Source organism: Martes martes (genome assembly GCF_963455335.1).
Source record: "Martes martes genome assembly, chromosome: 7".
Lineage (NCBI taxonomy): Eukaryota > Metazoa > Chordata > Mammalia > Carnivora > Mustelidae > Martes > Martes martes.
Genome location: NC_137894.1, coordinates 5,360,724 through 5,502,710, shown reverse-complemented (window position 1 = coordinate 5,502,710; position 141,987 = coordinate 5,360,724). Strand labels below are relative to the sequence as shown.

The following is a 141,987-nucleotide window of genomic DNA, read 5'->3' as shown; positions in this document are numbered from 1 at the left end:
GGGCAGCCGAGGAGACTCGTTGCACAAGACAGAACGGGCTTCTGCGGGTACAGGAGGGGGCCCTGAGGCTGGCAGGGCGTCCTCAGCAGGCCCCTTCCTCGCCTAGGCTGTGGCCCCGCTGCCTGAGCGAACCCCATGAGCTTCTGTACAGCCCACAGCCTCTAGCCAGCCCCACGGGGGCCCAGAGTTGCTGGCTGGGGATGCGTGTGCGGTCCTCAGCTCATGATGCCCCTACGTCACAAATAAGCTCCTAAACTGAGAGCTGCGGTCAGCCCAGGACAGGCCACTGCTGGCGGGACCGGTGGAGCCTGCCAGGCCGCAAGGACAGCACGTCTCAAGCAGTCCCATGTACTCGAATCACCTGGGAGCTTGTGAAAAGGCGAATTCTGATTCCTAGGGCTGGGGTGGGAGGCGTTGGCAGGGCCTGAGATCCGCATTTCTAACAAGCTCCCAGCCCACGCTGCTGGACCAGGAACCACACTGCGAGTGACAGGCCGCTGGACAGTGCGTTCACGGCCGTGAAATCGTTAAACACGAAGGACTCCAGAGACCGTGCTTGCCTGTTCCCCATTAAGGCCAGAAACCCTTCCTGCCTGCCGCAGGTCTGATGGCGGGACGGTGCCCGGCATGTACCAGGTGCTAAATGAAGGTTAGTTGGCCCGAAATAAAATTATGTCCAGGAACAGGCAGCTCTTCTGGTGCAGCAGCTCTCTCGTGAGTAGAAACCTCCTTCCGTGGATGCAGCGGGGCTCCCCGAAACTGCCACCCGCTGGCCTCAGCGCACCCCAGGTCCCTTCACGCGTCGCTGAGGCTGAGCAAAACGTTTGCAAGCTACAAAGCGACCAACAGGCAAGCAAAAGAGGTTGACTCCCAAGACTAAAAATAGCACGATCACAATAAATGTTTGCCTGCAAAATGTAACCTTTGTCAAACAGGCAAGTGGAATGCGACTCTCATGTAGTTAGATTTAAATGATACTGAATTGTGGGGGCGGGTGCATTTTATTATGTTTCATGTGACCTGGGGTGACATGTTTCTGACCCTCAAAGAGCTTAGGTGGCCCTGTACCACCTTCCTCAAGCTCTCTTCCACCTTAGAAGTCAGCAATGGAGGCGTCACTGAGTCACTGCCCCTCCAAGCTGTCAGTCCCACAGGCTGCATGAGGGGCGACATACCTCAAAGGCAGCTCAGAATGGTTCTACTCTTCTGTCAAAAGTAACAGTGGGATTGGGCACCCCGGTGGCTCAGTCCCTGAACGTCTGCCTTCCTGGGATCAAGCCCCACATCGGGCTCCCTGCTTGGCGGGAAGCCTGCTTGGTCCACTCCCACTCTCCATGCTGTGTTCCCTCTCTCGCTGCGTCTCTCTCTGTCAAATAAATAAATGAAAAAAAATCTTTTTTTTTTAAAGTAACAGTGGAATCAACATTTTTTTTTTGCATAAAGCCTTTCTAATAGTTAAGATTATTTCACTGGCATAAAGGCTCAGAGAAGATAGGCATCACTAAAATCTCTTTCGCTGTCTTGACCAATCAGTTACCAACCCCACTGATCGTTTCCTCCCGCTGTCTCTTGAATGCATCTACTCTTTCAAGTTCGCTGGTTATTTCTGTATTTATGAAGACATCTCCATTTACTTTAGAGAAAGAGAACCCGAGTCGGGGAAGGGGCAGAGGGAGGGAGAGCTCCGTGCTGGGCATGGAGCCTGACATGGGACTCAGTCCCAGGACCCCGAGATCGTGACCTGAACTGAAATCAAAGTCGGACACTCAACCAACTCAGCCTCCCAGGCACCCATCAAGTTCACTGTTTAAATTCACGTTGTGGGGATTTCTTGCTCAGATTTCAGTCATAGCCTCCTGCCTGCTCTCCGTTATGCTTGTATTGCCTTCCTCTAGTTTGCCTTCCGTATTTCTGCTTGGGTAGTCTTCCTAAAATTAAAGTAGAGGGAATCACTCTCCAGTATAAAATCTTCAGGCCTCCTTACTGCCTTTAGAACAGAACCCTCACTCATTAGACTGGCTCACAAGGATCTTAATGCCTGGACCCTCCTAACTTCCCATCAGGTGCCCGGGGCACACTCCCTAATCCCCCCATCCTACTTATGCTGAGCCAGGTACAGCCCCTCCCCCACAAGGAGTGGCTGTGCTATTTCTTGCCTCCATGTATCCATGCACACATTAACTGCTCTGCCTAGGATCCCCTTTCCAGACGCTCTTCACAGAAAATACAACTCTCACTTCAAGCTCACTACATGTTTGGGGAGGGAGGGAGGGAATGATGAATATGGAGGCAAACATTCAGAAACACTGACAAGCCCATGGATGGGTTATGGGAAAGCAGAGGCTTGGAATCCCCTAATGTTAGAGCTGCAGGGAAGGGGGCTCTGGAGACTGTCTTATCCAATCTCTTCACTTCATGGGTAGGAAACCTAGGACAGAGAAGGGCACTGACTAGTGTCCAACATCCCCCAAAATTGGTAGCAAATCTGGGATGAGAACCCAGGACTCCTAATTCCAGACCAGCCTTTCCTCCACACCACTGCCCAGCTACAAAATGCTCTTTTTGACAGCCTCTTGTTCTTTGAAAATTTCCGTTCAATTATCTATCCTGAGTAGCCCATCCCACTCTGTGCCTTAGTCTTTTTCAATAAAATGCCTGACCCACATATTCATTTATGTGAAAGATGATTAGAGCAGTAATCCTCAAATCTGGAGCAACAGAATCACCTCCTGTACAGTTTTCCAGAACCCTACCCAGACCTTCTATATCAAAAACTCTGGGAAGAGCCCCAGAAATATGTATTTTGTTTAAAGCCCCCCCAGAGAGCCAAGAAACTGATAACACTGAGTGTCTCTGGAGAGGAGAACTGGAGAGTGAGAGACAAAAATGAAGGACTTCATGTACTTTTAAAATTCTGAACCATGTGAATATATTTCTTTCAAGAGATGGTATAATCTTTTTAAAGAAAAGAAATAGAATAACCAGACAGAAGATCAATAAGTAAATGCATGACCTGAATGATACTATAGACTATTTGGACCTAACAGACGTATGCAGAACACCCAATGACACCAGAATGTATATTCTTCTCAAGTGCATACAAAACATTCTCTAAGGTAAACCACATGTTAGGCCACAAAACAAGTCTTAACATATTTAAATGATTCAAATGATAGAAGGTATCTTTTCCCAATAACAATGGGAGGCACTAGAAATCAAGAGCAGAAGGAAAATGAAAATCCACAAATTTGTGGAAATTAAATAACATGTAGTTAAATCACCAATGGACCAAAGAATAAATTACAAGGGAAATTAGAGAATACCTTAAGACAAACAAAAACAAAAACACAGCATACCAAATCTTAAGAGATGCAGTGAAAGCAGGGGGAAACTTTTGGGTGTACATGTTTACATTAAAAAGAAAAAAGAAAGGTCCCAAATCAACAACCTAACTTCATACCTCAAGGAACTAGAAAAAGAACAAAGTAAAACCACGCTAGCAGAGGAAGGAAATAATAAAAGATTAGAGCAGAGATAAATGAAATAGAGAATAGAAAAAAAAATAGAAAGAAATCAACAAAATTAAAAGTTGGTTTTTTGAAAAGATAAACAAAGTTGACAAAACCTTAGCTGGATTAATGAAGAAAAAAAGAGAGAAGATTCAAATAACTAAAATCAGAAATGGAAGAGGAGACCTTAAGCTGATTTAACAGACATAAAAACTATTATAAGAGAATATTGTGAATAATTGTACATCAACAAATTGGTTAACCTAGAGGAGATGGATAAATTCCTAAAAATATACGTCTGTCAACACTGGATCATGAACATCTGGTCTGACTGCAGTCCCTACCCACCAATGAAAGCTTCTCGGGGGGACAACACAGGGAGGGTGCCTTCAGTTTGGTGCTACCTGGCTCAGGCAAATGCTTGTTCTGACCCAACATAAGCCCAAGACAAACCCAGACTGGCCTGTTAACAACATGGGAACTAAATCAGGCAAAGAGAACCACAGCTGGTGACTGGACTGAAGGCAAATGTGGCTCATTCACAAAGGTAGGGTGCACATAACAAAACTAGGAGACACCCCTAAAGTACCAGGTTCTGGTGAACAGGGGACACAGCACTGCAGTGCACTACATGACCTCTTCTTCATAAGGCCACTACTTTCAAGAGCAGCAGATGTAGCCGACTTTCATATTGCACAGAAACAAACACAGAGAGTTAGACAAAATGAGGGGACAGAGGAATATGTCCCAAATAAAAGATCAAGACAAAAATCAGAGCAAGAGAGATAAATAAAACAGAGATCAGTAATAGCCTGATAGAGAATTTTAAGTAATGATCATACAGATACTCACTGGACTTGAGAAAAGAGTGAAGGATTTTGGTGAGATCCTGAGCAAAGATAGAAAACATTTTTTTTTTAAATATAGATGAAGAATTCAAAAACTAAAATTAAGTTAGGCTAGAGGAAGCCTAAGCATGGATCAGTGACCTGGAAGACAGAGTAATGGAAAGCAATCAAGCTGAACAGGAGAAAACAAATAAATAAATAAATAATAAGAATGGATTTAGGGAACTCAATGACATAATCAAGTGTAATAACATTTGCATTACGGGCATCCCAGAAGGAAAAGAGAGAGAAAAGGGGGCAGAAAATTCATCAGAAGAAATAATAGCAGAAAACTTTCTGAACTGGGGAAGGAAACAGAAATCCATATCCAGGAGGCACAGAGACCCTCTCCCACCCCCAACAAAATCAACCCAAGAAAATCCATCTCAAGACACATAGTAATAATAAAAATGGCAAAAAAAAAAAAAAACAGTATAAAGAGACAATTTTTTTTAAAAGATTTTTATTTATTTATCTGACAGAGATCACAAGTAGGCAGAGAGGCAGGCAGAGAGAGAGAGGAGGAAGCAGGTTCCCCGCTGAGCAGAGAGCCCAACGCGGGGCTCGATCCCAGGACCCTGGGATCATGACCTGAGCCGAAGGCAGAGGCTCAACCCACTGAGCCACCCAGGCGCCCCTAAAGAGACAATTTTAAAAGGAACAACAGAAAACAGTTGCACACAAGGGAAATCCCATGAGGCTACCACCGGATTTTTCACCAAAAATTTTGCAGGCCAGAGGACAATGGCATAATATATTCACAGTACTGAAAGAAAAAGAAAGAGAAAAACCTGCAATCAAAAATACTCTCTTCGGTAGGCTATCATTCAGACAAAGAGAAGAAAAAAAGAGTTTCCCACATGAACAAAAGTTAAAGGAATTCTTCACCACTACACCAGCCTTACAAGAAGTGTTAAAGGGAACTCTCAGAGTGGAAAGGAAGGACCATAAACATGAGTAAAAAAAAAGTAGGGAGCACAAAAGCTGTAAAATTAAGTACATCTATAAAATAGACTGACAGAATAAAAGGATGTCAACTATCACACCACGTATGTAAAACATGAAGGGGAGAGGACTAAAAATTTAGTGCTTTTAGAATGGGTTTAAGCTGAGGGACCACCAACTCAATATGGACAGCTATATGCAGAAGATGTTATATACAAACCTAACGGTAACTACAAATCAAAAACTGGTGATAGATATACAAAACATAAAGAAAAAGGAATCCAAGTGTATCACTAAGGAAAGCCAACAAACCGTGAGAGAAGAGAGCAAGAGAAGAAAGAAACAGAGAAGTACCACAAAAACAATGATAAAACAAGTAACAAAATGGCAATACATACATACCTATTAATAATTACTTGGAATGTACATGGACTAAACACTCCAATCAAAACACGTAGAGTTATGGAACGGAAACAAAAAAGTCACTTCCGGGAAGATGGCACAGTAGTAGGACCCTAAACTCACCTCCTCCCATGGGTACAACTAGATAACATTCACATCAGTGCAGATAACCCAGGAAATGACCCGAAGACTAGCAAAACAGCTAAATATAGAAAAGAGGCCACACTGAAGAAGGTAGGCAGAGCAGACATGCTGTGGAGATGGCTAAGCCCTGTGGATCTGACCAGAGGAGAGAAGGAGCCACGGGTTCAGAGAAGGGGGAGACACAGACTATCCCACCAGGGAGCTTGCACAGGGAAGACAAATCCACATAGCATTTGGTGCTGAAAATCAGAGGGGCCAAATTTCGTTGAGTTCTTTCAGCCAGCAAGACATAAAGCCTGGAACTCTAAAAATCAGCAGGTTTGGCTCTGGGAGAGCCCAGGGGGAGCTAGGAAGCTGAGTTCCCCCCCCCCCAAAGAGACAGCACAACAAACAGCCTGAAGAGATACAGCCTAGAAGCAGCAGTTTGAAAGATGCCCAGAGTGTACAGGAAGGAGAGTTCGTTACTAATCTCAGAGTTCCCTGAGGGACTTCTCCAGGAACAAAGGAGTTGGCAGGCACCGTCTCCCCTGTCTCTCAGCATAAACACACAACCACCTCCAGGAACGAGTGCAGCAAGACATTCCCCACCTAACGTCCTTACGCTGTGCCCTGACCCCTTTAGCCAGACCTGCCTCACAGTCCCGGGTCTGCGGGTCTCCCCTCCCCTTCTGCACCCCCGAAGACAGGTGCAAACCCTGCTGACACTGCATCTCCCAACCTCCTGAGGAGGACAACCTCACCACCCCCACCCCGTGAGCATCTCAAGGAGCAACCATGGCCACACTGGTCTCCTCAGGGGCTGTGCATCCCCAGTGGAAAAGAACCAGGGCCACCTTATTAAAAATGTCTGCTCTGCCCATTACTTATAAGAGCAAGAGATGTAGCTGACTTTTCTAACACGCAGAAACAGACACAGAGAGTTGGGCAAAATGAGGAGACATGGGAATATGTCCCAAATGAAAGAACAGGACAAAAACCACAGGAAGAGACCTAAGGAAAATGGAGTTAAGTAAAATGCTTGAAAGAGAATTTAAAGTAATGATCACAGGAGTGGCTGGATGGTTCAGTCAGTTAAGGGATTGCCTTTGGATCAGGTCATGATCCTGGGTTCCTGGGATCAAGCCCTGCATTAGGCATCAGGCTCCCTGCACAGCAGGAAGTCTGCTTCTCCTTCTCTCTCTGCCCTCTTCCCTCTGGTGTCCTCTCTCTCTTTCTCTTTCTCTCTCAAATAAATCAATAAGGTGGCACTTGTCCACATTTAGTTGTGGAGTTTTCTCTGCCAGTCTGAAGTAGAACTCCCAACAAAATCAATCCAAGGAGGCCCACACCAAGACACATGGTAATTAAAATGGCAGAAAGTAGGGGCACCTGACTGGTTCAGTCCATACAGCATGCAACTCTTGACCTTGGGGTTGTGAGTTTGAATCCCACATTGGGTGTAGAGATTACTTAGAAAGAAAATCTTTGGGGGGAGGGAGGAGCAAGGTGTCAGAGGAGTAGGAGACCAAAATACCGTGGGGTCCCCGGAGTTCAACTAGATAGTTATCAAACCATTCTGAACACCTACAAACTCAACAGGAGATCAAAGAGAAGAAGAGCAGCAATTCTAGGAATAGAAAAGCGACCACTTGCTGGAAGGTAGGACATGCGGAGAAGTGAATCTGAGATGAAATATGGGAAGAGAGACCATGGCGGGGAGGGGCCGGCTCCCAGCAAGTGGTAGAGCAGCGGAGCACAAAATCAGAACTTTTAAAAGTCTGCTCCACTGAGGGACGTTGCTCTAGAGACTAAGTGGTGGGGGGGTAGGTAAGACCCCTCCTGGGAACAATGTGGTCTCAGGACCCATGGGGTCACAGAAAGACTGGGGCTGTCTGAGTGTGGCAGAGCTCCCAGGAATCAGAGTGCAGAGGCTGGCTGCAGAGACAGAGCCGAGGAGGGGGCTCTCAGCTCGGGGTTACCTTAAACCATGATCCGAGGCACAGTGGGGGTCACTGCTCTTTGAGCAGGGACTCCACAAGTGGCAGATCCGGAGACACTCCCTCCTTTCTCTTCTAGGAGGAGGGGCATGGGGCTGGGCTGCAGGAATCTGCTGGGTTTGGAGACTCCAAACAGGGCCATGCGCCAGAGATAGAAACACTCAGTCACAGGCTGGGTGAGGTCGGAGTGCGGCCCGAGACCAGGGAGAAGGTAGGGATTGATGGCTTTTCTCTGAGGGCACACTGGGAGCAGGGCCCCGAGCTACCAGTTCCTATGGGCTGGAGACCGGGATGCCACCATCTTCATTCCTGTCCTCCAAAGCTCTATGGAAAGCGCTCAGGGGAAAAAAACTCCCCAGAGCAAACCTGAGCAGATGACTTAGCCCAGCCTCTGGCAAGGGCAGTGCAATTTCGCCTTGGGCAAAGACATTTGAGAATCACCGCAACAGGCCCCTCCTCCAGAAGATCAGCAAGAACATCCAGCCAAGGGACACCTGGGTGGCTCAGTAGGTTAAGCATCTGCCTTTGGCTCCGGTCATGATCCCAGGGTCCTGGGATCAACTCCCACATCAGGCTCCTTGCTCAACAGGGAGCCTGCCTCTCCCTCTGCTTGCTGCTCCCTCTGCTTGAACTCTCTCTGACAAATAAATAAATAAAATCTTAAAAAAAAAAAAAAAAAAAGAACATCCAGCCAAGACCAAGTTCATGAATAAATGAGAACTGAGGAACTCCAGAGCTAGGGGAATGTGACACATAGACTTCAAAGCTTTTTTCCCCCATGGTTCTTTAGTTTTTCAAAGTTAAATTTATTAATCTTATTTTTTCTTATCCTATTGTTTTATAATTTTTCCTCTTTCCTATTTTAGCCTTTTTAAACTATTTTATCATATCAATACTTTTTTAAAAATCTTTTAAAATATTCATTATTACAGTCATATTCTAACCCTTCATTGTATTTAACCTTATTTTTTGTATAAATATAGGTTTTCTTTCTTTAAAAATTTGGGATACAGTTTCTTCTAACAGATCAAAATATAATGTTAATCTAACACATGGCTTTGTTCTAGTCTAGAGCCTGATCACATTCTTTCCTCTTTTTTCTTTCTTTTTCTTTTTCAACCCACTTCTGATCTTATCAATTCTATTTTTAGAATCTTTTTTATTTTCATCTTTACAGTCATATTCCATCCCTTCGTTGTGTTTACCATTACTTTTGTACATATATATGTTTTTCTTTAAAATTTTGGGAGGCAGTTTCTTCTAACAGACCAAAATACACCCAAAATCAAGTATGTGGCTCTATTCTCTTCACCAGTCTAATATATATATATATTCCTTTTTTTCCACTCCTTTCTTCTCTCCCTGCTTTGGGTCTCTTCTGATATTTCTCTGGAGTCGTTGCTACCCTTTTAGTATTTTGTTCTCTCATTTATCCTATTCTTATCTGGATAAAATGACAAGGCAGGAAAAACTCGCCTCAAAAAAAAGAACAAGAGGCAGTACTGACTGCTAGGGATCAAATCAATACAGACATTAGTAAGATGTCAGAACTAGAGTTCAGAATGACGATTATCAAGGTGCGAGCTGGGCTCGAAAAAAGCATGGAAGATACTAGAGAATCCCTTTCTGGAGAAATAAGATCTCTTTCTGGAGAAATAAACTAAAATCTAACTAAGTTGAAATCAAAAAAGCTATTAACGGGGGGAGGCAGTAAAAATGGGGGCTCTTACTGCCAGGATAAATGAGGCAGAAAAGAGAATTAGTGATATAAAATACCAAATGATGGAGAATAAAGAAGCTGAGAAAAAGAGAGACAAACAACAACTGGACCATGAGGCGAGAACTCAAGAGATAAGTGATACTATAAGATGAAACAATATTAGAATAATTGGGATCCTAGAAGAAGAAGAATGAGAGGGACAGAAGATATATTGGAGCAAATTATAACAGAGAGTTTCCCTAATTTTGCAAAGGGAAAAAGCATCAAAATCCAGGAGGCACAGAGAATGTGCCCTCAAAATCAATAAAAATGGGTCTACATCCCCTCATATAATAGTAAAACATACAAGTCTCAGTGTCAAAGAGAAAATCCTGAAAGCAGCTCAGGACAAGAAGTCTGTAACATACAATGGTAGAAATATTAGATTGGCAACAGACCTATCCAGAGACCTGGAAGGCCAGAAAGGACTGGCATGATATATTCAGAGCACTAAAGGAGAAAAACATGCAGCCAAGAATACTATGTACAGCTAGACTGTCATTAAAAATAGAAGGAGAGATAAAAAGTTTCCAGGACAGACAAAGACTAGAAGAATTCGCAAACACCAAACCAGCCCTACAGGAAATATTGAAAGGGGTCCTCTAAACAAAGAGAGAGCCTAAGAGAAACAGACCAGAAAGGAACAAAGACAATATACAGTAACAGTCACCTTACAGGCAATACAATGGCACTAAATTCATATCTTTTGATAGTTACCCTGAATGTAAATGGGCTAAAGGCCCCAATCAAAAGACACAGGATATCAGAATGGATTAAAAAACCAGACCCGGGGCGCCTGGGTGGCTCAGTGGGTTAAAGCCGCTGCCTTCGGCTCAGGTCATGATCCCAGCGTCCTGGGATCGAGCCCCGCATCGGGCTCTCTGCTCAGCAGGGAGCCTGCTTCCTCCCTTCTCTCTCTGCCTGCCTCTCTGCCTACTTGTGATCTGTCTGTCAAATAAATAAATAAAATCTTTAAAAAAAAAAAAAAAAACCAGACCCATCAATATACGGTGTGCAACAAACTTATTTTAGACCCAAAGACACCTCCACATTTAAAGTGAGGGGGTAGAAAACAATTCACCATGCTAATGGACATCAGAAGAAAGCTGGGGTGGTGATTCTTATATCAGATATATTAGATTTTAAGCCAAAGACTATAATAAGAAATGAAGAAGGACACTAGATCATACTCAAAGGGTCTGTCCAACAAGAAGATCTAACAATTTTAAATATCTCTGCCCCTAACATGGGAGCAGCCAACTACATAAACCAATTTGTAACAAAATCAAAGAAACACATCGACAATAATACAATAATAGTAGGGGACTTTAACACTCCCCTCATTGAAATGGACAGATTATCCAAGCAAAATATCAACAAGGAAATAAAGGCCTTAAATGACACACTGGGCCAGATGGACATCACAGATATATTCAGAACATTCCATCCTAAATCCCACATTCTTCTCTAGTGCACATGGAACATTCTCCACAATAGATCACATCCTGGGTCATAAATCAGGTCTCAACCGGTGCCAAAAGATGGGGATCATTCCCTGCACATTTTCAGACCGCAATGCTCTGAAGCTAGAACTCAATCACAAGAGGAAAGCTGGAAAGAACTCAAATACTTGGAGGCTAAAGAGCATCCTACGAAAGAATGAATGGGTTAACCAGGAAATTTTAAAAAATTTGAAAAAATTCATGGAAACAAATGATAATGAAATGAAATGATAATGAAATGAAATGATAATGTAAGCACAGCAAAGGCAACCCTGAGAGGAAAGTATATAGCGATACAAGCCTTTCTCAGGAAACAAGAAAGGTCTCAAGTACACAACCTAACCCTACACCTACACCAAGGAGCTGGAGAAGAATAGCCAAGAAAGCCTAAACCCAGCAGGAGAAGAGAAATAATAAAGATCAGAGAAGAAATCAATGAAATGGAAACCAAAAGAATAGTAGAACAAATCAATGAAACTAGGAGCTGGTTCTTTGAAAGAATTAATAAGATTGGTAACCCCTGGCCAGACTTATCAAAAAGAAAAGAGAAAGGACCCAAATTAATAAAATCATGAATGAAAGAGGAGAGATCACAACCAACACTAAAGAAATACAAACAAGTATAAGAACATATTATGAGTTGGGACGCCTGGGTGGCTCAGTGGGTTAAGCCACTGCCTTTGACTCAGGTCATGATCTCAGGGTCCTGGGATCGAGTCCCGCATCGGGCTCTCTGCTCAGCAGGGAGCTTGCTTCTCTCTCTCTCTCTCTCTCTGCCTGCCTCTCTGCCTACTTGTGATCTCTCTCTGTCAAATAAATAAATAAAATCTTTAAAAAAAAAAAGAACATATTATGAGCAACTATATGCCAGCAAATTTGACAATCTGGATGAAATGGTTGCATTCCTACAGACATATAAGCTACCAGAACAGAACCAGGAAGAAGTAGAAAACCTGAACAGACCCATAACCAGTAAGGAGATTGAAGCAGTCATCAAAAATCTCCCAACAAACAAGTGCCCAGGGCCAGATGGTTTCCCAAGGAAATTCTACCAAACATTTAAAGAAGAATTAATACCTATTCTCCTGAAACTGTTCCAAAAAATAGAAATGGAAGGAAAACTTCCAAACTCATTTTAAGAGGCCAGCATCACCTTGATCCCAAAACCAGACAAAGACCCCATCAAAAAGGAGAATTACAGACCAATATTCTTGATGAACACAGATGCGAAAATTCTCACCAAAATAATAGCCAATAGGATCCAACAGTACATTAAAAGGATTATTCACCACGACCAACCGGGATTTATTCCAGAGCTACAAGGTTGTTTCAACATCTGCAAGTCAATCAATGTGATACAATACATTAATAAAAGAAAGAACAAGAACCATATGATACTCTCAATAGATGCTGAAAACGCATTTGACAAAGTGTAGCATCCTTTCTTGATCAAAACTCTTCAAAGTGTAGGGATAGAGGGTACATACCTCAATATCATCAGAGCATCTATGAAAAACCCACAGTGAATATCATTCTCAATGGAGAAAAACTGAGAGCTTTCCACCTAAGGTCAGGGACACGGCAGGGCTGTCCACTATCTCCACTGCTATTCAACATAGTACTAGAAGTCCTAGGCTCAGCAATCACACAACAAATAGAAATAAAAGGCATCTGAACCAGCAAAGAAGAAGTCAAACTCTCACTCTTTGCAAATGATATGATGCTTTATGTGGAAAACCCAAAAGACTCCACTCCAAAACTGCCAGAACTCATACAGGAATTCAGTAAAGTGTCAGGATATAAAATCAGTGCACAGAAATCAGTTGCATTTCTATGCACCAACAGCAAGACATAAGAAAGAGAAATTAAGGAGTTGATACCATTACAACTACACCCAAAATCATAAGATACCTAGGAATAAACCTAACCAAAGAGGCAAAGAATCTGTACTCAGAAAACTATAAAGTACTCATGAAAAAGACTGAGGAAGACACAAAGAAATGGAAGAACGTTCCATGCTCATGGATTGGAAGAACAAATATTGTGAAAATGTCTATGCCACCTAAAGCAATCTACATGTTTAATGCAATCCCTGTCAAAATACCATCCATTTTTTTCAAAGAAATGGAACAAATAATCCTAAAATTTATATGGAACCAGAAAAGACCCCGAAGAGCCAGAGGAATGTTGAAAAAGGAAACCAAAGTTGGCAGCATCACAATTCCAGACTTCAAGCTCTATTACAAAGCTGTCATCATCAAGACAGTATGGTAGTGGCACAAAAACAGACACATAGATCAATGGAACAGAATAGAGAGCCCAGAAATGGACTCTCAACTCTATGGTCAATTAATCTTTGACAAAGCAGGAAAGAATGTCCAGTGGAAAAAAGACAGCTTCTTCAACAAATGGTGTTGGGAAAATTGGACAGCCACATGCAGAAAAATGAAACTGAACCATTTTCTTACACAACACACAAAAATAGACTTGAAATGGATGAAAGACCTCAATGTGAGAAAGGAATCCACCAAAATCCTTGAAGAGAATACAGGGAGCAACCTCTTCAACCTCTGCTGCAGCAACTTCTTCCTAGAAACATTGCCAAAGGCAAGGGAAGCAAGGGCAAAAATGAACTATTACAAATTCATCAAGATAAAAACCTTTTGCACAGCAAAGGAAACAATCAACAAAACCCAAAGACAACTGACAGAATGGGAGAAGATATTTGCAAATGACATGTCAGATAAAGGGCTAATATCCAAAATCTATAAAGGGCTTATCAAACTCAACACCCAAAGAACAAATAATCCAATAAGAAATGGGCAGAAGACATGAACAGACATTTCTCCAAAGAAGACATCCAAATGGCCAACAGACACATGAAAAAGTGCTCCACATCACCCAGCATCAGGGAAATACAAATCAAAACCACAGTGAGATACCACCTCACACCAGTCAGAATGGCTAAAATTAACAAGTCAGGAAACAACAGATGTTGGCAAGGATGTGGAGAAAGGGGACACTCCTACACTGTTGGTGGGAATGCAGGCTAGTACAGCTACTCTGGAAAACAGTATGGAGGTTCCTCAAAAAGCTGAAAACAGAGCTACCCTATGACCCAGCAATTGCACTACTGGGTATTTACCCTAAACATACAAATGTAGTGATCCGAAGGGGCACGTGCACCCGAATGTTTATAGCAGCAATGTCCACACTAGCCAAACAATGGAAAAAACCTAGACGTCCATCAACAGATGAATGGATAAAGAAGAAGAGGTATATATATGTAATGGAATACTATGCAGCATCAAAAAACCAAAATCTTGCCATTTGCAATGATGTGGATGGAACTAGAGGGTATTATGCTGAGTGAAATAAGTCAATCAGATAAAGACAATTATCATATGATCTCTCTGATATAAGGAATTTGAGAGGCAGGGCGGGGGTTATGGGGGGGAAGGGAGGGAGAAAATGACACAAGATGGGACTGGGGAGGGAGACAAACCATAAGGGATTCTTAATCTCAGGAAACAATCTGAGGGTTGCAGGGGGGTGGGGGAAGGGATCGATTGGCTGGGTGATGGACATTGGGGAGGGTATGTGTTATGGTAAGCACTGTGAATTATGTAAGACTGATGATTCACAGACCTGCACCCCTGAAGCAAATAATACATTATATGTTAATTGAAAAAATATATAAATAAAAATAAAAACAAATAAATAAAATCTTTTTTAAAAAGAAAGGGGGAAAGTATTGCTAAAAATAGGAAAACAATTACATACAAGGGAAACCCCATAAGGCCATCAGCAGATATTTCAGGAGAAATTTTACAGGTCAGAAGAAAGTGGCATGATACATTCACAGTTCTTTTTTTTTTTTTTTAAAGATTATATTTACTTATTTGTCAGAGAGAGTGAGCACAGGCAGACAGAGAGGCAGGCAGAGGCAGAGGGAGAAGCAGGCTCCCCGCTGAGCAAGGAGCCCGATGTGGGACTCGATCCCAGGACGCTGGGATCATGACCTGAGCCGAAGGCAGCCACTTAACCAACTGAGCCACCCAGGCATCCCTCATTCACAGTTCTGAAAAGGAAAAATCTGCAGCCAAGAAAACTATGCAGCAAAGCTACCAAATAGAAGAAGAGATAAGGAGTTTCTCAGACAAACAAAAACTAAAGGAGTTCATGACCACTAAACTAGCCCTCCAAAAAATATTAAAGACGGCTCTTCGAGTGGAAAGAAAAACCATAAGTGAGAGTTTAAAAAGTTGGAAGCACAAAAACAGTAGGAAAAAAAAAAGGGGGTGTGAAGTATGTCACCACATACCTAAAATGTAGAAGGAGCGGTGGGAAGTCAAGGATGGGTTCAAACGTAAGTGACCATTAACTTAATAGAGACTCCTACATACAGAAGAGCTTATTTACAAATCTAATGATAACCACAAATCAAAAACTAGAAACAGATATGCAAAGAATAAAGAGAAAGGAATCCAAATATATCACTAAAGAAAGCCAATAAACCATGAAAGAGCAAGAGAAGAAAGGATCAGAGAAAATCTACAAAAACAACCAAAAAGATAAGTAGGAAAATAGCAATAAAAACATATCTATCAATAATTACTTTGAATGTAAATGGACTAAACATCCCAATCAAAAGACATAGGGTAATAAATAAATAAATAAATAAGACACAGGTGACAGAGTGCATTAAAAAAAATTAGACCCAGCTATATACTGCCTACAAGAGACTCATTTCAGACTGAAAGCCACCTCCAGATTCAAAGTGAGGAGATAGAGAAACATTTGTCATGCAAATAGATGTCAAAAGAAAGCTGGGTTAGCAATACCAATATAGAACAAAATAGACTTTAAAAGAAAGACTATAACAAGAGACAAGGAGGACACTGATAACAAAGAGGACAATTCAACAAGAGAATATAGCAATTGTAAATACTTATGCACCCAACATGGGAGTACCCGAATACATAAACCCGTTAATCACAAACATAAAGGAACTAATTGATAGTATTATAATGATAGCAGGGGACTTTAACACCCCACTTACATCAAAGGACTGAATTCATCTAAACAGCGAATCAACAAGGAAACAGTGGCTTTGAAGGATACAGTGAACCAGATGGATTTAACAGATATATTCAGAGCATTCCATCTAAAATGGCAGAATACCCATTCTTTTCAAGTCCACATGGTGCATTCTCCAGAACAGATCACATATTGGGCCACAAAACCAGTCTTAACAATTTCAAAAAGATTGAAGTCATACCTTGCATCTTTTCTGACCACAATGCTATGGAATTAGAAATCAACCACAACAAAACAAACAAACAAAATAACCCCTGGAGAGACCACAAATACAAGGAAGCTAAATAACATGCTATTAAACAATGAATGGATCAATGGAGAAATCAAAAGGTACATAGAAACAAATAAAAATGAAAACAAAACTGTCCAGAAATCTTTGGGATATTGCAAAAGTGGTTCTAAAAGGGAATTTTTAAGAAGCAAGAAAAATATCAAATAATCAACCTAACCTTACATCCAAAGAAGCTTAAAAAAGAAGAACAAACAAAATAAAACACCAGCAGAAGGAAGGAAATGAAGATTAGAACAGAAGCAAATGATATAGAAACAAACAAACAAAAAAGGCACTAGAAAAGATCAATGAAACAAGAAGGTGGTTCTTTGAAAAGATCAACAAAATTGATAAATCTCTAGCCAGATTCATTGAGAGAGAGAAAGAGAGAGGACTCAAATGAATAAATTCAAAAATGAAAGAGGAGAAATAACCAACAGCACAGAAATAAAAACAATTGTAAAGGGATATTATGAAAATTATATGCCAACATATTGGACAACCAAGAAGATATGGATAAATCCCTAACTTCATAAACTGGGTCAAGAAGAAATAGAAAATTTCAATAGACTAACTATACCATGCGTGATATTGAATCAGTAATCAAAACAAAAACAAAAACAAAAGTCCAGGTCCAGATGGATACACAAGCAAATTCTAACAAACATTTAAAGAGTTAATACCTGTTCTTCTCAAACTACTCCAGAAAATAAAAGAGGAAGGAAAGATTTCAAATCTATTCTATGAAGCCAGCATTACCCTGACAACAGAGCCAGATAAAGACATTACCAAAAAAAAAAAAAAAAAAAAAAGAACTACAGGCCAATATCTCTGATGAACATAGATGAAAAATTCTCAACAATGTATTAGCAAAATAAATCCAACAATACACATTAAAAAAAATCATTCACCACAATAAGTAGGATTTATTCCAAAGATGCAGGAGTGGTTCAACATTTGCAAATCAATCAACATAATACATCACATCAGCAAGAGAAAGGATATTAAAAAACATATGATCATTTCAGTAGATGCAGAAAAAGCATTTGACAAGATCCATTCATGATAAAAACCCTCAACAAAATAGGTTTACAGGAAACATACCTCGACATAATAAAGGCCATATATGAAAAACCCACAGCTAACATCACACTCATCAGTGAAAAACTGAAAGCTTTTCCCCTAAGTCAGGAAAAGACAAGGATGTCCACTCTCATCGTGTTATTCAACCCAGTCCTGGAAGTTCTAGCGGTAGCACTCAGACAAGAAAAGGGAATAAAAGGTATCCAGACTGATAAGAAAGAAGTAAAACTTGTTATTTGTAGATGGTGTGATACTCTGTACAGAAAACCCTAAAGACTCCACCAAAAAAACCCACTAGAACTGATAAATGAACTCAGTAAGGTCACAAGGTACAAAATTAATATACAGAAATCTGTTGCATTTCTATGCATTAATAATGAAGTAGCAACAAGAGAAACTAAGAAAATAATCTCATTTACAACTGAACCAAAAATAATAAAATACCCAGGAATCAACTCTACTATGAAGGTGAAAGACCTGTACTCCCAAAAGTATAAAACTTTGATGAACAAAATAAAAGAGGACAAAAATGGGAAGATATTCTGTGTTCATGGATTGAGAGACCCAATAATGTTAAAAATATCTATATCATCCAAAGCCCTTTACACATTTAATGTAATCCCCATCAAAATACCACCAGCCTTTTTCACAGAACTAGAACAAATAATCCTAAAACTTGTAAGGAACCACAAAAGACCACAAATAGCCAAAATAATCTTGGAAAAGAAGAACAAAACTGAAAGTATCACAATCCCAGATTTCAAGACACATTACAAAGCTGTAGTAATAAAAACAGTGTGGTACCTAAGGAAGATAGACACATAGATCAACAGAACAGAATAGAGAGCCCACAAATAAAACTATCCATGATTATATGGTTGATCAATCTTCAATAAAGAAGCGAAGAATATCCAATGGGAAAAAGACAGTCTCCTCAACAAATGGTGTTGGGAGGATGGACAGCTACATGCAAAAGAATGAAAATGGACCACTTTCTTACCTCATTCACAAAAATAAACTCAAAAATGAATTAAAGCCCTAAATATGAGACTTGGAACCGTAAAAATCCTAGGAGATTGCATAGGCAGTAATTTCTCTGACAATAGCCATAACCACACTTTTCTAGATGTGTTTCCTAAGGCAACAGAACCAAAAGCAAAAATAAACTATTGGGAAGTCATCAAAATAAAAAGTTTCTGCACAGTGAAAGAAACAATCAACAGAACTAAAAGACAACCTACTGAATGGGAGGAGATATTTGCAAATGACATATCTAATAAGGGGTTAGTATACAAAATACATGAGGAATTTATATAACTCAACAGCAATAATAATAATGATGATAATCTGATTAAAATAGGCAGAAGACATGAGCAGACATTTCTCCAAAGAAGACATCCAGATGACCAACAGACACATGAAAAGATGCTCAACGTCACTCTTCATCAGGGAAATTCAAATCAAAACTGCAATGAGATATCATCTCCCACCTCTCAGAATGGCTAAAATCAGCAACATGGGAAACAACAAATGTTGGCGGGGATGTGGAGAAAAAGGAGCCCTGTTGGTGGGAATGCAAACTGGTGGAGCCATTGTGGAAAACACTACGGAGATTCTTCAAAAAATTAAAAATAAAATTACCATATGATCCAGTAATTCCACCACTGGGTATTTACCCAAAGAATATGAAAACACTAATCTGAAAAGACATATGCATCCTATGTTTGTTGTAGCATTTTTTACAATAGCCAAATAATGGAAGCAATCCAAGTGTCCATCAATAGATGAATGGATAAAGAAGATGTGGTGTGTATACACAATGGAATATTATTCAGCCATAAAAATGAATGAGATCTTGCCATTTGCAATGACATGGATGGATCTGGAGGGTATAATGCTCAGTGAAGTAAGTCAGAGAAAGACAAATAACATGATTTCACTCGTATGTGGAATTAAAGAAACAAAGAACAAAGGAAAAAGAGACAAACAAACAAACAAACAGGCTGTTAAATACAAAGAATAAACTGGCCATTACCAGAGGGGAGGTGGGTGGGAGGGATGGGTGAAACAGGTGAAGGGGATTAAGAAGAGAGTTATGGAGAATGCAGAGTCAAGATGGCGAGGAGTAGCAGATTGAGACGACATCAGGTTGCAGTTCAGCTAGATAGTTATCAAACCATTCCAAACCTCTACAAACCCAACAGGAGATCAAAGAGAAGAAGAGCAGCAATTCCAGAAACAGAAAATCGACCACTTTCTGAAAGGTAGGATGTGTAGAGAAGTGAATTCGAAGCCCTGGGAAGATAGACTCCGGGAGGAGGGGCCGGCTCCCAGCAAGCGGCGGAGCAACAGAGCACAAAATCGGAACTTTTAGAAATCTGCTCCACTGATAGATGTTACTCCAGAGGCTAAGTGGGGATGGAGCACTCACGGGGACAGTGTGGTTTCAGGTCCCGTGGGGTCACAGAAGGATCAGGGGTGTCTGAGTGTGGCAGAGCTCACAGATATCAGAACGGGGAAGCCAACTACAGAGACGGAGCTGAGGAGTGAGCTCTCAGCTCGGGGTCACCTTAAACTGTGATCCGTGGTACAGTCCGGCCACTGCTCTTTGAGCAGGGACCCCACAAGATCCGGGAGACTCACCTTCCTTCTCCGGGAGCCTGCGGCAGGAATCTGCTGGGTTTGGAGACTCCAAATGGGGCCGTGCACCAGAGACAGAAACGCTCAGTCACAGGCCGGGTGAGCTCCGAGTGCAGCCGGAGAGCAGGGAGATGGGAGGGATTGAGCGCTTTTCTCGGAGGGCGCACTGAGGAGTGGGGCCCCGAGCTCTCGACTCCTCTGGGCAGAGACTGGGCGGCCGCCATCTTCATTCCCGACCTCCGGACTCTACGGAAAGCGCTCAGGGAACAAAAGCTCCGAGAGCGAACCCGAGCAGATGACTTATCCGGGCCCCTGGCAAGGGCGGCACAATTCTGCCTCGGGCAAAGACATTTGAGAATCCCAGCAACAGGCCTCTCCTGCAGAAGATCAGCAAGAATTCCAGCCAAGACCAAGCTCACTGATCAAGGAGAACAGCAGAATTCCAGAGGAGGGGAAAGCAAAGCACGGAACTCATGGCTTTCTCCCCATGATTCTTTAGTCTTGCAAATTAATTAAATTTTTTTAATTTTATTTTTTTCTTATTCTAATTTTTTAACTTTTCCTCTTTCGTCCTTTAACTTTTTTAACTAGTTTATCTTAACAATACCTTTCAAAAATCTCCCAACAAACGAGTGCCCAGGGCCAGATGGTTTCCCAAGGAAATTCTACCAAACATTTAAAGAAGAATTAATACCTATTCTCCTGAAACTGTTCCAAAAAATAGAAATGGAAGGAAAACTTCCAAACTCATTTTAAGAGGCCAGCATCACCTTGATCCCAAAACCAGACAAAGACCCCATCAAAAAGGAGAATTACAGACCAATATTCTTGACGAACACAGATGAGAAAATTCTCACCAAAATAATAGCCAATAGGATCCAACAGTACATTAAAAGGATTATTCACCACGACCAACTGGGATTTATTCCAGAGCTACAAGGTTGTTTCAACATCTGCAAGTCAATCAATGTGATACGATACATTAATAAAAGAAAGAACAAGAACCATATGATACTCTCAATAGATGCTGAAAACGCATTTGACAAAGTGTAGCATCCTTTCTTGATCAAAACTCTTCAAAGTGTAGGGATAGAGGGTACATACCTCAATATCATCAGAGCACCTATGAAAAACCTACAGTGAATATCATTCTCAATGGAGAAAAACTGAGAGCTTTCCGCCTAAGGTCAGGGACACGGCAGGGCTGTCCACTATCTCCACTGCTATTCAACATAGTACTAGAAGTCCTAGGCTCAGCAATCACACAACAAATAGAAATAAAAGGCATCTGAACCAGCAAAGAAGAAGTCAAACTCTCACTCTTTGCAAATGATATGATGCTTTATGTGGAAAACCCAAAAGACTCCACTCCAAAACTGCCAGAACTCATACAGGAATTCAGTAAAGTGTCAGGATATAAAATCAGTGCACAGAAATCAGTTGCATTTCTATGCACCAACAGCAAGACATAAGAAAGAGAAATTAAGGAGTTGATACCATTACAACTACACCCAAAATCATAAGATACCTAGGAATAAACCTAACCAAAGAGGCAAAGAATCTGTACTCAGAAAACTATAAAGTACTCATGTAAAAGACTGAGGAAGACACAAAGATATGGAAGAACGTTCCATGCTCATGGATTGGAAGAATAAATATTGTGAAAATGTCTATGCTACCTAGAGCATCTACACACTTACTGCAATCCCTGTCAAAATACCATCCATTTTTTTCAAAGAAATGGAACAAATAATCCTAAAATTTATATGGAACCAGAAAAGACCCCGAAGAGCCAGAGGAATGTTGAAAAAGGAAACCAAAGTTGGCAGCATCACAATTCCAGACTTCAAGCTCTATTACAAAGCTGTCATCATCAAGACAGTATGGTAGTGGCACAAAAACAGACACATAGATCAATGGAACAGAATAGAGAGCCCAGAAATGGACTCTCAACTCTATGGTCAACTAATCTTTGACAAAGCAGGAAATAATGTCCAGTGGAAAAAAAGACAGCTTCTTCAACAAATGGTTTTGGGAAAATTGGACAGCCACATGCAGAAAAGTGAAACTGGACCATTTCCTTACACCACACACAAAAATAGACTCAAAATGGATGAAAGACCTCAATGTGAAAAAGGAATCCACCAAAATCCTTGAGGAGAACACAGGCAGCAACCTCTTCGACCTCAGCCACAGCAACTTCTTGCTAGACACGTCTCCAAAGGCAAGGGAAGCAAGAGCAAAAATGAACTATTGGGACTTCACCAAGATGAAAAGCTTTTGCACAGCAAAGGAAACAAGCAACAAAACCCAAAGACAACTGACAGAATGAGAGAAGATATTTGCAAACGACATGTCAGATAAAGGGCTAATATCCAAAATCTATAAAGTACTTATCAAACTCAGCACCCAAAGAACAAATAATCCAATCAAGAAATGGGCAGAAGACATGAACAGACATTTCTCCAAAGAAGACATCCAGACGGCCAACAGACATGAAAAAGTGCTCCACATCACTCAGCATCAGGGAAATACAAATCAAAACCACTATGAGATACCACCTCACACCAGTCAGAATGGCTAAAATTAACAAGTCAAGAAACGACGGCTGCTGGGAAGGAAACAGAGAAAGGGGAACCCTCCTACACGTTGGAGGGAATGCAAGTTGGTGCAACCACTCTGGAAAACAACATGGAGGTTCCTCAAAACAGAGCTACCCTATGACCCAGCAATCGCACTACTGGGTAATTACCCTAAAGATACAAATGTAGTGATCTGAAGGGGCATGTGCACCCGACTGTTTGTAGCAGCAATGTACACAATAGCCCAACTATAGAAAAAACCTAGATGTCCATCAACAGATGAATGGGTAAAGAAGATGTGATATATATACACAATGGAATACTATGCAGCCATCAGAAGAAATGAAATCTTGCCATTTGCAATGATGTGGATGGAACTAGAGGGTATTATGCTGAGCGAAATAAGTAAATCAGAGAAAGACAATTATCATATGCTCTCCCTGATATGAGGAATCTGAGAGACAAAGTCGGGGGGGGGGTTGGGGGTAGGAAAGGAAAAGATGAAACAAGATGGGATCAGGAGGGAGACAAACCATAAGAGACTCTTAATCTCACAAAACAAACTGAGGGTTGCCGGGAGGAGGAGGGTAGGGAGAGGGTGGTGGGGTCATGGACATTGGGGAGGGTATGTGCTATGGTGAGTGCTGTGAAGTGTGTGGGCCTGATGATTCACAGACCTGTACCCCTGGGGCAAATAATACATTATATGTTAATTTAAAAAAAATACAGTTATGGTGGGGCACCTGGGTGGCTCAGTCAGTTAGGCAGCAGACTCTCTGTTTCAGCTCAGGTCATGATCTCAGGGTCCTGGGATGGAGTCCCACATCAGGCTCCCTGCTCAGTGGGGAGCCTGGTTCTCCCTCTGCCCCTCCCCCCTATTCATGCTCTCTGTCTCTCTTGCTCTTTCTCAAATAAAGAGAGAAATTATTTTTTAAAATGTGGTTCACAAATATGTATATGTATGTATGTATATGCACTATATGGTAGAACGTTATTCAGCCTTAAAAAAGGAAGGAAATCCTGTCACATACTGAACACAGAAAAATCTTGAGGACATCATGCTAAGTGACAGAAGCCAGTCACAAAAAGACCAAAAGTGCCTTATTCCACTTATACTGAGTATCTAAAGTAGTCAAATACATAGAAACAAAAGTCAACGGGAGGTTGTCAAGGGCTGAGGCAAACGGGAAATGGAGAGTTTTTGTTTAACGTGTACAGTGCTGGTTTTGCAAGATAAAAAGGTTCAAAAGACGTGTTGCACAACAGTGTGAATATATTCAACACGACAGCACCGTACCCTTAAAGATGGTTAAGGTGGTAAAGTTTATGTTATGTGCTTCTACCCCCCAAAGAAAACATTTTAAGCCATGCAAAAGAAAAACAGATTTTCTCGGGTGAGTCCCAGCTTTGCAAACTACTGGCCCCAAGGGACCCTGCACGGCTGCTGGAAAGAAGAGCAGCATTCAGCCGGGCTGTGAGAGACAGAGACGTCTTGGCTGGGCAAAGCGGTGGGGGGTGTTGAAATGGCAGGGATTCCCTGAGAAGCAGCATCACTATCACCAGAAACGTTCGTCATGATGCCTACTGTGTGCCTCGGTGTTCTCTCACCTAATCCACACACCAGTGAGTCTACGCGGGATGGGGGGGGGCACTACCAGGGCCATTTTACAGCGGAGAAATCAAGTGGCAGTTTAGGGGGAGCTGGCGAGGGCACCGGTCTGCCCCGTGGCATGGTTCACGGAGAGATGACGCCGATCGGAAGGGAGGAGGCAGAACGTCAGAGGTCTTGACAGCAGGCGGAGACATCACACGAAGCCGTGGACATGCGGCGTCATTGTAGGTCCTGGAGCAGAAGCGCGCGATTCGAGCGGTGCCTTTAGCAGGTGAGTCTGGAGGCGGTGTGCAGGGAAGACCAGGCGGTGCCTTGCACGAGGTGGAAACCCAATCAGTGCCAAACGAGGGACAAATGCGTAACAAGCAGATGAGCAAAGTGGGGGTGCAAGGCTGGGGTCAAGTGCCCCAGTCTCTATCTCCCCCGCCCCCAACACTCCTGGGGCCTCTCCTCAGGAATGACTCGTATCCCTGGCGCTGTGCGTCTCCAGGTACCTGCTCTGCTCTGGCTGAGCCGGACCAGGTGGGACCAGGCGTGGGGGCGCCTCCCATCCCTGCGTGCGCCCTCTGCTGGAGGCGCCTGGCCTGGCACGTGTATGCTGGCCAGTCTGGGCACGGAGCCTCTCCGGCTTTCATTTTTTATTAGAACGATGGGATGTCTTTTGAAGCCTCGATGATATTAATGACAGCCTAAGGTTTCAAAGAGGACAGTGTTCTTTGTCTCGTTGGCCTCTGGCCTCCAGACACTCCACCTTCACCTCCCCTGCGGAAAGGATTGAGTTCTCAAGCATTCTGGACTCCCTCCCCCATCTGTGCTCAGCACTGAGCCTCAGCACCCCACCCAGCTCATGCTCAGGGGGGCCTAGCAGGCAGAACCCTGGAGTTCCTGGTGGGTGATGCTGGAGAATTCTAGAAATCGATCTAAAATTGAACACAGGGTGTACGGACTTGCCGATTTGATCTGTTCTCCTTCTGGACGCAAGGCCCCTACCGCCGCCATTGTTTCACCAGATACTCGGTCCAGCCAAGAAGCATCCAAGCTTCATCTCTCTCTGTATTTATTGGAGGGGAAGGTACTGGAGCAGCGCGCAGTGTCTTGCTCCTGGCCTTGTTCAATCCAGATGTCAGGATGAGAAAAATAACCCAGGACCCTGGAACACACTGGGTCCCCATGATCAATGCGCTTTTCTTTTTAAGATTTTATTTATTTATTTGACAGAGAGAGAGAGAGATCACAAGTAGGCAGAGCAGCAGGTGGGGGGCGGGAGGAAGCAGGCTCCCTGCTCAGGGATCTCAGGACACTGAGATCATTACCTGAGCCGAAGGCAGAGGCTTAACCCACTGCGCCACCCAGGTGCCCCTGATCAGTACAAGTTTTCCTCAGTGAATGTAAATTACAGCAAACTGCAGAAAGAAGGGCCAGACCTCTAAATGAAAGGTTTCACTCTATGGCTGCCTAGGAGGGAGGTTGTGCCGAAGTCATCTGCATAATTTCCCTCTTTATCCAGGAAAGATTTCCACTCTCGATGCATGAAATCATGTTGGTGTATTGTGCTGGGGTTTACACTGCCAAAAAAATCTCTGAAACTTGAAAAAACAAAAATAAAATTGGACACGGATGACCGTGACAATAGACTCCTGCCACAGTAGAAAGAGGTAATAATGTCTACGGCGACAGAACTCTTCCGAGGAGGACCTCAACCACACGGAGCACTGTGATGGGCTCAAGCGTGGGGCTGTGGGGTTTGCAAACCACCTTCAACAGCCGACACCTGGAACCCTGCCTACTGGGCCTTCCTGGCATCCACGCAGCTCTCTGCAGACTCCTGAGGCCATGGCTCCAAGCCCTGGCTAATATCCCCTCTGACTGCGAGAGTCCCCACTCTGCCATTCTAAGCCAATCAAGCAGTATTAAGTGAAGGAAGACAAGCACCTTTGAAAATCAGATTCACCCTTGGAGGGTCGAGTGTTCATTTCCGAATCAACCCAGGCTGGATTCAGGGGTTCCAGAGTTTCTGATTTGTTTCTCCTCTTTGGGGAATAAAACAAAACTCACGGAGATGGAAAAGGTGCCAGGAACCACGCTAAGCGCTTGACACATGTTTCTCTTTCTGTCTTCACAGTAACACTCTCATGCCCGTGAATAAAGGGAGACTGAGAAGTTCATAAAAGATCGGCCCAGTGTTTCCCAGCTGGAGGCTAGGATTCAGGTTCAGGTCTGTCTGATGCCTAAGTACCTAGTCTTGCCTCCTGCGTACGCCCTTCGCCCACGCTGCGTTTAACAGCCACACCCACCCCAATCACCTCCTCCAGCAAGAACCCAGCCCCAGCCGGATTCTGTGTTGCTGCCTTTCCCACCTGCTCGGGGCTTTAGGCCGGCTGCCAGAGGACAACTAGCGTCTGCTGGAGCCCTGGGAACATATGTGACTTGCGTATTTGCAGGTACAGGTACAGGCACAAGCCCATCCTCCAGGGCATGAAACAGACATAGAAAACGTATGTTCGGGGCACCTGGGTGGCTCAGTCTGTGAAGTGTCGGACTCTTGGATTTCGGCTCAGGACATGATCTCAGAGTTGTAAGTGTCAGGCTCCACACTGGGCATGGAGCCTGCTTAAGATTCTCTCTCTCCCTCTCTCCGTTTTTCCCCTGCTTAAAAAAAAAAAAAAAAAAAAAGGAAGGAAGGAAGAAAGAAAAAAAAAAAGGAAAAGCCTGTTCAAAGTGTTTAATGTGCATTGGAAAATGGCAAGACCCAAACCATAGACCGTTTAGTCCATCTGGGCCCGTAAGAGGATTCTAGGGAATTTTAAAAGTGCGTCCGCCTTCCGCCATTTCAATCCCCACATCCATCCTGTGAAAGAGACAAGCGTCAATACCCTCATCTCACGGAGAGAGCACGAGGCTCAGAGAAGCTGTGACCCGTGCAAGGTCGTGCAGTTGAGGAAGGCATCTCCGCCCGAGCCAAGGCGATGCGAGTTTCTGGAGGAGGACGCGCAGGCTGGGCCCCGGCTCTCCGACACCTGGGCCAGCGCTGCTGGCATCCCGCTCCTGCGGGAAGATCTCCAGACAGCGCCATCGCGCAGAGCTCTTCCTCCCTCACACGTGCTGTTTTTCTCATTATCCTTCCTCCTTTCGCTTCTCTTCCTTGTCTCTCACCGTAAATTACATCCCTTGTCTAAGGAATAATTAATTCCGCTTAAATAAAGATACCAGCAGCCTCGTTGCTGTGCCTACATAATGACGGACCATCACTGGGAGAGCCGGCCTCTGGACACACTCGAGCTGTACCCCGCTACTTACTGAGCTTTAAACAACGTGCCAGGCAGGTGCACGCCCTAGCTCATCGCCTCCTCACACGCTTCTGAGACAGGCTTCCGCCTGCCCATTTTACAGATGGGGTAATGGAGGCTCAGAAAAGTCACTCGTCGCTTCTTCAAGGTCATACAGCTCATAAGTGACGGAGCCAAACTTGAACTTAAGCCATCCTTAAAGCTAAAGTTCATGTTCTTTAGCCCGTGACTCCTGCTGAAGAGTAGCCAAGCCATAGCCACTGTCCACCTTTTCCATCTTTAGAACCTTCCCCGTTAACAGTAGGCTTCATTCAGCGTCCTCAGGGGAGCCCAGGCTCGGAGATACCTAATGATAATAAGAACCATGATTTCCCCTCATATATCGGCTGCTTACTTTAGGCATGATGCTTTTGCCCCACGAATGAGGTGGATACTGTTATCCCCATTTTACAGATGGGATAACTGAGGCTCAGTCACTTGCCGCGCCACATAGCTTGCAAGCCGTGAGATGAGGTTTTGGACCCAGATCCGGCTGATGCCTTTAACCGCATTTCTTCCCTCTGAACAGCCAGGCTTACTGCTCTTCCAAAGACGGCACGAATTCTCTCTGCCTCCCGAGAAGCGGCAGGAGAGGCCAGTCTGGTCAGTTTGGATCAAGAGACTCAAAACACCCTGAGTTCATGTCTCCTTGGTTCTGCCTGCGGGCTGGCTGCCTTTGCCTGCAGGAGAACTGCTCTGGGCTTCAGGCCGGCTGCCAGAGGACAGCCAGTGTCTGCTGGAGCCCCGGGAACATATGTGACTTGCCTATTTGCAGGTACAGAGCAGACTGAAGCTCGGAATATTTAAAAACGGTTCCTTTTCTTTCAGCAAGACACGTATGCACTGTTCATCCTGCAAAGAGAGGGAGAAGAGCCGTGGGCTGTGATCCACAGCGGGGGATCGGTGAACCTGCCATGAGGGTCGCCAGTGCAGAAGAGCTGACTGGACGTGAGAGAGGGAGGGAACCAATAAGGACCCTTTTGGTTACCAAGTGACCGAAAACCCAACCCCAACTGGTTTAAGCCAAGTGGATTTAGTGGTTTATAGGGCAAAAGCCCCCCGTATCAGTGGAGTTTCCCCTGCAGCCTATCAGGGGATCAAAGACTTCTCAGCTCTGCTCTCCTCCATGTTGGCCTCACTTTCTGGTCATGGAAAGATGGTGGTCACAGCTCTTACCCTCTCAGGAAAAGGGGAAGGCTAGTCCCACAAAACTAAGAGAGTTTCGCTGGCTCTAGCTGGCCTGACTCGGCTCAGCACGGACACAGGGAAACATGCTGTGTTGGTTGGCTGGGCCTGGGCCTAGGCCACCTTTAGGTGAGGTCAACACCCGCCCAGACTTGAACTTAGAGCGGAGGAGGGGTGGTGCCCTCCAAGCAGCATTGGGGAAAATCACAAGAAGCAGGAGGGAGGGGTTTGGGGGGCGGTTGCTGTTGGATGTCACAGAGAATGGGAGAGACAAAGAGGGTTGCAGGGAGGAAGAAAAGAAAGGAAAGCAAGTCTCCTTGGGGTGAACAAATTCACAAACAGATCCACAATTTTGTGGTTACAGAGATATGCCAAATAGCTTCCAGACAGATTATGCTCCAAAAAAATCATTTGTAAATCAGTTTCGAACTCAGCACATTTTTACCCATGCGGGGAGAGGGGAGGGGGCATATTTTATTGTCAACTCCCCCAACTTGCCTAACACTGTAAAATACAATCCATAATATAGTGGAAATGCTTGGCTATTTGCAATGAAAAACAGAAAGCAAAGCTTACAACAGTGGGTGATAAACAAAAAAGATTTTGGATCTGAAACCTTGTCATTATTTGCTGCGAGTGCTGATGCCTGAGAGAAAGGACACTAATTAATGAGCACGAGCTAGCAGATGGAGACTCCTGTAAGGATCTGAAGGGGGCTTCTCCACCTTCCAAGGACTCAGGAGGTTGGCAGCAGGGCTCCCTGTTAGGCTGAATTTCCCCTCCCATGTTATGGTTTTCCTTTTTCTTGACGTAGGTACATCAAGGAGAACATTCGTCTGACATCTTTTTTTACAGGGGTGTCTGGAAGATGCGGGTCTTCGCGATTTTGCACCATGATTTGGGCCATTTGGGGCCCACGAGTGGAATCCAAAGGAGATGGTCCCATTAGCTGTCCGGGTGGTGGTTCTGCAGCCTCAGGGCAAGAGGTGGTAAGGGGCGGGGTGAGGGGGGGGAGAGGTGCTGGGAGGGAGGAGAGCTGGCTACAGGGGGAGGCTGGACCTGCAGGAGAATGACCCGGGCTTGTGGGAGGAAATACACAAGAGAGGTGCTAGTCTCAGCCCCAGGGGCGTTCAAGTCCATGTGTGGCTAGCCCTCAGGCTTTCCCCTCTCTGACCACCTAGAAGTATGGGGACAGCGCCCCAGCTGAGCCTACGCAGAGCACCATCCCACCCCTGCCCAATGGCCCGGGAAGGTGATTCTCTCCTGCGTCTGTTTCTCCGAGAACAAGATTCTCTCTCCTTTCCCATGTGCTCTCTCCACAGTGGCAACCATGTCACAGAATTTCTTTGCCTAAAACACGAATCTGATCCCATCCTTTGCAACCCTCCAAAAACCTTTCAAGTTTGCCCGGGACCGACAGCAGCATTTCTTATAGCCTTCCGTGTATGCCTTTGAGCCCTTATTCTTGGGTCAAATAAGTTTAAGAAACCCTCTATGGCATATACAGTCTTAGAGAATCCCGACACATAATGACAAAGTAAAGGCTCCGAGGAATCTTTCAGTAGAGGACCTGTTTAGATTTTTTCTCCATCAATCCTTTGCCCATTCTGGCACAGACGACCTTCTTATGCATTGTCATTTAACAAACACACTTTGGAAATCATTGTCTTTTTTTTTTTTAAGATTTCATTTATTTATTTGACGGAGAGAGAGATCACAAATAGGCAGCGAGGCAGGTGGGGGAGGGGGAGCAGGCTCCCCGCTGAGCAGAGAGCCTGATGAGGGGCTCGATCCCAGGACCCTGAGATCATGACCTGAGCCGAAGGCAGAGGCTTAACCCACTGAGCCACCCAGGCACCCCTGGAAATCATTGTCTTAAAAGATAAAGCCCAGAAACTCTAATAAAGCATGGTGAGCAACGGGCAGGACGCCTGGACGCTCCCTAGAGATCAGCATAGTGATGGCCATTCAGCCACTGGGAGCCCTTGGGTGAGTTTTCTAACCTCTCTGTTTCTCTTTCCCCATCTGCCAGACAGTGCATCTTCTCCAACACTTAGCTCAGTTTAATGAGCACCTACTACATGCCAGGCATATTCTGAGCAGTGTCCGTGGTAGAACTAATTTGGTCCTCACAGTAACCTAAGAGGTAAGGCTTTTATTGCCAGTTAGCAGATGATGAAATTGAGGCACTAAATGAACTTGTTGAAGGTGACCCAGCCAGCTGGAAGTGATGGTATCTACCTAACAGGGTTTCACAGAGCATGGGATAGTGTAGCTGCTTAGTAAATATGGTTTTTTATTTTGATTTATCCTAAGAGCGATAGAAGTCCATTAAAAGGGTTTGGATTGGGCACCTGCATGGCTCCGTCAGTTAAGCATCTGCCCTCGGCTCTGGTCATGATCCCAGGGTCCTGGGATCGAGTCCCACGTTGGGCTCCCTGCTTACCCGGGAGTCTGCTGCTTCTCCCTTCTGCCTCTCTCCCCCCACTTGCGCTCCTGCTCTCTCTCTCTCTCTCTCTCTCTCACACACACAAAAATAAATAAATAAAAGGGTTTAAGTCATTAAGAGAATATTTTTTGAAGAATAGGTCAGAGGGGTCCAGAGTGGACCCAGAGCGGCCAGAGGCTGTCACAGGGGAAGGACATATTGGCAGCTGAACCAGGCCCATGGGAGAGGAAAGGCTGATGAGTGCCTGAGAAGTCTTTCCATGGTGAAATCAACCACCTCAGCGAGTAATGGGCATCAGGAGCGAAAGAGAAGCAACGGCAGTTTTCTGGATGACCCTGGATGGACGGTGGTGCCATTGACAGGAGCCCAATGTGGGGACAGGTTTAGTATGAAGACCAGAAGGGGATGAGGAGCTCTGTTTTGGACAAGTGACGTGTAGAGACCGTGTGAGTGGAGATGGCCCGCAGCCACGAGACCCACAAGTTCATATCCATGAACCACTTCACACCGATGAGAGGTCAGGCCTCTGGAGAATGATAAACCAGCCCCCCTTGGCCAGCTAGCGAGCCTTTTACTATGCCTGACCTCCTGCTGAGCACCTCGCTGGCTCTCCCACTGAACCCTTCCCCCACCACCACCCCTGGAGCTCTGTTCTTTTTTTTTTTTTAAGATTTTATTTATTCATTGAGAGAGAAAGAGAGAGAGCGTGCTCGTTTTCGAGCCAGTGAGCAAGCAAGAGAGCACAAGCAGCAGAGGGAGAGGGGGAAGCAGGCTGCCTGCTGAGCAGAGAGCCTGATGGGGCTCGATCCCAGGACCCTGGGATCATGACCTGAGTGGAAGCCAGATGCTTCACCAGCTGAGCCACCCAGGTGCCCCTGGAGCTCTGTTCTTATCCCCAATGCACGAAAGTAAAAAAGGAGTTTAGGAAGGTAAGTAAGTAAGTAGTTGGTAGACCTGGGATTTCAACCCAAGTTGTCCGGATCCAGAGGGATGAGCTGTCTGCAGTCGCACAGTGGACACACGGGGTCCACACACTGTCAGCGACACTAAGGATCCAGACACTGGAGCAGAAGGTCCCTGTGCGCAAGGGTTTCCACTCTGCTCCAAGAGTTTTAAGTAGGGAGCCCAACACACCGCTCCTTCAAGACACCACAGTCAAGACCTGAGCTGAGAACAAGAGTTGGACGCTTAACCGACTGAGCCACCCCAGGGCCCCTGCTCCGTGAGCTTTAAAATCCCTGTTTTCTTCCATCCTGCCCACCTCATCTCCTGGTTTCCTCCCAGCTCTGGAAAGCCCTAATGCCAACCTTTCCCCATGCTCTAGTGCTCAGGTGCTAGCAAAGGTCTCAGCTTTGTCTGATCCTGGCCAACCCACGGGATCTCCTTCCGCCCATACTGTGTCCTGTTGCAGAAAGGGCTGGAGGGCCGTGTGGGGGCAGGACAGGGCCACGCACTCCACAGGAGGGCAGCGCTGGCAAAATCTCCAGCGAGGAGCATTTGGGCAGGGACCCCCTTGGGCTGTGGGCTCCCCCAAGAGGGAGCCAGTCCTGGAGCCCAGAAGGGAAGCTAGAATCTGAACCCTCCGTGCAGACTTCCACTTGGGATTTATTTAAATGACTGTGAGCATGAACATTTTCTTGTCGTTTTGTTTTCTGGTTATTTTCTCCTGAGTGACCTGACTTATGGTATCTTTTGATCATTTATCTGTTGGGATTTTACAGTTAAAAAGAAATCATTTATACCTGCTGTTTATATAATTTTTAAAGACGGCTTTTAAAATATTTAGAAATGTCTAACACACTCTGCCTTTTTGTTTTCGTCACCACTTTACCTTTTAAAATGGTATAAGTGAACATGGGCATATTCTTGATGTAAAAAATTTTAAATTATACACTTCAAATAAAGGGCCCCTCAGCCCACCACCCTCCAAATGCTAGTATGTCAGTATCTCACCACTTCCTAGATATTTACACACACGGTATATTCACACAAAAATAGCTTTGTTTTGTGTACACGTTTCTTCCTTACGTGAACATTCTCCTAACTGCGACTTGATTTCTTCACCTTATAGATCTTGGAGATAATTTTTGTTTTCTTAACATAGTAAGGTTTGACTTATTTACATCACCCAAAATGTTCTTTTTACTGTTGATTTCCTCCACTGAGTCTAAGCTTAAAAAGTCATTTCTAGGGCCACCTGGCTGACTCAGTCGGTGCACCAGGTGACTCTTGATCTCCAGGTTGTGAGTTTGAGCCTCATGTTGGGTGTGGGAATTACTTAAAAATAAAATCTTGGAGGGCCTGGGTAGCTCAGTTGGTTAGGTGTCGACTCTTGACTTGGGTGGGCTCAGGTCCTGATCTCAGGGCTGTGAGATCGAACCCCATGACTGGATCTGCCCCCAGCGGGCAGTCGGCTTCTCTCCCTTCCTCTCTTTCTGCCCCTTCCCCACCCTCGTGCTCCTGCTCTCCTTCTCTCTAAAATAAATAAATAAGTCTTTTCTAAAAATAAAATTAAAAATAAACAAAATCTTTTTTAAAAAAGATTTTATTTATTTATTCGACAGTGAGAGAGAGAGTACAAGCAGGGGGAGCAGGCAGAGGGAGAAACAGGCTCCCCTCTGAGCAGGGAGCCCAATGCTGGACTCGATCCTAGGACCCTGGGATCATGACCTGAGCTGAAGGCAGATGCTCAACTGACTGAGCCACTCAGGCGCCCCTTGAGCTATCTATTTTAATCTATTAAAATAACTGCACATTGGGGCACCTGGGTGGCTCAGTGGGTTAAAGCCTCTGCCTTCGGCTCAGGTCATGATCCCAGGGTCCTGGGATCGAGCCCCATATCGGACTCTCTGCTCGGCAGGGAGCCTGCTTCCCCCTCTCCCTCTGCCTGCCTCTCTACCTACTTGTAATCTGTCTGTTAAATAAATAAATAAAATCTTTAAAAAATAAAATAAAATAAAATAACTGCACATCATTTAAATAAAAACAACACAAAAAGATAAGAAAAATAGGGGCATCTGGGTGGCTCAGTCCGTTAAGCAACCAACCTTTGATTTCGGCTCAGGTCGTGATCTCAGGGTCTTGAGATGGAGGCCCGAGCTGGGCTCTGTGCTGGGTATAGAAGCTGCTTACAATCCTCCCTCTCCCTCAGTCCCTCCCATCCCCCCAGCACCAGCACACTCTGTGTCTCCCTTCTTTCCTAAAATAAATGACTAATTAATTAAAATAAGATGAATAAAAAATAAAATAACTGTATATCTTTGCCCTAATACCACACAATTTTAAATATTATAATTTTCTAGTATGTTTAAATATTATAATTTTGTAGTATGTTTTATATATAGATCAGTTTCCTCCATCCTTCCTCTCATTTTACAAAATTTTCTTTGAAATTGTTCATATTGCTAAATGAATTTTATATTTTTTTTTGCAAAAGTCTGAAAAAGAGTCACATTTGGGTTTGCACTAAGCCATTAAATTCATTTCACCTTTCTACCTATACATTATTTAACCTTTACCCCAGGCATAGGATGTGTCTCTCCTTATTCAAGTCTTCTCTTAGGGGGGAAAAAAAAAGGCAGTTTTCTTCATTGAGAAAATGCTATATTTTGGTTTAATTTCTAGAACATGGGGTTACTCATGCCCCATAACTTTCAAAGACGTCCACCCTCCCCCCTAGTAAAACCCTCTGGACTGACAACTTTGCTCTCGATCTCTCCCTTAAATTCTTCCTCAATTCACTTATTCATTAAACCAGTATTTACTTCTAGAGTCCGCTGTGTGCCAGTTCTGTGCAGTAGGTATACAGCAGCAAGCCAAGCGGTTTTCTTAGAATGATCTCAAAATAAAACATTCAATTAAAAAAACACAATTATGTCAAAACAAAAAGTTTAATTAAAAAAAAAAAACAAAACCAAATTCTCTCTTCTCAGGAAGCTCCTATTCCAGGGGGGAGAGAAGAAAGGAAACAAGGAAGCAATTAGACATATGTCATATCAGATGGTGTGAAGCGCTCCGGGGAAAATGGAAACACAGAGGGGTGGGAGTGCGGGGCTTTGGAAAGTTGGTTGGGGAAGTCTCTCTGTCCAGGGTGCTTTTGAGCAGAAACCGAAGGAGGCACTTTAGATTTTCTCCTTTTGATTCTGTCACACAGGGAAATTTTTCTATCTTCTTTTTCCCAGAAAATTGCCTTTTTAATGGGAGTTTTCAAAATTTGTCAGCAACGTCCCATACTATCCTTTTAGATTTTTATTTTTATTTTTATTATTTTTAAAGATTTATTTATTTATTTATTTGACAGATCACAAGTAGGCAGAGAGAGAGAGAGGGAAGCAGGCTCCCCGCCAAGCAGAGAGCCCAATGCGGGGCTCGATCCCAGGACCCTGGGATCATGACCTGAGCTGAAGGCAGAGGCTTTAACCCACTGAGCCACCCAGGCGCCCCTAGATTTTTATTTTTAAAGTCTTTGTGCTTCTGTTATTCCCACCATTTCGGCTTGTGTTTGTTTCTGCTTTCTTTTCTTCATTACGTTTGCCCCATTGTATTATCTAGACCTCGTTTTTGCAAAAGGAACCGACTCAAAGGCACACGCATTAATTGGACTGTTTTCCATTTTCCTAATTTATTCTTTTCTGCTTTTTGCCTGATCTCTTCCTTCCTTATTATTTTTTTTAAGATTTTATTTATCTTTTGAGAGGGGGAGGGTGTGCACGCACAAGCAGGCGGGGAGGGGCAGGGGGAGAGGGAGAAGCAGGCTTCCCACTGAGCAGGGAGCCCCATGCAGGACTCCATCCTGGGATCCCAGGACCATGACTTGAGCAAAAGCAGATGCTTAACCCACGGAGCCACCCAGGCATCCTTCCTTCCTTATCTTTAGTTGGGGTTTTGTGTTCTGATATTTCTAAATTTATGTAGTGAATATTTTATTTGTTTAACTTCTTCTGATTTTAATAGTAAAATCATCTGAAAAGCTAAACAAATTTGGGGGGCAACTGGGTGGCTCAGTCGGTTGAGGGTCTGATTCTTGATTTCAGCTCAGGTCATGATCTCAGGGTTGAGAGATGAAGTCCCTCATTGGGCTCTGTGCTCGTGAGGCAGAGTCTGCTTGTCTCTCTCCCTCTGCTTCTCCCTCCACAACCTCCATCAAATAAATAAATAAATAAATAAAGCTAAATAAATTTTTGAGTAGAGGGGCACCTGGGTGGCCCAGTGGGTTAAGCCTCTGCCTTCGGCTCGGGTCATGATCTCAGGGTCCTGGAATCAAGCCCCGCATGGGGCTCTCTGCTCGGCGGGGAGCCTGCTTCCCCCTCTCTCTCTGCCTTCTGCTCTGCCTACTTGTGATCTCTCTCTCTCTCTCTGTCAAATAAATAAATAAAATCTTTAAAAAATTTTTTTTTTCTTTTAGTAGAACTTCTCACATACACCGTTGGTTTTCATAGATCTGGTTCGTCTTTGGGTTATTTTCCAAATTAACTCTTTATCCTTTTCTCTTTTATCTAAAAGCTATTCCGGAGAATTTTAAAGAACCAATTGCCATTCGTTTCTCGTTTCACCGTATTGTGAATGAAGGATGTGATCCATACGAGGTCTGTATTTCAAATTTACTGGGATTTTTCTTTATGGTCGAAAATTCCACTTTTAAAATTACTCTGTGGACTTACGGCCCCAGCCAACAGGCAAAATATCTTCAGGAGCTGGGGGGAAAGTGCAAAATGTGAGCAGGAAGTAAGCTTCAAAGGGGAAGTGATTTTGATACCAAGAGGACAAAGAACTGGCTTTTTTCTACGGTAACAACCGAAGGCCAGACTCTGTGCGAGGCCCTTTGCGTGTATTGTCTCATTCAGCAGTGGGATAGGACAAGGCTTCAGACCGGGAAACTGCAGCATAAGGAACTTCCTAAAGTCTGTTCCCCTGTTCAAAGCGTGTCCCCTGCTTGTTTCCCTGAGCTGATTCCCGCTTTTCTTTCAAGACTCATCTTAAACGTCACCACTTCTAAGAAAGTCTCCCCAAAGATAAGATCTGGGTCCTCCTCTTTTGTTCTTCGTATAAGTCATCACTAGTCTTAGCCGTGTCACCCTTTGTTGCCTGGGAGACCCCTGAGGGTGGTGGGCACTTTGTGGGTTCTCAGTAAATGTTTGTTGATGAAGCAAAGATTAAAGGCAAAAGCAGGAGACCAAAAAGAGAATTCATGTCTGAAGATTTGACACAGCAAAGCCGTCACCCTATGGTCCCTACCCCTCCCCAGTCCCTGCCGAGCAGGTGATGCCTAGGGGTTTATAGGTAATCATACTGACATTAAAAGCTCGTCCCATTTGCAGAGTGCTTTGCTGTCTACACAGCATTCTCTTGCAGGCGTAGTTATCTCGTCTGATCTCCAGGAACGTAGGTGGTCCTAAGCCCATTTTCTAGGCAGTGAAGCACTCCGAGACTGGGTCTGGCCAAGGTCACACAGCTGGCAAGCTGCCACAGCCAAGAGCTCCTCCACTCCATTTGTGGCCACATTCAAACTTGAACTCAGGTCCCTCCTGACATTAAAGCCGACACACGCATACGCACAAACACCCAGACACACATGCACACCTTGCCGCCTTGGTGAAGAGTATCAGTTCCTCTCCTGTCCTGCTCATCGTCATGGCTTCACAATGGCGTCTTTCTTTTCCAGACAACATGTTCAATTGATGCCTTAAAGGAAATGTGTGAGCGTGATCCCTGATGTTACATGCTGATTCTTTCATCCATTCTTATGGACAGTACACATTTGCTGAGCCCCTGTTACGAACAGAGCGGCAAGCACCCGGCGGGCCCTGGACACTGTGACCCAGGTGTAGGACGAGGAGGACAATTTGCAAGGTCCTTCAGGGCAGCCCTGCCCACAGTCCACCTGCCACGTCCAGGCCTGCCTCCTCCTCCCCCAGCCTAGCAGTTTCCACCCCGGCCCTCTTTATCTCCCTTCATAAAAAGCCCCATTCTCCTTTTGCACAATACACTTTCACAACAGATAGTCTATTCAACCCAGAGCCCAAATCATCAGCAACCAAAACGCTGGTTCCTCTTTCCTCCTAGGTCCTCGAACATTTCCAAGGGGGGAGGTAGAATTACATTCTGCAGAATTCACTTGCTGTTTGCTTGACTGTTTTCTCCTACGGAGTAGAAGCTTCTTGAAGGCCTGGACTGGGTCTTTTCGCCATTGACTATGGAGGGGGTAAGAAGCCTAGATTTTGCTCTCCAAATATCGGTCCTTGTTTAAAAATAGTATCACTGGGGCGCCTGGGTGGCTCAGTGGGTTACAGCCTCTGCCTTCGGCTCGGGTCATGATCCCAGGGTCCTGGGATCGAGCCCCGCGTCGGGCTCTCTGGTCGGCAGGGAGCCTGCTTCCTCCTCGCTCTCTACCTGCTTCTCTGCCTACGTGTGGTCTCTGTCTGTCAAATAAATAAATAAAATCTTTAAAAAATAAATAAATAAATAAATAAATAAATAAATAAAAATAGTATCATCAACATAGAAAGTTGTCAAATGCGCTAAGAGTCAAAGACGGAAATAAAAGTCACCTACAATTCCCACAAACAGAAATAACTTTTTTTTTTTTAAGATTTTATTTATTTATTTGCCAGAGAGAGAGAGAGAGAAAGAGAGAACACAAGCCGGGGAGCAGCAGGCAGAGGTAGAGGAAGGTATTGGTACTGGGCTCTGCTGAGCAAGGAGCCCAATGTGGGACTCGATCCCAGGACATTGGGATCACGACCTGAGTCAAAGGCAGACACTTAACCACTGAGCCACTCAGGTGTCCCCAAGAATAACTCTTTTAAACTTGTATTTCCTTCCTATTATTTTATATGTGTTTTGGGGGATAAATAAATGTTATTTATTTACACATATTTATATTTATATTAAATTTATATGTGTAAAACATATAAATATGTGTTTCAGGGGATAAATATGTATGTGTACATAAAATTGTACTAAAATATAATTCTGACACAGATCCAATTTTGTATCTTGCTCCCGATGTTACAAACATTTCCCAGGTCATTAAATATTCTTCAAAAACATGGTTTTTAGAGGTGGCTCACCACTAGTCTTGGTTTCTGCTCAGGTCATGATCTCAGAGTCATGGGATGGAACCCGACATTGGGCTCCGTGCTTAGTGGGGAGTCTGCTTGAGATTTTCTCCATCTCCCCCAACCCATGCTTTCTAAATTAATTAATTAGTTAATCAATTAAGTCTTTTTTTTAAAAAACATGGTTTTTAGGAGCTATATAGTACTACAGCAAATGTGCATACCCTAACTTCTTTAAAAATGTCCTCATTGTTGAATACTTGGGTTATTTCCTTCTCCTCCTTTTTGTCTGTAACTTTTGCCAACATGAATAACACTTTGATAAACATCCTTCACATGCATTTTTGTTCACCTTGCTGTCTTTCTCTCAGACTTCTAGAACCGAAGTTACTGAATCAGAGTAACTTTTAAACTCTTGATCTCTAATATCAACCAATTTTCCAGACTTCGTACTAATTAGCCCTCCCATAGCAATACCTGTCATCACTGTGGCTTTTACGTATTTATTTGTTTTTAACTGTTTGGTGACACTGGCAGTTTCCTGTTTATGGTCAGTGGCCGTGTTTCTTTGGGCATATTTTTATTCTTATATTTATGCAAATAAGGCCTGCTAAGTTACACGATGGGAATGAACTCATGGCAGACACGCACCCTGGGTCACAAGAAGGGGGTCGGGGGGCTGATGTACCTGTCTGATGTACCTGTCATTACTCCTGGAAAAAGAATCTGCAGGTGTCAGACGTTCACCCCATCTAGCCACACAGACTTTTGCTTTTCTTTGGGTTTGCTCTGGAAACCCTGGTTATTCCCAAATTGTGCTGCTATACTTCTGAGGATTTTGAGTCATTGCCCACCTTCTGTGGGACCCCGGTCACCACCCTAGTTCTCAGTGATTCTCTGCCATTTCTGGGTCTCCTGCCACTGAGCCAGTCCTTCGGGGGCCCCAGACGTACCTCTGCTTCCCATGGCTCTTTTTAGTTCAACCCCGGGGTCTGACACCCTCCACTGACCAGATTCCAGTAGGAGGTTTGATACTAAAAATCCAATATTAAATACTGCAAAGTGACCGTCATACTTTTTAAAAGGTCAGTTTTAAAAGGTTTAGTTCTGTCAATGAAAGAAAGATTTTAGGGGCGCCTGGGGGGCTCAGCTGGTTAAGCATCTGCCTTCGGTCCAGGTCATGATCTCAGGGTTCTGGGATTGAGCCCCGCATCAGGCTCCCTGCTCAGCGGGGAGCCTGCTTCCTCCTCTCCTCCCTGCTCATGCTCTTTCTTAAATAAGTAAATAACATCTTTAAAAAAAAAACACACACAAAGAAACAGATTTTAATATTCACCTGCTAATCTCCAAGCCATTACTCTGGTGAGCACATCAATTGAAACACCGGAAGAGCTGTGTTTCATCCCTTTTCTCAGTTTACAACATTCCTCAGATTTTCAGAGATGTTGGTTACCAACGAACATTCTGGAAGCCTGTGGCATGCACACGTCCTCCCTCAGGGAGACCACGAGGGTGAGTACACCTCATAATAACAAACCTTCCTTCCCATTTCGGCTCTTAGGCGGGGAACCATGGCAGGCCCTGGAGATGCCGCCATTGGCTGCTTCTGCCTCACCACAGCGGATTTCTCCCTCCCTGGTGTGAATCTGGAGGCTTCCTTCCTGGGCTGGGGCAGGTCAGGGCAAATTTGGCTCAATAGCACTGGTGTCTGACTGTGCGTCTAGGCCCTTGCTGGGAGCTCCTGACATTCACGGAGGCGTTACAATGTACGAAATGCAGCGTCGTGCGGCCCCCGTCATACATGACCGCTTTTACTCCTCCCAATTCCCCCCCCCCCCAGAAGGGGACATTCCTGAAGTGTAAAAGGTGTCAGAGAAGGATGTGGGTCACCTGCCCCGACCATCGTCACGGGACCGGGGAGGTACATGGAGGGAACAGTTGCTCTAAAGAATAGGAGAAAACAGGGGCACCTGGGGGGCTCAGTGGGTTGAGCCTCTGCCTCCGGCTCAGGTCATGACCTCAGGGTCCTGGGATCAAGTCCTGCGTCAGGCTCTCTGCTCAGCAGAGAGCCTGCTTCCCCCACTCTATCTACCTGCCTCTCTGCCTACCTGTGATCTCTGTCAAATAAATAAATAAATAAATCTTTAAAAAAAAAAAAAAAAAAAGGAATAGGAGAAAACAGACTTCCCGGAAAGGAATTCCCAAATGGGAACTCTGGCTTCCAAGTTTGGTTCAGCCACACCACAGCTGTGGCCTTGGGAAGTCTGCTTTAACACTTCGGCGTGTCAGTGTCCTCCTATGTGAAATGATGACCAGAAGCCGACATCCACCTGGCACTCGGGAGCCTGCACAAGTATGTTCATCAGAGCGGGTCCATGAAAGTGGAAAACTGGAAACATCCCACAGTGCAACAATTCGTTTAAACAAATGAAGACACACACACACCATGGAACGGCATCATCCGTGGGTGATGATGTGGATGTTCATACACAGGAAGGATATTTGTGGCCTATTACCAAGTAGAGAAGTTGTTGTAATTCAGTATGCATAGTGCTATGTCATTTTTGTTATTTTTGTAAAAATAACATATTTACACGTATCATCATTCATCTGTTTAACAAGATTTACTCTGCACAGTTTCACCGGGATGTGCATTTACATGCGGGTATGTGGGTATAAATTGTCCAAGGATCTCCACCAAAATACAATGTCTCTACAGGGGGTTCTTTTTCTGTTGGGCTTAGCTGGTTTTCAAATTCTTTCACAATGAACTTGTGTCATAAAGAAATAATAGAGATATAAAATGTTTACAATGCAGGAGCTGGAACACCAGGGTCTGCCTCCATCCAGGGGCATTTTGGTGGGGCCAAGTTCATCTGCCGGTTGCTTGGGGAATGAGGAACCCAAGCAAAGGCCTGAGAGGTTTTAAGGGATTTCATTCGGGCTCTGGAGGAGTCAATAATCTTTTTCTCCCTCTCCCCCTTGTTGTGAATGTCTGTGTCTACTTCTCTCCGCTGAGCAAACACAGCCAGGTGTCTGCTCCTAGGGGCCCTCCTGGATTTTAGGGTTCCTATTTGTTCTTCGGGCAGGCCATACAACTCCACTGATCAGGCCGGGCCTCTGGAACTCTGGTCTCTGCATTCCAGTCACGTTCAGGAGAGGATACCCTGGGCATCCTGATCAGACATCGGTGTTGCCCCAATCCCAGTCACCCACCAGGACAGGGGCCATCTTCGAAGGAATGCTTCTCCCCCAGGGAGCACATCACATTTCTGACACCGTGAGTCATTCTGGTTTCAACCCAGAATGTAATGTCACTTCCAGGTTGTATGGGCACCTCCCCATCAGTCACTCCCTGATCTATAACAACGAATAAAAGTTACCATATATCAGCGTTTCTGTCCCAGATCCTGGGCTGGGGATGGGCTCAGGCAAGGCTCACAATAACTCTGTGAGGGGCTTTCATCCTCGTTTTACAGATGAGAAAACTTGGGCCAACTTGCCCAGGGACATGCGGCAAGTAAGCCTGGGCTCTTCAACAGAAGGCCCAGTACAGGAGTGACCAAACTGAGTCTAAGTCATTCACTGAGGCTGCTGTCACCCAAGTTCATGAAGCTAGCAAGTGGAAGAAGTTAAAATGTACTGTATCTCGCGCAGATACGGCCCCCCTCCCCGACTTACGCCCTGACACACTCCCCACCGGCCCCTCCCTGACTTGTGTGCCTGACCACGGCCCTCACTCCCCACTCCCCCGTTCTACTCCACACTACAGCAAATACTTCTGGCAATTCCAAGAATCTGTAAGAATGTTCTCTTTTGCCCTGGGGCCTTTGGACAGGCTGTACCTTCCCACACATTTGCCTGGCACAGGCCTACTCATTGAGATGCCACCTCCTCCAGAAAGCCATCCCTGAGCACCCCAGCCCGAGTACCCTTACGGGCTTCCTTGGTTCATCCTGGCATGTATCACACGGCATCGTGGTTGCCTGTCCTCTTGCCACTTTCCCTCCCCTGCAGGGCTGCGAAGCCTAAGCCAGGGCCACTCGGGCCGATGGCGAGGTCCTCAGCAACCAGCACGGTGGTGGGCACAGAGGAGGGAGCCAGTAAGCATTTGTTAATTGAATGCTTGATTATCAGAGCTGTGTTCTGCTTTGTTTGGAGAATACAGCTTAGGTGCACTAAGTGGGAGGATATAAAATGACAGCAATGTGGCTTCCTGTCTATCCTATTAAGAGGGCATAGTAGGCGAATGCTCTGGGGTCGTCCTGGCTCAGCGCTCTGATGTGAAAACCACGGTGTCCTCCTTTGCTAAAGCAAAGAAGTCTCGGGATACTGTTTTCTCACTCCCAGGCAGAAACAAACCATGTTCTGAGTGACTGGAGTCATTGCTCAGAACACCAGGAGCTGGTTTAGGGTGGGGCGAGGGGCAGTGGCCTTGGGGCTCCAAGTCTCTAAAGGCCGGGGCCTCTGGGCTGGGGGGAGGGGTGAAGAGTGGCAGGTTCTGTCCCCGGGAGACTGCAGTCACTGGGGGAGAGACAATGGGGCTCAGCATCTGCTCCTCGCTGGGAGAAGGGACCCTCCAGTGAAAAGCCAGGGAGAGCAGGGAAGTGTGGGAGGAATTGATGAGGAGAAGGGGTGGAGCCAAGGAGAAGCAGCCGGAGGAAGGAAGGGAAGGGGAAGGAAGAGAGGAGGGAGGGGTGAGGATTCAGGCTTTCCTTCCTCTCGATGACCTGGTCCTGGGCTGCAGCCGCTCTGGCATTGTTTCCTGCGGAAACCCTCGGGGCCCACGAAGACCTCACGTTTCTCCCCAGCCGCTGGCAGCTGCCTCAGTCCGAGGGTCAGGCATCCAGCAGGTGCTCAATACTTACTTGGGAAAATGAGAAACGTGGCCAAGTTTGCTCTGGGAACTTTTGCCTTGTCTTCTCCCCACTTCTTCGGAGAAGCTGAGGGCAGAGCAGGTCTTGGGAGCACGCCCAGGCGCCCCATGAATAATTGACCCTTCCTGGCGGCTGTGCCCGGCTCAGTCCGAGGACTCGAGACCGGCCCAGCGTCTGAGTCAAGAAGCGGCTCCGAGTGGCGGGCGTTCCGGACGTTGGAGGCCGAGGGTCCGGCCTGCCCGGGAGCGGGGTCTGGGGGAGGCCAGGCTGTGCCAGAGCCCGCGGCACCGCGGGGAGGCGCTGGGGCCTGACCCCCCGCGCTGCGAACGGCCACGCCTCGGCGCCCCCCAGCCGTGCGCCCGGTCGGGGGTGGGGGGGGGCCGAGGCCCAGGCCCGGGGATGGGAGAGCCCACGGGGGGCCGATCCCAGCGCCTCCTCCGAGTCCCTTCCCAACCCGGTCCCGGCACTCGCAGCCCGCGCCGCTCCCTCGAGCCTGGCCGTCCAGGGCTCTGCAAACAGCTGTTTAAAGGCTCTTTTACAGTTCAGTGCTCTGCGGGGATGTTTGTTCCAAGCCCATCTGCCTACTTTAAAAATATATAAGTAAAGAACACACCCAGCTTTCCACCCCTGGCTGGGGAGGGGCGGACTCGGCGGCCCCCGCCCGCACTTCGGAAGGAACCTGCACCCAGCCGCCGCCGCTGCCCCCGCCCCCACCCCCACCGACCCTCCTCTCGGGAGGACGCCCCGGGCTTCCCAGGGGGGAGGGGGCACGCAGCCCCCCGGCCCCCTTTGTGCGGGGCCGGGCCGGGCCCCCCATTTCCATGCGAGGTTCTGACGCTCCCCCTCACCCCCGCTTCAGTTAATCTTTGTTCCCCTTTTCTGCTGAGAGGAGAAAAAAAAAAAAAAGAGAAAGAAAGAAAAGGAGGAAAAAAGGCGTGACTTGATTTTCAAACGAAACTCCCACAGCAAACAAAACCCTTTTAGAGAAATAAGAAAGGAGGAAGAAGGAAGAAAAGAGGGAAGAAAAAAAAAAGGAGAAAGAAAACCCTCCAGGCTTTCAATTTGAGTGGGAGAGTTGAACCGAAAGAAAGAGAAAGAAAGGAAGAAAAATCCTCTCTGCGGTAGAAAGAGAAAAGAAAACTTGGGCTGACAAGAGGGGGGTGCTGGGGGGGTGGAAGGAAGTGAGAAAACAAAAGAGAGATAAAAGGGCTGCTTTTCTGTCTCTCTTCCTCTGCGAGCTGGGTTAGGAGGAGCTGTTTTGCATCCCTTCACGTCAGCCCTGCCTCATTCCCTTCTTCCAGGGAGGGAGAGAGCGAGCAGGAGGGAGAGAGAGCGAGAGAGGAGAGGGAGAGAGAGGAGGGAGAGAGAGAGAGAGAGAGAGAGAAAGAGAGGAGCCGGAGGGAGGGCGGCAGGAGCAGGCGGCGGGCGCGCGTGGAGGCGGGCGGCGGGCGCGCAGCAGCAGCCCGGGCGGTGGGCAGCCAGGAGCCCCCGGCCCGGCCCCGGCCCCGGCCCCGGCCCGCCGAGGGCCCCAGCGCAGGAGCCGCGCCCGGAGCAGGGTGAGTGTCCCGCGCGGCCCCCCGGCCCCCGGCCCCGCAGCCCCGGGCGGCGCGCCGGCGGGGGCGCGGGGGGCGCGGGGGTGGGTCGAGGCGGCCGCGGCCGACCCGCCCCCCGCCTCTCCCCGGGGACGGCCGCGCGCAGGCCCGCGCCGCGCTGCAAACATGTCGTCTTTTCCTTTCACTTCCACATTCCCTCATGCCGGGGAGCTGGAGGGAGAGAGGGAGAGCCGGGGAAAGAGGGAGAGATGGCGTCTGGGGGGTGGGGGGGCGAGGAGGGGGAGGGGAAGGAGGGAGGGAGGGAGCGAGCGAAAGAGGGCGAGAGCGAGGAGAGCGCGCGAATGAGAGAGCGAGCGAGGAGAGAGAGAGGGAGAGAGAGAAGCAGAAATGAAAGGAAAGCGCCGCGGTGGCGGCGGCGGCGGCGGAGCGGGAGGCCGGGGAGGCGGCGGCGGCGGCGGCTCCCGGGCCCGCACGTGGGTGTCCCGGCGCCCCGCGCGCTCCCCCCACACCCGGCCCGGGACTCAAAGTTTCACCCCCTCGCCGCGCCGCCCCGCCCCTGCGGCTGCCCACAAACTTTATTCTCCGGGTGGCGGGGGGGGGGGCGGGGGGGGGCGGTTGCTGCGCGTCCCCGCCGTCCCGGGTGGGGGGCGGGGGAGGGCCGAGCGCGCCGCCGCGGAGGAGGTGGGGGATCCGGGGCGCCCCGGAGGGCAGCCGGCGGCCACACGCGGTGCGCTGCTGGAACCCGGCCGGGCCGGCGTCGGGGCGCCCCGGGCGGGGGACCTGTTGAAGGCGCTCGCCGGCTGGCGGGGTCCCCACGGCCTGTCCCCAGGCTCCCTAGTTTCACTTCCCCCTTCCTCGTCGCCCCTCTCTGTCTCCTCGCGGTCATTTTCCTAATTGGACGGAGCTGTGGGGTGTGATCGGCGGCGTCAGATTAGGGGGCCGGGAGGCTGCCGGGTGGGCGCGGGGACCCAGGGACCGACGGGGCAGCCCCTGCAGGCGCGCGGATCCCACAGATCCGGCCCTAGTGCCACCGCCCCCCGAACTGCGGACTTGCTAACTAGTGCGTATCGGGTTTTTTTCCAACTTGCCTTTTAAGATGACTTTTATGGTCGCTGCAACTGCTTCCCTCCAGTCTGAGCTGTAGTTTGGGAAGATTTAAGAGGCCTGGGAGGTGCTGGCGTGGGTTTTAACTAACCCGAAACGGTCCTTAGTGTATCTCTAAGCTCAGCGTTGGTTGGGGCAAAAGCAGAGCCGTAGCCTGGGTGCGTTTTCACAGGGACACTGCTAGGTGCTCGTCCTTCCCCGTCTGAGCGGTCCGCGAATGACCATCCTGGTGGCCCACCTTTGAGCTGCAGGCTGAGCGCCCTAACTGTTAAGAACGCCCTGAGCGCCTTTATTTCTATGCAAAGTGGAAACTCCTAGCCGGTGTGGACCTGGAGGGGACGGAAAAGGTTCCCGTGGGCGCCTGGGAAATTCACAAAAAATTCCCCCACAGGTGTGCAGAGCAGGACTTTGCACCCTTAGGGGTCACCCAGCCAACTTTGAAGCTACTCTTTGAGTTCTGCCTTTGTACACGTGTAAGCAAAAACAGTCAAAGTTCATTTCTCCCAAGTAAAGGGCCCCAGGCCCTGCATCCCTGTTGTGCTTTTCTGGGGGGAAGGGGGCCTTCAGAGTACCGGGTCTTATGGGAGAATGGAAGAAAACCACCCCTAATTGTCATTAGACATAGAACATGTATTTTTAGTGTTGGTGATTAAGCCAGGGGCCTGTCCAGTTTTGGGGGGGTGACCCAGTATGATCGTACCTTTCTTGCTTATTTTATTTGTTTATTTACTTGACAGAGATCACACGTAGGCAGAGAGGCAGGTAGAGAGAGAGACAGGGAAGCAGGCTCCCCGCTGAGCAGAGAGCCCGATGGGGCTGGATAAGGACCCTGGGATCATGACCTGAGCCACCCAGGCACCCCAGCTTTCTTGTTTATTTTAAAGGGAATATTGTTTTCTAGAGTTTTCTTGATGCCTTTATCAACTGGCCCATGAGCCACATGTCACCCTAGGCCAGGCACCTGCCTGACCCTAATTGGTCACCTACAGCTCCAGCTGCATTCCCGTGCTCCAGACACCTGCAAGACCTGGCTTCTCACTCGAGGGCAATGGGAGTAGAGCTGCTTTCTTTTGAGTTGGGGCGGGGGGTTGAGCATTTGGGTCACATTTTCTTTCCTGTGGTCTCTCCTGGTTGCCCACTTGTCTATGGAGGAAGATGCATTGAGTCAAAATGGGGACAGGTGCTCACTGTTCTCCGGGCAGATTCCTAGGTGAGTCCTCATCCTGTGGTGTGTGGCCGGCAGGCCATTTGTCCCGTACTGGGGTCACTTCCATTCCAACCGGGCATTTCCTACCAGGGAGACTTATTTTAGGCTCGCCGTCTGGAGACAAGGAGACAGACAAGGTCTGGAGCCGTCTCAGATTGAAGGAAGGGAGACTAATGGGACCACCGGAGATTTTGCACGACTTCTATTTTAGGTTTGCCTTGGGGCCCAGAGATATTTCTACCAGAGTCTGCTTAAAAAGTTCAAGTTTGAAGTTAGAAGGGAGTAAATAAAGGAGAAGGCCGGTGTGTCTCAGAGGGTGTTTGCTCACCACCGGGTCCCAGGCTCATGTTGCTGAATGAAGGCATCTCTGCATCTGCTGAGACTCCTGTTAATGATGATGGTTGATCTCAACCCTAAGACTTCAGAGCTGGAAGACACGTCAGAGATTGTCTAAGAGAAACCGAGGCACAAGAAAAGCTCCATGCCCAGGGCCACACTCTGCGGGCAGAGTCAGCATTTGAACGTGAGCTTCCAGAGTCCATGTCCGGTGCTCTTCAACACAAGGCCATGGCCTCTCTTCCTGCTGGGGGTGCCGAATCAGGCTCTGTCCAAAGAGCGTGGCTCTGAGAATAAGGAAACCATGGGTGTATGCTGCCTGCAGGGGACAGGTAGATGGAACACCTTACTGTCCCGGTGTGTTGCCCATGTACTGTTCCGAAAGGTTTGACAGGCCAGTGATGACTGCTGGGGGGAACTAGGAGCAAAGCCTCCAGTTCTGTGGGGCAGCATTTCATCATCAGGATGTCCCCAAGTCACAGTCAGCAGTTTGGGATCTGCCCTGCTTTCTTCATGCTTTGTACTCGTGTGCGATTTATTTAGGATTGGTCTGCCGTGAAGAATGGGTGTAAGGAAGAGTCAGAGGCTGAACTGGTATCTGTTCATGGGTCAGATCTCCTTCTAGAACGTCAGCTTGTGAGGGTAGAAAGTCTGTGTTCATTGCTGAGCCCCTGTGCCCAGAGCAAAGCCTGGCACATGGTGGGCCCTCTGTAATACTTGGCGAGTACGTGTACTGGGCACTGGGGAGAAGACCTCCCTCCCAGAAGGAACCCACGAGTGACACACAGAGGCGGGGATGAGAAGGTGATTGATGGGACCTGCAGAGTTTTGCAGTGAGTCATGGCTTCAAACAAGCTCCAGACAGGTAAGGCAGGAGATGCTGGGAAGAGTCGGTCCGGAATAGGTGGGGGCACTGGGTAGAGATTGTGCAAAACAACAGAGATCTCAAATTGCACTGCATAGACAGAGAACAGTAATAATCACGTATCTGGGGCCGGGCTTGTGCTCTGAGTGTATGTCATGTCCCTTCGTATTCCCATTTGGCGGATGGGGAAACTAGAGCACAGAGGAGTTGAGTCACTTGTCCCAGGGCACAGAGCTGATAAACTTGAACCCTGGCTGTCTGGCTTCGGACTTTGCCTCCCTGGCAAAGAGGTCAGGCATCTGTCCCCACGCCAAGGAGCTGAGGCCTCAGAGCTTTGGGGTTCCTCAAAAGGATGGCAGCAGGAGAACTCAAAAAGGAACAGTTGGTCTGCAGTGGAGTGAAGCTGGCCAGGGCGTGTGCCCTCTACTCCCACAGCCAGAGCCCACACAGTGCTCCAAGACATTCACCCAAGGAAGACGCTAAGGAATGGTTCTTTGAGAGGCCTAACTATCCCCCAAGCAGAATGGCTAGTACCAGATCTGGGACTATTTTGCTCCTGATAAACATTTAGGAGATGTTTTTCTTTTGAAGTATCCTTTTCAGCTTAAATTTTAGTTGGTATGTGTTTAAAACTGCTGGGAGTCCTAAAGCTAGAAGTATCATCTGTTGCCCTTGAGGCCTCCAGAAGGTGTTTTCCATGGGTGTAAACTTCCCCTTTCTTTCTTTCTTTTTCTTTTTTTTTTAAGATTTTATTTATTTATTTGACAGAGAGAGTACAAGCAGGGTGAGAGACAGAGGGGAGAGGGAGAAGCAGGCTCCCCACTTAGCACGGAGCCCAATACGGGACTCAGTCCCAGGACCCTGGGATCATGACCTGAGCCAAGGGCAGTCGCTTAACCAACTGAGCCACCCAGGCGCCCCCAAACTTTCCCTTTCTACTCCAGGATTCTGGGCCAGGCTCTCCTAGAGCACAAGGGCTCCCCTTTCATTGACAGTATGATTTACGTCTCTGTGCTGGGCCCGACCTCATGCAGCTTGTAGTCTCCCTGGGAGACAGACACTGAACTAATAATTATACAAATACTCTTTAATTACAGTTGTTATAAACGCTTCAAAGGGAAAATGGTACAGAGGCCGTGGGAGCCGATAATCAGGGAGGATGGAGGAGAAGGGAGGCTTTCCTGAAGAAAGGCCATTGAAACAGCCACGGGAAGGGTGGGTGAAGAGGCTTTAGCCAGGGTGGGATAGTCCATTAACCTTGACATAAACCCTTGCTCCTCTAAGCGGTCCCAGCACCCCCAGCATCAGCATCGCGGCCCAGGAGCCTGCTAGAAGTACAGAAACTGCATTTTTATGCAACTCACCTGCATGGTACAGTCTGAAACATGCCAAAGGAATCCAAGTACTGAGCCGGGAGCTTGTCAGCTTGGCTGTGAATGAGTGAGGTGGCCACTGGGAAAGTTACTTCTCTGGTTAATGAGGGAATTAGATCATCTCATGAGTTCCTCCTGGCTTCTGTCATCTTTGGCTTTTGCTGGTTTGTGCTCTTTCCAAGCTTATTAAGAGCAAGGGCCCGGGCGTCTGCAGCTTCCACCTCTGCGGGGGCCTGGTTGGGGGGGGGGGGCGGGGGCGGGCAGCAGGCACGGGTCCGAGCCATGGCCTGCTGTCAGGAGACGCTGCACAAGCGGCCCCACCATCGAGGGCTGTAGGGAAGGATCAGAATGATCCGCAAAGAGCATGTGCAGCTTTGTTGCACACAGAGAGATGGTCTTAAGGTGACCCAGGGAGGATCTGGCCTGAATCGAGAGCAAAACGGGCAGGGGTCAGAAGGGCTTTGGGGAAGAAAGGTGTAACATTTCTGCCGAAAGCGGAACCTGAAACGGGGGAGTTGCTCAATAACCCATTGCTTGTGAACATGAGACTTAAAGCGTTGCCACAGAGTTTTGCGCCTGAGATCCCCACATCAGTGTAGAGAGGACGGGGCCGGGGGGGGGGGGGGGCGAGGGGGTACTTGAGTTGCACGTGCAGCTGTGCCGAGGGTAACGGGGGTGAGCGTGCACTTTGCACCCAGAGCTCTCGCCAGCTTCCAAGGGGTCTGTGGCCTCCCCGAACTAGAAGCAAATGCCTTTCTTAACTAATCTCCCCAATTATCTTAGGACGCAGCACTTGCCAAGGACCGGGCACCGTGGTAAGCACTTTCTGTATATCTGGTCATTTGGGTTGAAGAGCTTTCCGGAGGTCAAGTGTCAGAACCAGGCCTGGCACTGGACAGTCGGGCCCCAGAGCGTCCCTGCTCACAAAGCTTCAGGTCGCTAACAGGGCGGGTGGGACTAGGGGAGAACTCTTCTGGCAGAGCAGAGATGGAGATTATGGAAGTCCCTGCGATTTCCGGTCACGTGTCTTCTGGTTGCTCATGCATAAAACAGAAAGGTTTTTCCCGAGGAAACAGGTTGCACATCGTACCAGGTTGCTGGGCTAGCCCGTGAGAGCCTGTGTCACTGTTGGGCCCAACTCATTTTTGTTTGCTCAGGAAAAAAAAAAAAAAGAAAGAAAGAAAAAGAAAAACAAATTAGAAAACAAGACGGCCAGGCTAAATTAAAAATTCTAGCTTTGGGCGGGAGATGCTCGAAGACGTGCCCTGTCGAATAAGGGGTGAGTTGGTGGCAAGAGACTGGGGTAGAGTCCAAAACGGGGGTTAAAAGATGTGAGAAGCCAAAGCAGGGCCGAAAACGTATGTCGAATCAGCAGCTTCAAAAGGTAAAATGACTGGTTCTTACTACTTACTAATTAATGTGTGTAGCTCGCAGACCTGACCCTTCCCCCATCCCCAGCGCCTTACCCCCAAGTACAGAAGCCTTTTGTTTTCTCTTTAATTCATTTCTGTGTTATGTGAATTTTTATCAGTGTGTATTATCTTTCTAATCTATGTATTTATAAATGGAGTAAAAGGACTGTTAGAAGCGGGTTCACCTGTACGGGGTTTTAATTCTGTCTTCTCCAACCGACATCGTAAAGGCATTTCTGATATTAAATCTGTAGGCTGTATTGTGTGTTTATTTTGGAAGTACTGAGAGACGTGTTGGAAACATGAGGATTTTCAGTGCCGTCGGAAGCTGAGAGTAGGGGATCATGTTGTGGCCGGACCGCTTTCCCTTTCTTCCTTCCGTAGCCCCGGTGTGTAATACGTAAGGGGATCAAAATCGGGGAAGAATGATCACACAGAAAGCAAGAGTGGGTCCTCCCTCCAGATTTACACGGGAAGCTGTAACTTCTGTGATGACTCTTGCTGATGCGTGGTTTGTCTTCTGGGTCATGTCTGAACGCCATCCGTGACCCCATCCCGTTCCCAGTGGGGCAGCCGTGGATGGGCTTCCAGATGGGGAGGGCTCTCCCGTGTGCGTTCGGTGAAAAACAAGAGCCAAGCTTTGGTGGTGGTTTTCTGCACCATATCACAACCTCCTCACAGGGACCACATCCCCTCCGGCCTTCTGAAAAGCATCAGGTACCCTTTGGGGGCTGACGGGGCTGGTAGGCTAACCCCCACTCTGTGATGTTTGATCCTGGGGCCGCACCTCCCATCACCAGCCACAGACCACAAGTTCACTGTGGTCTTGCCATCACCTGAAAGCAGGTCAGCTCTGAAATTCAGAATTTTTCCCATCCCTTAACACCCCTGCCCACCCCTGCCCCAGGCTGGGACGTCAGTGCCTACCATCAGTCCCATCCCTACATCCCCTGTGTCCTGCCCCAGCTGCCTCCCTAGGCCTGTGCACCCCGCATTCTCCTTTGGCCCTGCCTCTCCCCAACTCCCGTATCACTCTCTCCCGCCAGGACTTCAGAGAAGAGTTCACCCTGTCTGTCCCTGCTTCCTCTCTCCCACTCTTCTCTCCAGCTCTGAAACAGTAGAACATTTAACCCCCTACTCCTCCCTGCCCTTGCAGAGGCCCCTGGCCCACGCCCTGATCACACCTGGCAGCCCGTCTGGGGGCCTCTACGTACCTGACTTCTCCGTAGCAGATACTGTCATGGAGAGTGTTGGCTTGTCACTCTGGGCTCTCTTCCTGCCTCTCTGATCCTACTGTTTTCTGCCATTCCCTCCTTTCCTAGCAACAGTTTGGTGCCTCTGCCATGGCTCTCTGCTGCTCGTTTCCCTTCCACGGCTGTGGTTTTAGACTCTTGCCCTGTCCCTGTAAACAGTCCAGAGCTGGGTTGACATTGGTTTTAGTTTTAGATATGTATGGATTTCTTTCTGCCATCTTTATTTTGTGCTTTCTCTTTCTTCTGTTTCTGAGTCTTCATTTGTTCTTTAACTTTTTAAAGACTTTATTTTTAAGTAATCGCTACTTCCATCATGGGGCTCAAACCCACCACCCCAAGATCAAGCGTTGCACACTCCACTGACTGACTGAGCCAGCCAGGCACCCCTGTTCATTTTTTCTAATTGATAAAAAGTTTTTTTCTTTCTTTCTTCCCTTCACTCTGTTTTTTCCTCTCCTGTGTTGCAGGTAATACACTGTTTCTATTCTTTTAATGCATGCAGACTGTAGAAGGTATAAAATTAGTTGGTGTCTCTGTCTTTTCTCTAATAATGCAACGACCTTGGAATGCTTTATGTAAAGTCACTGTTGTGACACATTCAGTTGTCACACAAGGGTTTAGATACATCTTGTTTCTCTCTTTTCAGGGCCACAAATCAGGCATTTATTTATTTATTTATTTAAAGAGCGGGAGAGGGGAGGGCAGACGGAGATGGAGAAGGAGAGGGAACTGACTCCACACCCACCCAGTGCAGAGCATGACATGGGGCTCGATCTCACGACCCTGAGATCGTGACCTGAACTGAAATCAAGAGGAAGGCTTAACCGACTAAGCCACCCCGGGCATTTATTTTTAATGTTCTGTGCAGTTAACCTTTGGTTTGATTTTCCACCTGTTTTCCATTTTGTTTACTTAGCTTTCTTCTTGTATCTCAGACCTACTTTCTGGGATCAGAATATCATGTGGTGAAGACCTTTAGTCATAAACTTTTCGGTTCCTGTTTGGCTAAAATCGTGTGTCATCCTTGTTGTTAACGCATTGTTTTAGTGGGTATAAAACATTAGCTTGACAGCTATTTTCTCTGAGTATGTAAAGATAGTATTCCAGACGTGCCTGGGTGGTCTGCTCATGGGACTCTTGATTTTGGCTCCAATCATCATTTCAGAGTCCTGAAATCTGGCTTGACACTCAGTGCAGAGCCTGCTTGTCCTGCTTGTCCCTCTCCCTCTCCCTCTGCTCTCCCCCTGCTTGTGTATGAGCACGCTCTCTCTCTCTAAAATAAATAAATAAAATATTTTTTAAAATAAAGTAAATAAAGATAGAATTCCATTTTCTTCTGGCCGGTTGTTGTTGAGAAATTGGTAGCACAATTCTCAAGTAATATCTTCTGCCTGGTTGTTGATGGTGGTGGTGTGTGTGTGTGTGTGTGTGTGTGCACGTATGCACACTCATTTGTACGTTTTGTAGCTCATTATTATTTCCTTAGGAGTGGATTTGAATCTCTTTGGCTAAGGATTCATTGGGCTTCCTGAAACCAAAGGTTGGTGACTTTTATCAGTTCCTGAGGGTTTTCAGCAGTTATCTCTTGGAATGTTATCTCTCCATCATTATCTCTCTCTGGTCTCTCTTTTGGGAACTCCAGTTAGATGTAGGATAGATCTTACTCTGTCCTTTATGTTTCTTAACTTTCATTTCATTTTCAGTCTTTCGGGTTTTTTGTAATGTTTTCTGGATAATATCTTACTTGTCTTCCAACTCACTAATTCTCTCGTTAGTTATCTCTAATCTTCTGTTTAGCCCTTCCACAGAAGTATTGTTAGTATCAATATTAACTCACAAGTTTTAATATATTCGCATGTTTCCATTGCAGTTACAGTTTTTGATGCTCATCCTTTGAGTTTTTAATCTGGATGATTATATTTTTTTTATTTCTTTGTTTCTATTTTATCCTTTTCTGAGGACACATGGTGGTTTGTGTTTTTTTAATAATCTCTTTCTCCTTACTTGTGTTTTTAATTCCCCGTTTTATTAATCACATTAACTATACTTACTTTTGGATTCTGTATCCGATAATTCCAGTCCCTAAAATGTTTACAGGGAAAGTTCTGTCCTACGATGCTTCTGCTCATTCCCACTCTTGAGGGCTCGCTTCTTATGTGTTTCATGATTTTTGCTTTTGCTTTTAAGATTTATTTATTTATTTGAGTGAGAGAGAGGTGGGGGGAGCACGCATGAGGGAGGGAGAAGCTGAGGGAGAGGAAAGAGAATCCTCAAGCAGACTCCCTGCTGAGCACAGAGCCCAAGGCAGGCTCTGACCTGAGCCAAAATCAAGAGTCACACGCTTAACCAAGTGAGCCACAAGGTGTCCCTGTATGTTTCATGATTTTTTTTTTTTTTTAAGATTTTATTCATTTACTTGAGAGAGAGAGAGACAGCCCAAGCGGGGGAAACGTCAGGCAGAGGGAGAGGGAGAAGCAGGTTCCCCAGAGAGCAGAGAGCCTGACGTGGGTCTCCATCCCAGGACCCTGGGATCGTGACCTGAGCCGAAGGCAGACGCTTAACCAACTGAGCCACCCAGGGGCCCCTGTTTCATGATTTTTGATTGTGAGTTTATGTTTGTTGGAATTCTATCTGTGAGGATTCTTTGAAATATGGAGAGAGTTCTTTCTTCCACAGAGGATATGTGCTTTTTACCAGACACCTGAGGCCCTTCAGATGGGTCCATTTATTTATAATTCTTAGTGTGCTGTCTTGAGGGCTTGGCAATGACCACAGATCCTCAGAGGAGCCTTTTTTTTGAAAGTCCACCCATAGCGAACACGAAACCAGATTACTTCCTTCCTGATTATATATGACCAGACACCCTACTTTGTCTCATCGTTTCCCTGTTGCCAAATAGTTTCTCTCCATATTTGGACAAAATCCTGGTCATGCCAGGCCCAGTTAAAAACCATGTATCTTCGGAGCCATCCCTTACAGAATTGACCTGCTCTCCCACATCCGTTGGCCCCTGTTGCCTTACCCCTTAGTCTGTAGACGTGCGTGTGTTTAGATCCCACATTGGATTCTGAGTTTCTGGAAAGCTCAGAGCGGTGTCATTTATTTCTGGTGTCATTTATTTCTGGAACCCCAGCACCTGGTTCACTGGTGGCCATCGTAGTTGCTTAATAGAGACCTATTCATGGAGCAGAATTTATGACAAAATCAAGTCTTCTCTTCTTCTTGGATAGTAATTAAAAAAAAAAAAAAATCCAGGCACAAGCCTGCCCTGTAATCTTAGATGAGTCCAGTTCACTTTTTTGGATCTCAGTATCCTCAGCTCTAAAATGAAGGGATGCTTCTGAGATCTCCACTTGTTCTAAGATGCCGGGATTCAGCACAATTTGCATGATTGTCAGTCATGATAACATGGATCAAGACTTGGCTCACAAATGGAATTGAGGGATGTGAGGGCCATGGAGAGAAGGAGCATGATTTGAAGCAGCTGGGCAGGATTTGAAGAGAAAAAAAGAGAAAAGACTCAGAGGCAAATTAAAGGTAATTTGATATGAGTAAAGATGGCATTTTAAAATTTGTGACTTGAGCTGACAACTTGATGGCTTTCTTTAAAAAATAAACAAACTAGGGGCGCCTGGGTGGCTCAGTGGGTTAAGCCTCTGCCTTCGGCTCAGGTCGTGATCTCAGGGTCCTGGGATCTTCCCTCTCTCTCTGCCTGCCTCTCTGCCTGCTTGTGATCTCTCTCTCTCTCTTTCTCTCCCTCTCTGTTAAATAAATAAATAAAATCTCTTTTAAAAAAATGAACAAACTATAACCCAATACATTTCAGATGGCGTAAAGATGGTAAATATAAAAAAATGAACCCATTAAATACTATGGCTTAAAACCCAGAAACCATAAAAGAAAAGATTGACGTATTTATACACAAGTAAGAAATTTCTGTGTGGCGAAAATCATCATAAATGGAATCAGAAGAGTCTCCTAATCCTCAAAACTAGAGAACATTTTTGCAACATAGGTCATAGATAGAGCTGGTTTCCTTAATATCTAAAGAGCTCCTACAAATCGTTAAGAAAAAGATGGTCAGCTCAACTTTTTCTTATGTTTTATTTTATTTCATCTTTTTTTTCAGGTAGCTCTAGGGCCGGCATGGGGAGCGAACTCATGACCCCGAGATCCTGAATCACGTGCTCCACCAACGGAGCAGGTGTCCCTCAACTCAATTTTTTTTTTTTAAGATTTTATTTATTTATTTATTTGACAGACAGAGATCACAAGTAGGCAGAGAGAGGGGGGGGAAGTAGGCTCCCCGCTGAGCAGAGAGCCCAGTGCTGGGCTTGATCCCAGGACCTTGGGGTCATGACCTGAGCCGAAGGCAGAGGCTTTAACCCACTGAGCCACCCAGGCGCCCCTCAACGCAATTTTTAAAAGAGGCTACAAACATGGACAGTTCACAGAAAAGGAAATACAAATGGTTCTTAACCTTGTAAGACCATGCTCAGCCCTCTGCTAATTAGAGAGAAGCAAGTTAACTCTATTCTGGAGAAGTCCTAGTGGGAACACATACTCCCGTCATTGTCTGTAGAGTGCATGTTGTATAGTGAGGATTTTGACAATATTTATTAAAATCCAGAGTCCACAAGCAATTCCAATTCTGGGAATTTTTCTCACAGGTATGTGGCATAACATGCAAAACGAGCATTTTTCAAGATAGTTCATTGGATCATTGGTTGTAAAAGCAAGAAGCCAAAGAAAAAAAAAGGAGAGAGAGAAAGAGAGAAAAGAAAAGAAAAAGAAAACCTTAATGTCCACCAGGAGGGAACTGGTGAATAAATTGTCCTATGATCATACAATGCAGTTCTGTGCAGCTGTAAAAAAAGAATGTGAACGTTCCCTGTGTATCCATGTGGTCCTGGTCGCTGAGATATTTTCTTAAATGAGAGAGGACAGGACAGAATTGCCTGTCTGCAATAGCTCTGCAAGGTTACTTTTAATACATCTCGAATTTTATGCCTTATGCGAGTATCCTACCTATCCCCCCCCCAAAATTATTTTTAAAGAAGGAAGCTAAGGTTTAAAAAAAAAAAAAAAAAAAGGAAGTTAAGGTGGAAAGAAGGAAGGATGGGAAGAAGAACCTCACCTTTGCTCTGCATTTTCACACAGGGCATCTTAGTTACTCCCTCACCTGTGAGGTTACCATTTTTATAGACAGAGAAACTGAAGCTTCAAGTCCGAAATGACATGCTCAAGTTCACGGAGAGAGCCCTGGAACCTGGCATTGAATCTAGTCATCACTCCAGAACCATTGGGCTCCCGTCTGTAGACAAGTGTTTTTTTTTCCTTGCTTTCCTCCCTTATTTTTAACGGACATCCCATTGGTTAAAGAGCACTGGCTGTACACCATGGCCGAAGGCCCACCCCTCCCAAGGGAGAGAGTGGAAAGTTCTGTCCCACCTCCCCCAGCTGGCTTGCTGGCTCTCAAATGCCTATGGGGCAGAGCTCAGGCAGTAGGTGGTGGAGACAGCCCCCAAGCCCAGCCAGCCACATCAGACACAATGAGGAGGATTAGGGATGGGCTTTGCAGCCCTACCTTTGAAGTTCCCAGCTTTTATCAGAGTGTCTGAACCTTAACATTATTTCAAGGGAGCTTTTATTACTGTCTGTGAACTGGCCTCAGGTAGGTACCAGCTGCTGCCAGGTGCCGAGGGAACACTTCCTGGTGCCTGAAGCCTGAAGCCGGGGCTTTCACTTTGTTAAATGGCGGAGAAGTTTTTAGGGCTAAAGGCACTTGGTACTTAGAAGATTCTGGAAGGATAATTTTCTGTTTCTATTTTTCTATCCAGAGGTGCAAGTGGATGGCATCCCTTTAATTAAAGGGAAGGAAAAGTGCTTGCTTGCCTTCTTTTTTTTTCTTTTTCTTTTTCTTTTCCTTTTTTTTTTTTTGGTCTTCTATACTGTTTTCAGAGTATTGACAGCTTCTTTTTTGTCAAGGAGAAATGCTGTAGGAGAACAAAGCTAAAGGTGTTGGCCGTGTATAATACGAGGCTGTAATTTATAGGTACAGCTTCACCCCGGGGAAGAATTTGATGTCTTTAAGAGCTACAAAATCATCCAGCACCACCTGTCCTCGTGTGTGGCATCCCATTTATTTTCTGAGCTGGAGTCATCATTTCTTAAGAAAGAGGCAGGGTCCTTTGGGGCCGAGGACTTATTAAGGGGGTAAGAAGTCTTTAGGATCCTTGGGCCTGAGCCGGCATGTCCAACCCCTGTCGAGATGCTGCTTGGTGTCTTTACAAGGGATCTGTCCCAGTGACCCACCCTCCCACCCTGTCCGTTCGTGTTTGGCTGGCTGGTGGAAGTGCCCCGAACATCACAGAGCTGTCCCCGTGTACGGTTTGTACCCAGCCATTCGCTGAGTGCATGAGCGGGTGGGAGGCACCCAGCATACGTTCATCAAATGAATAAATTCTTTTTATTATTAGAGGTAGACTTTCAAGCTTCGGATCCTAAAGAGCACTGGAGAAATTTAGATGTCTGCCATGATTCCTCCTTGGGTTTTCCTGACGCTTGAAATAATTAAGACCATCCTCTGTGGAACTGTTCCTTCCTTGGGCTCTGGGTCATCTCTGTTACGCAAAGGCCAACTTCTGTAAATCCTGTGCTGAGTACTCTTAATGCCCTCCCGAGTGTGCCGGTCCATATTCGTCCTGGGTTCTGGCTCATTCTCCAGGAGAACTTCTGTATAACATCAGCTAAGTTCTTTTGTTTCGGTTACAGAGCTTGTCGGAATCTGTCTTCCAAACCCCAATTTTATTTTATCTTATTTTATTGTTATTATTATTATATTTTAGAGACAGACAGAGCATGTGTGTGAGCAGAGGGGAGGGGCAGAGGGAGAGGGAGAGAGAGAATCCCAAGCAGACTCCACTCCCAGAACAACCACACCTCCCCCTACCTTTGCTTGGTCTCAAGACCCTGAGATGGTGACCTGAGCTGAAATCAAGAGTTGGACCCTTAACCGACTGAGCCATCCAGCCCCCCGCAAGCCCTCCTTTTAGAGCTTTTATGCCTTTGTTGTAAAAATTGATTCCCTAGGGTCCCCTGTGTGGCTCAGTCGGTTAAGTGTCTACCTTCAGCTCAGCTCACGATCTCAGGGTCCTGGGATCGAGCCCCGCATCGGGCTCCCTGCTCGGTGGAGAGCCTGCTTCTCCCTCTCTCTCTGCCTGCCACTCTGCCTACTTGTGCTCTCTCTCTGTCAACTAAATAAATAAAATTAAAAAAAAAAAATTTATTCCCTATCCAGGTAGGTTAACCCGTCTAAGCTCAGGAACTGGCCTCCCCCCACCACCCTTTTTGAATTTACTGTCTAAAGAGACGGCTATTGTCCTGTCCTCCACAAAGGACAAAAGAAATGTTTGTTTTGCCTTTTTGCACCTTGGCCCCACTGCTTGCTCTGTTTCCCTCTCCCGGTGGCAATTATTTGAAAGACCTGGACAGAGAAGTTGGGTTCTGAGTATTCTGGAGGGGGGGGGGGGTTGACTGTCTGCTTATGACTCACACCCTGCCTGCACTCACTCCGACCTCCCAGAGATTTTAATTCCTCTTTGCTGGAAACTACCCCTTAGCTCTTGAAAATATTCTTAGGTGGTTTTAAGATGTCTCTGTTCAGTTTGGGGGGTTTTTTTTGTTTGTTTGTTTGTTTGTTTTCCAAATCCAGTCAGGTTTGAATGTCCAAGGAATGAACAGTCTCTTGGCTCTTGGATCTCTTCCTTTTGTTTTTTAGAAAATAGATTTTATTGATTTTTTTTCTTGTTACAAAGGGATTTATGATTTTTGCAGAAAATTTAGGAAACATAAACAGGCAGAAAGGAAAAAGCAAAACCCTTCTATAATTATTAATATTTCAGTATATTATATGCCCTTCCAGCCTATATTTTTTTAATTAAAATGAGATCATACCATGTGTACCTTCATGTTACTTTTTTCTTTCCTTTTTTTTTTCTCTTCTGTAACAATTTGTGATTAAAAGTTTCATGGAGTTGGGGCACCTGGGTGGCTCAGTGGGTTAAAGCCTCTGCCTTCGGCTCAGGTCATGATCCCAGGGTCCTGGGATCGAGCCCCGCATCGGGCTCTCTGCTCAGAAGGGAGCCTGCTTCCCCCCCTCTCTCTGTCTGCTTCTCTGCCTACTTGAGATCTCTGTCTGTCAAACAAATAAATTAAAAAAAAAAAAAAAAAAGTTTCATGGAGTTAAATCTCTTCCTCCAAGTCACTTTATTACTTTTTTTTTTTTAGTTTTTTTTAAAAAGATTTTATTTATTTATGAGAGAGAGAGCACACACATGAGCCGGGGGAGGGGCAGAGGGAGAGGGAGAAGCAGACTCCCTGCCCAGCAGGGAGGCCTCCGTGGGGCTCAGTCCCAGGACCCCTGGACCATCCAGACGCTTAACCAACCGAGCCACCCAGGCACCCCTAATTTTTTCCCCATTTTAACTCCAGTAGAGTAAACACAGTGTTACATTAGTCTCAGGTGTGAGGTGTAGGGACTCAGCTTCCATACGCCTCCTGGGCTCATCGACTCCAGCTCACTTTATTTTTTATTTTTTTTTAATTTATTTGACAGAGATCACAAGTAGGCAGAGAGGCAGGCAGAGAGAGAGAGGAGGAAGCAGGCTCCCTGCTGAGCAGAAAGCCCGATGCGGGGTTCGATCCCAGGACCCTGGGATCATGACCTGAGCCGAAGGCAGAGGCTCAACCCACTGAGCCACCCAGGCGCCCCTCCAGCTCACTTTAAAGGGCTGCATAATATTCTTTCAAACGGAAGGACCATAATACAGTTAAGCAGCCTTCCTACATTTCCAGTATGTTCTCTTTTCCTGTCTCCTAAGGGACGTTGTTGGGTATTTTTGCCCACAGCCTTGATTATTCCTTGGGATCCGTTTCTAGAAGGGAATCCCTGGGCTGAGGACACGTTCTAAAGGCTCTTTTCTGTTGGCTAAACAGCCCTCCAGGAAGGTTATACTGTTATTTTTACTCCTTTTGGGTAAGTCCAAAGGCCTTTTCTTTTAAACCCTGGCTGGATGTTTCTCAAACATCACTTTTCCAAACGTGGAGCACGTGTCGGGGGAGAGTCGGTGTCTGGGCAGCGGCCTGAGCTGAGCGATGAGGCAGGACGTCCCATCCTTGCCCCGGGCTTGCGGTGGGACCCGAGGGCTGGGTCTGCTCGGACCGCCCGCAGCTGGGCAGACCTTTGGCTCCCCAGGAAGACCTTAGAAGGGTGCCCACCCTTAGAAGGCCCAGGACGGTCCTGGCCTCGAGGGTTCCAGAGTGGTGGGAAACTCTGACAGTCTCTCCTCCAAGAGGATGCCTGAAAAGCAGACATCCCACCCTAAGGCCAGAGACCAAGGCTGCTCCTCCCGACCTGACTTCGGGTTTGGGGTTACAGGTCCCGGGGATTCTCTATGCAACCCCCCCTCCTCCCCGGGGGGAGGGGAGTGCGTCTGCGCAGACCGTCAGCCCCGCCAGCCTGACTCCTGCACCACTGGGCTGGTGGAAGGCTTGATGGAATTACGGAGGAAGTAACATTTGCTCGGGCTAAATCGGGCCTTCCCGTTCCAGCTCCAGACTCGCTCGCTCTTCCTCCTTTTCGACTGTCTTCCTCCTGCATGTCAGCGCGTTCTTTGTGGCAGTTGGGCTGGCATGGCCTCTGAGGACCTTCCCTGCTTCTTAGCTTCCCTCCTTCCTCTCCTCTGCCGGGGGCACCCAGGCTGGTGCCCACCTTCCGGATCTGGCACATTCAAGCGAGTCACCACCGCTCCTTCCCGGCTCCCCCCACCTGCTTTCCCAGGCCTGGTGGGAAGGCCACAGGGGCTCCTGGAGGCCCAGGCTGCTCCTCTCCTACCCAGAGACACAGCATGCCAGCTGCTGCCCGTTGGGTTCCAAAAAACAACAACAACAACAAAAAAAACACACAAAACCCAGCCCCCTGAGATGAGGGTCAGACGTTTCAGTTTCTGTGAACCTGTGCTGGAAATGAGAGGCGCGGGCCGGGAGAGGGAGGCTGGAGGTTTCCCCTGGGTGGGCTTTGTTTAAAATTTAATATGCTCTTCCTTTCTCTCGATGCACCAGCGACGGCTTCGAGCTCCTTTGTCATCGGAGCCCCGTTATCTGTCTGGTGGATGAGATCTCTTATCTGCCGGGTCCTGCCTCTTGTCTCTGAATAGCCCATCACCATCCCACCCTCGCTCCCCCGCCCCATCCCACCCCCCCCCCATTTGTGACGCGCCCTTAGATCCCATTCTGCTGCCTGACAGAGAATGAAACCTGTCACTTCGCTTCTTAGCCAATTAAGACCTGGGGAAGATGAGGGTCCACTTTTAATGGTGTTGGACCCACCAAAGGCACAAGCGGTGGCCAACTTTAGTGTCCAGTTAGAGGGGGTGTGGAACCCTGCCCTTAGCAGTGGGGAGCATGCTGGGTCCCAGGGTGAGGGTCCCGGCTCAGGGTGGCCTGAGACAGGGTCATGGGTTTGCCCCCCTGTGTGTTCCAGCTTCTGCCTGGGCACCATCTTGGCCCTGGGGAGCTCTGCAGGACAGAAAGTGTTTTCATTGTGGAAACAGGGAGCTGTTCTTTTCCTCACAAGCCCCCCACGGAAGTGGGCTCTGAGACAGAGGGGAGGACGTTACCTTAAGCCATAGGACTCGGGTCCACAGGAGCCATGGCTCTACATCTTGGCTCCCCATCTCCCAGCCCTGATGAGGCACAGCCTTCCCAACCCACCCTTGGTTTCATGGCCTGTGAAATGGGTTTATGAGCCTACTTTTTACAGCTGTGCTCTGTGCGGGGTAACACACGGAAATTGTTATTACCCGAGTACTGCAGGGCCGTCAAGTCAGTGAAGAGCCATCCTGAGTTTTTTCTCTCTTATGAGTCTCCTTACTCATCAGAGCAGCAAACATTTACCAGGCACCTACCGTGTGCTCAACTCTGTGGCATAAAGGGAAACAGCAGGGCCTTTGTGCCCAGTGAGCCCTCAGCCAGAAGGAATATTGGCTTTGCAAACAAGAGCACGGGAAGTTAGGAACATGGCGGGGTTAGGAGTGTATGCAGAGAAGACTGCCTGGTGGAGGTGGTATTTAGGGGAGTCTCAGCAGACAAGGGGAGCGGGAGCATCCCATTGGGTACTGGAACATGCCCAGGCAGAAAGAACCGGCACATTTGAAGACCCAATAGTGGTTTGGTATAGATGGCAGGTAGGATGTGTAGGGGAGATGGTAGAAGATGGGGCTGGAAGTGTAGGCAGGGAATGTGTCCATTCAGAGGCTAGCCAGAGCCCCCATGGGCTCTGAGCAAAGAAGCAACATGACAGATCACTGGCATCAATCAAGGGACTTGGGACTGGTGTTCTAGTTAAATCCATGTGGGTAAATCCCCGTGGAAACGTTGACCTGAGAGTTGAGAAAGCCCTCAGAGGAGTAAGTGTAGCACTTCGGCTTGAATTCCTCCTCCTTTCACCTAGAATTTCAGCTTTGCACCAATTGTTTACAGATAATTTACAAAAGTGCATTTTCTATGCTTGATTGTATTGCTTAAAACTCACCAAGAAATAACCCCAAGTAAAATTTTTCCACCAGGGTGTGTTCCTAATACATATTTATGGTTACCAAATTGACTTGAGAATGTAGGAAGCGCTTTTGAAATGTTGCATGAGTGCGTGAGATCTTTGGGCTGGATTTCCCCGAAGCCGGGCAAGAGAAAGAGAAGGCAAAAGAAATCCTGTGTTTGTTGAGCACCTGCTCCGGGCCCGGCACAGGGCAAGGCTCTCTGAATTCAATAACCCTGCAAGAAACAGCCTTCCGAACTCATTAGGGGCAGGGAAACAAGTTCACACAGGCGGCCACTTCCCCAAGGCCTTGTACCTGTAAGGGATGGTAGGGGGATTGGAACCCAGGTTTGAGAGTTAACACTCCATCCACTGAACCACTCTGCCACCCAACCCCTAGGGCACACCAGAACAGTGAAGGAGGACATCCCAAGGTGGCCGGGTGAGCCACTGGAGAGCCTTCTAGATAAAAATTAGACTGAAAATACGAGCTCACTCCCATTTTCCCTCTGAGAGCACTTCTGTTGGCTGACGGGCTGAGAACACGGCTCTCCTGGAGAGCCTTCTTCCAAAGGGTGATGGTTGGAAGTCCTTGGCTGCATTCTGATTTGGGTGTTTCAGCCGGCTGTGTAGACGCTACACAGAGCAGACGGAGAGAACATGGTGCCTGCAGGGAGAACAGGAGTTTTGGGGGGAGCCGCAGGAGCTGCTGGCACGCCAGGGGGACTGTGAACTTCCTTTTGCATTTGCAAGGGCCCGGTGGGGGGTTTGGCCAGAGTTGCTTCAAGTTCATGTTCAACAGGCAGTTGGCCTGGGGTTGGAAATGTGGATTTTTGGGGTGGGCCTTAGAGATCATGTAGGAAGGGAAAAAATAAAAGCCCACGTGGGTCCATTGTAGTAGTTGGATTTTGCTGTTTTTTTTCCTTCGAGGGACGAGTCTGCTATCCCAGTAACAAGGGCATGCTCGTGTGCGAGTGGGGACCACGGAGGATGAGGGTGACTCCCCTGGGTGCCCCTGGGAATGAACGTCCTCCTCCAGAGGGGACCTCCAGAGTGACTGTGGGTCCCTCCCCAGGGCCGCCATCTTCAGATGTCATTGCCATTTACGGTTCAAATCCACTCACGCCTCACGTTGGTCTTGGTGACTTCCTTAACCGTGGCCAGCGGACAGTTTGCAAAAACACTCCGTCGCAGAAGCATTTCTCTTCCCAAAGCACAGGCAAATGAGCATTCAGAGAAATCTTATTATTAAGACAGTAAATCTTAAAAATTTTAAATTTAAAAATACGGGAAAGTGTCACGGTGTCAGAGTGGCTCTGTCGCTTGAGCGTCCGAATCTTGATCGCAGGCTCGTGAGTTTAAGCCCTGTGTTGGGCTCCGTGCTGCTTAAAAAAAAAAAAAGAAGAAGAAGAAGGAGAAGGAGAAGAAGGGGGAGGAGGAGGAGAAGAAAATACGGGCAAGTAAAAATTGCCCATAATCTCCTCAAAGTAAAAATTACCAACACTGTTCAGTGCCTTTATGTCTGTGGTCCCAGCCTTCTGCAGTGCACATATGTAAACATACCGTATTTTAAACGTGGTTACGAGCACATTGAACTCTGTATCCTCTTTCTCTTTCATTTGACGTAACATTATGGCAAGCAAGAACTTTTGAAAAGCCTTGTGCTTTGCAAGCGAGCATATGCTTTGCAGACATTTCTGTCAGCCCAGTAACCAACTGTAAGAACTCACGTTCCACCCACAACAGAAATTGTGCCAGTCGGGGACTTCTTTGATCCACCGTGCAGTAAACGTAGCCAAAATAATTGTAAATTTAAACAGACTAAAACCAAAATGCAACCACTTGAAAAAATTTAAAACCCTCTCCTAAATTGCTCTTTGGTCAAGGAAGAAATAAAGAATTTAGTGACAAATACTTAGAAAGCCTTGAAAACCAGAATGCCACATAACCAAACCTCCGGGAGACAGCCGCGCTATTCTCGTGGACTTAAATGCTTTTATTATGAAGAACGGAGACAGAGAAAAAGAATAAACTGAGCATTAGCCTGAGATCTTAGGGGAAAAAAAAAAAAAAAAGAATAAAAAACAGCCCCTAAGGAAAATGTGGAGAAAAAAAAGAGTAAAGCCAGAAATAAATGAATTAGAAAACAGAAACACAGTAAAATTAGCAAATATATCCAAGAGCTGATTCTGTTTTTAAACAAACAATAAAGTAGACTAACCTCTGGCAAATCTACTTGAGAAGTAAAAGAAAGAAGAGAAAAAAATAATAGGAACAAGAAAGGGAATATCGCGATAGAGACATTTTAAGAAATAAAAATGTAGGCACAATCGGCTTCAGTTGAAAATCTCAAGTAAATGAGGGCTCTTCTGAAAATATATATGTTGTTAATTGAGGGGGAAAAAACCCAAACTTGTGATTGTTATCAAAGCACTGCCCCCTTTACCCAAAGAAGACACCAGTCCCAAGTGTTTTTGCTAGGTAATTATTTCAAATTTGATAATACTGATAACATTAAGCTAGTCCATGGCTTAGCACAAGATTGATGGAATGATCCAGTTCATTCTACAAAGCAAAATAAGCCTGATATTAACCATGGCACAGAGACCATATTAAAGAATGGAAATGTTATGTTGGAAATAGAATTCAATAATGTATTAAACAAGTCATCTACCATAACCCAGTGGGGGCAATTGTCAATATCAGGAAAGCTTTATATAGTAACTACGTCATGCTAATGGGTTAAAGAAGTAAAACCAAATTGATTCCAATATATGCAGGGGAAAATTGATTAAAATCGAACAACCATTTCGACCTAATCAATACACCAAAAAAGGAATAGAAGGGCGCATCTGTAGCATGATGAAGAGTATCTATTTCAAACCAATAGCCAATGTTGTAATTAACCATGAAACACTAGAAGCGTTCCTGTTGAAACCCATAACAAAGTAAGGAGGCCTGCCATCATATTCACTGTCTAACGTTGCTTTTATAATCCCCAGTAATTCTGAAACAGAAATACATACTAAAGAAAAAGTAAACGTTCCATATATACAGTTTACTCTATACCAAATCTTGGGCTAGAGGTTGATTTCCAAAGTTTAGAAATTAAAAAGTCATAGGGGCGCCTGGGTGGCTCATTGGATTGAAGCCTCTGCCTTCAGCTCAGATCATGATCCCAGGTTCCTGGGATCGAGTCCCGCATCGCATCAGGCTCTCTGCTTGGGAGCAGGCCTGCTTCCCCACCGCTCTTCCTGCCTCTAAGCCTACTTGTGGTCTCTGTCTGTCAAATAAAATCTTTAAAAAGGGGCGCCTGGGTGGCTCAGTGGGTTAAAGCCTCTGCCTTCGACTCAGATCATGATCCCAGGGTTCTGGGATCGAGCCCCACATCGGACTCTCTGCTCAGCGGGAAGCCTGCTTCCCCCCCACCCCCGCCTGCCTCTCTGCCTACTTGTGATCTCTGTCTGTCAAATAAATAAATAAAATCTTTTAAAAAAAAGTCATCAAAAAACCAACAGATTTGACTACACTAAAAAAAAAAAAAAATTGTAACTGCTCTGTAAATTCTACAAAACATTTGAGAGCCTGGAGGAAACGATTTTATCATTAGATACCCTAAAGGGTTAGAATTTTGATTCTACGAGAATCATAGATATATTTGTTTTTAAAATTGAGGTCTAGGGATGCCTGAGTGGCGCAGTTGGTTTAGCATCCGACTCTTGGTTTTGGCTCACATCCTGGTCCCAGGGTCGTGACATCGAGGCCCTTTTTGGGCTCTGTGCAGAACCAAGTCTGCTTAAGACTCTCTGCCTCTCCTTCCGCCCCCGCCCCCCACCAAATAAATAAATAAATAAGTCTTTTTTTTTTTTTTTAAATCAGGATTGAAACTTGAAGAGAAAGTGAACTGCCAATAAAATTAGCAAGTAAATACCTACCCACAGAAATGCTGGGTGTTAAGCTCTGTGAGGTCAGAGAACAGGTCAGTTCACCGCATCGGGGATATTGTACTGAATATTACTTATTGAACAAATAAATGAATGCAATGCAAGTTTTTAAAGTATTACATGGTTTTTTACCTTTTAATTTTTTTTAAGATTTTATTTATTTATTTGACAGAGATCACAAGTAGGCAGAGAGGCAGGCAGAGAGAGAGGAGGAAGCAGGTTCCCTGCTGAGCAGAAAGGCCGATGCTGGACTCGATCCCAGGATCCTGAGACCATGACCTGAGCTGAAGGCAGCAGCTTAACCCACTGAGCCACCCAGGCGCCCCTACCTTTTAATTTTAAAGCAGGAGTTTTCACCAAGGTTTTATAATGAAAAATTGCCAATAGAAATGAAAGGACAGCACGGTAAATACTCATGCCCTCGTGGTTAGATGTTGCCGTGGTATCTGCTGCCATATTTGTTTCATCTGTACATGTATGTGTTTTTTTTTTTTCCTGAACCATTTTGAAGTTGCAGAATATATACACTCCTGAATTACTTCAGTTTTGAATCCCAAATTTCCTGGAATTTAGCTATCTGTGCAGAGGATTACATCTTCCAGAGTATATCTCTGCAGATTGTCCCACCCCTTAAGGCATTCAGGAGGGACACCTGGGTGGTTCAGTGGGTTAATAAGCCGTTGCCTTCGGCTCGGGTCATGATCTCAGGGTCCTGGGATCAAGCTCCGCATTGGGCTCTCTGTTCTGCAGGGAGCCTACTTCCCCCCGCCCTCTCTGCCTGCTGTTCTGCCTACATGTAATCTCTCTCTCTCTCTGTCAAAAAAAAATAAATAAAATCTAAAAAAAAAAAAAAAGTGGCATTCCGGAGTCACAGTGACAACCTCCTGGTATTTAAGAGAAAAGAAAGTTCATAAAGAAAGTCGGGCCCTATACTAATGGTCTCCAGCTTAATCCTCTTTCACAACCGTATGAAGGAGGTGTTGTGCCAGTTTGGGGGACAGCTGAAGTTCAAAGAGGTTAAGTGACTTATCCAAGTTCACACAGTGGCGTTGTTCAACCCAGACCCATCTGACACCATCGAATCATACATCTGCCTCTTCCCTTTATCTTCTCTCTTCAGGAACACGTGAGGGCGTGCTGTGGGCCGTACGGACAGACAGAAAGCAATCCGAGTGTCCTCACGTGCGCGTGGGCAGGCAGATGGTGGTCTGTGTGTTCGTGTGGACGTGCTGTGTTTATGAACATAGACCACTGATTATGAGCATATGACGAGGACAGTTGCTTGGTCACCTAGGTGAGGGGAAATGAGCCCGACACGAGGTTGTGGGTGCCACCATCAACACCTCGTGAAAACCAAGAAGAAATACGTGAGCAGCTGGGTTAGGGCGAGGAGTGTTAACTTTTTTTTTTTTTTCTCTTCCGTCCTTTTCAAACTCTTCGCAATGGGTAGTTTTATTAATCTTATAATAGAAATTTTTAATCAGAAAGAGAAACTTGGGGGCACCTGGGTGGCTCCGTGGGTTAAGCCTCTGCCTTCGGCCCAGGTCATGATCTCAGGGTCCTGGGATTGAGCCCCGCATCCAGCTCTCTGCTCAGCAGGGAGCCTGCTTCCCCCTCCCCCTCTGCCTGCCTCTCTGCCTGCTTGTGATCTCTCTCTCTGTCAAATAAATAAATAAAATCTTAAAAAAAAAAAAAAGAGGAAAACTTGTACCCACTTTACAGTTTTGTAAGCTCGCAGCAGGGGAGGGCTCTGCTCTGTTTCTTTACTGCTGTTCTTGTATTTTCCGGTGCCCACCACCGTGCTTGGCATGCTGTGGACATAATAAGCGTGCTGGACGGGTGCCCACTGGGCAAGCTCTCAGGGCCGGGAACGTGTTTGCAGAGAGTTTCCGCCAGCTGGTCTCCCCAGGAGCAGGCCCAGGCCAGGTGTGTGTCATGGGGTGGCCTGTTTGCAGGGTGGTGAGCTCTCCTTGTCCAACCAGAAGGGGCCCCCACTAAGGCGGAGGGCCCGTTTTGGCCATTCAGCTTCACCAGAGCATTTAATGCTAACATCCGTGTGGAATAAACAAATCTCCAGTCAGACAGAAGCAGATTCTCTGGCCTTCTCAGACTTTCAAAAATTGAGAGTGCTGGTCCTATGGACAGTTACCGTTTGTCGAGCGCTCCCCGGAGGGCAGGCTAAACACGGTCTCAAAGCCGCCCTCTCCTTTAGTTTTCACAACTACGTAAGGATCAGCAACTACATCAGCTCCATTTTACAGATCAGGAAACTGAGGCACAGAGGAACGAGGCCTGAATTCCAGGGCAGGTCTTGGTTTTGCCAAGAGCTTAACTTTCAGCGAATCGCAAGCACTTCTGGGCGTTAATTTCCTCGTTCATGAACAACAGCCGCTGACATTAGTTGAGTGTTTATTACGTGCCAGGTTCAGCTGAGTGGAGAAGGGGAGGCCGCTCTTCTCAGCAAACAAATGGGATTTATGCCACTAGCGTCTCTACGCCAGGGGTTGACACAGCAGTTGCCCCGTGCAGTAAACCCAGCTTCTCTTGTTGGTTTGGGCTTGTTTTGCTTTCCCCAGGCCAAAGCTTCTGAGGATCCCTGTGGTGCCCCATAACTCCGGGTTCTCACATACCCAGGCCATCTTCAGTAGCCGTGTCATTCATTATTCCCTGCTCAGGAGGGAATTGTTAAAATGCAGTTTCCTTGGGAAGCCTGGGTGGCTCAGTCGGTTGAGCATCTGCCTTCCGCTCAGGTCAGGATCCCAGGGTCCTGGGATCGAGTCCCGCATCAGCAGGGAGTCTGCTTCTTTCTCTTCTCTGCTGCTCCCCTGCTCATGCAAATAAAGTCTTAAAAAAATATATAGAAATGCAGTTCCCTGAGTCCAGCCCCAAGTGCACTGGATCCAGGCAGGACTGAAGAGATCGCATCTTAAAGTAACGTCAGGTGGTTCCTAGCTGCCGGTCTTGTTGCAGCCAACACGGGCCAACCCTCGACTGTTACAGTGGCCTTGTCCTTCTGAGATGAAACCTCCAGATGCTTGGGCTAGTATAAACCAGAGTCCATTTCCATCTGGAGGAACCCAGCAGAGCGATGAACGTGGCTAAGGATTGCAAATTTTGTACTCCGACTGAACACTTACGAATTTCCCATTGACAGAACATTCTCTTCAAACCTTAGCTCCATGGAGCTCAGCAGGCCGTGTGCAGTTGAATGTAAATTCCAAGAACACTTAAGAAACTTAAATGTATGTTTTTTTTTTCCTGTTTTAAGAAAGAGGAGAGGCAAGCAAGATGACCTTTGAAAGGGCAAATTTGAGGCTCTCTTACCTAGCAGTGGAGTGTCCGCCTAAGAGGAAAGCAACACATCTACATTTAATTTTTTTTTTAAGATTTTATTTATTTATTTGAGAGAGAGAGAGAGCACGAGCAAGAGAAGCAGATTTCTGGCGAGCAGGGAGCCCCACGTGGGGCTCAGTCTCAGGACCCTGAGATCATGACATGAGCTGAAGGCAAACGCTTAACCGTCTGAGCCACCCAGGTGCCCCTATGTTTAATTTCTTAAATGTATAAGCACTGTCATACCTTCTTGGGCCAGAGCCACACAAAAGGATGGGCCATGGGCCGATGGTGCTGTTCTGCACTGCATCACCCAGCCCAGAGAAATTGAGAATAAGCCTTAGCAATGTACTGGGCACCACCTGCCAGGACGGCATCCGAGGGCGTGACCTGCAGCTGCATCGCGAACCCGGCGTGGACCGTGTGGGCATCACGCGCCTCATGCCACGGTCGGGGTGGGGGGGCCAGGAGCCACCCGTTAGTTCTCGTTCTTCACGGGAGCCCCACAGGCTGGTTCGTGCAGACGGGGGTCGGCTGCTACACCAGCTGGCCACTCCGTTGTGAGCCCTTCTGCGTGTCCCCAAAGATTCGGGGAAAGCCTGGTCGGGCATCCTGGGGGAGAGATTTGTTGGCCCGGGGTCAGCGAGGGCCAGCTCCCTCAGAGGCCTTGAAGGCCTGGCTTGGGAAATGGGCACTAAGAGTCGGGGCTTCGGCCCCGCTGGCCTTCCTTCTCCCCGTCTCGTCTCAGAGTTTAGGAAACGGGCAGTGACAGTCTCTCCTGGAAGGGCTTCCGTGCGAGATAAAAATGAGATGACGCTGGGGGACTCTGCACTTGGGAAAGGGAGGGTTCTTGGTGCTGCTTTGTCTGTGTTGTTTGAAAGAAGTGGATTGCATTGTGGGTCTCCAGGAAGTTGCCGGCTGCCCTCCCTGTTTCTGAATTCCTGTGTGTGTGTCTGTGTGTGTGTGTATTTTCTGTGCCCCTGGTGGGGGGAAGCAGTCATCGGTTTCCTGCTGATTAATCCAGTTCCTGGAGGCCCTTCCCTGGCAGAGAAGGAGGCCTGGCCTCCTGCCTCACTGCCTCACTCTCCTGGCCCCTTCCATGAGGCCCGCCTGCCCTCCGGTCCCCTACGGCCCAAGACGCCCTTTGCAGGCCTGGTGAGCCCGGCTTTGTTCTGGTGGGGCTTCCGGGCTTGCAGCTGCCTTGGGTTTTGCCTGCAGGTGTGTTTCCTTTGCCCACCCGGCACCTGTCGGGACTTGGGTTTCTTCCAGTCGCCCCCAGGTTGGGGACAAGAGGTTTTGATCATCTGAACTATAGGCCCTTGGAAATGAGGCTGTTGGGGTCCTCTGTCCCTTCGGAGCAGGAGGCTGATGGCGGGGGCTCCATAAAGGCACCAGACCCCAGGGTCTCCCTGCTGGTAGGAAGGGAATCTGGAGAATATGCCTTTGGTTTTCAGAAGGAAAGTTCTGGCAGTGGGGAGAGGCCAGTGTGTTGGGATGTGGGGTTCCTGACCTGCACCTTGGCCCTTGAGTGAAGGACCGCGGAGAAAAAGAGTGCAGCACGGGACGGGGCTGGGCTCGGTCAGGCCTGCGCTCGCCGTGTGGGACTGGATCCGCCTGGTCAGTTCATTTCGAGACTTGGTGACCGCGCGGTGGTCCCGTGAATGGTGTGGGAGCCGCACATGAATCCATGGTCTTGTCCCCAAACCCCGTAGCTCTCTGGCTGCTGCGTGCCAGCCGTGAGCTGAGCCTCCCTTCTTGGAGCCCTCAGCACCCATGGACGTGGTGTCTCCGCTCTGCGCAGAGGAGCCCAGACGTCCCTGGACGGGGACCCTCCGTGCCCGTGAACTGTGGAAGGCAGACCTCCAGGACCGGGTGGTGTACAGCCTGAGTTTGGGGCCTTGAGGACCGCCCGTGCCTCCACCATGGAGGGATGGGGTCACGACTGTCTTGTGCCCCGTGTGGGGCTTCTGGAACGATGCCGCCCCATCGGGCACGCACAGCTTCTCGCACTTCATCTGAGGCCGGCCGGCTCTCAGCCAACATGGGAAGCCCCGTCCTTGCTAACACGGGCTGGCTGAGTCAACACGGCCAGGATGCGTATTTGGTTAGCAAACACGGAGCAGCAGCCGGAGCCGGCCCACTGCCTTCCTGCTCCTGCCTTTCTAGCAAAAATGTCCTCTGGAAAGGTCAGCCGGGACCGGCTACATAATTTGCTGTTGCAAAATGAAAATGAGGGCCCCTGGTTTGAAAATGAGGAAGAATTTCAAGATGGCTAGAGCAGAGCACGGTGGAACCAAGCACAGACCCTCCCGAGCCTGGCGCCGTCGGGGCGGGGCGGGGCGGGGTGGGGGGGGGGCGGCTGCACCCTGAGGTCAGCGTTGCCCTGCCTGACGGATTTCTGAGGCTTCCGGGGTGGCCACATGGGGCTTCTTTTCCGAAGAACAGAGACTTGGGCTCCACCAGCTATGAGTTCTGCGACGTGCTCTCCCCGCCCTGTCCCTGGGCCGCTCTTCTCAAGGGCCGCAGTGACTCCCACTTCTCCTTTTTCTCCTCCACCCTGTTTCCCCTTTCCTTGGTTAAACTCAGAAACGCCGGACCCTCCCTCCCATTCCTCCTCCTCCTTCCTTTCCTCCCCTCCTTCTGGGCCGCCCTCCCCCTCGCTCCAGCTCTGTTTCCCTCTTCCTACCCCCCTGCTTTCATCTGGGGGGGATCCCTTCCCGTGTTTGCTGGGTGACATTTCCCAACCATTCATTCGGTGCTGTTTGATTTTAATGCCCCTTTGAATGAGCAAGAATGCTCCTTGGATTTCCAGAGCCTCTCTCTGAAGTGGCTGAAGCCAGCACCTTCCCCCACCAAGGGACGTCCCTTCAGTGGCCTCTGGCTCCGTCCAGATGGTCTCTGCCCATTGGGAGCCTGGAATGAATTCTCATTGTTAGCATTTGTCACTCACCATGTCCTGCCCACATTCAGCTGTCAGCCCTACTGGCCACAGTGCAAAGAAAGCCTGCTCTATTCTTCTTGTGATACTGCTCGTGCCCCAGTGACAAACCTGGCCATGGTTCCCAAAGACGGAAGTTTCCAGGCTTTCACGGAGGCCCAGGAGTGGAGGGTGGGGACAGTGGAGGAGTTTAACAGATAAGCCCAGTGGACGCTGTCCCAGCCTGCCTGCACCGTGGCCACACTGTAACCAGAAGGACGTTCCGAGCAGCCACTGGGTCACCATGGTCCCTTGCCTAAAACCGTCCTCTGGCTTCCTGATGTCTGAGAATGGCATCCAGATGCTCATGTGCCTTCAGGGCCCTGTCCTCCCGGAGAGGCGGGCAGCACAGAGTTGCTGAAGGGACCCTTGAGCCCCACCTTTGGGGAGGTGGAGAGGGGAGAGGACCTGAGAGGGGCAGCAGGAAGGAGAGGTCTGTCTCGGCTCTGACCTGGTTCCTTAAGGGATCGTACTGCACCCCAGTGCACATTCCAATCACCCAGGGGCTTTGGAAATTACCAGAATCTCTGGGAATGGGCCCATTCTGGGTGTTTTCATTTGTTCCCCCAGGGCAGTAAGTCCGGGCATCCCCTGTGAGCACTTGCGGAAGATGGCCTCGGTGAGAACACACTAGCACTTTCCTCTCGTGACGATGGGAGGGCTGCTTTGCTCAGTCAGCCCTGAGCCTCTGGCCAGAATGAGCTAAGGGAGCACTAAGCAGGGATGGTTAGAGATCCTGAAGAGTCACCTGGCAGGGCCCATGTTCAGAAAGGGAAACTGAGGCCTCCTCTCCAGGGAACATCACCACTGGGCAGCAGAGCCTGGGGTCCCCAGCCTTCGCCAGCACCCGGCTAGCAGGGGATGAGGGCTGAGCCTGTATGTTCCAGCCCAAATGATCTCCGGCGGGCACTTCGTGGTCCTGTTAGAGCATGTCAGCACCATGATCCCTGCAATCTGGATCCTTTTCTCTGACCTTCATTCGTCGGGTACCACTATCTGGGCTTCTGTCCTCCAAGAACTCCAGATCCAGGGGGCCAATAGGCCCAGGTATAAAGTATTGAAATCTGGGGACGCCTGGGTGGCTCTGTTCATTGGGCAGCTGCCTTTGGCTCGGGTCGTGGTCCCGGGGTCCTGGGATCGGGTCCCACGTCGGGCTCCTGGCTCGGCGGAGGGCTTGCTTCTCCCTCCCACTCCTCCTGCTCTCCCTGCTTGTGCTCTCCCTCTCTGTTAAATGAATAAATAAAACCTTAAAAAATTATTAAAATATTGAAATCTGGACACACAGGAAATGGCTTGAAGGGGAAGAGATGAGCTCTCCCCTGCCCCGCACCTGGCAGCAGGGCAGGGCCAGCTGTGGCCCAGGCTGGCGGGAGCAGCGTTGCCTGCGGAGTCCTGCGTGCCGTCCAGGGACTCCCCATGTGTGCCATGCAGACGGATCGGGGAGCGTGACTCCCGTCCTCATCGAGTCGAGTCTGCGTTGGGCAGGTTGGGTAACAAACCAAAGATGGGCTCAAAAAAGCACAAAGAACAAGTCACAATTCACCTACAGGATCTATTTCTTCATTACTTCGTATTTTGAAAATGTCAAGCCTGACCAAAAAACTAAGAACCTTCATCTAGGTTCCCCAGTTAACATTTTTGCTACGTTTGCTTTATCTCGCTCTCTTTCAGATGGTTTTGCTGAATCATTTGAAAGTGAGTTCGGGGCAGCATGATACTTCACCCCTCCGTACCTCGGCAGGTGTCTTTAGGAGCAAGAACTTTCCCCTTGTAGCTACAGTGCCGTCATCGTGCCTAAAGAAATGACCACTATCCAGTAATATAATACCTATAATCACATGATCTTCCCCAGTTGTCCTCTGAACGCGTTTTTTAGGTTCTTCTCCTGATCCAAAAAGGCTCATGCGTTGCGTATGGTTGTTAAGTTTTTTTTTGGTTTCTTTTAGTCTAGAACAGTCCCCCTGCTTTGTGTGCGTGTGCCGGTGCCTTTGAAGAGCCCAGGCAGGCCGGCTGTCTTGTAGAATGGATTCTGGCTTTGTCTTTGATTGCGTCCGTGCAAGTTAAGTTTGCGTGGTTTTGAAACTGTGCCCGATAATTGCTTCATTGTGTCCAAAAGAGTCCGAAGGCAGAGGGTACAGTTGAGGGTGACTCCTTTGTCCCCTGCCCTTGTGCGCGTCATGGGATGTCCTGTCCAGCCTCCTGTAGAAGAGGCAGCCTTAGTGATACCACGTTATATTTATGAAATGTTTCAGCCGACTGGGGAGATTATTTCGCTTGATCCTCCCCAAGCCTGGCCCGATCGGGCAGGGGTTCTCTAGCCGCTGAGTGGGTGGGGTTCTGAGAGATCGAGTTCATGCCCGGGTTCCACGGCGGGCAGAGCTGACCTGGAGCCCAGCCCTTCTGGCCCACGCTGGGGCTTCCCATGCGCCCTGCACTGAGCTGGCAGCTGGGAGACCGGGTAAGGTACAAGGTCATGTCACCGAACCTCAGCCCTGGGCCCAGCCCCTGCGTCCCCGAGTGCTAAACAGAGCCCTGGATGTACTCTCATAAGACCGAACCTGTTTGGACGGTCAGGAGCTCAGTGACGGAACTGATGTATGAAGGTGCTAGAGCTGCCCATCCCCGCCCTGACCGGTCCCACGCTGTCACCTTCCTGCTGGTCCTTCTCATCTGGGGCCTGCATCTGCCGGTCTGGAAAGCCAGACGCACAAGCTTGTTAGAGCTGAGGTCGGGGGTGCCTGGGTGGCTCAGTCCACGAAGCGTCTGCCTTCAGTTCAGGTCATGATCCCAGGGTCCTGGGATCGAGCCCCGCATCAGGCTCCCGGCTCAGCGGGGAGTCTGCTTCTCCCTTTGCCTCTGCCTGCTGCTCCCCCTGCTTGTGTGCTCTTTCTCACTCTCTCTCCATGTCAAATAAATAAAATCTTTAAACAAACAAACAAACAAACAAAAAAGAACTGAGTCCAGAGGCTGCAAGGGAGGGGCATTGTCCGTGGAGGGAAGAGTGAGTGTAACTGCTAAGACCCCTCTCGGAGGCACCCTCAGTCCGATCCACTTCCGGGCTTTCTGAGCTGGGTGGTACCCTCCACCGGTCCCTGGTCTGGGGGGAAGTGAGGTTGCCAGAGAAGGGACTTCTGGACAAGTGAGGTGTTGCTATCACACGATTCAAGTTTAAAAGGCCTAGAAAAGACTGTAACGTACAGCAGAGTGGCTGGTGGGAACAGTCCGTGTGTGCGTGTGCTTGCCAGAGCCTGAGGGAGCTCTGGACATGGTGGCCTCCAGGATGAGCATTGGGGTGGGGGTGGTGAGCTTGGGCTGGGGCGTGACCAGGGGTCCCAGGGCTGAGGCCAGCGTGCCCTGCCACCACCCTTCCTGCAGGGGCATCATGCTGCCTTTGCCCGAGTGAGCTGTAGTCACACACACCCCAGTTTTCCTGAGGATCTAGGCCCCTGCCCGAGACGGCACCCCAGTTTCTGGATCTCCTCGTCCCCCAGGACAGTGTCCCTAGTGCTCTGGATCTTGTTGTCAAAGCCACATACCAATATCCTTAAGTTTTTTTTTTTTCCCCAAGGTGCTTTCTCCCCTTTCTCTTCTAATTGCGTTACCTTGGACAGGAGCCCGCTGAATCGTGCTCCTCTTTCTCGAAGAAATTTCTGTTCTCATCGATGTATACGCATGGTGCCCTTTCTGTTTCTCGGCTGAGTCCTCCAGAAACATCCCTGCTCGGCTTACAGTGCCAAGTCTTTTTTGCTTGTTTGCTCGCTTTTCGTTTTTTTTTTTTATCAAACGAATCCGTATGCATCTTTTTTAATGTCAGACAATACTAAAGGCCTGATCAGGAGGAAGCGGCAGGCCCCGCCCGCCTCGCTGCCCACTCCAGCCCTCCAGACCCAGAAATGAATTCTCAGTTCCCTTCATTTCCCCTCTGCTATTCACCTCCATATTTTGAAACAATATGTTTATCCTACCACTTCTCCATTTAGCAAGTTTGGATATTATCTGTCGCCTCCATACGCTTGTCCTTCCTGCTTAATATTATTCTATCACAATTTGGGACTAAATTCACAATGTTAATAACACAATGTTCATCGTGGAGCCTAGTACTGAGCTACATTTCTTCTTTAAAAAGAGTTCATTATTTTTCTCAGCAGCTTAGTTTTCTGGGTCTATTTCTGATTCTTCCCAATACACCAAAGGATCGAGAAAACATCTATCAGATGTTTTATCTGTAGTTCATTGATCAATTTTTTTTTTCCTAGACACTGGGGTATCTTGCCGGTGAAATTCTTTAAAGCTTTCTCAAAACAAATGGAAATCTAGTTCATTTTAACGGATTACAATAACTCCATGCCCCCTCCTCTGAAAAGGTTTCCCTGACCCCCTCCCCTCAGCCTCCCTCTCCCCGAGGCTGCCCTTCCTCAGGGCCCCCATGCCCCCCTCCCACGAGATTGTAATCACCTGTTTCCTTGCCTGTGCTCCCCCTACACCGTGAGTTGAGTTCTCGAGGGCAAGCCTTGTTCACCGCATTCTCAAGGAATGCACAAGAGCCGGCTGGCACATAGCAGGCACTCAATAAATATTTGTGGGAATTTGCGTTTGTTGGATTGAAAGGCAGGAGGAGTTATATGCTTCTGGTGGTGCAAGGAAATTTCCGACCCTGCGCTCCTTTGCAGTTTCCATGTGCCTGATCTCTCGGCTTCCTTGTTGAGTTTGGAGGCCTTTCTGGGCCTGTTCCAACTTAACAGCCCTTCCCAGATGAAGCTAGCAAAGGCAGGGTTTCCTTTCCCAGAGCGATGGTGCACCCCACCCCCACCCCCCACTAGATTGGCCTCAAGCGTGTCGGGGGGCCTCCGATTGGTCGTTGTCACTTTCGAATCCCAGCCCACACCACTGAGCTCGGCACAGACTGATTGCTCAATAGAGGAGCGAGGGTGAGACTCGCTCAATCAATCAATCAATAAACCAATCCATCTTCCTGCGCCCGGCCTCTCTGTTCCCAGGCATTTCTCATTATCCGGTGTCTGGATGATCAGAAGGAAAAAGGAACCTCTGCATAAAGGTGACCCCATTTTGGGTTTCGTCATGACTCGCTGAGTATTGAAAGACAAGCAGAGCGAGACCAGGAAAGACAAAGACAGGGAGACCAGGGACATTTACCCGTGATCTCAGAGGGACGTCTTGGGAGCCACTCCGGTCACTGGACGGAGGGCTGTGTGCGGGTAGGCAGGGGCCTGTGTGCTGTGTTACCCAGAGCCTAGCACTGGGCTGAGCACACGGGAGATACTGGGTCCTGACCGACGTCTGACTGTAGGGAGGAATGAGGGACGTGGGGTCCTTGGGGCACCCACATATCCCGCAGTCTTTGGATCCTGGCTAACTCAGGAAAGTGCTGATCTGTGCGGAGGCCACAGAGGCCCCTCCCTTGTAAGCACAGTGATCCCACACCACATCTCACCCTCCCAGCCCGAGTCCCTGCAGAGGACACCCCCCCCCCCATTCCCAGAGCCACTAGAGTTTCATTCACTCCACAAGTACCATGTGCCTCCTTCCAGGCTTGGCCGCACAGCCCAGCCTCCCCGCTCAGACCCTCCTCCTGGGCCCTCCCTCCTGGGCCCTCAGCTCTCAGCCGGAGCAGGACAACCGCGAGGGCCAAGCCGCCCATGGGGACCAGGCCTCCCCGACAGTGACAGCATCGCAGCCTCAGGCCCTCCCCGCCTTGGCTCACCCAGGACCCTGAAATAAAGCAGCAGGCCGAGGACCTGTGCCCCCGCTCCCCAAGAGGGAGCCCCGCTCTCTCGGGTGTAGTGAGTTTCAGGGGGGGAAGCCTTTCAAGCCGCCCTTTGATGCTTCTCCGATGGACCTGAATTTATTTTTTGTATTTTTAGGAATTAACTTGCAGTTCTCAGCCTCTCCCTCCCTCCCTTTCTCCCCCAGAAAGGGGAGAAGGAGAAATGAAGGAAAGGATCTGCATTGTCGCCGTGATTGGCACGAGCGTGAATGAGGGGGTCACCGCCTCGGCTGCTCCTTTTCAAGTGCCCCCTCTCCCCTGCACCGTATTCACGCAGCACACTCTTCCTTTCAAAGCTCCCGTCTTTCTCTCCCGCTTTGTCTCTCTGCTCTCCTTCCCTTCACGCTCTGCCTTTCATTCCGAGCCCTGCCCGGCTCCCTCGGGGACCGCTCTCCTCCCGCTCTCCGTCCCCCCTTCTTCCTCTTCTATTCAGTTCTTTTTGCCTCTTTCTTTCTTCTTTTTTCTTTTTCTTTTTGAATAGTGCTTCTGTTTTCAAGGGATGGAACGAACAGAGAAGTCGGTTTATTTGAGCGGGGAGAATGTGAATGTGTTCATTTTCCTCCGTTGCTCTAAATGTGTAAAAGGGAAAAAAGAAAGAAAGAAAGAAAAAAAAAAAAAGCCCGCCGTGTGGGACATGGTTTCCTCTAGGCTCCCACTTTGAGAGGGGAAGGGTGTTTGGACAGGGGCTTCGCCTGACCAGAGGGAGCTGCGCACAGGCGGACCGTTCTCGCCGGGAAGGGCCAGTCCTGCCGCCTGCAGGATTCAGAGGTGGCCCTGGGGACCGGCTCCATGTCTTTCCGGCCCTAGGGGGGACTTCGACGTGAGGGTCAAGGTCCCAGGTGATGCAGAGCCCCCCCACCCCAACCACCCTCCTCTGAGAACGTGGCTCTCCTTTAGGGGACCCGGTGCGTGGAGCGCGAGAAAGAAGGCGGGTCCGCGCGCTGCCTCGGTTGTGCGGCATGTGACCCCCGTCCCCTGGGGGCGGCAGGTCCCGCATCACCTGGCCCTGGAGTCCCGCAGAGGGGACTGAAAACCTAGAACAGCAGAGAGGAGGATGCTGAGAGGGGCCGACGGCTACCAGGAGGCGAGCCCTCTGTGGAGGTCGGATGGGTGGTTGACAGAAGGTTCGATGCCGAGAAGACGCGGGGTGGGGACCAGAGGCTTCGGTCTAATGACACCAGCACAGAGGGGAGAGTCTGAGGAAGCCCCGGTAAGGCAGGACAGCAGAGCCCACCGGAAGGAAGGAGCAGAGACGGAGGGAAGCCGTGAGTGGCCTGGGGCCCGGAGAGCATGGCAGGGCTGCCTGCAGATCGGGGGGGGAGGCCCAGATCAAAGCCTCCGCGTTAAGAAGCCTCCGCCTCAGATGTCCGACGGAGCGGACGGGGAACGGGGGTGCAAGCGGAGGTGGAGGACGTGCGGCCTGACCCCCTGCTCGGGGGGGTAGCAAGAAGGCAAGAAATCGGGCCCGTCCAGAGGCTGCAGCCGGGGTGTGGTGAAGGCCTCGAGCCTGAGGCCCGAGAGGGCCGGCCTGTGAGCGGGTTACCTGAGGAGCGTGGGGGAGGCGGGCCTGCGGGAGAGAGCGGCCAGGTCTGGGGCTCCATTTCTTCCCCGCGGAGGGCTGGCTTCCGGCTGCCGGACTGGGAGACCCTCTGCCCCGCCTCGGAGCCCAGGAGGAACGGCTAGGTGACCCGCGGGGGATACCGGTAGCCCCGGGGTGCGAGGGACCCAGGCGAGGTGGAACGAGCCTGCTGGCATAAGCCGCGAGGCCCAGGGCAGGGGCTTCGTAAATGTTTGCTGAGGTGTGAACGGACGTGGGACGGTTCTAGCACAGCACAAATCTGAGTGCAAGGTAGGAGGGAAAGCCCCATACCCCTAGCCCCTGAGGGCACCAGGTGTGGAGGGAAAGGGGCGGTCTCCTCCCCAGAGGAGACTGGGACAAGCTTCCAGCTGTGTCTGGAGGAAGGTAGAAGGACAAGTGAGCACCAGACGTGGAGGGTGGCCCAAGCAGGAACAGCTGGTAACCAAGCCAGAGAGCAGGACCGGTGGGGACAGAGAGCCGGCTCACCTGTGGCCACCGGGGTCCGGGTGGAGGAAGAGCCATCGGGGAGGTAGATCTGAGCCACCACCCCTCCCCCAACACCCCAAAAGTTGATTTGTTCAGGAAACACGCCTGGAGCATGGACTGGGTCCCTACTCTGGGTCTGGGGAACTGGACGAAGTGGACTGTGGGTAAAGGTAGCAGGGAATGGGGTGATCCGGGGACGTCTGGGATCTGGACTCCAGGGAAGGATGGAACAGCCTGGGAAGCCGGTGTCGTCCCTGCTGGAGAGATCTGAGACTGGCACCGGGCCCGGAAGGCCACCACTGCTCTTCCCGGCCCCACCTGCCTCTCAGGACGCCTGCTGGCAAAACTGGAGGTTGCAAGAGTTAGGGGTGTGGGCGGCCCGGCAGGTTTTTCCGGTTTGGGCCAGAACATCTCCTCACACCCTGGGAAGGCGCTCACAGCCACCGTGGCCTGGAGATGAACAGGGAGCAGCTCCCGGCAGAGGGCTGAGGGTCTGCATCTGTGGAAAGGCTTTCGAGAAGCAGGCGTGTTTCCTGGGCCCCGGCCACCAGGGTTGCAGAGGAGCCGGGGGTCAGCCCCCCTTCGAGGACTGGCATCAAGGGGTGCTGTGGCCCCAGCAGGGTGCCGAGTGCTAATAATAGCAGCCAGCAGGCGTGCCGGGTTCTTCTGTGGGCTCTCTCCGTTTTTCAGCGTGTGAGGCTGGGGCTGTCCATGCCACACTTCAGGAGAGAGAAATGGTCACACCTCTGGGCGTGAACAGGGGCAGGACTGAACTTAGGCCTTCGGAAACCAGTTTGGGCTCTAAACCAGCGCTTCTACTTTTAAAACCACTCTTCTCTGTAATCCTTACAGACCAACAGCTTACCAACCCTGCCCGGCTGTCCTAGCAATTTCACGTTGCTCTAGAAGTTTCTAAACACCACCTGCCTGGGCCACCTGGGTGGCCCAGGAGGTTAAGTGTCCCAGTCTTCATTTCGGCTCAGGTCATGATCTCGGGGTGGTGAGATCAAGCCCCGCTGTTCTGAATCTTTCCATGCCTCAGTTTCCTTATGTGTAGGACGGGGGGTGATGGTACCAGTACCAACCACACAGACAGTGGTCAGTACTAGATCAGGTAGTGCCCTTCGAGCTGGCACGGGCCGGCACTGTAGCTCCCAGGACAGCCAGAACCCTCGTCCCTGGTGTGTGGTGCAGGAATAGGACCTGCCCACACCCGGGGCTGCCCGGAGGGAGGCCAGATTGGCCTGCAGCAGAGAGGATCCCACGGCGGGTGCCCTGGAGGGCTGTGCATGCCCCAGCGGGTGTGTTCCCTCCCTGGTGCGGCCTGGCTCTCCAAGTCCTGGAAGAGCCTGTGTTCATCCTGCACTTGGCACCCAGCTTGGGGGGTGTTTGGAGGAGGGGCTCTGCCCAGCCTCCCGGAGGCAGGCCTGTGCTGCAGTGCAGAGAGGAGGGTGACCCTTGTCCCCTGACCTGTGTGTGTGTCCCTGAGTGTGGTTTTCTCATAAGAAGCTTCGTGGGTGTTTTTCTTTCAGGGAATCCGGGCCAGAAGGAGGGGCGGGGGTCTCATTCTCAGCATCTCCCCTTCACCTTGTGACCCATCAGGGCTGTTTGCTGACGGTGGGCCATCCCAGCTCTGAGAGACTGAGCAGGTGCCCAGGGATCCCAGAAATCAACTACTTGCGGGAGGAGAGTTGGGCTTTGTGATTTGTTTAGGAATTTGGTCTTTGGGGCTGCCTTGATGGGTTGTAATGTTTCTTTTTTTTTTTTTTTTTTTTAAGATTTTTATTTATTTATTTGACAGAGATCACAAGTAGGCAGAGAGGCAGGCAGAGAGAGAGGGAAGCAGGCTCCCTGCTGAGCAGAGAGCCTGATGCGGGGCTCGATCCCAGGACCCTGAGATCATGACCTGAGCCGAAGGCAGAGCTTTAACTCACTGAGCCACCCAGGCACCCCGGGTTGTAACGTTTCTGAAAAGAGACGATGTCCGGCACCTGTGAGGAGGGCTTCCGCATCTGGTGGGGAGAGGCCTTCCTGACTCTCCGAGGGCTCCACTCTGGGTCCTGGGCCCGAGGGACCCTCACGGCCCACAAGCCCTGGGGTCGGGAATGCCGGTCCCCAGACAAGCCAGGGGCTCCTTTGTGAGCTGAGAACTAAACTGGAACCTTGCATAAGGTCAGGTTCATTTCCAGCCTCTCTCCATGTCCCTGATTTGGCTACTTTCTCTCCTTCACGATAGGAGATGCTTTTTCCACGTGGTCGTGCTCATTCATGGGAGTGGTGAGAGCGTATTTTTAGTAGTATTAAAGACATGCCAGATATTCTAGGGTCTTAGGTGATACACATCATGTGTGCACAAATATGGTAGTGGTGAAACAAAAAAAAATCGCCATTTACCAAGCGCCAGCCCACATGCCGGGTACTTTCACCCCGTGATCCTGTTTAGTCTTCTCTACCCTTCTGTAGGGCGGGCAGCTTATCCCCATTTTACAGTTGAGCAAACTGAGGCTCTGAGAGGTGAAGCGAATCACCTAAGGCCATTCAGCCAGGCAGTGGCCCGGCTGACTCCACATCCCGTGGGATGGTGGGGAGGAAGCCTTCAAGCTGGACCACAGTCACCCCTGCTGAAGGCCAGATAGCTGTTTGTTTTATGATTGTCACCTCCACTAAAGTCATTTTGGCCCTTGGGTCCCAGGACCACATGCATTTGAAGTTTCACGCCGGGGGGATCCATGACCCAGAGCTCACAGCTCTGCAGCTGAGGCCTCTGGAGCCCCTGAGTGTCATCCTTTGTGATCTAGACTGAAGAGGGAACCCATAGCGCTCAGCGGGCCACTCGCGCAGCACTTCTCCTCTGGGTCTGCGGATCCGCCTCCCTGCTGGGGACCTGCCCTCCAGGGCCCCTCCTGGCTCTCCCTCCCAGGACCCCCTACCTTCCCGGACTCCACTCACCTCCCCTCCAGCCTGCAGATGAGGCCTGCCTTGGCCCACCTTGGCCTGCTCCCAGGACTGGGCAGACTCAGCAGCCCCCACCTCCTCTGGGATGCGCAGCCCACCCACCCTGCCGGCCTCCCACCTCTTCTGGCACAGTCGCCCTGTGGCTTCCCTCCGCCCCCACGTGCATTCCTCTCCGGCCAGCCTTCGGGGTCCTCGAGTGTGCGTGTGCACGCCGGCTCCCGCCCCTTGCGTGGGTCCCGTCCCTCACTGCATGAAGGTGACTGAGAATGGATGGATTTGCACGTGGCTCCCGCTCGCTGCTGATTCCGGCCCGTGTGGCCGGCGTGCGTGTCTGACGTCTGCCTGTGTACGCTGTCAGCCGAAATGTTGGGCCAGCTGTCCCTCCCCCCCACCCCGCCTCCCTGGGAGCTACATGGAGGCTTTCCGTGAATGAGAGGCATTTTCTACTCCTCTCCTGGCATAAATCCGTTCTCGAGTTGGGTGTGTGGGTGTGCAAAATAAATGTTGATTACGGCCTGGGCATCGGGAGACAGCCTTGCCGGGGGCTGACTCACACCGGCAGTGGTGGTGGAGAAGAAGGGGAGGGCTCCGGGCCCAGGCCTCCCTCCTCCGTCCTCATCCTCCAGCACCTTCTCTGCCCGCTGCTCTTCTGTTCTCCTTACTGTGCCTCGTCCATCCTCTGCCTCCAGCCGGGCAGACCCTCTTCCGTCCTTCTGCATCTCTGCAGGTGGGGGCTTCCTAGCCAGCCTCCCCCATCTCGAGGCTTCCCAGCCCCTCCGCCCGACGTCGGTATACAGAGCAGCAGGGATCATACTCACTGGGCTTAGTGGGCTCAGGGAAACCTCCTGACAGCTCTGGAAAAGGGGAACCTCGGTCCCCTGCCGCAGAAGAGACGAGCTCACACCAACGGCCGACTCTGCAGCCCGAGCCTCCGTGGCCTCCCGAAGTGCCACATGACAAGGAAGAATGTTCCTGACCCCCCCAGGCTGAAATGGGGGGGCAAGGTTACTTTGTCCTTTTGTGGCACCCCACACATTGCGAGCTCATTTCCAGTCTGCTCTTCTGTTCCGTGGTTTAGTCTTGTCCTTCTAACCAAACTGTGAGGTCCCTGAGAGTGGGAATCTTGGGGTCCTGCCGACAACCCGCACCAGCCTGGCCCAGCAGAGTAGATGGTGATGGGAAGAAGACAGACGGGGCTTCTAGAAACCTAGTCCTTACTACGCTCCAGTATTGTTACCAGACTCTATCTCCCTGATCTCCTTGCCCTTAAAGCACTCACCAAGAAGGAAACCCAAACTCTGCCTTTTTCTGGTGATCTGGTGGCTTCAGGGCAGGTCACCGGACTCCGCTGTGAAGTGGGTCCTGGTGTGAGGCTCCCACGTCTCCCAGACACGATCTCATCAGCTACAAGCCTGACCTGAAGGAGGAGCTTTAAGGCAGGGCCTTGCCATATCCCTCCTCCCATTTTACAGATGGGAAAACTGAGTCCCAAGGAGGTTAAGGAAATTGCTCAGGGTCACACAGCTCATAAGTGGCAGAGACAGGGAGGCAGGCCGAGCCTGCGAGCCTGAGGGCCAGGTTCCCCCCTTCACTCGGTTCATCCGCAGAGCCAGGGGCTGACCATCCCGACTCGCTCACCCGTTTGCTGCTTCCTGTCTCTTCCTCCTCAGCCTTGCTCCCGGGGTTCCTGAGGTGCTAAGCCAGCCTCTTGGGGGAGAAGCAGAGCTGTTGTGTCATTCGTGCCTCTGTGGGCTCAGCAGGCCTGAGCCCGGGACCTGTTGTCTCCTGTGGCCAGGCCTTTCTAGCTGCACCCGACGGGGCGGGCCAGAAGCCCCTCTAGCCAAGCCTTTGAGTCCCGGGACTTGGGGAACCAATACCAGTCCCGAGACCCTGGCCCAGCAATGGGTCACAGCGTCCACAGGGGTTCACAGGCCTGTGGGGCACCCAAAGATCCAAGGCTCTTTCTTCTCCAGGTGACTTTGGTCTTGGAGGAGACTAATACCATTTTCCACCGAGCTATCTATCCTCTCTTGTCACTTTGAGACGCTGGGGCCACGGCGATAATCGGCTTCCTTGTCATTTCCGTGGTAAATCTCTTTGTTTCTCCTGTCATTTCTGATCACTCCAGATTGAACACAGAAATGCAGAAGGCAGGATGGGGGGGGTGCGGTTGGCTGGGCCAGAGGGGGGGCCTGACCCTCCCCTCCTGGGGACACAGGCAGAAGGGACCTAACTGGGGAAGAACATGATTGTAACCAGTGCAAAGCCCACCTTCACCTCTTACTAACGGTGTGATTTGGACAACTGACCGCTTTTCCAAGCCTCGGTCTGCCCATCTGTGAAATGAAAATTAAGATGCCCATCTCCGTGGGATGGCCCGCATCACCTGCCCGGTCCATCACAGAAGCTCGGTAAATGATGGCTGGAGGGAAATGGGCCGACCACCTTCTATCTGCCTTAGACTGGGGAGATGCAGAGCTGGTTAGCAGAGGGGACATGTCCTTTTCTCAGAGACAGTTTAGGATTTGGGTGAAGAGTGAACCTTGAAGAAGGAATGGATCCGCCATCCCGTCTGGAGCGGGAATGTCCGTCACCTGGTAGATCGGGCATCCCGCACGTGGGGCTGGGGTGGGCAGCGTAGGGCCGTGTGCGCGTGGGCTCTTGTGGGTTCCCCGGAGGAGGGATTCCGGACCTGGCTCATCCCACGCCCTAGGTCCTACCCTTGCTGCATCCTGAGGGGACCTCCAGCGTCTCCCCCAGCCCAGGAGAGCAGGGTGCAGGCCCCTGGAGTGCCTGCCCTCGGCGAGCCCTCACCCAAACACCTCCCAGCTATCCTCCCCGCCGTGCATCTGCCTCCTCCCCTCCACAGGTGAGGTCCGTGGGGAGCCTGCAGGGTGGCGGGCAGGGGGCCCATTCTGGGGTGACTCTGCATCTGTGTCTGTAGGTTCTGGAGAAGCTGGGCTGGTGAGATGGGGGGTTCTTTTCCCTCCTTCCCTACTTTTTCTTTTTTCTTAAGCAAGAGATAAATAAATGTCGCCCTGAGATGACAAGAGAACATCGAAGGAGATAAAAAGCATAGCAAAAGGGAGTGAGAGACCAGAAGCAAAGGACAGAGGGGTATGTGGACCATACCCCGCGCGGAGGGGAGAGATGAAAGAGGAAAGAGGAGATGGGAGCGCAGGACCAAGCGGCAGAGCAGAGGATGGGGTTGCCACGGAAACGGAAGGAGGGGAGGAATGGAGGGAGAGGAAGACAGGATGGAGAAGGCTGAGGTCCCCGCGAGGGCGGGGCTTGGTGAGGAAGAAGGGAAGCCATGAGGGGCTCCCACGGCTGACTCCGGCCTTGGCGGGGAAACTGAGGTCAGCGAGAGTAGAAGACGCAACTGGACACCTCATCCCCGCCCAGAGCTGGCCCGGGTCCTAGGGAGACCCAGCTGGAGTCCGCTGCACACGGCCCCCCCCCTCCCCGCCCCCCACAGGGGCTGCCTCTCTCCAAGCCTCCGTTTCCACAACCGCACAACAGAAATGGTCCTCCTGACCCCAGAGGGCTTCCCGGGAGCCACGAAATTGCGTGTGCTCATCACAGGGCCTGACAGAGTTCAAGCCCAATAAACTGCCCTGTCGATCCGTCATCTGTGATTCTTATCTTTGTCCCATGAACTTGTAAGCCCAAGTTTTGTTTGTTTTTCCCTGTGACATGAAGCTGGTGATCTTTGGGTCCAGCACGGGGTAGTTGTCTGGAGAGCAGATGTGCTTTTTGCTTCTGGAATTGGAAGAAAGACATGGGAGTTTTCTGGAAACACGAGGCCTGCTGTCCCTTCTCCTAGGAACTGGCGCTGGTCCTGGAGTTCAAGGAGAGGAAGTCGAGGCTCAAGGGAGGAGGCTGGTTCCACCTGGGGCTCAGCAAAGGGCTTCTTTTTTTTTTTTCTTTGCACTTGAATATGGGTCTTTGCAAAAGGACGGGCTTCGTTCTGGGTGCGCACTCTGCTGGGAACGCACGGGGGGAGCACATAGACATGCTCTTTGCTCTGGCCTTGTCAGGGTGAGCTAACCGCAGGGCCAGACAGCAAGCCAAGAGTTACATAAAGAGATACAGCGTTACTATTTTTAATAAGGTCCGGGAAGGGAAAGTATTACATGCCTAGCTTCTTAGAACTTGGGGGAGTCGGGCCTGATTGGGGGTCACGGGGAGAGTCAGGGACAGCTTCCTGAGCAGCCCCCCAGAAAGGCGAAAGATGAAGAAGAGCATTCTAGTCGGGGAACAGCATATGAAAAGGCTGTGTGCGGGCAGGTCTGTTAAAGATGAAAAAAGCCCACGTGTCTGGGGGTGATAAGGGGACGAGCAGCACGCCCCGAAGCTGCTGCATGGGCAGAAACCAACCACGCAAGTTCCTCCAAGTCCTTGGTGGAGGTGTTTGCCCTTGACCACGGGAGCAGGGGAGGCGGCTGGGGTCCTGAGCAGGGTGGGGAGCTAGGATTGTTCTAGCATTGGAGGCCAAGGGGCAGCTGTGAGGGCCAACCCTTGAGAGCTCAGGACCCTTCCTGCAGGTTGGTTGACTCCACGGCTGCCTGAGCCCACCGTGCCCACCCTCGAGGCCCTCAGACCGTGGAAACAGACACCCCAGGGGGAGCCTGAGTGTGGAGGGACCACCATGTTTGCTGACATGGTTGGACAGAAATGTAGCCAGAATCAAGAGCTCTCAGGTTGCTCTTTGAGGTGGGGGGAGGTCTCGGGGCCTCGCTTCCCACATCTCCAAATGATGGCGGTGGACAGGAGGGTCCACAGAGTTCCTTCCAGTCCTGCCGATGAAGATTCCAAGGCCAGCCTTGAGGGTACACAGTGACAGTGCGCGTGCCAAGGGCCTTCAGCAGGGCCACTGTCCCGCTGTGGCAGAACCGAGCTTTCTTCCTTCGTGGTAAAGAAACAGGCGCATCTGCCCAGGGAGCCGGTGGGGCATCAGGTGGGAGGGCCGGGGGCCCACGCCTTCTGGGGGCCTGGTGACTTCAGATCAGAGACGCCGCATCACTCCCACACCGGCATCTCTGCAGGCGGCGTGACATTTGCTCCCCTAATTTCTGCCTCAGATGCCTGGGTCGTTTTTAGTCAGCCTCGTTTCTACAAGGATCAGAGACCCTCCCGACCCATCTCAGGATAAGGGGGGTTGATGGTCAGCAAGGGGTCAAGCTAAAAGCAGGGGTTGGGCCCATCCAGGGAACGGGGCTCCCCAGGCCCTCCCGAAGGTGCCTCAGTCCACCTCTGGCCAGGGCTCTGCTCCTTGGAGACCCAGGCAGAGCCCCCAGCCCTCCTCCCCCACCCCCCCATGCCTCAGGCTCGCTCAGGAGCTCTGCCCACTCTTGACCTGGCCTGACTCCGTCTCACGGCGTGACTGCATGAATTCCCCGGACATCCCTGTGGTTGAGGGCGTGAGGCCTGATGCATCGCCAGGTTTCCAGAGAGGAGCCCATCTGGCCCAAGTCCATTTGGGGCATGGGGAGGAGCAGGCCAGGATCTGGGTCCAGCTCCCATGGGTACCGCCTGTGTGGAGTGACCCCGCACTGGGAGTGGGGCAGCTGCCCTTAGGGGAGGGAGAGGAAGGTGCCCACGCGGGGTGGGCTGTCACAGCTTCAAGAAGGTACGTCCTCCTTTTTAATCCCAGTTACCTAACGTGGGGTTACGTTAGTTTCAGGTGTGCACGATAGTGACTCAGCATTTCCATACATCACCCCGTGCTTAACACCTGTGCGCTTCTGAATCCCCGTCACCTGATTCCCCCGTGCCCCTCTCCTCCCCTCGGGTCACCAGCAGTGTTTTCACTAGAGTTACCTCTTTCTTGGTTTGTGTCTCTCCTTTTTTTTTCCCTTTGCTTTGTTTTTCCTTTGTTCTGTTTCTTAAATTCCACCTATTAATAAAGTAGGATACTCCTAATTCACCCCTGAGGCCAGGTCACTGCGAGGGTGCTCGTCAGACCTTACTAATTAACTGGGAGAATCAGAATCAGCTGGAGAGCTTTTGGAACGCTAGGACGCCCAGGGGCACCTGGCTGGCTCAGTCGGAAGAGGTGCGACACTTGATCTCGGGGTCATGAGTTCGAGCCCCCGCGTTGGGTGTAGAGATTACTAAAAATAAATAAACTTAAAAAGAAAATATCTCAGAAGATTCCAGGCCCAGGCACTGGTCCTCTTAATCAAATGAGGCCTTTGGACCCTGTGAAGCCAGGATGTCTGCCCTCGGGACAGTTTGCGAGGTCACACAAATACAGGGGGCCCAAGGTTGTGCCTCTCGCCACGGGGACTCCATCCCTGTTTCCTTGGGTGAAGGCGTCACCGTGGCCTCCCTGGAGGAGGGGACCTTACACAGTGGCTGTCAGCTCTTCCCTCCCCCTTCCCCTAACTTGGTGCCTCTCTCCCAGGACACTCCCCGGCGGGCCCACTCTGCTCCCCTAAAGTCCCTGTCCTCTGGGTGGGCCGGCTGCTGGGAGATGATCGTAAACATACAGTCATGAATCAGCAGGATTGTACCAAGTTCTCCAGAGAAGCAGCACCAGTGGGGTATATATATATACAAAGAGAGAGAGAGATTTATTTTAAGGAATTGGCTCACCCAATTGTGGGGGCTGGCAAGTCCGAAATCTGCAGGGCAGGCTGGCAAGCTGGCAGGCTGGCAACGCGGGCAGGATTTCCATGATTCGGTCTTCAGGCAGAATCCCTTCTTCTCTGGGAAACCTCGGCTGTTCTCTGGAGGCTTCCACTGATAGGATAAGAGCTGCCAACCTTAAGGAGGGCAGTCGGCTTTACTTCAGGTCAGCTGATTGTCGATGTTAATCACATCCACAGAAGCGTTCACAGCAACATGTGGATTCGTGTTTGAGCAAATAGCGGGCACCACGGCCCCGCCAAGTCTACAGGAATATTAACCTGAGGGCCTCAGGCTGTAGAAGAGGCCCTCGCCCTGCCCACAGGCCGAGGAATGCTCCCTTGGAGGCAGTGCCTGCACTGAACCCTAAAGGATGAGGGGTTATTCACTCAGGCCTGACAGAGGCCCTGAGGTCGGAGACAGGCGTGTGTGTGTGTGTGTGTGTGTGTGTACACATGTGCACACACACACTGCAGTCAGGAAGGCTTGGGGAGGATCAGGTGTAACTCAGCTGGCAATAGCACCGAGCAGCCTGCTAGGCCACGAGGACTTTATCCCACAGGCCCTGTGGCTGAGGGTAGGCTCCAGGGCCTACAACCTATACTCTAGTCCTTGCCTCATGCTCTCACTGAATGACCCTGGACCAGTCCCCTCCCTGAGCCTCGCCTATAAAAAGAAGTGGCTGGACACAGTGTACATGTACATCAGGCCCTTGTGTGGTTTGTGGGTTGGTGACACTGTGCTGGTGGCCCAGCCACCCTGACTCCTGGAGGCAGGCTCAGCAAATCTGTCCCTAGAGAAAAGGGGAAGCTGAGGCAGACAGAGACTCCCACACTTCCCCCTTGGCTACTGCGCCCCACCCCCACCTGTGCCCTCAGCACTGGCCTTAGGCTGCCGAGCCCAGTGAAGGCCCGGGGCTGGCAGAAGTGAGACTGTGGCAAGGAGCCCCGAGGTTTGCACAAGACTCCAGCCCTGGCTTTTGCTTCCTCTTCCTTTCTGGGGATTCACCTTGAAGTCTGCAGTGAGGAAGACAGCCGAGGACCCAGAGGGCAGTTTTGCTACAAGTTGAAGTCCAGGAGTGCTCACAGGCCGGAACATACCTGTAACCACCTTTTTCCTTTCCTGGGCTCAGCTACCGGTCCCCTCCACACCCAGGGGCAGGGGGCCCAGCTGCCCGCACCCGCGCGCATGCGCACACCACCCCCCAGCAGCGCAGCTGGTGATGGGGGCAGAAAGGGGAGCCTGAACCACATTCCAGAGGGTGCAAATGCCAGACCAAGATGTGAGACCATCCTCTGCTCTCGACGGGGCCCTGAACCGTCTCCGCTGGGCCCCGGGGCCTCAGCCCTGCCCCACCCCAGTAATGCACCCCCCCACCCCCACCCCCCCCAGCTCCCCACACCCCCCACCCCGCCAGATCCTGGTGCTACCACTGTTAACTGAGTTCACTCAGGGCAGCTGCTTGAGTGCCCTCTGCTGTATCCCTACAACCAAAACCAGTACCAGCCCCTAGTGGGTACCCAGTGGCTGAGTTAAGTGATTCAGTTGCTGGACTGGAGACATAGCGTCTCAGCCACCTGGTACCTCAAGGCCAAGATGAAGGGGCCGAGGGCCAGACCTGCCTCCCAGCAGAAGCCTGGAGCCCCCTGCAGCCTGTGTGTGGGCACAGGTGGGGGCACCGTCTAGACCCTCGGGGTAGTCATCGCAGTGAGTGGATCACGGGCGCGTGGGGACATCCCAAAGAGGGATCCTGTGCTGTCCGTTGGTTTTTGAGACGTCCTGGTGGTAGAATTTAGTCAAGAAATAACCTGCTGGTCCCTTCCTTCCCGGGGGCCCTGAGGCAGACCAGGCTCCAGTGCCTTCCTCCCGGACTCTGCCCTGCCATCTGTGTTCTAGGGACACTGGCCGCCCCGAGCTCCCCAGACCTCTCCTACTCTCAGAGTGGGGATGCGTGGAGGCGCTCTCATTGACGGGAAAGGCACCTTCTGGAAGACTGGGGGTGGGTAACAGAGGTGCTACCCCATCTTGCAGAGGGGACCCTGGGGGACAGGCAGGTAGGCCAAGGATTAACCTGCCCTCCGTGTTCCGAGAAGCCACGTGTGCCCTTTTTACAGACAAGGAAACCAAGACCTTGTGTGGTCAGGTGACTGGTCCAGGGTCACACAGCAAGTCGCCCTTAATGCATTTGACGAGAATGTCGGTGTTGACAGGAACCCTTATAGTACCGCAGTAGGTGAAGTGACAGCGCTCTGGGGGCCGGGGTCCCTGTCCAGGCAGGGAAGGCCTCCTGCTGGGCCTCAGGGTGAGGCTTGGGGCCCTTCCCAGGGGGCTGGCCTTGGTGATGCCTGGCCCCGGGGAAGTAGAGCTGCTCCTCCTTCCCTCCCCTTCCTCTACTTTTGTTTCTTGGCCTCCAGAGCTCCCCACCCCCTCCCTCCTTCCCTCTCTCTCCCCTCTTCCCTTCTCCCCCTCCTCTTTCCTCCCCTCCCATTCCCCCCCCCCAGTCCCAGTCCCAGTGTTTAAGCTACCACCACCGGCTATTCTCTCTCCTCTCTTTTCCTGCCTTTGCCATGTCCTTTCTCTCCACGCTGGGAACCCAGGGTGCCCCGGCAGGAGGCTGAGCTGCCCAGAAGAGAGCCCAGGAAGGTCTGAGCTCCCCTTTCTCGGGGCTACCACGGTGAGCTTTTGTTCTGAGCGCCATATAAGTTGGGGGGGGTGGGCTGGCCTTGTCCTGAGAGGGGAGGCCACTAGGGGGGCCGTGAGGAGGGGGGGCCTGGCCCACAAGTGGTGCACACCTGGCAGACTCTCCTCCAGGCCTGGGCAGTGTCGAGCTAGGGCATAAAACAGAAGGGCTGTAGTCAGTGGGGGGCGGGGGGGGGGTGCCCAAAAGAGGACCCAGGAGAGAGAAATAGGGACACTGGTTTGCAGAGTCCCCACCTTTGCACTCCTCGTTTCTGTGTCTGGTAGATGAAGCTCGCATGCACAATGCAGGTTAATTAGATTCCCTCTGTCTTCTTTCTCTGAGCCTCTGTCTCAGCAAGCAGAGCCCCTCCGAAACATACACGCAGACGCAGGCACGCGCGTGCACTCATAGCTGGCCCTGTCGCCCCACTGAACATGCACTTACAGGGAAGGGGGGGTGTTCTGCTCAGCCAAGTGGAAGGGCAGGGGTCTGACGGGCCACATAGGCACGGGCTGGTGCAGGGTTCCAGCAAGAAGTGCAGTCCGAGTAGAGGTGCCCTGGAGGGGTCCCTGGACCAGCTGGACAGGGACAGCTGTGAGGCTTCCCGGTGGCAGGTCACCCGGGTCCCCCCGATCCGAGCACCTGCTGGCTCCTCCGAACCTAGGGGTGACTGGGCATCACCTGGGAGCCAAGGCCGGGCTCAGAGCCGTGACACGACCTACCAGGTCGCACAGATTAAAGGAGCAGAGCTGGAGCCTGGGGCCCCGATGGGTCCGGGCTGGAGGGCCCCCCGGGCCTGCACGGCCCAGCTCTGCCGTGATTGAAGGGACACTCGAGCCTGTGACTGAGACCCTGGGTTCCTGGGCTTCGTGGGGTGCAGCCCACGCCACCCCCCAGGGGGTTGTTTCAGGATTGAATGGCTCCCCTGGGACCTTGCGAGCACTCGGTAATGGGAAGTTAGCTCTTCTGCCCACATTTAGGGTTAGTTGTTGGCACCTGTGTGCTCCTCCCCACATGGGCACAAGCCCCTCTCGAGCGAGAAACCCGGGCAGGTTGCCTTTCACACCCAGGCGGAGGCTCCTGTCACAGAAACATTAACTCAGCCTGCCCGCTCCCACAAGCAGGGCACACCCACTCGGCCAGGGGCTGCTGTGATCATTAGGAGTGGCCCCTTTCACTCTTAAAGGCCACTCCTAGCAGGGACAATAAGCTGGACGATGCCCCGCCCCACGGGGGACCACGCCAGGCCTGCGCCCGGGCTCCCACGCCCCATCGGCTGCCAGAGGCCTGATGGTTTCTTTGCTCCCGTTCCCTCGAGGTCGCCAGGAGGGGAAGGTGCCGGCTTTGGGGCCGCAGAGAGGGAACGAACACTCAAACTGCTGTCCTCATCTCTTTTCACCACCGCACGAGGAGACGCTGCTCCCGCCCGCCACACAGATGAAGAAGCAGGCTGGGGAGGCTGTGGGATGTGCCTGAGCAAGAAAAGGGCAAAATCTGGTTTTGAACTCCAGACCCAGGGCCAAGTCCCAGCACTGGTTCCGCTGCTGGCGGTCAGTGGCTCCCTCCCTGGCCCTGACTTCACGGGAGTCTAGAAAAAGTGCTGAGCGGGTTCTTTGCTCAAACCCACAGTCAGCATGAGGGCTGCCCCTGAGTGCTGTGTCAGACTGGTGGCCCGGGGGGGTGGGGGGGCGGGTGGCGATGCTGCCCCACAGGGTGGCCGTGGTGGGCACATCGGTGTCTAAGGGTTCACCCACTGCCTCCCCCAGCTCGCGTCTCCGAGCCCAGGGCCGGACCCAGAGCAGGGATTTTATTAGCAAGTATTTGTGGCTCAAAGAAATGAATGGGTTCTCATCCCAGAAGCACCCCAGCCTTTGCTGAATTGGGGGCCCCGGAAGGGAGACGTCTCTCTGCTCTGTGGCCTTCATCAGGAAACTCTTCTTCCAGAGATCTGGGCGAATAAATAAGTTCAATTGTTTGCATTTGGTGAGGGCTTGATACTTAACAAATCCCCTTCATCTAGTTACGACCTCTGGGCTCTCACAATCCATGGGTAGGTCTTTCCATCGCCTTGTTTTAGATGGAGACACTGAGGTGCAGAAGAGACTTTGAAGCGACCTTTCTTAGACCCTTGTGAGTGACAGAGCTCGGACTTGGGGCCAAGCTGCGGACCCCCATTCCGTGCTCTTTCCAGCGGGGGCAGTGAGGCAGGGCTGAATGAGGTTTAGCCCTTCTGGCCAGTTCCAGATGGACCCTGAGCCCGAGTCAGGTTCCATTCCACCCGACCCTCCCACAAGAGCCTGAGTTTAAGATTAATAGTTTAATCTTTAGTGTCCATTTCAAGGAAGCTAAATTCCTGTCTGGGGTGTTTTATTTTTAGCCGGCTTCAGGAAGGGGAGGCTCCATTGGCCTGTGGGGGGAGGGAGACAGGAGGCCCAGAGCCGGTTTCCTGAGGAAGGGCCGAAGCCCGCCATGCCCCTGACCCTGACCCTGGGACCAGAGCTGGCGGGGCAGCTAGGAGCCACCCCAGCAACAATCTTTCGCCTTCCCATGGAGCATTTCTGATGGGACTGCGCCGAGCGAGGGTGGGCCTTGCAATCAGGCCGAGCGTCCCAGGCCAGGGAGGAGGCCCTCCCACATCCGGGGCACACACAGCAGTCCCGGGGAGGCCTGGAGAGGGTTCCCCGGGCCCGCGGGAGGGCCAGGGAGTCCCAGGAACAGGTGGAATTTGAGGGAAGCCTGGGAGGCTGGTGAGAGGAGCCATGTGCAAAGGCCGGCTACCCAGACTGCGCCCCCAGGAAGGCAGGGAGCCCGTGCACCAGGGTTTGGACCCGGGACAGGGGAGAGCATTGGCTTTTTTAGAAGAACCCGTCAGGTCAGAGCGCGTGCCTGCGAACCTGAGAGCCGACTCTTGGTATTTGTTTCAGACAGTGCTCTCAAACGTTGGCGTTAGCCATCATGGGCCCTTCCGTCCGATCACATTTTACATGGAATGCCAGTGTATAATCAGAGGAAAGGCAGGCGTACTTTTAATCGGCGTGAATTTAGATATCTAAATGTGTAATACTTCGGTAATCCAGAACAATCACCCATTGGAGAGACACAGTCGTGGAGCATCAGGCTTCATAGATAGGTGGTAGTCCCCGAGATCGACCTTGCCACCTGATTTATTTTTGTGTGTTACCTTGTTTTTGCCATATATTTGTTTTCTTTTCCCTCACCTCAATATAGATATAGGTATATCTATATCTATATTGATATCTTTTTTAAAAAACCAAAACGGGGTGCCTGGGTGGCTCAGTTAAGTGTCTCCTTTCGGCTCAGGTCATGATCTCAGGGTCCTGGGATCGAGCCCTGAATCGGGCTCCCTGCTCAGCGGGGAGCCTGCCTCTCCCTCTGTTCCTCCCCCCCGCTTCTTCTCTCTCTCTCTTTCTCAAATAAATGAGTAAATAATCTTTAAATGTATATATATGTAATAATAATAAAAACACATTTAAAAAAATAAAAACCAAAACAGCTCATTCATATGGTCAAGCCCTTACAAATGGTCACGGTTGTTTAACGCCTCACTGTATGGTCTCAAGGTCTGTGCAAAATTAATTACCTTGGGAACAAAGCCAGTGGGGCTACAAAATGCGCTGGAGGAAGGTGCATATTACATTTGAGGAGATGGGTTCTCTAAAATCGATTTTTGAAAGAGAGGAATCTTTATTTTTTTACAATTTCAAATCAGCTTTTTGGAGGAACTCTGGAAGGACGTCTGGGGAACACAGTTTGAGAACCACTGTGGAAATGCCACCTTCCCGTTAACAGGTGGGGAGACTGAGGCCGGCGAGGGGGCACAGCTTATCTGGGATCCCACAGGGAGATGGAGGTGATGGACAGATCCACAGAGGGTGTCCCCATGATGACAAGGGTGTCCCGTTCCCAAGGCAGCGGGAGAAACACACCAGGGACAGACGCAGCCCAAATTAGCCCAGTCCCTGCTGAACGTGTGTGTGTGTGTGTGTGTGTGTGTGTGTCTGTGTTGTGTGCGGCCCGAGCCGGCTGTGTTGACGCTCCCTTCTCCTCCTGCAGCGATGCCCTCCTAGCCAGCCGCCACGGGATGGAGGGCTTCATGGACTCAGGGACACAGACGGACGCCGTGGTGGTGCTGTCCTTGGCTCAGGCCGCCGTGCTGGGCCTGGTCTCGGAAAATGAGCTCTTCGGAGCCACCATAAGCGCCGAAGCCTTCTACCCGGACCTGGGGCCCGAGCTGTCCGGGACGGCCATAGGGGAGCCCGGGCCGCCCGGCCCCGACGTCTACCAACTGGCCTGCAACGGGAGGGCCCTGGAGGAACCCGTGGAAGAGGAGGTGCTGGAGGTGGAGGCCGCCTTCGAGAAGCACACCCGGCGGAAGACGCGGCCACCTGTGCGGCTGGTGCCCAAGGTCAAGTTTGAGAAGGTGGAGGAGGAGGAGGAGCAGGAGGTCTATGAGGTGCCGGTGCCCGGTGACGACAAGGATGTGGGCCCTCCGGAGGCCCCCGCCGAGGTGGCCGGCGGCGGCGGCAGCGAGGCCCTGGTGCAGAGCAGCGCCGTCAAGATGATCGACCTGAGCGCCTTCAGCCGCAAGCCCCGGACGCTGCGCCACCTGCCCCGAGCCCCGCGGCCGGAGCTGGACACCACCGCCTACGACCCCCACTTCCCCGACCCGGCCCGGGATGGCTTCCCGGAGCCCGGCGTGGCGCTGCCCGGGCCGGAGCCCCTGCCGTCCTCCGAGTGCGGCTTCGAGGCGCCCCACCTGGCCCCACTGGGCGACCCCGAGGCCCCCGCCCTGGAGTCGCCGGAGCCCGTGAAGCCGGAGCAGGGCTTCGTGTGGCAGGAGGCCGGCGAGTTCGAGGCGGACGCGGCCGGCTCCACGGTGGAGCGCCACAAGAAGGCGCAGCTGGACCGGCTGGACATCAACGTGCAGATCGACGACTCATACCTGGTGGAGGCGGGCGACCGGCAGAAGCGCTGGCAGTGCCGCATGTGCGAAAAGTCCTACACGTCCAAGTACAACCTGGTAACGCACATCCTGGGCCACAACGGCATCAAGCCGCACTCGTGTCCACACTGCAGCAAGCTCTTCAAGCAGCCCAGCCACCTGCAGACGCACCTGCTGACGCACCAGGGCACCCGGCCGCACAAGTGCCAGGTGTGCCAGAAGGCCTTCACGCAGACCAGCCACCTCAAGCGCCACATGCTGCTGCACTCGGAGGTCAAGCCCTACAGCTGCCACTTCTGCGGCCGCGGCTTCGCCTACCCCAGCGAGCTCAAGGCGCACGAGGTGAAGCACGAGAGCGGCCGCTGCCACGTCTGCGTGGAGTGCGGCCTGGACTTCTCCACGCTGACGCAGCTCAAGCGCCACCTGGCCTCCCACCAGGGCCCCACCCTGTACCAGTGCCTCGAGTGCGACAAGTCCTTCCACTACCGCAGCCAGCTGCAGAACCACATGCTCAAGCACCAGAACGTGCGGCCCTTCGTGTGCACGGAGTGTGGCATGGAGTTCAGCCAGATCCACCACCTGAAGCAGCACTCCCTCACCCACAAGGTAGGGGGGGCTGGGGGGGGTACCAAGCCACGTGCACTGGGGGAGGAGGGTTGGTGGGGGGGGAGGGGGGGCTAGCCACTTGCCCTCTTGGGGCTGTTGGGGGAGGGGACCTAGCTGCCAGCCCTCCCCCGGGGGGGGGGGGTTGCTGTCCTGGCGCTTCTGCCCCTCCCCCACACATCCTCCCCAGCGCCTCTCCTTCCCCCCCAGGGGCCTGGCCCCAGGCCTGAGTCTCTTCCCTCTCCTCCTGCAGGCCTTGTCCAGTGCTCCCCAAAGTCCTGCTTCAGATCCCTTAGGGAGCAATAGAGACGGGAGGCAGATGAACCTGTCATGTTTATAATTACATATTCTTTCAGAGCCGTATTAGAAAAAAAATACAATAGAAACGCAGGGCTTTCTTTTTAACAGTAAAACTTAATTTTTTGAAGTTTTTGAATGAAATGTTGGAGGAGCCCCGGCAGGCCCCTGGGAACCCAGTTGGAGAACCTCCGAAGCGGCCTGCCCTCCCGGAGGGCGGAGGCCACGGGGCAGTGGACGAGACGGTCAGAAGTGGAGAAGGTTTCCTTTGCTCCTTGTAATTCCAGAACTGTGCCCAAACCTGTGGTTTCCCTTTAGGAAAAAGCTTAAATATATTTCATTTTAAAAGGGAACTGAAAGAAGGAAAAATATCTGTTATGGAAAAGGACACCAGCGGTTTGTAGGATGGAATGAGGCCTTTTGGGTCCCACGGCCTCGCTCGGCCCTCAGCCTGCACCATCGTTTCCACCCCGAATCCAACCAACTTCACGTTTTGCAGCTCAGCGTGCAAGAGCTCCCTTGTTCCATAATGGCAGCCGTGGGCCGCTCGGGGTCCAGCCTGCGTCCGCACCTCTCCCAGTGGACGTGGCAGCGAGTGGCGGGGTTGGGGGGGTAACAGCCTGCTAGCCCGAAAATCCCTCCTTCCCCACCCGGGGACTGTCTTCCTCTAGAGCAGAGATGACTCGTAGGCTTTGGCCGCTGCTCCCCAGTCAGTAGGGTATAGCTGCCCAGAGTGTAATGTTAAGAAGGATTCTGAAGCTGAGTCCCGGCTCGGCCATAAAAGTGGGACCGTGCGTCGAGTGAAACCAGACGACTGACTGACTTCCTGTCTGCAGCGGGGAGGGTGGGAGCCATCAGCACACGGACCCCCTCTGTGCCATTTTTCTCCTCTACTAAAAAGCCCCACGAGTCTGCAGAGTGTTAAAAGAGAAGTAATACCGTGAAGAAAAACCGAGAACAAAAATCAGAGGCTGGCAAGATGGAAAACATGCCTGTCATCAGCCTGGATTTGCACAGCGCGTGCATATGTGCACTTAGGGAGTCAGCGCCCCGAGGCGGGGCCCCCTGGTGGTCAGACACACCTTCAGTGTGTCCCCTGAGCGCAGACACACAACACACAGCCCCGTCTGCTGAAGGAGGTAGACACAGGCGCTGCCGCCTTGTAATACAAAACTCTGTCCCACGTAAGCAGTCTGGACAGCAGCTGTGACCCCACACACGTGTCTGTCCCACTGGGGGTCTACCGTGCCTGGCTCATCAGAGAGATCAGGTAACAGCGTTTGTCCTGACTTTATTGCCCCAACAATACCTCGGACCCCCTGTGCCCACAACACCCTGTCCCATTCTGGGGTCCCCTCCAGACCATGGACAAGCCCGTTACAGTCAAACCAGAGGCTTTGCCGCTGGAAGCATTGTCTCCCGGGGCAGGTGTCCCAAACTACTTCAATGATAAGAATCATCTCAGCGACCTGTTGAGACTAAAAATTCCTGGGCCTCCTGGCCCGGCCCCTCCAGGGATGAATCTTCCAGAGGCTGTGTGGGCAACAAGGCGGTTGGTTCTTATCACCAGGGAAGCTTGGGAAACTCTCAAGGGGTCAAGTGGATGGGCTCCAGAGGTTTGAGAACTCTGCATTCAGACGGAAGTGTCATTTTTTTTTCTTTCTTTTTAAAGATTTTATTTATTTGACAGAGAGAGACACAGTGAGAGAGGGAACACAAGCAGGGGCTTAGGAGAGGGAGAAGCAGGCTCCCCTAGGAGCAGGGAGCCCAATGCGGGGCTCGATCCCAGGACCCCAGGATCGCAACCCGAGCTGAAGGCAGACGCTTAACCGACTGAGCCACCCAGGCGCTCCTGAAGTGTCATTTTTTCCTTAGTGTCCATACTTTCCATCAAATTCTCAAAGGGGGTCCGTGAACCAGAAGGACTGCTGAGACAGAACACTGAGGGGAAAAACACATACATGTGCCCTTGACCTGAGGACAGTCCACCAGGCTGTGGCTGTCTCCTTGACCACAGATCCCAGGTGCCTGGCATGATGCTGCCCAGTAGATGGTTCCTGGATGAACAAATGAATGAACGAGTAAACACATTTGCCTTGGGGCAAACCTGGAGGTATATCTGCCCAGGTGGGCAGGAGACAGCAGGTGTGTGGGTAGGAACCGGAAGGCTTTCTGGAGTCGGTGGCCCTGTCCCAACATTCTCCCAGTGGCTTTCCATGAGTGGGACCCATCCAGAATACCCCCAGGAAGTCGGTTTCTGGAAGCCGTGCATACACTCAGACACTGTGCCCCCACCCCCGCATACACCCACACTCTTCCAGAGGCTGTGCCCATCGTGTGACCTGACCATCATCTCTACCCCCCCAACCCCCTCCAGGGTGTGAAGGAGTTCAAGTGTGAGGTGTGCGGCCGGGAATTCACCCTGCAGGCAAACATGAAGCGACACATGCTGATCCACACCAGCGTCCGGCCCTACCAGTGCCACATCTGCTTCAAGACCTTTGTGCAGAAGCAGACCCTCAAGACCCACATGATTGTACACTCGCCTGTGAAGCCATTCAAATGCAAGGTACGGGGCTGTCGGGGTCCCTGGGCAGGACGTCCCCACGGGCGGCCCTGGGTGGGCATGACCGCGGCATCTGGGACCTGCCCAGAGCTGACCAAGCAGGGGGAGCCCAGTTTGGGGTGAAAATGCCTAGGCTCAGGGTTGCGGCGGGGGGGGGGGTCACTGGGGGTCATGGTGTTCAGAACCTGTATGCTGTTGAGGTTGTATTTTTTTGGAAGGTGGGGAGGGGGTGAAGGTCCCGGCACAGCCAGAAGGGAGAAGCCCAGGCATGGGATTCATTGTGGCTGGAGACCCCAGCCCTGGGTTTCTGGTAACTCTGGCTCAGGTAGAGTGGAGCAGTGACCAGCAAGAGGTGGCTTGGTCCTATGACTCTCGGGCCTCTGGGGTTGGTCACCCAGGAAAGGACAGAGTGAGCACTGTCCATAGCGGATGGGATTCAAGCCCCAGCAGGGAGGTGGGAGCGGGCTGGGGGTGGGGGAGGGGCGGGCCCCCCGATGGCTCCTGATGCCCAGTCGGCGTGTTGCAGGTGTGTGGCAAGTCCTTCAACCGCATGTACAACCTGCTGGGTCACATGCACCTGCACGCGGGCAGCAAGCCCTTCAAGTGCCCCTACTGCTCCAGCAAGTTTAACCTCAAGGGCAACCTGAGCCGGCACATGAAGGTCAAGCACGGTGTTATGGACATCGGCCTGGACAGCCAAGGTGGGTGGGCCACGCACAGTGGGCGGTGCCGGAGCGACCCTATCACAGCTCACTCGGGAGCCTCCTGTCCAATCAGGGGCGGGGGGAGGCTGGCCAGGCCTGAGACGTCACTGGGCTGGGCTGCGGGCTGGCGGGCAGGTGCCCTGGAAGGTGGTGCTGGCGATGGGGCGTCTATGTATTCTTCAAAGGACTTCAGCAGGCTCACGTAAACTATGATAAATAAAAATACTAACCACTATTGATCGAGTGCTGACTGTGTGCCAGGCCTTTATTAACTCAGGGGCTCCACACAGGGAGGTCGGCTCTGCTAATCATACCCATCTTACAGATGCGGAAACTGAAGGACAGAGAAGTTAGGTAACTCAGAGAGGATCACAACACGGGGGGCGCGGGGGGAGGACAGACACTTGTATGACTGTGACAGTGACATTTAAATGAAACGCTTGGCTGGGAAAGGAAATAACAAAAGGGGAAAGGGCAGCCAGAGAGATGAGGCAAGCCGGGTGAGGTTCCAGTCCCAACTATGGGAGGGTCTGTGGACAGCCCCCGGGAGATCTCTGAGCTCCCCAGTGGCCAAGGCAAAAAGTGTAACTACAATCCGTCACATTTTTCATGGTGCTTGCCAAAGACGATGTAGGCCACACACTCAGAGGAGGAGCCTCACCTCTGCCTCACCTCTGCAGTCGGTAGCCATTTCATAGGCTGGTGTTGTGACATCCCTTAGTGTGAGCGACAGCCTGTGCCCTCCACACTCGTCAGTCGTGGAAGAACGTTAGTCTCTCTGGCTTATTGAGGGGAGGAGGGACTTTAGAGGTTCTACTGGAAGAAAGAGCTGATGGCACCTCAGAAGGGCTCCCTGGGCGGTCTGGAGCTAGCTGACTGTCTGGCATGCCTTCTCAGACCAAGTAGCAGGGAACAATACAGGTGAGTTAACCTGCCTGGATGGCATTACTCGCTGTCAGTCAGTCAGAGATTGGGGGATGGCTGCGGGCACCCTAACTTGGTTTTGCAGCAGCTAACCAGGGAGTGGCCGGGGTTTTCTGGCAGAAACGGATGCCCTCGGTTTTCTATTCTTGTGAGCAAGGATGCAACCCCATTAGCTGCACAGACGTGCTCTCTACAGCCCCTTCCAACTCAAAATGTGGTATGAGAACCAACAGTATCAGCATCGCCTGGGATGTTGCTGGAACTGCAGACTCACCCCTCCCTCACACCTGCCGAATCAGAATCTGCATTTCAAAAAAGATCCCAGGGCGATCTGTCCGATCTGTCCGCACAGTCGAGTTTTAGAAGCCCGAACTTTGATTTGCATTGGAATCACCTGGAAATCTGTTAAAACAAATGGCAGGGCTCCACCCCCGGAGCATCTGTATCTGTAGGTCTGGGATAGGGTTGCAGGGACCTCACTTGGAGAACCTTTGATCCGGACTCTTAAAGGTCCCATTCTCAAACTTGGCTGTGCATCGGAAGCACCTGGGGGATTTTAAAATGCTGATGCCTGAGTCCCAACTCCAGAGAGTCCGACATAAGTGATCTGGCATATGGCCTGGGATCAGCACTTTAAAGCACTTTAGATAATTCTGTACTAGGGTCTGACAAGCCACAGTCTAGCAGACCCGCCATGTACCTAACCCAACCAGGAGGGACCGGAGCAGAATTTGTCCTTTTGGAAACAGCTGTCCCTGCACACGTTGCTCCCAGGGGATGGTGAAGGCACACACTCTTTCTGTCTGAGGTCGGTAACCAGGGATGCATAGGACTGTTTTCTTCCTGACTGCTCCAGATGACAGGCAGTAAAGGAGTGATTGGCACCGGAATGGCTGGGACCCAAGCCAGCCCATCTCTCACATACGACCTTGGTCTAAAAAGCTCGGGCTTCACACAGATGCAGGAGGAAGGCAGTGTATATTCTAGATGGAACCATCTAATAAACTGGAACTATAATTTGGGAGATGGATCAATGTCCTTGTAAAAAATGGTATGCTATTATCTTGTTTTTAATGTTTAATCAACTGCATTACATGATGGTATGGCACTAGGATTTTCAGGAAGACACAGCCTAGTGTTCTTAAGATTTCAAACCGCTCACCTTGTTTTATAAAGTCACGAAGACTCATGGCGGGTCAGACGCTCTGGGCATGCCTAGTAGACCTGCCACACTCGGACTGACGTAAGCAATAATGAAATAGATTCACAAAGGACTTGAAATCCTGGCCATCTTCAGAGTTGGCTGATTGAGCCCCTCAACAATGACACCAGGGCAAGGCTCCCTCTGTCTGTTCACAGCAGCAGCTCTGATTAGCTCTGATTTTCCTCATGGTCACAAGATGGCTGCCATTACTCTTCTTTCCCTTTGCACAACCAGTGGGAAAGTAAGAGCCTCTTCTCTTTGCTCTGTGAAACTGATGAGAATTGTGTGAATTCAGAAAATTCACAAGCAGGCCTCTCCTCATGATTCACTGGCCTGAATTCATTCCTGAACCACTCGTTGGCAAGGGACAGAATTGCCCTTAGACCACTGGTTCTCAGCTGGGGGTGAGTTTGCCCCCTGGAGATATTTGGCCAAGTGTAGAGACATTTTTGGTTGTTGTACCTGCAGGGATGCTACCAGCATCTGGCTGATAGAGACCAGGGAAACTGCTAGCCATCGTACCATGCACATCCTAGCGCCTCCCCCCCCCCCAGCAAAGAATTATGGCCCAAAATGTTAATAGTTCCAAAACCCTGCCTTAGACTTGTTAGGGCCACCCCCTTGACCAGGGTCTGTTTGTCCCCAAAACACATCACTTCTCCTAGGTGCCCTGGGACTCAGCCACAGTCCTTGCCAGCCAGCTTCCCAGGGTCCCCAGATCATACCCCAGGCTTCCCTCCCTCCCTCTGAGGGAAGACAGCCCTGGGCCGCCTCTGTGGAGCTTCCCATCTGGCTTTTGTTCTGACGCTAAGAACTTTAGATTTCAAATTGACTAAATTACAAGAGGCCTCTTCGAGTTTTTGCCTCGTGCATCTCTGTTGACCTACCTTGGGTGTTTGTCCTTGAAGAGTAAGGCCCAGGGAGACCACTGGGCAGAGCCGGTTTAAAGCACTAAGGTTGGTAGGAAGCCAGAGGTTAGAAAGGGCTCCCTCTGGCCATTTGAGGCACAGCAGCACAGTGGATCAAAACAACAGCTGGGTGCCCTGTGGCAGGTTGATTAACCTCTCTGAACTTCCTTTTGGCCTCCTCCGTGGGGTTGCTGTGAGCGTTCTGTGAGCGTTCGGGAGACAGTGTTTGGAAAGTTCCAGGTATGCAGTAGGGGCTAACTGAGTGTGTAAACATGATGTAGAGCCGCAGGCTTTCATGTGGCCAAGGGGACCAATGCGAAACACTGCAGAGGATGCATAGGAGGGCAAAGCCAAGCCTGCGCGGCTCCCCCTTCCCCACGCCCCCCTCCCAGCTTTAGTGCTCAGGTCTGGTGACACATCTGAGAAGCCTGGGGCTTCCTGGCGCAGGAAGGAAGAGAAGCCGTGGAGAAGCCTCTGGAAGCAATGACTAGGAAGTCCTTTCTTGCCAAAGGCCCTCGGCGTCCATGTAGAAGTGACTGGCTCTTCCCGGGAGGCGGCCTCCGGGCCTAACTGTGCCCCTGTCTTGCAGACCCCATGATGGAGCTGACGGGCACTGACCCCTCCGAGCTCGACAGCCAGCAGGAGATGGAGGACTTCGAGAACGCCTACGCCTACGCCGGTGTGGATAGCAGCGCCGAGGCCAGCGTCCTCACCGAACAGGCCATGAAGGAGATGGCCTACTACAACGTGCTATAGCACAAGCTGGGCCGTCCAGAGGGGGCGGGGAGGGCGGGGGACGTGGGGGGAGACCCCCGTGCTGCGGGCCGCCCCTCCCGCAGCGGAGAAGCTACTGCCCCACTGTCCTAAGCCCTCCTCCCCTCCCACCGAGTCGTTTGCACCACTAGGGACTTGTAGACCAAATGGAGACTGTACTGGCCTCAGCTGTGACCCAGGCACAGGCCCCAGGCATCTGGGGAAGGAAGGAGAACACAGGGGGCCCAGCTCTGGGTCGCCCTGGCCTGCTGCTGTGCGAGAGTGGGAAAAATGCTGGCGGGGGCCATATGGGGCCAAGACACTAGGGCCCAGGTCCTCAGGTCTGTCCAGGCACCACAGAGCTGGGGCAGCGGTGTGGGCGGGGCCTCCTGGTAGCTCCTCAGGGGTCCTGGCACCCGAGGAAGACAGAACTTGAGCCTGGCTCAACTCCTGCCTCTAGGGAGGTCTGAGCTCCTGTGCTGGTCAGCATTGCCCGCCCCACCCCCGCCCTATCCCCCCACCAGGCCCTGGGCTGGGAAACGCTCGGGCCCCAGAGCCCCCTTCCCCACCCCATCCGTCAACAGCCAGGCAGGGCCCCCTGCCTTCTACCTCCTGGTGCCTCCCCCGCTCTCCGGAGCCAGGCATGCATGCAGCCCGGTCCTGGCCTCAGGAAGGCGGGGTATAGCCCAGCCCCCAGCCGGTGTCCTCCCCAGCCAACTCCCCGAAGGCCCCCACCTTCCAGCAGTTTGAAAGTGGGTGTCCCTAAAGTAGATTTCAGCAGTTGTCATCCAGTTCCTTGCTGAACGGGTCACTGCGCCAGGGTCCCCCGACGTTGAGTAGAACAGGGACGTGCCTTTGGCTGGGCACTCGCTAAGCAGACGGAGGCCCCTCGAGTGAGGGGCAGGGGACCGGGAGGGGCTGCCCTTAGAGGCGGCCCAGGACCACCTTGGGGGTGGCTGGGGTGCTGTATTGTTGACAAGTATCCGTGTTGAGGAAGCGGACAGCCAAGAGTCAACAGGTTCCCAAGAAGAGCCACTTAGTTAAAAAGAAAATGAAGACCATAGAGAAAAAAAAATTTTTTTGAGCAAATGGGGTATTTTGAAGGTAATTTATTTTTTTTTTCCTTTCCACTTCTGTGTCGCCCGTTCTTTTCTGATGGAGATCATTTTCTTTTTCCAAACGGAAGCTCCCTCATGTGCTGTGCGTGCTTCGTGCCTCCCCAACCTCGAGCGGGCGGCTGGCGGGGCAGGGCTCGGGCGCAGAGGGGACGGGCTGCGGGCAGGGAGCCTCGGGGCCGGGGCAGGAGGTGGGAGGCCGAACCGGGCAGGCCCTCGACCCCTGCCCGGCCCCTCCAGCCAGTGACTCGCGCGGCACCAGTGGCGGGAGCTGCTTGGTTCTGCTCAGCCGGCGGCTCGCTCCCTCGCTTGCCGGCTCTCCTGGCCTCTGTCCCCAGGCCAGCTCCAGCCCCGGGAACTGAAGACAGGCCGCCCGGGGCATGAAGTAGCACATTCAGGAACCGCTAGGGCACCCGGACTCCTGCCCACTCGCCTCCGGTGGCCTTGGTGGGGAGGGGCAGGCGGGGCTGTCCCCAAAGGCGCGAAGGAGGTGAAGCCACCAACTTCAGCCCGGAAACCAGGAAAGGAGGGGTAACAGCCGGGGTGGACGGGAGGACCAGCCGGAAATGCAGCTGCCCCCAAAGCTGTATCCTTAGTGAAGGACCAAGCCAGGCTTCAGGGTGGCTGTGATCAGGACTGAGGGGAGGACAAGGTGGCCTTGGGAGCAGGCAGCCAGGTGCCCCTTCCTTCTCTGCTAAACCTCCCACTAAGAGGCAGCAGACGAGAGGGCTGGGGGCTCACGGGAGCCTTTCCCCTCCTGAACCCCGAGGCCCTCCTCCCGGCCCCCCCGGTGCCCGCCATGATGACCCTCAGGTGGCAGTGACCCCGTCACTGTAGAAGACATTTTCTCCTGCTGAGCAGAAGCCTCACCCCCTGCAAACTACCTCTTCCCACAATGTCTTTCTCCCCTGGTACCAAAAAAAACCCTGTACCTCCTCGTCCTCCTCCTCTTTCCTGCCAGTGCAGTGGCCTTGGTCGTGGAAACCCAAGGGAGAAGGTCTGGCCCCCAGGGTGGGGCTCTCCTTTCCTCCCCCAGCCCCGCCATCAGCACCGGCCCTCCGCGAGGTTCGATACTTGAACGCCCCCCTGCCCTGTGCCTTGGACCCGGGCAAAGCTAAGAGAAGGAAACAGCACAACTCACACACCTGAGCTGGGGGGTGGTCTCGGCAAGGCTCCTGTCCTCACCCCTCCCCCGACCTTTCAAGAGAGGCACGCGCGCGGCCTCTTGGGTGACTTGGAAACTCCTGGACAAATTCCATCCTAACTTATTTTGACGTGTATACAAACCACCTGTTTAGAAATTCCACTTGTGCAAAGCCCTACTGTGTTTTTATGTTCCCATTTAAAAGAGAAGTTTACTTAGCAATAATTATAAATAAATGAATATTCTTTAGCGAGGTGACTGTGAGTGCTTCTTCCCCTGGTTCTCGAAGACTCGGTCCTCACCCCTCCCCCACAAGGAACCCCCAACAAGGCTTCCCAAACCCCGCACAGCAGGGGGATCTCTCTCCAAGGACGGGAAGAAACCCAGAGCCCCCAAGAGCCAAGGGCCCAGGCCCCAGAATTCCCACCACCTGCAGAGGAAAGCCGCTTCCCCTCCTGACCCGCCAACAGGGCACCAGGACCGAAGCCAGCTCGCGATGCCAGACTGCACTCGGAGGCTGCCAGCTCCTTGTGATGGGCAAGAAAGGGCCGGAAACCTTGAGCTTTGCCCCAGGAGATGGGCCTAAGCGGAGCTAGCACACCAGCTTTTCTTCCTACAGCCCCGGGAGTTCAGTGGAGTTGGCGAAGGGAGTAAGTAATCCCTTGACCAGATGGAGGCCACCGGAGCGAGTCGGGGCTAGAGCCCATCTCCAGGCTCCCAAGGTCCCAACTGTCCCGTGTCAGGAGCCATGAGAGTGCCCCCCGAGACTGGGGAAATGGACTTTGGGTTGCCAAGTATTTATTGTAGCAAGTGAAGGGTACCGGACACCAAGTCGAATGCAGTCCCTGCACGAAAGCCAGCCCTTCCAACAGATCCCTTCAGCTTTACCAACTTGATAATCTTACCTTTCCGGTTTTGCCAAAGAACAGTGAAGATGAACCCGAGTCTGGGACCCAGTGGTCCAGACGGCGTGGGCCCCCCCCCCCCAGTTCAGGTCCGAGCCCCAAGCCCCAGGCAGCCGTGGAGGGGACGTAGGGGCAGCTGCTGTGTGGGATCCATTTTGAAGACCAAGAAAAGGCCACAGAAAGAGGTCTGGAGACGTTGAGGTTGGAACCAACAAAGTAAAAAACCAAACTCTCACAGGAAGTGATGGCAATCCCAAAGCAGAGAGAGAGGAGGATACAGTAACAGGACTGTGCCAGGTCATTCCGGGGAGCCCACAGGCCTGCACGCCCCGAGTCCCGGCGGCTCGTCAGGTAGCTCTGAGGGAATTCAGGACGCTCACGCTGCCTCCTGGTCCCCTCCCCTCGAGGTGGCCCCTGACGGATGGAGGCCTGGGACACAGGCCTGCGGCGTCCCCGTCTGTCCTGGGTAGAACCTACCAGCCCTGGAGGCCCTCTGTCTCCGGGGCCCGGGCTGGGCGGCCTCCTTCCCCCCGGGCACAAACACAGCAGCCGATTTTTGTGAAGAGCTGTTTTAGTAGCTAAATGTGGCACCGTGTGTTCCAAGGGCAATATAAATTACAGTATGCAAAACACACTGACGGGCTGAGGTAAAACACGCTGTTCCCTCACATCACCATGAGGGGAAACACAAAGATATTAAAAACATCTTGCTTATAAAAAATGTCCCCTAGAAAGGCCCGAGAGGGGGGGTCACTCAGCGGCCAGCTCGGCCCGGCCCGGCCCCCACTAGTGGCCCAGAGCCTTGTCCAGGTTGTTCTTGATGGTGTCCAGGAAGTCGGAGGTGTTCAGGAAGTGCTCGTTCAGCTTCACACTGCCGAGAGAACACGGTTCGCATGAGGAACAGCTCCCGCCAGGCCTTCCAGGGCAGAGCCGGGGCTCAGGAACCTGGGGGGGGGGGGGCTGCCCCCCGGGCCTGCAGGGAGCGGCGCACCCGGGCCACCTGTCAGAGGCTGCCTAGAGCCCACCGCGGCCTAGAGTTGAGCGAGCAGCCGCACGGAAGGGGAGGGCAAAGCTCGAGCCACTAGGGATGGGGACAAACTCACTGGGCCTCAGGACCGTGGACCTGTCCCACCTCAGGCCCTCGGCAGCGAAGCCCATTCCAGAAGCAGCCTCTAAGAGGAGCCTCGGCCTTCTCCCCGCCCAGCCCGGAGGTCCCCGCAGGCCAGCCCCACCCTCTGCCACAGGCCACTCACTTGCTGAGGCCATGGATGCAGCCCGCCAGGTCCTTGGTCATGGCTCCGCTCTCCACCGTCTGGACACACACTTTCTCCAGGGTCTGCGCAAACCTGCAGGTGGGGGGGCCGCGTGAGGCCCCAGCTTACAGAGCCCGGGCCCGGACCCCGCCCTGGGCCAGCTCAGGCCCCCTCCTGCTCCGCTCACCTGATGAGGTCCTGGTTCCCGTCCAGCTTCCCCCGGTGCTCCAGGCCACGTGTCCAGGCAAAGATGCTGGCAATGGGGTTCGTGCTGGTAGGCCGGCCCTGGTGGGGGGCAGGGGTCACAGGGGGCTCAGGAGCCAAAGCAGCCGACAAGGGGGCCACCCGGATGCAGGTGCCCGCCCCCAGACTGACAAGCCAGACTCAGCTTCCCAGTGGGTTCTGAGCCCCTGCAGTAGAAGCGCATGCGACCACAGTCTTCCCACTCACTTTCTGGTGCTCCCGATAGTGGCGGGTGACTGTTCCATGAGCAGCCTCGGCCTCGATGGTCTTCCCGTCCGGGCAGACCAGCACAGACGTCATCAGGCCAAGGGAGCCAAAGCCTGTGGATGGGAAAGGCCCTCCTGTCAGTGCCAACACCACTCCGCAGACCCCTGGGTTGAGCCCACCTGCCCTCCTGCTTGGGAGCTGCCTCTCAGCTCAGGACCCCCAACGGCGCCTGGGACGACAGCCCCCGTTTTGGGCTTAGCTACCCTTGTTGTGGGTCTCCGGAGCCCAGCACAGGGCAGCGGGTGTTCATCAGCCTGTGAACATACATCTGTGTCCCCGAGCCTGTGGCCCCCAGGGCCCCAGACCTCAAGAGTTCCGTCCCCCCACCCCCTCCAGCCTGGCTCATAACCAAACAGCCTGTTCAAGCAGAGAGCAGATGACTGCACAACCATCACTTTATCAGGGGCTCTCTTAGGTGACTCCGCTCAGCAGGGATCCTGCTTCCCCCCTCTCTCTGCCTGCCTCTGCCTACTTGTGATCTCTCTCTCTGTCAAATAAATAAATAAAATCTTTAAAAAAAAAAAAAAAGAAAGAAAATTAGTTGTCTAAGAATGTCTGGCTAGGGGGAGGGTGTCTCTTCTCCGTGTTTACCGGACCCTCACTCTCACCAATTCCTTATTACTTAAAGGTAACTTTCATGCCTTTCTCTTGTCTGCTATGTCTTTTCATTCTTCCATCCTAGATAGGAATTGTTCTAGTGAGAGGATCACCGCTGTACTTACTGAAATAATAAAGTCAAAGGTTTTTATAAAACATCAGGCCCCTAGGCTTTTTCCTCACGACCTGGGTGGAGTTCACTTTCTTCCTTATCAGGAGCTAGACTTCAGCCCTTCTCCTATCACCTTGTTTCTCCTCCCTCTCTGTACTTCCCATGTTGTCGACTCCCACAGCCTTTCCAGCTCTCGTTCCCAACAGGACTGGGCTAGTTCTCACAGTTACCTATCTGACGGCCTCATTCACACTCCTGCTGCAATCCAATTTGTCTCATAAAACACTCTAGAGCTTGGGGCTTTGCCACCTTCCCCAATGTTCTACATCCAACAGATTTACTGTGCAAAATGAATTCTCTGTGCCTTAAAAAGCTCCCGGTTGTCTTCAATCCCATTTTTCTCCCGGAGCCAAACCCAGCCCAAACCCTGAGCCACAGTCATCTGGCCCATGGACAGGGACAACCTCAAAGTTGACACACCTAGCCCTTTAGAACTTGAATTCCTCTGTTCTCCCTTCTCTGTTAACAGTAGCCTTAGTAATGCACTAGTCCAAACCTAATCTGGGAAGCCTTCCTCCCTCAGATGTCAGAGAGTTCCTGCCCCCTGCTGTCCATGGGAAACCCTGCAATGAGCCAGCTGGCCACACTGGAGAAGTTTTCTATGAAAAGGGTCTGAAAAATCCCGCAGCCAGAGAAGACCAACAACCCACCCCCTTGAGGAACGATGCTCCCAGCGTACCCTGCGCCAGGATGTCCGACTGCACATCTCCGTCATAGTTCTTGCAGGCCCACACGAAGCCGCCCGAAGACTTGAGGACCTGAGCCACCATGTCATCAATGAGCCGGTGTTCATACCAGATCTTATTCTTGTCAAAGTCAGTCTTGTAGTGCCTGGGAACAAAAGGGCCTGTTGTGGGGAGAGGGCGGGAGGCTGACAGGTTGGGGCTCTCCCCCCAAGCTCAGAGCTGAGCCAGATGCACCGGGACAGTGGCCCCTCCATAGGATGGGGGCTGGGGGAACAGGCAAGAAAGGCTGTGGAATCCTTAGGAAGCAATAAAGCGAGAGGCTGTTACTTCTCAAAGATCTCCTGGAAGATGTCCTTGAAGCGCCCATCGTAGGCTTTCAGGATGGTGTTCTTGGTGCTCATGTAGAGCGGCCACTTCTTCTGGATGGCGTACTGGAAGCAGCTGTGTGCAAAGCCTGAGATGGACTGCAGGGGGAGAGACGGAGGTCCCTGGTGTGCTCCCCAGCCGGGGCACCGCCAGCCCTTTCCGGTCGCTGGGCACCAGGCCCGACCCCTGGAATGGCATACCTTCCCTCCACACCACCCGCCCTGACACCCTGGAAGGGGCAGGAGTTGTTTCTACTGGCCCAGCAGCCTCCTCCCAACTTCTGGGAGAAAGCAGCCCCTCAAGTTTGCTTTGGCAAACTACCCTCCTCTCCCCAGTTCTTAGACCGTATGGCTGGGGTGGGTCTCATTCCCCCCGCCCACCTGCCTGTCTCTAGAGTGTACCGGCTGTCCGGGCTCATCCTCTCTGAGCCCTCCATGACTGGCTCGGAGGTGGTCCCATGACCAGGCCTGGCACTCTTGCCAGAACCATGAACAAAAAGGCTCTTTTCTGATAGGGCAACGAAGTGGGCAGGGGACAAGCCTGGGGTTCCTTGTGGCCACTTCCTCACAGCCAGAGAATGAGGGCAACCGCAGAAGACATGAAAGCCAAGAGTTGGGGAAGGGGAAAAATGCTTATCCAGTGGGCTAAGCCAACCATGCTGGCAACTAACGTGCCCCCGGGAGTGTGTCGGGAGAAGGAGCACAGGAGGTCAGGGTGTCTGGAGAAGGAACACAGGAAGTCGGGGGGTCGGAGAAGGAGCGCAGAAGGTTGGGGTGTCAGGAGAAGGAGCACAGAAAGTCGGGGTGTCAGAGAAGGAGCACAGGAGGTCGGGGTGTCAGAGGAGCACAGGAGGTCAGGGTGTCTGGAGAAGGAACACAGGGAGTCGGGGGGTCGGAGAAGGAGCACAGAAAGTCGGGGAGTGGGCAGCTTGCTAAGGAGGAGTCTTCCCGCCCCACGGCACCCCGGGCACACTGCGGGCTCCCCTGAACGTGTCCTGGTTGCATCTGCTCACGGGCCTCAGACCTGCCTCAGCCACGGACGCAGGGGGGGTCAGAAGCCACAGTCTGCAGCGGCCCGAGAGGGGTCCAGGCTCGGGGAGGGGCGCGCTCAGGAGCCGCGCGGGGGCCTCACCTCGTCGGTATTGTACATGCCCATCCCCACGCCGCCGCCGGGGAAGTTGTACACCTCCCACTCCTTCGCGCCACTGCCGTCCTTCGGGGAGAAGACGATCTTAAACGTGCCGGCCCGGTCCACCACAAAGTCCGTGGCCTTGTACTATGGAGACGAGAGCGCGGCTCAGGCCAGGGGGTCCGGGTGAGGGTCCCCCGGCCAGTGCGAGCCCACCCTCGCCGGCACCCACCTGGTCGCCGTGGGCGTGCCTGCCGATGGTGATGGGCTTGGTCCAGCCGGGGACCAGGCGGGGGATGTTTTTGCAAATGATGGGTTCCCGGAAGACGGTCCCCCCGAGGATGTTCCGAATGGTCCCGTTGGGACTTTTCCACATCTTCTTCAGCTTGAACTCTGCGAGGACAGAGTCAAAGGGGCCCCGCTGCAGCGCCCACCTTCCAACCAAACTCTGAACCCTCAGCGAGACGGCGGCCAGACGGGAGCCCTGGAAGTCGGCCCGGGGCCATCTGGAATGCGAACGTGCGGGCTGTGGGATCAGACTGCTTGGCTTCTGGGTCTAACTCCACCACCTCAAACTGTGAATTTGACGCAAGAGGCTTAGCCTGAGCTGAAAAACGAAATGATTGCTGTAACACTTAGCCGCTGGGCAATTAAATAAACTTGGAAATGGCTAGCGTCTGCCGTTTTTCCCACATCACGCTCGGAGGCAGCAGCACCTGGCCGCACTGCAGACGTCCTGTTCCAGTCACCGGGTCCAGCCCACATTACTAAGAGGGTGGCTCCCTACTTCCTTGTCCGCAAAACAGGGATGCGTAAATCCCAGGACTCCGGAGAAGTGAGAGAAAAACTGCAAAAAGAGCTTCACGCTAAGATGATTCCAGTAGCCTGTGGTCAGGTTTCCACCTGAAAGCCAGGAGGCGCTCTGGGGCATTTGGAAATGGGCCTTGAATGCCTCCTCCCAGAGCTCTCACACTGCAGGATGTAGAAACAGAGAAAGAGTTCTGCAAACCCCTAAGCCACTCTTTCTCGAATTCTCCAACCCTTTGTCCACACAATGGTTCCTGAGTTCATGGAACCCTTCAAAGTGGTCCCCAGAACCAGGGCCCAGCAGCCAGTCCAAGCCTGGTGAGGGCACCTCTCTGAGACCCCTCCCCGGCCACAGAGCTGTGGTGCCAAGACAGTGAAGAGATTCAAGCCAGAGAGAGAACCCTGAGGCTCTCAAGGATACAAGCCTGACACAGAGCACTCTGCTGGACAGGGGTGGCCCCAGTGTCTCCGTAAACCAGCCTGCGGAACAGTCTAGAAGGCCAGAGGGGCAGGCTGCCCAAAGAGCCTGTCCTTACTGTAACAGCATCAGCATGAACTTCCTCCTCACTATCGCCAACGACCCCTACCCGAGCCAGAGCCACACAGCACAGGACAAACACCACCCAGCCTCATCTGCAGGAACCCCTAGGGCTCCCCTAGCCCCCGGGCTGTCACAGGGAGACTGGACTCATGGCACAGCCCCCACGCCCCGACCCACCCACCTCCACACCCTCACACCTTCCACACGGGCCTCATCGGGGGTGATGGTGGCACACTTGACGGCCACACTGTACTTCTGGGTGGCCAACGCCGAGTCTATGGTGACCTGGTCGTCGGTCTGGTCACGGTGTGGGAGCCCCAGATCGAAATACTTGAGCTGGACGTCCACATGGGGTAGGATGAGCTAGGGACAGATGACCGGGGCAAGGCATCAGTGTGTGTGTGTGTCTCAGGAGCTTGTGAGGGCCACAGCACAGGACACCCAGGAAGGGCAGGGATGAGGGAAGGGGGCAGCATGGCAGGGGGGTGGGATCAGCCATTCCTCAGAGGGGCCAGGCGGAAGCTACCAGGATGCCAGGGCTCTCTGGAAAGAGGCCAGTGGACCAGGCTGCAGCCCCTCAGAGGGCCCAGCCCCTAGCATGGACTGCGATGGCCCACCGACTCTAGATGTATCTAGATTTCTCCGTACAATGGGTTCCCTCTTCTCCCCCGTTCAGAAGTGGCCATTCTCGACCTTCTTCTTACGGACACACACACACAACACAGGACAGGGGTCTTCACATGGACAACGAGCTCTCCAGGCAGATCCAGACCACGAGACTCTGGAGAAGCCCAGCAGCCGTGCTGGGAGCCATCCGCCACGATGGCCCAGACCCGTTGCTGTCAGGACACACCACGGCCCCGACCCCAGATAACGTCCCTGAACCGCTGAGGAAAGGTGAGCACGCCACCCTGCTCTTTCCACTCCCTTGAGAACGCACATCGGACTGTGGGGCATCGAGACGGTCACCATACAGGACAGGCCTTGAGTGTGCACCCATTCTGGAAAACACGTGGGCTTCGGCACCGGCACAAGACAGATGGCTGAGGACGGGCCCCTGCCCGACATCGTGAAAACCATGCGTGGTGTGGACATGACAGCAAGGTGGATGCAAGGACGGCAACGGGGCTGCGGCTGCCCACCAGGGTGGCAGGTGAGTCCCGGGGGCTGTCACAGGGATCAGGGGCCGTGCGGAGAGCCACCTGCTGTGGGAGGGGCTACCTTCTCCTTGATGAACTGCCAGATGATCCGGGTCATCTCGTCGCCGTCCATCTCCACCACCGGCTTCGCCACCTTGATCCTCTTGTCGGCATCTGGAACCAAGCACACACAGCGATCACAGCTCTAGGGAGGCTCTCGGGGGAGCCCTCCTTCTACCTGGCCGGACCTGCCCTTCACCAAGGAGGGAGCAGTGTCAGCCAGGGCCCCGTTACCCACGTTCCCTCCCCTCCGCAGGAGCAGCTCCCCGGCCACCTGGGGAGCCTGGATTTCCCCCGCCCAGGACAGCTGCCCAGGACTGGCCAGCAGGATGCCAGTCTGGCCCATCAGACCCTCTGCCCTGGGATCTGAAGGCAGCGGAGACCAACACAGAGCCTAACAGCCAGCTGGGGCCACCCCATCCAGCAGCAAGTCAGGGAGGGACACCTACGAGCCGCTGCCACCCCGTTCCCAGTTACACCACTTGAAGACAACACATCCAGGATTCACACCTTTCGAAATCCATGGAAAGCACAGGCTTAGGGCACCTGGAACAGAACTCAGAATCCTCGAGCCAAGCTGGCTCTGGGGGGCCAGTCCCGTCAGAGAAGCATCTAAGGTCCAGGGAGATGGTAGAGGACGAGAGAAGCCAGGGGAGGCTCTCCAAGGAAAGTTTGACTCACGAGACAAACCAACAGTCTGAGCAGTGAATTCCAAAGAAAACTCAAGGAAACCGCCCACCCCCTTCAACCAGTGCAGGCTACCTGGAGGGAGAGCTCGAAGAACCTTAGCCTGTAGCAGACAGAGAGGTACCCTGTGCCAGCACATCCCTCTGCCCACAGCCGGAGAAGAAGCAGGGCCTCTAGAGCCAGGCAAGCGGGTCTGTGTAAAACCTACAGTCGGGCCTCTGTCACCAGAAAGCTCAGGCAGGAGGAGGACAGCTGAGAGCGGGGCTCTGTCCCCAGCAGCCGCCTCAGCCCTCACTCAGGGCCCACGGACTCTTATGTTGCACACAATCCTTACAGACACTGTTCTGGGTCTTTTGCCTCACCAGAGATTAGACAGCAAGTCCCAAGAGGGGACCAGGATGTTCACTTAAAAACATCAGAAGTGACCACTGCTGGGTGGCCGACAACGGAAAGAAATCTCCAAAAAGCAGGCCTGAGACTAAACAAGCAGGACCACCTACGCACCTTTAAAACAGAAGTGACCAAAACCTCACAACCGCAAACATATCACTGTCCTACAACACGCACGAGTGTGTGACTCATGCTGACATCCCCAGCCCACCGAGAAAAAGGTGAATTATGTGCAGCAAAAATGACTCACTTTCCAAAGATGTGCACAGATTTTTTTTTTAATCTAAAAATAATCTCCCAAGGATATGCAAACAGATTTTTTTTTTTTAACCTAAAAAGAATGGGAGAGATTATTTAGGAAGAAAAATGAGACCCAAGGAGTGTGGCTTGTGTCAGAAGTCAGGCTAGATCCCAGGTCTCTGGTTGAAGAGCGGCTCTGGACACCCTCGCGGGTCACATGCAGAGAAGCAGAGAGCAAACACAGACTCCAAACATTCCGTTCCCTAGAGAACAAGGCGGACACAGCTGGCTGGCGGCGATCTACCACCCCATCCAGGACGCGAAGGGGCCTTTGGACCCAAGTTAAAAAATTCCTCCACCATTCTTGGTTGAAAGCTTGAGTATAAAAGGGCTTTAGGACCCGCAGAAAGTCTACTGGGCGGTTGCACAGTCAGCTCACTTTTTAAGAGCATCTCTTATGAGTTAATGTCTGAGAGTGAATGAAGATTTTTTTTAACTGTACTGAATCTGCCGTAATTATAATCCCAAAGGAGAATTCATCTGGGGCCAGTCCTAAAGGTTTCAGCCTCACCTGGGCTCCACTCAAGTTTCGGGTTTCAGACACAGCAACCTGTGGGCCGTGGACACCCTAGACCCAGGGCTCAATGTCAAGATCACAGCGGGCAGCCCTCCCTGCTGTGCCGGCAGGTGTCAAACCCTCAGAGAACACAGGGCCCACTTACTTACAACCAGGTGTTAAGTACCTCTTCCTGAAACACTGAGAAAAACCTAACAGTGGCAGGCCTCAAGGAGTGAGTATGTAAGGGGAAACCTACAGATGGAGAGAGCGAGCAAGCAAGGGCTATTAACAGAGGCAGGAGTGGGGCGCTGGGGGGCTCAGTTGGTTAAGCACCTGCCTTCGGCTTCGGTTGTGATCCCAGGGTCCTGAGATCGAGCCCCACATCGGGCTCCCTGCTCAGCCGAGACCCTGCTTCTCCCTCTCCCTGCGTCGGCCGCTCCCCTTGCTTGTGCTCTCTCTCACTTGCTCTGTCAAATAAATAAATAGAATCTTTAAGGGGAAAAAAAAGTCACAAGTAGAGCCTCCTTGAAGGCACACTTGCCAGAGATGGGAGCAGCCACGGGAGGCAAAGCAGCAGAGGCTTGGGGCGCCTGGGTGGCTCAGTCAGTGCAACACGCAACTCCCGATCTCAAGGTTGTGAGTTCAAGCCCCACACTGGGCATGGAACCTACTTTAAAAAATAAAGTAAAAACCACCAACAATGGGGCGCCTGCGTGGCTCAGTGGGTTAAAGCCTCTGCCTTCAGTTCAGGTCATGATCCCAGGGTCCTGGGATCGAGCCCCGCATCGGGCTCTCTGCTCATCAGGGAGCCTGCTTCCCTTCCTCTCTCTCTGCCTGCCTCTCTGCCTACCTGTAATCTCTGTCTGTCAAATAAATAAATAAAATCTTAAAAAAAAAAAACCAACAATTACAAAATCATGAAAAATTTACCAAAAAAAAAAAAAAAAAAAAAGACACTGCTCAGGCAGGGTTTCTAAAAATATATTAATTGGTGACCAAGGTTTTAAAATCAGGTGATTTCAAACAACAATAACAACAAATAACCAATTAATAAACGGGCAAAGGACTTAAATAGGTATTTATTCAAAAACGATATATAAATGGGGGGCTCCTGGGTGGCTCAGTGGGTTGAGCCTCTGCCTTCGGCTCGGGTCATGATCTCGGGGGTCCTGGGATCGAATCCCACATCGGGCTCTCTGCTCTGCAGGGAGCCTGCTTCCTCCTCTCTCTCTCTCTGCCTGCCTCTCTGCCTACTTGTGATCACTGTCAAATAAATAAATAAAATCTTAAAAAAAAAAAAAAACCAACAATTACAAAATCATGAAAAATTTACCAAAAAAAAAGACACTGCTCAGGCAGGGTTTCTAAAAATATATTAATTGGTGACCAAGGTTTTAAAATCAAGTGATTTCAAACAACAATAACAACAAATAACCAATTAATAAACGGGCAAAGGACTTAAATAGGTATTTATTCAAAAACGATATATAAATGGGGGGCTCCTGGGTGGCTCAGTGGGTTGAGCCTCTGCCTTCGGCTCGGGTCATGATCTCGGGGTCCTGGGATCGAATCCCACATCGGGCTCTCTGCTTGACAGGGAACCTGCTTCTCCCTCTCTCTCGGCCTGCCTCTCTGCCTACTTGTGATCTCTCTCTCTCTTTCTGTCAAATAAATAAATAAAATATTTTTTAAAATGATACATAAATAGCCAATAAGCATATGAAAAGTCACCCCACAGCACTAATCATTAGGGAAATACAAATGAAAATCACAATGAGATACCACCTCACACCCACGAGGATGGCTACTATCAAAAAAAACAAACTAACCTAACAGACCTCCCCCAAACAGAAAATAACAGGTGCTGGTGAGGATGTGGAGAAACCAGAACCCTGTGTAAGACAGCTGGTAAGAATGGAAATGTTGCAGCCACTACGGAAAACAGTACGATGGTTCCTCAAAAAATTAAAGAAAGAAAAAAAAATTAAGGATAGAATGGCCATATCGTCCAGGGGCGCCCGGGGGCTCAGTCGGTTAAGCATCCAACTCTTGATTTCGGCTCAGGTCATGATCTCAGGGTGGGGAGATGGAGTTGGGGGTGGGGGGTACCTGGGCTCTGCTCTGGGCGTGAAGCCTGCTTGGGATTCTCTCTCTCCCTTTCCCTCTGCCCTTCCCCCCTTAAAAAAAATAAAGAAGGGGCATCTGGGTGGCTCAGTGGGTTAAAGCCTCTGCCTTCGGCTCAGGTCATGATCCCAGCGTCCTGGGATCGAGCCCTGCATCGGGCTCCCTGCTCCGAGGGAAGCCTGCTTCCTCCTCTCTCTCTCTGCCTGCCTCGCTGCCTACTTGTGATCTGTCTGTCAAATAAATAAATAAAACTTTTTAAAAAATAAAATAAAATAATAAAGAAAAGAACTGCCACACTGTCTAGCAATCCCACTTCTAGATATATATCCAAAATAATTAAAAGCAGGGTCTTAAAGAGATATTTGTACACTCATGTCCATGGTAGAATCATTCACAACAGCCAACAGGCGGAAGCAACTCAAGTGTCTGTCAAGGAACAAACGGATGAACAAAATGTGACATGAGCTTTGGAGAGAAGAGAACTCTGGAAACGAATCCAGGAAGGTTAAGAGAAATGCCCCTCCAAACGTTAAACAATGTTCCTAATTCCAAGTTTCTCCAAGACTGGGGTCCCCACCACTCCAATGTGAATGGACTTGCTCGGAAGCTAAAAAAGGCAGCGCTGCCAAGGTTTCTGACAGCGATGGATGGGATCTGGAGCGAAGTCAACAGCTTTTGCTGCTCAAGTTCTTTAGGTTCAAATTCCACAAAGTCCGTTTCCCCCGGGATGGCCGGCAGACTCATCATGTGGAATACTTACACAGACAGCATCGCTACATCCCAAACACTTTCAATCCAGCTGCGAGTAACATACGTAAGAGGTAACTTACTAGAAATTAGAAGCAGTAATAAATACGCAAGGAATTAATAACCATACTGCCTATGCTTTTCCCAATTCCTGTACCTTACTCAGAAGGTCAACAAACTTCAAATGGACTTTTTTTTTTTTTTAAGATTTTATTTATTTGATAGACAGAGACCACAAGCAGGCACAGAGGTGGGCAGAGAGCGAGAGGAGGAAGCGGGCTCCCCGCTGAGCAGGGAGCCCAACGTGGGGCTCGATCCCAGGACCCTGGGATCACGACCTAAGCCGAAGGCCGAGGCTTTAACCCACTGAGCCACCCAAGCACCCCTAAATGGACTATTTTTTAAATGAGTATATAGAGAATGGACTATTCAGCCCTAAAAATTAAGAAAATGCTGACACAAGCTATGACAGGGATAAACCTGGAGCACATCATGAGGACTGAAATAAGCTAGTTACTATATTTTATTTATTTATTTATTTATTTATTTATTTATTTTTACTTACAGGATGTACCTAGAGTAGTCAAATTCATAGAAACAGAAAGTGGAAGGAGGCGGCCAGGAGCTGGGGGGAGGAGGGGGTGGGGCATTGTTGTTTAACGGGTACAGAGTTTCAGTTTTGCAAGATTACAGAGCTCTGGGGATTGGTTGTACAACAATGTGAAAGTATTTAACACTAGTGAACTGCACTCTTAAAAGTGGCCAAGATGGAGATTTTTGTTGTGCAGTTGTTTACCACGATACAAAATAAGAAATAAGATTTTTTAAGTTTTTAAAAATTTAAACCCGTGGGTGGGGGGGAGAGACAACCCAGGAGATTTTACATAAAAATCCAGTCTCTTCTTTTTTTCTTTTTTTCTTTTTAAAGATTTTATTTATTTATTTGAGAGAGAAAGAGAGCACAAGCAGGGGGAGTGGCCGAGGGAGAGGGAGAAGCAGGTTCTCTTCAGTGAGCAGGGAGCCTGACCCGGCATTTCCAGGAACTCCTGGAACGTCACAAGCCAGAGGCAGACGCTCAACCCACTGAGCCCCCCGGGCGCCCCCCAGTCTCTTCCTGAAGCATGAGTTGCTTTCCCCCCACAGAGCTGGCGCTCACCCACAGCTAGGATGGGCTGCGCAGGGCACAGCTTCTCCTTCATTCCAGGCCTATCACCTCCTCTCCAAGGACGTGCGCCCCAAGGCATCGGAGTTGGGAGACTTGGTGTGTGGTTCAGACAATATGGCAGAGACACCCCTAGCATCTGCCCCTCTCCGGGAGACAATGATGACAAGTAATCTGAAATCCAAGGAACAGAGCGCATGGGCCTCCCTGACAGTTTCCAAGGGCCAGCCACCATGCAATCCTGCACGCTATCCTCTTGGCCAGAGTGCAGGATGGAATTACAGCAGCCACAGGCGGCCCAGTAGGCCAATTCTCCTCCCCATCTGGACCGCTAGCACCCAACACCAAGTAAGGATTTCAAAGCCTGTCCCCAGGTTCGAGATCGGCCTGTCGCTCCCAAACTCAAGGCTGAAGGCCTCTCTGTCCCGAGAGAGACGCCGTGAAGAGTGAGTGCTTTACCACTTTCCCACCTTGGCTGCGGTCAGCAGAGAAGCTAAGGTCAGCAAAGGTGAGGGGCTCTTCCTTCAAAATGCATCCGGAATCCAAGCCCTCCTCACCACCACCCAGCGCTACTTCCCTCTTTTTTCTTTTCTCCAACTCTTGCCAGATTAGGACTACAAGCCTCCTACAAAGACCTTGAAGCCAGAGCACTCCTGTTTAATGTAAATCTTCTCAAAACCCTCCAAAACTTCCCCTTGCACTCAGAGTAAAAGGTCAAAGCCCTCAGAAATGCAAGGCCCCCCACGAGGCCTGACCTAACCTGTCCCTAACCACCCCTCCTAACTCTGTGTCAGCCTCAGGCACTCCTCCCTCAAGCAAAGGCGGACCCCTCCAGCAGGGCCTTAGCACCTGACAACCAAATGGCCGCTTGTTTGCTTCCTTCCCTTAGGACTTCATTCAAGGTCTTTTCCGGCCGGCCCGTCCAGACTTTCTCGCACACCTGTCTGGCCGATTTGTGCCCCTCAGCTCGTGTTACTTTACACCACACTAGCCAACTTCGGCCTTGTTTTACTGACTGTCCCCGCATTAGAATTTGGGCTCCCCAAGGGCAGACATCTCTGCCTCTTAGCCCTGGCTCTATCCCCAGCACCGCGCACCGTGCCTGACCCACAGGAGAACACAGCAGTTGTTGAAGTCACAAATGAATGTCAAGTCTCAGTCAGTCTGGTCTCTAGCAAATTGCCGCCCTGCCCTTGCCTCCTGTTGGGATGAAATGCGCTCCGCCCCCCTCCCCTCCCCCCATCCTGGAATGCACTGCCACGGTTACTGGGGAATTCTCATCAGCAGACTGCACCAGACCATCACAAATGCAGTCACATGCTCTACCACCGAGCTATAGCCCAGGCCCTAGACCATCACAAATGTACATGGGTGCCACCTCTGCCAGGCAATGGGCAACTTGCCCTGGAAAAACTCACACTTGTACACTGTGTTAAAATGTGCAATCCACTGGCATTTTATATTCTTTTAAAGATTTTACTTATTTGAGAGAGAGAGAGACAACGAGTGGGGTGAAGGGCAGAGGGAGAAGGAGGTTCCCCACCGAGCAGGGAGCCCGACCGATGCTAGGCTGGATCCCAGAACCCTGAGATCATGACCTGACCTAAAGGCAGGTGCTTAGCGGGCTGAGCCACCCAGGGGTCCCTGCACTGACATTTTCTTTTCTTTTCTTTTCTTTTAAGATTTTATTTATTTATTCAACAGAGAGAGAGAGATCACAAGTAGGCAGAGAGGCAGGCAGAGAGAGAAGAGAAAGCAGGCTCCCTGCGGAGCAGAGAGCCCGATGCGGGGCTCGATCCCAGGACCCTGGGATCATGACCTGAGCCGAAGGCAGAGGCCTTAACCCACTGAGCCACCCAGGTGCCCCTGCACTGGCATTTTCAACATGCATTTACATTAGTGTAAACTCCAGGACAGGTCACAGAGCCTGGCTTCCAGGAACCAGAGGGCAGTGTCCAGCACCTCATACCCTGAATGGAACCAGCGCAACAGGTTTCAACCTCCCAGGGAGGATTTGAGGGCTGGCCCCAGGCCTTCTGTTCCTCTAAACCTGCCAGGCCTAAACACGCCCACCCAAAATACCTCTGATGGGGCAGCAGTGGTCCTACCTGCTGTGGTAGAAACCAGCTTCAGCAGAGAACACATAATAACTCCACCAGTGGGGGTGCCTGGGTGACCCAGGGGGCTGGATCATTGCCTTCGGCTCAGGAGTCCAGGGATCAAGTCCCACATCAGGCTCCCCGCTCAGCAGGGAGTCTGCTTCTCCCTCTGACCCTCCCCACTCTCCTGTTCTCTCTCTCAAATAAATAAATAAAATCTTAAAAAAACAATAACAAAACCCCTCCACTGGTGGGTCTGCAGAACTTTGAACAATCATTAAGTGACTCCCTGAAATCTAAGAGTGCCGGCAAGTCACCAAGGTCTGAAAAGTTAAGAGGCAGGGTGAGAAAATTAGGAAGTTCCCAGGTGAGGAGTGGAGGTAAGGCAGGCCAGACAAGACCACTCTCCCCGTGAGTGCTTGGGCCGAGCCTACCCTCACTTTCCCAAAAGCCGAGAAAGCCAGCATACGGCAACCACCACCAGCAGTCGCTGGAGGCCTAGGAATTCCAAAACTAGAGCCATGCATGAATTACGGAGCAGCAAAGACACACAAGTGTTTTAGCCAAAAAAAAAGTATTCTTTCCTTGTCCTCGAGGGGAATGCCAAATCATTCTGTCTCCTGCAGTGTTGCCAGGTAACAAGCCAGCAGAAAGCCCAGTTGGAATCTCTCGTCCAACTCAAATACTACGTATTGGCCCCATTAATAAACCAACGGCTTGGGGACTTCTGGAAAGACCTACGACTAAAAGAGCTTTCTTTCTTACCATCAGTGCAGGGGAGAAAGAGGGAGAACTGGAGAATGTCTTTAACTCCCACTCTATTTTGCTAAAGTTGGTACCATATGGGAAACTCTGTTTTGAGGCCTGTGGGCACTTGGAACCTTGAGAGTTGCAAGACTGACTACTTAGAGACAAATCCCAGAAGTACAAAAGCAGAAATGCCCCCTTCTTCTTGGCAGGAGAAGGGGGGTGGGCGAGCGATCCCCCCTCCCCTCCTCAATTCTGGTCAGCTGCTCCCACACTTGTTAAAGATTACCCTACCCTAACAGTAAGGCCAGGCTGCCTGGGCCCCACTCCCTCTTCCTCACTGTCCTGGCTCACTCGGAGGGGCTGCAGGCCAGGTCAGGAAAGGGGTTTCCGTGGCAACAGGCAAGAGACAGGGCCAAGGGACCCACATTTCCTTTGCCTTTTGTAGCTGGCAATGGAGAGTCACAGTGCGCGCCAATGCCCACATGCCACGGGGGTGGGGGGGCAGCCGAGGCTGGTAATGGAGGTTCAGGCTAAATCCTGCTTATTCTGACCTGATTACTGTCTTCTCTCCTAAGCGGGATGTTAAGGGTGCCACAGAAGCAGTGAGGAACTATTCAGGAAAGTGGCATTTTTGGTGCGGCTGCCCAACCGCCCAGTTGCCCAGGCGGGAGAGAGGAGCGAGCCAAGGAGCAGTGCAGGGGCGGACTGGAGAGAAAAGGCAGGTCGCCACGGAGAGGCCCCAGGATGGAGACTTAAGTGAGACGGGAGCGGAGCGGGGCGGGGGGTGGGGGTCATCCAAACAATACGGAAAATAAAAAGGACGCTCCTCCAGCTGTCGCGTGAAAGGCTCCAAAAATAGCGGCCGCGGGCCTGACAGCGAGGAGGGATTACGGAGCGCCCGGCTGCAAAGGAAGGGGAAGTGGATGCCTCCTCCCCGCCTTTGTCTGAGCCGAGCCCGCGCCGCGACCCTCGCTCTCACCGGAACACCGGGCCGGGTGCTCCGGCGCCCTACTCGCTGGCCTGTCCCCCTCCCGGGGACGCAGGGCAGGCAGGATACCCTCCGGGCCCGGGACCCCCGCCCGCGCAGGGCCGCAGGACCGGCCGCGCCAGGGCCACCAGTTGCCACCGTCCTTCAAGTCCCCACCCCTGCGCCTGGCGCGGCCAGAGAGCCTGGGGCCGAGGAGCTCGTCGTCGCCCCCCGCTCTTTGTGTGTGTGCCAAGCCCTCCGTCCCCAGCCCCGCGATTGTCCCGATTCGGGCTCCCGGGTCTCCGCCCGGGAGGCCGCCACGTCGCGGTGCCGGGCGCGCGCCCCGCCCGGACCCTCCTCGTGGCACTCACAGTGGCGCCGCGGCTGCTCCTGCAAGTTGGGGCCTGTCGGGGCCGCCGACGCCCAGGCCGGCCCGGAGCCGGAGGCTCTGCAGAGCGAGCGCACGACCCGCAGGTAGCCAGCCATGCCGCCGAGCAGGCGAGAGAACCGAGCGCGGCAGGCGAGATGTGAGCGCCGGCGCTGCCCCCGGCTGCCTGGCTGCGAGCGGCCCAGGCCTGCCCCGCGCCCCGGCGCGGGCAGGGGCGGGGCGGGGCTGCCGGGGGCCGCCACCCGATTGGGCCTCTTCGGGGAGGAGGCGGGGCCGGGGCCGGGCCGGACTCCTCCGCGCCCCCAACCCAGCGCCAGCCGGACCCCGCCCCAGCGCCCAGCGCGCGCTTCCATTGGCGCCGAGGGAGAGGCCGAGAGACCCACCGGGACCCGCGCGCTGGGGCGGGAGCTGAGGGCCTAGGGCCCGTGTCCGCGAGGCTAAGCCCCTCTCTCCGGGGTGCCCTATTTAAACCTGGGGTGTCCGTTGCTGACAAATCAGCTTAACCCCCCAAAGTGAGCAAACACCTGCGCCCTTCGCGTCGGCTGGGCTGAAACTCCTTGGCATGAACCAAGGGCGGGTTCCGTGTTCTTGCGCTGAGGCCGCGGGCACGTCGACTCTCCTCAAGTTCGCGCTCGCGGATACTCCGGTCCCGTCCGCGAGTTGTGCAGACTGACCCGAGTCAAGAGCTGAAATCTCTCCTCCTCTGCCTCTCACCAGAAGGTCAAGCTGCTAATCCTCGAAGTCCCTCAGCCCCGCCAGACTCTGTTTTCTCTCCCCCGAAATGGGAATTACCACAGTAACCGGGCTGCCGGGAGAGGTGGGTGACATAACGCAAGGAAAAGTGTTGGGGCACGCCCTCGGCTCAACGGTTGTAGTTGGTGCTTATCACGATTTATCTGGAAGCGGTCAGGATCCACCCTGGCAAACAGTCCCATCTTTGCCTGTTGGCCTGCGGAAGACAATATGATTGGTTCTGTCATAGGCGGCCCAAGTCTCATCGCCCCTGTTCTGGAAATGAGACACCAGCTGGGTCGGGTTTTATTTCGAAAAATCTGACCCCAGCCCCCACTTTCCCCGTTGCACCAACTCCAAATACGAGCAACCTCTGTCTGCCCTGTGTCCCCAGCTCTCCCCTTCATTGCCTCACAGTCCACATTGCCAGCTGGGGCTGGGCCAAGAAAGCGACCTTGAATTACTGACTTCAATGCTTCCTTCTCCCTGTCCCAACCAGGCAAAACTACTGCTTTGGCCCTGAGATCCAGTAGACTGGATCCAAGGGGAGGTTGCTTTTGGACACCCCTCCCCGCCAAAGTCTGAGGTCTCAGTCAAAGGCCTGATCTTGGGCCAGCCTGTCCCAGAATGATTCATGACGCCTTTCACTCTGTTCCCAGTCCTCCTGTTCAAAACACAGTTAAAGACCTTGAGAGCCCCTGGTTTTTGCCTTTTTGCCATCCTGGTATTATCACGCCCCTGGGCTCCTGTGTCCGTACCTGTCAACAGGGAGCATGGACCCCCTGAAGATCCTTGTAGCCTAAACAGTGAGATTCGGTTATGGATGTCAGCTGCCCATACTACCGCTTCTGAAATGGCCATGAAGAAATTGCTGCCCACCCCCAGGGGCTCACCTATTCCTCTGCGTGGCAGACTAGGGTGTCAGGAGCCCTAGTGAAAAGCAGACCTGAAGCCTTGGGGTGTTCCGGAGTCAGACCATCACCAGCCGGGAGGGTGGTGGCCCCTGTATGCTTTGCAAACCCAGCAGTAGCCCAGGACAGTGAGACGAGGTCTTCTGATTAAACCTCCTCTTGCTCCCAGTGTCCCTGGGTTCCCGCTCCATGCCAGCCCTCCGCATAAGGTGCCTGTTTCATGAGACAGCTGGCATTTGCTCAAAGAGGTTAGGACACTTACTCAAAGTCACAGAGCTCGGAAGCACCAGAATCCTAGCTCATACCCATATACCTGACTCACAGTCTGTTACCCTTTTAAGAAGAAAGAAGGAGCAAGCAGAGTCCCTATTTATTGTACTTGTTTGGAATTCGTGGCAGTGCCAGCTACTGGACCTGAAAGCCACTTTACAGAAAGATGGTGTGTAAAGGAAAAATGCTCAGCTCCTCCAGTGTGGGGTCAGCGGAATCAGAAACTCCCACCCTTCCTTGTTTCTTTTCTTTTTTTTTTTTTTAAGATTTTATTTATTTATTTGACACAGAGAGAGAGACAGTGAGAGAGAGAATACAAGCAGGGGGAAGTGGCAGAGGGAGAAGCAGACTTCCTGCAGAGCAGGGAGCCTGATGTGGGGCTCGATCCCAGGACCCTGGGATCATGACCTGAGCCGAAGGCAGATGCTTAACAACTGAACCACCCAGGCGCCCCCCTTCCATGTTTCTTTTTTTTTTTTTTAAGATTTTATTTATTTATTTGACAGACAGAGATTACAAGTAGTCAGAGAGGCAGGCAGGGAGAGAGGAGGAAGCAGGCTCCCCGCTGAGCAGAGAGTCCGATGATGCGGGGCTCGATCCCAAGACCCGGAGACCATGACCTGAGCCGAAGGCAGTGGCTTTAACCCACCGAGCCACCCAGGCGCCCCGCCTTCCGTGTTTCTAATCAAACGGCAATTAGTTACTGAATCGAGGTTTTCTGCAAGTTTCACGTGGAGGCACCAGACTCAGTCTCTACAGACACACAGCTGTGCCATCCCCACAAACTGGGCACAGGAAGAAAGTGTCCCAAGAGGAGCTTAAGTGAGGAGCAAACCACCAGTCAAAGACAAAATTACTTCTGATGGGGGAGACCCTGGTTGGTTTAGGGCAGGACTGCTCATCAGGCTGGCTCTTAAGGATATTTACCACCTGGGAGGAGCTTGGACAGGCTGTCTGGGAGAGGGAGGGACTTGAACTTCCCCCGGTGGACCCTCTAGAGCACTAGGTGCACAGTGTTTGTTGGCAGGGGTAACATCTGGCAACAGGAGTGACAGGACGTTGGGGACTCAGGGATCGGGCCTGGGCCGGGGAGGTCTGAGTCCCTGAAGGAGGGCCCGGCCTCACCCAAGGTCCTGGCAGGACCCTCAAGACTCCGGAGGTGGTGTAGAGATGGAATTGGCAGGAATCGCCGCCGGCGGCTGGACTTGGGCTGGGGGAGGAGCCAGAGTGACTCAGACTTCCCTGGGGCTGGAGGGATAGTCGTGCCATTATTAGAATCAGAAAAGAGGAGAAGGCAGGGTATGGGGGTGTGTGTGTGTGTGTGTGTGTGTGTGTGTGTGTGTGTGTGTGTTGATAGCCAAGCTATTTATGGTCATTTCTTTCTTTTTTTTTTTTTTAAGATTTTATTTATTTGACGCAGAGAGAGATAGCAAGAGAGGGAACACGAGCAAGGGGAGTGGGAGAGGGAGAAGCAGGCTCCCCTCTGAGCAGAGAGCCTGTTGTGGGGCTCCATCCCAAGACTCCAGCCAGGATCATTACCTGAGCCGAAGGCAGATGCTTAAGGACTGAGCCACCCAGATGCCCCTATTTATGGTCATTTCTAAACTGATGTCCCTGCCCGAAGTCTGTCCCTTCCCCTTCCCAGTCACACTGCCGCAGCCCTGAAGCGCGGCCCTGAGCAGTCACTCCCCAGCCAGCTCTGCACAGTAGCTCTCCAGGCCCCATACAGTCAAGTCTGATGGCTTATAACATTTACCTTCACCTCCCTCACCATCCTTCTCTCCTACTATTTCCTCTCCCACAAAACTCTAAATTTAGCCATTCCTCCAAGTAGTCCCTGACTCTGAGCCTTTGTACAGCCTGTCCTTCCAGCAAGTCCCACACCCACCCCACCATCCCACCCCACACTCCCCAAACCCCCACACCAGTCAAGCCCCCCTTCTCAAGCCTGCTCTGGTGGTGAGGGGCACACAGCATTCATATACACCTAAGTCATCATGCAAGGTGAACAACTCCCCAGCCCCCCCCAATAAAAGAGCACCATATACTACTTTAATTTTAACTTTGTCAGAGAAATCTGTGAACAATAACAGGCAGGATCCAGAAGCGAACTTGGAAGATTTTATTTATTTATTTTTAAAGATTTATTTATTTATTTGACACAGAGAGAGAGAACACAAGCAGGGGGAGTGGGAGAAGGAGAAGCAGGGTGCGGGGACCTCAAGCCACTGGGGGTGTCAGGGAGATGGATGTGTAAAGAGGCCATTTCAAAATTACCGTGGATGTGGTTGGAGGGAGTGTGGGCTAGTATCATCTCTTTGGAGGGTAACTGGGTAGCCTCCATCCTTTTATAAAATGCACATTCTCATTCATCCAGAAATTCCACTCTGAAGGACTGACATCATGGAAATACTCACCAGATTGTTTAGAGACATAAAAGAGCAAGGTATTCACTGTGACACCGTTTATACCGGGGAAAAATTAGGAATGACTAAATGTCTATCCATTGTCAGTTATACTAAGAATAAGGTAGACTTATATTTGCTGATGCGAAAATTGTAATGTGATACATTAAGTGAAAATAGAATGTTGCGGGGACACCTGGGTGGCTCAGTCCATTATGCGGCTGCCTTCAAGCTCGGGTCATGATCCCAGGTTCCTGGGATCAATCCCGCATCAGGATCCTTGCTCAGCGGGGAGCCTGCCTCTCTCTGTCTCTGCCTCTGCCTGCCACTCTGTCTCCTTGTGCTCTCTCTCTGACAGATAAATAAGTAGATCTTAAAAAAAAAAAAAAAGTTGCAGAGAACTACCCTATCAATATATACATATATATGTGTGAAAATTACATATATGTGAAAAATTGAAGCCACATAAACCAGAGGGGGGGGTGAGGGGAGACTCAATTTCTACTATATACAATTCTGTGTTTGAATATTATATAATAAGCCCCTATTAGTTTTATAACCAGAAAAAGAACAATCAAGATGTAGTTTTTTTTTTTTTAAAGATTTTATTTATTTGACAGAACGATCACAAGTAGGCAGAGAGAGAGGGGGAAGCAGGTTCCCTGCCAAGCAGAGAGCCCAGTGCGGTGCTCGAGATCCAAGGACCCTGAGATCAGGACCCCAGCCGAAGGCAGAGGTTTAACCCACTGAGCCACCCGGGCGTCCCAAGATGTAGATTTTTTATCTTTTAAAACAAATCGCCCCAGTAAATTAGGTGTGGTACAGCAGGAGTACTCCAGGGGCTTCCCTTCCACCCTGGGGGACGTGAAGGGTTAAAGAGTTTGGGGGAGGGGAAGAGGAAGTGAGGTCAGGAAAGAAGGGTGAGGGGCCCCGCGGGCAATGCTGGCTGCCTGGCGGCAGGCCACGCCCCTCCGCTGGAAGGCGCCGCCTCCCCGCCTGCTGCCTCTGTGCCCCCGGCGCAGTTCCGAGGAGCACAGGACGAGGAACGGTGAGAACTTGTGTAAACTGAGGTGGAGAGGAGGGTAAGAATGGTGCCACCTAGAGCAACAGTTCTCAAAGTGTGGTCCGCGGACCTGGAAGGGGAGGAGTGGCCGTATCCAGGAGGGCAAACCTTTTTCACGCTGATGGTCACATGCCTTTCCGGCTGTGTTGTTGTTTGCACAGGTGGGGAGAACAGCTGCACTTTACCGTGAATCATGACACAGAGCCCCCCCCCCCCCCCCCCCGCTACAGGAGCAGTGATTTTATTGCCCCCCACCTGACCTTTTTGGCTTATAAAGAAAGCAGTATGAAGGTATCTTTAATAAAGCAGTAAAAGGGGTGCCTGGGTGGCTCAACCCCGATGGGGTCTCACCCGTCTCAGAGACCAGGAGACCCCAGGAAATGCAGAAAACCAAGGCTGGGCAGTGGCGCGCCCGGATACCTGGGACAGAAAAGCCACCTTGGCCTTGGTCCAGATTGACCCATGCAAGTTGGGGTGGCCCTGGTGCTTGCTGTGTTTACCATGCCCAGGTGCACCCCTGGGGAAGGACCGTGGTGCAGGCCTGATGCCCGGGTGAGTCCCACGACCCCCCAAGGTAGCCCTATAACCCAAGAGCCTGGCCACGTGGTCAGCCTGGATGGGGCAGCCCTGCAGCTCAGAGCCCTTTCCTGGAAAGCTGACACATGTGAGCATGGTCCAGAATTAGAATTCTCCAGAAGGAGAAACTACTCCTGGGTGGACATAATAACCACATGCAAAGACAAATTGGAAGAAAGGAAGAAAGATAAAGGCATTTGGTAAGAAGCAGTTATACTTGGATGTAAGACTTGCTGCCCCCTTGGCTGGCAGGGGATCCCTTGATGTCAGCGATGAAGAGGACTCGTGGATCCAGATTTTCACGGAAAAGGGCGACCTCAGAACTCCTCCTGCTTCACACTGGATGAAAACAACCCCGTGACAGTCACAAGACTGTTTGTGGGAGGACCAGTGCAGACCGCGTACCACCAGCTGACTGTTTTCATGCTCAAGGACAATACAACAAATTTTTGGCACAGACCGCATAGCGGTGCTTTTGAAAGCTAACGTGCTTCTCGTAAAGATCCTAAACCTGATAAGTGAGCAGAAAAGTGATCATTCGTTCTCTGTTTTTACATTGCAGCCTTGAAACTAGGCTATCTGGCCTAAGATTATCTGATCAGAATGTGTCTTTTTGTTTCTTTGGTTTGGTTTTTTTTTTTTTTTAATAAGATTTTATTTGACAGAGACAGCGAGGGAGGAAATACAAGTGGGGGAAGTAGGAGAGGGAGAAGCAGGCTTCCTGCAGAGCAGGGAGCCCAATGTGGGGCTTGAACCCAGGACCCTGGAATCATGACCCAAGCTGAAGGCAGACGCTTGCAAATGCTTAACGACTGAGCCACCCAGGCACCCCCAGAATGTTTTAATGAAAGGAACTAGAAAGCTGATTTTTTTTTACTTTTTTATTTATTTATTTGAGAGAGAGAGAGATCATAAGTAGGCAGAGTGACAGGCAGAGGCAGAGAGAGGGGGAAGCAGGCTCCCCGCTGAGCAGAGAGCCCGATGTGGGGCTCGATCCCAGGACCCTGGGATCACGACCTAAGCCAAAAGCAGAGGCTTAACCCAATGAGCCACCCAGGTGCCCCTAGAAAACTGATTTTTTACATGGAAGCAACTGTGTACATTTGGACAAATAACGCATCACTTTCTCTACCTCAGTCAAGATCAGGGGCTTAGGGGCGCCTGGATAGCTCAGTCGGTTAAGTGCCTGCCTTCCGCTCAGGTCATGATCCCAGGGTTCTGGGATGGAGCCCCGCGTTGGGCTCCCTGCTCAACTGGAAGCCTGCTTCTCCCATTCCCTCTCCCCCACTGTTGCTGTCTCTGTCAAATAAGTTTAAAAAAAAAGAAAAAACGGGTTTAGACAGACATTCAACTTTAACTCAAATGAAAGTCTCACCTCCTGAAATGTAACTTCTTAGATGTTCCATCTGGACATGATTCTTTTTGTCTCCAGACCCACGCACAGAGCTCCTAAACCCCTTGGAATTTCCTGAGTGATAGGAGTGTCCTTTGTTATTCATAAGGAGGGACAGAAGCTCCTTTGCTCAGGACCCACTGGACCTCCCTCTATGTATCTCTTCATCTCACTGTCCATCTAGATCCTTTATAAGATCCCTTAATGTAAGTTGGTCAATGTAAATCCACATTTCCCTCAGTTTTGTGGGCTCTTCTAGCAAACTAGGGGACCACGGGAGAGGGTCACAGGAATCCCTAATTTAGAGCCGGTTGACCCGAAGTTCAAGTGTCCCAGATCTGCACTTGGCATCAGTCTGGTGGGAGTGAGCCCTTATCCTGTGGGATCTGATACCTCCCCCAGGTGGATGGTGTCAGAATTAAGTTAATTAAATTGCAGGACGTTTGGTCTGCTGGTGAGGGAGCAGAAGGCTAAGCTGACACCCCTCAACCTCCCCTCACCCCGCACTCTTGGGGTGGGGGGACACGGGTGACATTCTTACAGGATGTCCCAAACATCTTCATGTTAACGTCTTGACGGAGGGAAAAACAACCTTAGCTTGATATAGCCTGGCCTCCAGTATCCTGAGGATCTTCTTTAACATATAAAAACCCTTTTGAAACCTCCCTTCTAGGGGTGCCTGGGTGGCTCAGTGGGTTAAGTCTCTGCCTTTTGGCTCAGGTCATGATCTCAGGGTCCTGGAATCGAGCCCTGCATAGGGCTCTCTGCTCAGCAGGGAGCCTGCTTTCCTTCCTCTCTTTCCACCTGCCTCTCTGCCTACTTGTGATCTCTCTCTGTCAAACAAATAAATAAAAATCTTAAAAAAAAAAAAAAGAAAGAAAAGAAAAGAAACCTCCCTTCTCCTGACTTCCTCCAACTTTCAAGTATATAATCAGCCCCTCCTGACAACCCTGGGGCAGCAGCTCTTTCCGTCCACCTGTCCTGTCCCCATGCTTTAATAAAACCACCGTTTTGCACCAAAAAAGTCTCAAGAATTCTTTCTTGGTGGTGGGCTCTGGACTCCACCCCACCGAACCTCGCCTACATTCCAAAACCACCTCACTGCTAAGGATTGGAGAATTGCTCCAATTGGGAATTGGGGAAAACGAAGTAGAAAGGTGTGCTCATAGGTAACACAAGTGTCCAGACAGAGCACACAATTTTCTCCCCAAATTGTACCTCCCTGCTTGGCGGGGAGTCTGCTGCGCTCTCTACCTCTGCCCCCACTCTCAAATAAATAAATCTTAAAAAAAAAAAAAATACTCCTTCCCTTTTCTTTTCCCAAGTGCAGATCTGCATGAGGCTGGATCTCCATCTAACCATCTTCGGTCCAGCAACGGACTGAAGGCAGAAGCAGGTCGAAGAACCGGCCATTTCCACCAAGTCAGATTGGAAGAGCTGGGCAAAAATGGGAACAACTCTCCCGACTAAGGTAAGAATCTTATTTTTAAATATTAAAAAAAAATAATAATCTCTAAAAAAAAGAATTTTTAAAAAAGTAATCTCTACACTCAACGTGGGGCTCGAACTGAGAACCCCTATACCTCGAGTCACCTGGACATACAGCTTTCTCTACCCAGCAAGTCAGGCACTCCCGACTGTGATTTTATATATATATATATATATATATATATATATATATATATATATATATTTAAAGATTTTATTTATTTATTTGACAGACAGAGATCACAAGTAGGCAGAGCAGCGGGTGGGGGGTGGGGGCAGGCTTCCTGCCGAGCAGAGAGCCCGATGTGGGGCTCGATCCTAGGACCCCGAGATCATGACCTGAGCCGAAGGCAGAGGCTTAACCCACTGAGCCACCCAGGCGCCCCTTTATATATTTTTTTGAACTATTGTAATGCTGTGTCTTCTTTGGCACTTACTGACTACTGACTCTCCTTTGTGGTCCAATATGTGGCTATATCTGTATGTTCCATGAGTTTCTGAAAACAAAAAATAGGGCCCCTAACTCGAAGGTAGAGAGTTCTACGTCTGGCCTTGAGAACACACTTCTCCATTGTGTTCCTTGAACTTACATTCTTACGGATTTTTAGGAGTTCTACTAGTTTCTGAGAGAAATGTTCAGGCCCCCCACGGTGGTGGGGGTGTTCTTTTCTCTTTGTGTTCCGTACATGGTAACGTATATATTTTGGAGCTATGTTAAGTGTAAGTTCATGCATGGTCTATTTTTCTAGTGAATTATTCTTTTTATCATTAAATAACAATCATCCTCTCTGTCAAATAAACAAATAAAATCTTTTAAAAAAAATAAATAGCAATCATCCTTATACCTCATATTACTTTTTGCTTTAAGATTTATATTATATTGGGCGCCTGGGTGGCTCTGTTGGTTAAGCAACAGCCTTCAGCTCAGGTCATGATCCTGGAGTCCTGGGATCGAGCTCCCAGGTCCATGGGGAGTCTGCTTCTCCCTCTGATCTTCTCCCCTCTCATGCTCTCTCTCTCTCTCTCTCTCTCTCAAATAAATAAATAAATCTTTTAAAAAATATTTGTATTATATTATGTCGTGTTATGTTATGTTATATATCACCACACCCAGCTTGACTTTGGATGGCCTTTGTCTGCTACCTATTTTTTCATGCTTTTTACACTCATCTTTTCTGTCACCAGTTTCTACATGTATCCACATGCAGCTGAATGTTATTTTTGTAGTGTACTCGAAAGTCCCGGTCTTACAAAAGGCACATTTAAACTGTTCACATTTATAGAGATTACTGAAGATGTTTTACTTGTTTCCATCCCTTTGTTCCGCATTTTCTGCTTGCCATGCCTTTCGATTGCTTTTTCCCCACATCCTTTTTAGTTTTCTGTTGGGTCAGTCAAGATTTCTTTACGCTCCCTGACCCCCTTTACTGGATTAGAAGTTATACATCTGTTTCTACTCATTTAGAAATTAAATTATTATTTTTTTTAAATATCCTATTTATTTGACAGAGAGAAAGAGAGAATACACAAGCAGGGGGAGAGGGAGAGGGAGAAGCAGTCTTCCTGCTGAGCAAAGAGCCAGATGCGGGGCTTGATCTGAGGACCCCAGGATTATGACCTGAGCCGAAGGCAGATGCCTAATGACTGAGCCACCCAGGCGCCCCAGAAATTAAGTTCTTTCTTTCTTTTTTTCTTTTTTAAAGATTTTATTTATTTATTTGACAGACAGAGATCATAAGTAGGCGGAGAGGCAGCCAGAGAGAGAGGGGGAAGCAGGCTCCCTGCCGAGCAGAGAGCACGATGCGGGACTCGATCCTGGGACCCTGGGATCATGACCTGAGCCGAAGGCAGAGGCTTAACCCACTGAGCCACCCAGCTGCCCAAGACTCATCATTTTCTTTATCACTCTTAGAAATGTGAAAAACTTAGATGATTTCTGTCCAATTTCTCCTCTCCTATATTCCATGTTATTATCCCTTAGTATTCTAGTTCCAGGGGAGTTTCTGAGCTCTCTTTTCAAATAGATTCATCAGCACGTTTGGCCCATTTCTTAGCTCCGTGTGGTGTCTTGCATCCCACTCCCACTTCCTGGCTGAGGGCATCAGTGAAGGGGTCTTTCAACAAAGGTCGTGAGTCAGTAACATCCTCTGTCTCAAATTGTCCAACTTTATCCTCCCTCTTTTTTTTTTTTTTAACTTTTTGTTGGAGCATAATAAACGTATATACATGTACAGAAAAGTACACAATTTTTTTAAGTTTTTTTTCTTTTTTTTTTTTAATTTGACAGAGAGAGAGAAAGGGAACACAAGCAGGGGGAGTGGGAGATGGAGAAGCAGGCTCCCCACTGAGCAGGGAGCCTGATGCAGGGGTTCAGTCCCAGGACTCTGGGATCATGACCTGAGCTGAAGGCAGATGTTTAATGATTGAGACACCCAGGCGCCCCAAAGTACATAAATTATTGATGCACAGTTTATGAATGTTTCCCCCATCACTGCCCAGCTCAGGAACCAGAACCTCACCAGCACACCAGAAATCCTCCTCAGGCCACCTCCTAGGCACTGTTTTTCCCCAACCTCCCCCCAAATAACTGCTGTACTAAATTCTTTTTTTAAGATTTTATTTACTTATTTGACAGACAGAGATCACAAGCAGGCAGAGAGAGAGAGGAAAGCAGGCTCCCTGATGAGCAGAGAGCCCAATGCAAGGCTCGATTCCAGAACCCTGAGATCATGACCTGAGCTGAAGGCAGAGGCTTAACTGAGCCCCCACGTGCCACAATTGTCCTAAATTCTACTGAAATGACTGGTTTTGTCTATATTCATTTGGGGTGGAAATGGAATCAGGCAGCATGTACTCACAAGGTTGTGTCTTACGTCTCAACATTCCATTTGTGAAATTCATCCATGCTTTTCCATAATGTGCTAAAATTTATTCGGTTGCTATACAAAATCCCATTTTATGAATCTGCCACAATTTATGTATCCATTCGACTCTTGATGGACATTTGTTGTTTTCTGGTTTGGGGCTATTATTAATGAGGCTTGTATGAATGTCCTAGTAGTTGTCTTTTGCTGAACGTACATAGGAAATTCTGTTGGATGACCCTTAAAAGTGAGTTAGTGGTTCATAGGTTACTGCATAAGCATTCAGCTTTCATAGACACTGTCAGATGGTTTTTCCAAGTGACTGTCTAATTTATTTCCCACCAGCAATGTATGGGAGTTTCCGTTTCTCCGTGTCTTTGCTGACACTTGGTGGTATTCTTCTGGGTTTGGTCATTCTCCTGAATGTGTAGAGGTATCTTGTGGCAGTTTTATTTTTTGTTTATTTATTTTTTTTTTTAAAACTGATTTTTTTTTTAAGACTTTAGGCAGAGATGGGGGGTGCGGGGAAGCAGGCTCCCTGCTGAGCAGAGAGGCCTATGCAGGGCTCGATCCCAGGACCCTGAGATCATGACCTGAGCCAAAGGCAGAGGCTTAACCCCCTGAGCCATCCAGGAGTCCCTATTCTTTATTTTTTTTTTTTCCTATTCTTTATTTTTTAAAGATTTATTTATTATCGCTTCTCGGCCTTTTGGCTAAGATCAAGTGTAAAGATTTATTTATTTATTTGAGAGAGAGAGTATGAGAGCAGGGTGAGGGGCAGAGGGAGGGAGAGAGAATCCCAAGCAGACTCCCTGATGAGCACAGAGCCCAGACAGATGCTGGGCTCCTTCCCATGATCCTGAGAACATGACCTGAGCTGAAATTCAGAGTCAGTGGGTTTAAGCGACTGAGCCACCCAGGTGCCCCTTCCGGTGGTTTTAAATGGCATTTGCGTAGAAACGGATGAGACTGAGCTCCTTTGCCATGTGTTTAATATTTAATATTTGATTATTTTCTTGTTTGAAGTGCCTGTTGCAAGCCTTGTGCCTATTTTTTTTCCCCTTTGGATTCTTCCTGTTTCTGATTTGTAGGAGTTTGATATGCATTCGGATGTAAGTCCCCTTTTTTGAACACATACACTGTAAAAGTTTTCTCCCATCCAGTGGCTTACCTTCTCATTCTCTTACTTACTTTTTTTTTAAAGATTTTATTTATTTATGTGACAGAGAGAAATATAGGAAGAGAGGGAACACAAGCAGGAGGAGTGGGAGAGGGAGAAGCAGACTCTCTGCTGAGCAGGGAGCCCTACGTGGGGCTGGAACTCAGGACCCTGGGTTCGGATCATGACCAGAGCTGAAGTCAGGCTCTTAGGCAATGGAGCCACCCAGGTGCCCCAGGGCACCCCTCTTAGTATGTCTTTTGATTGCACAGAAATTCTTGACTTTAAGTT

The 141,987-nt window shown here is 50.8% G+C and overlaps 2 protein-coding genes across 2 annotated transcripts; one reads left to right on the top strand and one right to left on the bottom strand.

Moving 5' to 3' along the window:
- The first annotated feature begins 45,730 nt into the window (after positions 1 to 45,730).
- ZNF710 (zinc finger protein 710) lies at positions 45,731 to 109,428 on the top strand. The gene is made up of 5 exons (XM_080808159.1): positions 45,731 to 45,862; positions 99,452 to 100,946; positions 103,618 to 103,809; positions 104,333 to 104,507; positions 108,136 to 109,428. Exons 2-5 carry the CDS (start codon positions 99,480 to 99,482, stop codon positions 108,300 to 108,302), a joined length of 2,001 nt encoding a protein of 666 aa, XP_080664285.1. The 5' UTR covers positions 45,731 to 45,862; positions 99,452 to 99,479; the 3' UTR covers positions 108,303 to 109,428.
- Positions 109,429 to 112,016: 2,588 nt separating this feature from the next.
- On the bottom strand, positions 112,017 to 129,035 carry IDH2 (isocitrate dehydrogenase (NADP(+)) 2). The gene is made up of 11 exons (XM_080808160.1): positions 128,819 to 129,035; positions 118,745 to 118,836; positions 117,721 to 117,886; positions 116,408 to 116,568; positions 116,179 to 116,322; positions 115,009 to 115,145; positions 114,675 to 114,826; positions 113,167 to 113,279; positions 112,904 to 113,001; positions 112,717 to 112,809; positions 112,017 to 112,334 (listed from the first exon to the last, which is right to left on the bottom strand). Exons 1-11 carry the CDS (start codon positions 128,931 to 128,933, stop codon positions 112,250 to 112,252), a joined length of 1,356 nt encoding a protein of 451 aa, XP_080664286.1. The 5' UTR covers positions 128,934 to 129,035; the 3' UTR covers positions 112,017 to 112,249.
- Between the last annotated feature and the right edge of the window lie 12,952 nt (positions 129,036 to 141,987).

Excerpts from the sequence above, each read along its gene's own strand:
- ZNF710 (XM_080808159.1), top strand. The coding sequence starts at position 99,480 with ATGGAGGGCTTCATGGACTCAGGGACACAGACGGACGCCGTGGTGGTG. Across the intron at positions 100,947-103,617 it reads AGCACTCCCTCACCCACAAG|GGTGTGAAGGAGTTCAAGTG; the intron begins GTAGGGGGGGCT and ends AACCCCCTCCAG. Across the intron at positions 104,508-108,135 it reads CATCGGCCTGGACAGCCAAG|ACCCCATGATGGAGCTGACG; the intron begins GTGGGTGGGCCA and ends CCTGTCTTGCAG.
- IDH2 (XM_080808160.1), bottom strand. The coding sequence starts at position 128,933 with ATGGCTGGCTACCTGCGGGTCGTGCGCTCGCTCTGCAGAGCCTCCGGC. Across the intron at positions 114,827-115,008 it reads TTCCAGGAGATCTTTGAGAA|GCACTACAAGACTGACTTTG; the intron begins GTAACAGCCTCT and ends TTTTGTTCCCAG. Across the intron at positions 113,002-113,166 it reads ACTATCGGGAGCACCAGAAA|GGCCGGCCTACCAGCACGAA; the intron begins GTGAGTGGGAAG and ends GCCCCCCACCAG.